General features: G+C 48.3%; 1 protein-coding gene across 1 annotated transcript; it reads left to right on the top strand.

Annotated features, from left to right (window-relative positions):
- Positions 1-49,742: 49,742 nt before the first annotated feature.
- On the top strand, positions 49,743-54,038 carry EN1 (engrailed homeobox 1). Its single transcript, XM_028101247.1, has 2 exons — positions 49,743-50,604; positions 53,722-54,038. Exons 1-2 carry the CDS (start codon positions 49,743-49,745, stop codon positions 54,036-54,038), a joined length of 1,179 nt encoding a protein of 392 aa, XP_027957048.1.
- Positions 54,039-144,179: the final 90,141 nt, after the last annotated feature.

Raw genomic sequence — 144,179 nt, 5'->3', positions numbered from 1 at the left:
CTCCCTGCTGAACAGGGAGCCCGACTCAGGGCTCGATCCCAGGACCCTGGGATCCTGACCTGAGGCGAAGGCAGATGCTCAACCCACTGAGCCACCCAGGCGCCCCTAACTTAGTTACCTCTTTAAAGACACTGTCTTCAAATAGGGTCACACTCTGAAATGCTGAGTGCTAGGGCTTCCACGTACGAATTTTGAGACCAGCCTTTCCCTTCCAGTGAGAAGCAGTCCACAGGAGAAACACATACTAATTTCCACTGCAAGTGAGAAAAGAGAGAGAAGATAGAGGAGAAGGAAGAAGAGATTAAGAAGGAGAAAGAAGAGAAGGAGGAAGGGACAAGGGAAAATGAAGAACAGAGGTATGCAGGTTGCAAAGGAGTCCGCAGAGAGATTCAGCGTGCGGGCACCACCCAGCTCTGAGGGTTTGCCCACCTGGACATCTGGGTCAAATCTGCAAACGATAACAGACCCGAGGAGCAAGGGAAGCCAGCTCAAGCCCCTTCCAGCCAGTGAATGTTGCCAGCTTGCTGTGTGCAGAGGGATTGGTGGTCTAAATGAAACCCAGCACTGCGGAGTTTACTTACAGATATAGCCGTAGAAGATATTCATAATTGATTGTGTAGGTTTAAATGCTTGTGAAAGTTTATTTATCATCTTAACCGGAATCTCTGCATGAAGTTCATCTTAAACAGAATCCTGATTTGGGGAACTCGGTAAGATACGAGTCATAATTAATACATTGAGATCTGGGCGAATTCTATTCTTCGTCTGAGCTCCTACAAATCCTACCTACTGATCAAAGAACGGGAGGTACAGAGAAAGAACCACACAAGTATAAACTGTTATTATGATGTGCTCCAGGTGAATAATAAATGGCTGCCTGCCTTTGTTTTTCAGTCCTCCCTGTTATGGACTCAGTTCCAAGACCCAGAAGAGATGACAGTGAGCAACCAAAGGAACACATTCAGGACAAGGCAGCTAGAGTGTCCATCATTTCCACTGTGCTCACCCATTGCTGAGTGACAGACAGATCACAGCCTTGGGCAAAAGCAACATAGATTAAAAAAAAAAATTATCTTGAGGGCGCCTGGGTGGTTCAGTCGTTAAGCGACTGCCTTCAGCTCAGGTCATGATCTCAGGGTCCTGGGATCGAGTCCTGTATCGGGCTCCCTGCTCAGCAGGGGAGTCTGCTTCTCCCTCTCCTCTGCCCCTCCTCCCTGCTTGCACTGTGCGTGCACGCTCGCTCGTTCTCAAATAAATAAATGAATAAAATCTTTTAAAAAATTATCTTGAAAGCACTTGATTTTCCATCTTTCCCCTCAAAAGAACTCAAGTGGACACCTAGGGGCAAGGGGGATTTTGTTGGACCTTCTTGCAGTTATTTTATAGCTTAGTTTGGGGCTAGGGGCATCTTAATCACCATTAAGGCTTCCAGAAGGGCTCTCCTCTTAAACGAGACAGGTAAATCCATACAGATCCCATGAACTGAAAAACCAGGGGGATGATTCAGTCAAATCAGGCCTCAAACGTTCAATTCTGCAGAACTTCCAAAGGAACAGGTATTTTCGGCACGGTCCCTCTGCGTCTCCAAGGGCAGCCTCAGGCTGGTGCTGACTCACGAAGCGCTTTGTCTGACTGCAGGCACAAAGTGAGGATGAAGCGATTTTTATTGTTATTGTCATCATTAATCCTTTAATTAAGGTCTCTTTTATTCATATCAATATCCTGCCCCTTGCTCCCCTCCGTCTCCTGAATCTCGTTCGTTGGGCTGGTTCCTCCAAGCTCTCTTAGCTCAAATTTTAATTAAAGTGAGCCACAAGCCTTGAATCTCTAATGAGCCCCTCTTCCAGATTCCATTAGAAATCAGAGTTGCCACACTCTCCATGGTGTCATTTATTAGGACGGTATCATTTCTCAAATACAGACTGCCCCTGTTGTATAACTTTTTGCTTTAAGCTGACATTCAGACATGAAATTGTCCCTTTCTCACATTCTTGCATCAGCGTAAGTGGCAATGTCACTGAGGATATCAAAGTGAAACCAGCAAAAGATGTATGAGTGGGGCCAAGCTCATCCCCAGAGAGGAATCACCTTTTATCCTGTGTCATAGGAGACTGGGGGCGGGCAGGGGGTTCCCTAATGGGGGGCTTTTCAAATGATTGAGACCTCTCCTTCTGGATATCAAGACTTCCTTTGTTTTACTCAGTTAATATAAGCTATCTCTTCTTAAACCGAGACCAATGCTTTCTTGATGCTTCAGACCCATCATTATGATGCATGGTCAGCCAAGGTTTGGTACTCGGCATCCTGCAGTCACATGCTAGGTTGCAGTCCTGCTCTGGAAAGTGGAGGTTTCTCCAAATTGGACTTCTAGAAACGTCAGCAGGAGGGGGGTGCCGGGGTGCCTGGGTGTCTCAGTCATTAAGCGTCTGCCTTCAGCTCAGGTCATGATCCTGGGGTCCTGGAATCGAGCCCTGAGTCGGGCGCCCTGCTCCGCGGGAAGCCTGCTTCTCCCTCTCCCACTCCCCCTGCTTGTGTTCCCTCTCTCGCTGTGTCTCTCTTTGTCAAATAAATAAATAAAATATTTTTAAAAAATAGGAGTGGGGTGCTAGCAAGGAGAAAGCAGGTTTGCGCTTTATCCTGTTGTTGAACGTGAGCGCTGGAGAGAACCTCAACCATCAAAGACCCCAATGTCATAATTTTACAGATTAGGGGAGGCAGGCAGATGTTTGCTCAAGGTCACAATGGAGCTTTGGCCAACAGGGATGCTGTGCTTTTCCAGATCCAGAGTAGGGAGGCTGTCACACATGTGTCTTCTGTCATACACAGTGGTGGTCAGTTCTTTTTCTGAACAGGTGGAAAGAAGTGGATCATCACCGAGGCTGTCAGCACAGAGGCAAGTGAATAGACTATATGACCTCGACCAGATGATCCTGGAGGAGAATCACATTCTTCTTGGCTCTCTCATCTAAATACATGTGTCCTTGTTTCCAGTTCCTCTTCACACACTCACCCTTATGATTATTTGTTAATGTCTTATATATTTGTAATTCATGTAGTCCTTTAATCCAAGTTCATTTTAATTTTCCTTAGCTTTTATAACACAAATCATCCAGCATGTGTAAATGTGAAAGAATACTGTAAGGGATCCCCACGTAACATCCCACACCCGGTCCATCTTCTGTCTATTTCCCCGTCCACTTTCCAGCCCAGGATAGACGTGGACAGACCACTCCATCCGAAAACAGTTCAGTGTGCATCTCTAAAATCCTGCTGTTTCTGGTCTCTTGTCTTCTAACAATGATTTCTTTTTTTAAAAGATAAATACAGTCATTCTTTCTTCTGCTTTATTTCCCCCCCTTTTTCAGGTTTTTTAGTTTGTCTTCAATTTATTTTCATGTTTTCATTTCCATCAATAGAGATATGTAATAGCATAAATTTCCTTGTGATAACCGCTTTGCCTGATTTTAGAGAAAACTCTAATATCTATTCTGCAGACTCTTGTAGAGACTTTGATATGTGACATTTTCATTATTTTTAAGACAGTCTATAACTTTGTTTTGTATTTCTCTTTTTAGTCAAAAATTATTTAAGGGCACTTTGTTTTTCTTTTTAAATTTCCAGGCATAAAAATCTTTGATTCATTATAAATTTCTAGTTTTACTGCATTATGATCCAAGAATGTTGTTTTTATAAGATATTTTTTTCTTCAGATATGTGGAGGTCTCCCTTGAGGTCCAAGACATGGTCAATTACTGTGAAAGTTACATGTGTATTCCCTCTTGTCAGGCCTCAGAGTTTGATATATTTCTTTAAATTTATCTTATTAATTATGTTGTATAATCCTTTCCAATTTTTGTCCATTTGATCTTTCTTATACTGAGAGTGATATATTAAAATCCCCTGGTAATATGTCTACTAGTCCTCTTATCTCTGGTTGCTTGTGCTTTATAGACAATGTTGATGTATAACTGGGCATATAGATAGATATTAATGCCGTTCATCTGCATGGTGAATTGCAGACTTTAACACAGTAAATAGTCCTGGATTTCTTTTGATGCATTGTGGTATGATTTCTACTAAGGATCAAATTGCAATTCTTAATTTCTTTGATTTGCAATTCTCGATATAATAGTCGCCTGTTCTATTTTAAAGTGTCCCAACTTTTGCTTTTAACCTTTCTGAACCTCTCTGTTTTAAGTGCATCTCTCTAAGAAAGCATGGCATTGGATGCTGCTTTATTAGACAATCCGAAGTCTTATGACCCATATATCTGGCCTCATCTCTGTTTCATTGAGTGTTTGTGAGTTTCTTAAGAATGGTTTACTATGTGTTCTATTTTATTTGCTCTCTTTTGTTAGTATATCTTTTTGTTTTTAGGATGGTTGGCATTTTTGTTCTACAGGTTACTATATTTGACTAATATCTTCATATAATAGTGCTAGTCCCCCCTCCTTTTTTATCTATCACTTCTTATATGTTGGTTACCCCCTATAAACAATATTGAAATTGTCTAGTTCAGTGTTTTCTTTTCTCTGTCCTCCAGCACTGATCTAGGGGATGGAAATATTTTTGTACTCTCACTTTAACTCGAAGACAATTAGCAAGTTTATTCTATTTTTCACATATTCTTCCCATCCCCTTTTAATAGTTGTGTTCATATTGTCAGAGCTGATAGTCATTACACACCGCACTGTGTCCTGCATTAGCATCATTTCCTTCAGATTCAGAGTATACATATATTTTAATATACATTTATATTAATACCACACATCCTTGCATTGATGTCTCTGCAGGCAACTATTTTAGTTGTTTAACGTTGCTTTCTAATACATTCCTGAAAAATAGACCACGAGAACAATATCATCCCTGTTGCTACATGGTGAAAACAATGGGTTTTAGTCTCTTACGCAAAGCTCAGTTTGGCTGAATATAGAAACCTACAGTGTTGATGTCAAAAGTCCAATGACAATCTGATTTTGTTTCCTTATGAAAGGCACTGTTTTGTTTTTTTGTTTGTTTGTTTGTTTGTTTTCTGGATTCCCAATGGATTGTTTTTCCTTTAAAATCCAGTAGTTTTTCTAGACTAGGTCTCAGTGTTGCCATTTTGGGTCAATTTTCCTAGGTTTTGTGCTGTGGCCTTTCAATATATGGTTTCAAATCGTTTTGTTTTCTTATCTTGAAGAATGTTTGTTGATTCGTAGATCATAGTATTTGTTCTGTCCTGTGGCTTTTGTCTTCTCTATGAGCTCCTTTTACACATAGCTTGGATTTCGTTTCCATTACCTTCTGTATCTTTAATTTTTTTCCTTGAATGCTCTAAACAATTTTTTTCTTATTTTCTTCTTCATATTTAAAATTTTCTACTTTCTATCTTCTTTTTGTCCTAAGGTGCTATCCACTGTCATTTGCCACTCTGGTGCTCACTTTAATTCATTTATAATTTATTCCTGTATTTTGAATTCTTTTCCGAATGCTAACTTCTCTTTCCAAAATCTTCTTTGTCTCTTAATGACCTCATTTCTGAGCTTTCCTACTTTGTTTTGTTTTTGTTTTGTTTTTTAAGATTTTATTTATTTATTTTACGGAGAGAGAGACACAGCGAGAGCGGGAACACAAGCAGGGGGAGTGGGAGAGGGAGAAGCAGGCTTCCCGCCGAGCAGGGAGCCCGATGCGGGGCTCGATCCCAGGACCCTGGGACCAGGACCCGAGCCGAAGGCAGGAGCTTAACGACTGAGCCCCCCAGGCACCCCTTTTCTACCACTTTAAATATTAGAGTATAGTTTGCATGGTTTGTGGGTATGTCTTGTAGACAGCTTTCATCATTTCTGAGGGGACATTATTTTGTTCCTTTTTTTTTTTCCCTTATAATTACTTTGTAAGTTTTTTTTTTTTTTGGCTTCCTTCTTGTGTTATTTTTGTGAAAGAGTAAGAAATGTCCTTTCTATTTTGCAGTATCTGCCCCTTCTACTTCCTTCCCCTTGGACCTTTGGTTCCTTCGCTTCTAGTGCCCTTTTCTTGCTCAATTTGAATTCCTCCCTCAGCAGCTTCTCCTCAGGGGACGGCTTTTTCTTGGAAGCCATACCTTACTTGTTTCTGATGAGTTCCCTGCGCCCACGCTACTCCAATACATTCAGACCTTACTGCGGTCTCTGTGGGTGCACTCACAAATTGGATTCTGCAGAACCCCCTTCCAGGCTCAGCTGCTATTCTCCGATTGGCCCACTGTGTTTTCCTGGGAGTGCCTTAGTGATTCTGGAGTTCTGTCCCCGGGGCCATCAGAGGCCCTTTGTCTTCATTCTGAATAGATGTTGATCAAAGCGGTCTTGTAGCTGTCGCCAACTTGTCGCCACCTACTTATACTTTGGGGTTTGTGAGCATATCTTTTCAACTCAGGTTTTTTGTTTGTTTGGTTTTTTTCCAACGAAGATTTTTTAATTTAAATTCTATTAATTAGCATGTAATGTAGTATTAGTTTCAGAGGTAGAGGTCATCAGTCTTATATAATACCCATTACATCCCATGCCCTCCTTAATGTCCATCACCCAGTTACCCCATCCCCGCACCCCCCTCCTCTACAGCAACCCCCATAAGGTATATCTTTTCACTCAGTTTTGTTATAGACATGGTCGATGCATTTTAAATTTTGCTACCCTGGCTGTCATATATATATTAATAAGGAACTTCCAGAAATTTTAAAACTATGCTGTGACAACATCTTGCCAGAAGCCATCCCAAGTCATTTTGAACAGATTTGACTGCTGGTTCTTGGTCACAAATTCCTTGAAGACAGGGAGAATGATCATCTGTGTCCAAGAGCAGGACAAAGAGTGCTGTATATGGATGGGTTTACATTCTTGTTAACAGCTTATAAAGGTGACATCTAGAACATCTAGTCTTTCTCCCAAATGTAGAAACTACAGAATAGTGTATAGGAAGAAAATTAATATCACTAGTCACACTCCCACCATAGAAATACCCACTGTAGACAACCTGGCATTTTCTCTTCCAGGCTTTTCTCCAAGTAATTTAAAAAAAAAAGCATTTTAATTGAGATCATAATGTACACTGACAAGTTTTGGCCACAACAACCAGAGATTCACTTAATTTGCCTTAGGGAGAGGGGATTGTTGTCAAGTTATTTCAAACTGAACAGAGAAATTTCATAGAGTGCTACCAGCAACTTTGGCTGCTTGAGGGACTGGTGGTTCCCGTGGTTTCTCTCCTGAGCCACATACTCTTCTCTCTGACTTCTCTATTTCTCTTGTGACTACTCTATTACAACTTTTAGATTGTCTGTGGTCTATCTTGGCTTCTTTCTACACCATAGTCTATCAGCCTTAACTCCTACTAGTAATGGACTCATTTTATAAACATCTCTTAGTCCAGATTCCTCAGGGAGGAGATCTGATTGTCTCAGATTATCTTTTCCTCCGGAGGCCCATGTTAAACAACCAACAGATCAAAGAAGAAATCACAAGTGAAGTTAGAAAATATCTTGAAATAAATGAAAATTAAAAGATGATATACTAAAACTTATGAGATGCAGTGAAAGCAGTGCTCAGAGGGAAATTTCTAGCCATGCTGGGTTACATTTTAAAAAAGAAGAAGAACTCAAAAATCAGCAACCTGACTTCATAGCTTAAGAACCTAGGAAAAGAATGAACTAAACCCAAAGATAACAAAAGAAAGGAAACAAAAAAATTAAAGCAGAGATAAATGAAATAGAGAACAGAAAAACAATAGAGGAAATCAAGGAAACCAAGAATCGATTCTTAGAACAGATCGAGAAAATTGACAAACCTGTAGCTAGAATGACTAAGAAGAAAGAGAAAAGATTAATCTCAATTGATACAGGAAAAGCATTTGACAACATTCAACAACCTTTCATGATAAAAACACTCAACAAACTAGGAATAGAAGATACTATCTCAACATAATATGTGGGCCATTTGTGAAAGGCCCACAGCTAACAACATATAGATGGTGAAAGACTGAAAGCTTTTCCTCTGAGGTCAGGAAGATGATGAGGATGCCCACTTTGCCACTTCTATTCAACATAGTAATGCAAGTTGTAGCCAAAGCAGTTAGACAAGAAAAAATAAATAAAAGGAACTCAAATAGAAGAAGAAGCAGAACAATTCCTGTTTGCTGGTGATGTGATTTTATATGTAGAAAATCCTAGAAATTCCATACACACAAACAAAATCTGTTAGAACTAGTATATGAATTTTGTGGGAAAAGTTACAGGATACAAAATCAGTTGCATTTCTACACACTAATGGTGAACAATCTGAAAGGAAATTAAGAAAATAATTCCATTCACAATAGCATTCAAAAAAAAAAAGAATAAAACACTACAAATAAACATAACCAAGGAGGGGAAAGATCCATACACTAAAAGCTATAACTTATTGATCAAATACATTGAAGAAGAAACAAATAAATGGAGAGACATTCTGTGTTCATGGATTGTAAGACAATATTGTTAAAATGTCCATTCTACCCAAAGCATTCTACAGATTCAGTGCAATCCCTAAAAAGATCCTAATGGCTTTTTTTTTTTTTTTTGCAGAAATGGAAAATTCCATCCTAGGATTCATATGGCGTCTCAAGAAACCTCAAATAGCTGAGGCAAGAAAAAATAACAAAGTTGGAGGTCTTACACTTCTGATTTCAAAACTTATTACACACTGCAGTAACCAAAACACTGTTACATCACCATAAAGACAGACATACAGACCTATGGAACGGACTAGAGAGACCAGAAATAATCCCTCACATGTAGGGTCATGATTTTCAACAAGGGGTCATGATCGTTCAGTGGGGAAAGGAGCATTGTTTCAACAAATGGTGCTGGGAAACTGAACATTCACATGCAGAAGAATGAAGTTGGACCATTACTTTACACCATATACCTAACTCAGAATGGATCAAAGACCTAAACATAAGGGTTAAAACTATAAAACTTTTTAGAGAAAACAGAGGGAAAGTGCCATGATATTAAATTTAACAATAATTTCTTGGATATGACGCCAAAAGCATGGGCAACAAAAGAAAAATATATTAACTGGACTACATCAAAATTAAAAACTGTGTAATCAAGGGACACAATTAACTGAGTAAAAAGACAACTTACAGAATGGGAGAAAATATTTACAAATCATATACCTGATAAGGAATTAATATCCAGAATATATAAAGAGCCACAGGTCAATGAAAGAAAGAACGACCTAATTACAAAATGGATAAAGGACTTGAAAAAAAGATAAACAAATGCCAAAAAAAAAAAAAAAGCCCATATGAAAAGATGCCCAGCATCACTAATTATTATGGAAATGTAAGTCAAAACTACAATGAGAAACTATCTCATGCCCATTAGGATGGCTACTATCAGCTCTGTGCTTCTATGATTTTAAGAAACATGTTTGATTAGATCATAGTTTCTCAACCTTGGCACTACTAACATTCAGATCAAATAATTCTTTGTATGGGTGTGTGTGTGTGGGGGGGGCTGTCCTGTGCATTTTAGGATGTTTAGCAGTTTCTCTGGCCTCTACCCACTAAATGCCAGTAGTATTCCCTCCATTAAGTGTGACAATCAAAAATGTCTCTAGGCATTGTCATATGTCCCTTAGGGGACAAATCTGTCCCCAATTGAGAGCAACTAGATTAGATTATGCAAGAATAAATGAAGAACCTGCTTAGTCCATCAGGTATTTGAGAGATTCAGCCTTAATAAAAGTGTCCTTAATGGGCGCCTGGGTGTCTCAGTTGGTTAAGCGTCTGACTCTTGATTTCGGCTTGGGTCCTGACCTCAGGGGTGTGGGATCAAGCCCTGCGTTGGGCTCCGTGTTCAGCAGGAAGTCTGCTTGAGATTCTCTTTCTCTCTCTGCTCCTTCTCCGCTTGCATGCATGCTCTCTCTCTCTCAAATAAATAAATCTTTGAAATAAGTAAATAAATAAATAAATATGTCCTTAAAAGACTTTGGTTTAAGTAAATGGCATGAAGCCATTTTGCATTCATCATCAGCAAGAGGCAGTTTGCCTTCAGAATTCCTTTACCCTCCCATTCAGAATCTCCTTGCATTTTTCTCCTATAAATTACGACCTCCCACCTAGTTACCCTAGGAATATGGTAACTTCTCCTCCCACTGCCATTCAAACATGAGCTCAAGTAAAGAACTGATAGGGGATTTAAAAGATGGTACAAGAGCAATACAATTCAAGAATCAACTGGGCATCAGGCGACCTGGGTTCTAGTCCTAGCTTTGCCATAACCAATCCCACAGCCCCGAGCAAGTCAATTAATCATTCTTGGCCTCCTTCATCTCCTCTACAAAGGCTGAATATTAGATCAGATGATCTTTCTACACTTATTCTCACTAAAAAGTAAATGACTAATACAACAGTCTTCTTTGGTTACACATTTGTTGCAACAAAACAATAATAGGCACTAAGGTGGTTGTACATTTATTGGTAAAGATGCTTTTACTAGGGGGAAAATAAAGAAAAGAAAGCTAACCTTGAATGCCAAGCTGAAGAGTCTATATCTGTGTAAGGTGAGAAAGTATAGAAGGTTCTGGAACATACATTCAGTCACCGGCTTTAAGACTTCCATAGCCTGAAGGTATGTGAGAGAATACCTTATCCTACTCTCTCATTTTACAAAAGGAGGTCCATCCTGAGGCCTAAAAGGAGAGATGACTTGTCTACTTATTATTACCAAGTGGTGTAATCAACACTGTTTTAAATACCGGGAACTTGAAAGCAGAGGGAGAATTGCTTTTTGGAGGCACTTTCAGGGTCACTTAGCTGAAACCACTCAGCACACTCACAAATGTCTCCTGCCCTTGTTGGAATGAAAGGATTTATTTCTGGATGTATTTCTATAAACAAGTCCATGGATACACAGGGCGGACACAAAAAGAATATCAAGAGCAGACAGATACTGAAAGACAAAGAACTTTCCCTGGTTGAGGCAAGAGACCAAGAATACCCAGGATTTTAAACAGGAAAGTTAAGTAAAAAATGATTAACTAGTTAACAGCAAAATGTAGTAATAAGGCATTGACTGCTAAGGGTAAGGAGAACTCTGAAGAATCCAGATTGGCAGATATAGGGAGCAGGCCTACCTTAGGGCTAAGGCAGAGTATCCCAGGTAAAAACAAACTTGGGAGCACTCCCTCCCCGTGCCCCGCCCCCCAACACACACACACACACACAGACACACACACACACACACACACACAGGCCGAGACTCAGAGCTTGTTGGAGAGTGTGGAACTGTGGCCTCCTGGATGGTGCAGTTTGCTGAGGTTGACACAGGTGGAGACAGCCAAACAGGAAACGGACCCCTGGGGTGACAACAAAACTTTCCAGGAAGTTGCTGAAGGAAATACTGTTGAACTTTCTGGAAAGCTAGCTGGGGCACTTGTGAGATTCACCAGGAAACTTCTGGGAATCTGCCCCGAGGGGTTGTTCTTGAACTCACTGGAAGCCAGATGAGCTGCCTGCAGAACTCACCGGAAAGCCACACACAGCGGTGGGAAAAGCTCCACGGGCGACGTGCCCGACAAGGAGCAAAAAAGAAACAAAGCACGGGGACGGGAAAGACGAGCCCCTTCCTCCTGCAGCATACCTCCAGCGCCCTCTACTGGCAAAGCATAGCATCGTGCCCGTTGGCAAAGGAGAACTACTTGGAAGATTCAGTTCCAGGGCAAACAAGCATTGCGAGACGTGAGGCAAAAAACTGATAAGGGCACATTCACAATCAGGAGCACAATCACTGAGGTGGTGCACACACACATACTTCGACATACACATATCGAAGTAACGCCACACGCCCGCAGCTGTCCAGGTAAAAACTAGGAAAGAAGCACTCCTCTTCTTACGGGTCAGTCTCCCCCAGATGCACGGAATCTTCACCAGCCTGGAATCACAGGTAAGGCACACCATGCCTCCTTGGTCCCGGGCAGTACTCCAAGGTCCAGCCTTTCTAGTTTTCTTACTCTCCTTCCCCCAGATCTTCAATTAGGGCTGCACTGGATGATCTCCCAAATTCATGAAAGCTGAAGAAAAAAAAAAAAAGTCCTGCTTGGGTCTCAGAAGCCTGGGGTATTAGAGGAAAGATAACTTAGCTAGGGGTTTGCACCTGTGTGGGGTTTGCACCTGTTGTCCCAGCTACTGTCCAGTTATTGCCCCTCCTCACTCATCAAAGTATCCTGCTTTAGGCAATGAATTACATTAGCCGCCCCAGTGTAGCCAGCTGTCAATCCACTCGCCTGGTTTAGAGATGAGGAACCCTCCCACATTGATGGCAAGAGGCTCCTTGGGGTCATGGAGAGGCTGGACTTGGCCGGTTACGCGGCATCCCTTTAAAATGGCCCAACAGGGCAGGTGCTGGTATGGTCAAAGGACAGAAGGTGTGCAGAGCGTCAGGCACGAGTTGTGGCCCCAGGGATGTGACGTCCCTCACCACCCAGCTCCTCTGCCTGCCCACTTCCCCATTGCCTATCACCTGGTTTCCCATCTGCCTTTCAGACCAGGATGACAGGATGTATTTTATATTTACATTATATATGATATAATATAATAATATAGTATATAAAAATATATTTTTATATATAAAATGTATGTATTTTGTAACAGTGGAGCTCTAACTATTCAGGATAATCACGGGGAGGTTGAAGTGGGATCAGGGCTGTCTGTGCCCCAGACTTGCTAAGCAAGGAGGGAATATTGAACCCTTTCTCCGGTTTATGCCTCCTTCCCGGCAAATTCCCTCTTCCTGAAACTGACCGGGTGCTTAGAATAACGGACCAGGAGCAAACGCCACCCTCTAGGGAAGCCGGTCTACTCGAGTGCAAGAACACCTGGGAAAGAGCATCCCAAGATCGCCATCTGGTGGCCATACTGTAGAACACATAGCCTGGCCAATTTAATGACCAATCCGGTGGGCAGCTACCCTGAGGCCATTTATAAGGGAAGAACCGCAGGCTGGGACTCCTGGTGTGGGACACCCGGTGATGTCTGCTAATGGGGGCTGCTTGGGAGCAGGTGTCTGTGAGGTACATCCCTCAGGCCACACTTGGACAGAGTCAGAGACTGTTCTCCCAGGCTTGTTGCCCTGGATTCAGGAGAGGTTACTCCAGGGTTTCTCAACCTCAACTCTATTGACACTTTGGGCTGGACAGTTTCTTGTCATGGGGGGATGGGGGCTGTCCTGTGCACTGTAGGCAGTTTAGCAACATCCCTGTCCTCTGCCCACTAGAAGCCAGTAGCGATCCCAGCCCAGTTCCCAGTCATGTCAACCAAAAATGTTCCCACATGTTGCCCCATGTCCTTTGGAGAAGGGGGTAGAAATCATCCCTGCTTGAAAACCACTGGGCTACTCAATGAATTCACTATTCATTTAACAGACATTCCAGTTGTTAGCAAAATGGCAGAGGGCGGTGGTGACTGACTCTGTCCAAGTAGATCAGCAGCCATCCCCAGGGACCCACGGTGTGTGAGGTTCAGAAAGCTGAGATAAATCAACCCCAAGTCCCAGTTTTCTGGAGCACCGCTCCATAAACTTTGTCCATGGGGTCTTCCATCCGCCATACACCTGCACAGGTACTATGAAGCTCACCCCTAGTTTAGGTCATAGGTCCTTCCTCTAAACCTCAAAGGAAAACATCTGTTCACATGAGGATTAGGTGTGTTCATCTCATAATCCTCAGAACCAAGAGAGTCTGTAGTCATAAGAACAGCTACTACTGGTTTTTTGTTTGTTTGTTTGTTTTGTCTTGTTTTTATCAGCACAAAAGAAATGCCAAGCCCCGCGGTCAGCATTTTGCTGCCTTCATTCCTCACTATCACTCTGTGAGGTGGGTGCCATTTTGCAGGTGAAAACTGGGCCACAGATAGGTTAAGTCCTATGTCCAAGAGCTTGTACTTGGGAGAGCTGAATTGTGAACTTGGGTTCCACACAGCTTTCTGCAAGTCCCTGCCATCCCCAGTGAGCTGACTTCTCACAAGCCATTGGGAACTTGTCATCAGTACATCATGGCGTAGGCTTTGATGAAGTTCTCCTTTTCCTCTGCCTTGGGCATGCTTACTTTGTCTCCTTGAGCTGCTGGAGGCACCTCAAGCAAAGGGACCATGACTTTTGCTTTCCTTGGGCTGCTTTCAGAGCCAGCACAGTGTCTGGCACAGAGGTGCTCAAAGTCACCCAACAGGCCCACCAAGGCATCTCCCTTCCATGCAGAGTGGGCCCTGCCTAGAAGCCCTCAGAGTCCCACAGAATTCCTATTGGTTCCTCTTTACTTAGAACCATACCTAATGAAGAGATCCGTCTCATCTCCACCTACATCTCCCTCCGGTGGCAATCTAATTAGGTTCTCTCTACAATTAACCATTCGTAATTAAAGAGGAGCAAAGCCCATGTGTCATTCTTAAACTTCATCCATTAAACAACAATGTCCAATTTTGAAATCCCTCTTCAGACAAGGAGAAGTGGTACATGTGTGGGATAAGAATTCTCCAGATATGCTAACCTAAATTTAATTATGCAAGGAGAACAGAGGTTTAACTTCATTCTTCCTGGAAGTGCTGTAATTAAAACTCAATTAGGAGCAGTGCTGGCCAACATCATTATTTCAGTGTCACCCTATTGAAGAGACAAACAGCTCAGTGCTGCTCACGGGGATGCTGGGCTGAAGACTTTTCCAGGGAAGGGGTCGTTGGGCCTATCCTCGGTCTTTCAACATCTTCTGGAAGCACCATTGGTTCATTTGCTTTCTCTTCATTTGTAACTTTTGAAGACTCTTCTATCCGAGCATCTAGATCGAAGGAAGAAGCAGCCATTCAGATGTCTGGTCTATTAACAATTCACTTATGATGGGCCTGGTGTTTCACATACAGTATCTTGTTTAATCTTTACCTCAACTGTAGAAAGTAGGTATTGTCCTTAATGAAAGACAAAAGCGTCAAGGCTCAGAGAAGTGAGAGAACCCGCCAGTCACACCATTGTGTAATGGTGGGACCAACCAGGCCGCCTCCAGAGTCTGTGCTCATTGTGTTACAATGAACATTTTGAAATGGTTTTCCAAATATCAGATGTTTAACATTAGAGGCCACCTTACTCTGTTTTTTAATGTCAAACAGACATACGAAAAGCAAAAATCGGGGTTCTGAAACTCTTCTTGCATGCATTGTGTTAGCAAGAAGGCCAGTGAGCTTCCTTTCCTAAACCCTTGCCAGGAATCTGGGCGCTTCTTCGTGGTTTGGGATCAATCATAAGGGAACTATAGTGTTTCCACTGGCTACAAGGGGGACAGGACCCAGACCCCACACCATAGTTAGAGAAACCCAGCCCACATACAACCCACGTCTTGGGTGGGGCTGTCTGCACAGACTACCCATGTCAGCGACAATCGTGGCTCCTTCTGGGGATTGCCACCAAGAGGACACGTCAGCCAGGCCAGGGACCTCACACAGGGCCACTGCTTACAGGACAAGTGGACCTGAGATCTAGCTCCCATTCCGCTCCAGACAAAGAAAGGCTACCTCTTTTCATTTGCTCACAAGGGCCGATAATGGTGGTGTGACCCTGCTGGTTTCAGGGTGCCCGGGGCCCACAGCCCACCGGACCTGTGGCTTCTAGCTCTTTCCACACGGAAAACAGAATACATTTGAAACCTCTGGAGGTAAGCCTGAGGATCTACCCTGATTTCTTTTCTTTTTCCAGAGATCCAAGACCCTCTCCACTCATATCTTCTCTAATTATTTCATTCTACCACCCCCTAGGCTTTTGCCTCCTGCCTACCCTGGCGAGTGGGATTTTGTTTCTTTAGGGTTAGCTTGGCTGCCAAAGCATCTGCAATAGGTATGTGGTTGAAATCCCAGGAGGGGCTAAGGGGGGTGGGTAGCCCAGGGGTGCTTGTCACGGTTTGCTGCACAAACAGAGCACCACTAGTTGGAGAAAAGCAGGAGGATGAGCCCAGTGAGCTGAGGGCTTCCAGTTGGCTCCATGTTAGGTCGGAGGGTGAGCAGTTTGTTGGGTCATCCATCCATCCCCTCATTTAAAACCCACAGACTTCCAAAAAGTACTTGAGATCGTTTGAAACATATGTAATATCGAAGGTGAAACCAAAGAGAACGTGATACAACCACTTTAGAAAACTGTATGGAAGTTTTTAACAAATGTAGACGTGTACCTACCCTTCGACTGAGCAATTTTATTCCTAGGTCTTTACCCAAGAAAAATGTCTATGTGTGTCCGTGGAAGACTTGACAAGAATATTTGTAGCATCTTTATGCAGAAGAGCCAAAAAATAAAAATACCTGTGTATGTATCAAAGGACAATGAAGAAACAAACTATGGTATATTCAAACAGTACATTTCTATTCAGTAATAAAAGGGAATAAATTTCAGATAGGTGCAGTATGGATGAGTCACACGGAAATTATGCTGGGTGAAAGGAGACAGACACGGAAGTATTTGTATTGATGAATCCACTTACATGATTTAGGTCAAGAAGCAGCAAGACTCATCTGTGACAACAGCCGGCAGAATAGTGATTGCCCGGTGTGGGTTGGGGAAGCAGGAAGGAGACTGAGTGAAGAGGGCATGAGGGAACTTTCTGGGATGCAGGAGATGTTGCTTACCTTGATGTGAGTGAGAGTTACACAGCATATGCATTTGTCAAAACTTATCAAACTGTATTCTTAAGACCTGTGCATTTCATTTCATGTAGAATATACCTAAGACAAAGCAGAACGAGCAACAAAACCTCCACAAATTGCATAAGAAACAAATATAGAAACAGTCTAGAAGCAGATGGGCTGCATTCAAACCCTGGTCCAGATCTTACCAGCACTGGGACTTCAGTCCCACTTAGTGGACGGTGAATTCTCCATGCTATTTAAAAAAGATATTAATCTTTCAGGAAACGTACCCTTTCCCTTGGACCATATATGGAGGTTTCCAAGATGGGGCTTTAGGAAGGGGCTCACAAACCTCTCAAAAATGTGCTGAGCATAAAGTACGTTTGTGTTGGGAGCGGGTTCGTGGTTTTCCATGAGACCCCTAAGATAACTTTTGCAGGATCCCAGAGTGAGTTGACTCTCACAAATGAGCAACAAGGTCAAACACTGAGCCTTCTAGTCCCTAGGACTGAGTCACTAAATCCAGGTCCCCTTATGGGAGGAGATTACACAGAACCTGGCCCTCAGAGGTGCCTCCCAACCGGGAAGAAGGAGTAACAAACATGGCTTCTTGGGGCTCAACTGGAAACAAGGCCGAGCACTGTGCTTTCCCCGTCTTGTGAGGGCAATGATGCTCATCTGTGTGGACCACTGAGCCAGGGACACAGGGGGCAGGAGGGCAGGGCTGGGCCATCGGAAATGCAGGTGAGAGAAAGCCTCCAGTGTGTAGGGAAGCTGTGGGAAGCTGTGATTCAGACTTTCTGGAAGGATTGAAGGATGCTTGGAAAGCAGGGTGAACTATGGGGTGGGAAGCCATGCCCAGGAAAGGGCGGCTCCTCCCTCTCTCCCCCCACCTTGCCATTTCCTCCAGTATCTCCTCCAGCCTTGCCTCCTGGCTTCCCGCTCCAAGAGAAAGCTGTTGGAGTCTCTCTTCAAGGTCCTAGATTCTACTCTGAAAATGAAGAATGGCAGGCAGTAGCGCTTGGTCCAGCCCTACCGTGAGGTGAGGGACAAATGGTTGTTCTTGAACAGCCGAGCAGGACAGAAATGACAGACTTTGGAGCCAGACAGACTGAGATTTGAGGGTGCCTCACTGGGTGGCCTTTAGAAAGACTCTTCACTTCTCTGTGCCTCAAGTCATCATCTATAAAATCGGGATAAAAATTTCTCCTTCACGTGGTGTCATCAAGTCTGAACTGGGCAGGGCCTGATGCTTAGCAGGACTCTGTACACAGTAGGCACCACATTAAAGCTCCCACAGCTACTACGGCCCCCTCTGGGAGCTTCTGACTTCCTTCCATCTGATGAGTTCTGTGAGTGCCATTTAGATTTATTTATTCATTCAACTCATAAGCCACGAGCCCCAGCTGAATGCCAGGTGCTATACTAGGGCCCCAGGAATGTGGTGGAGAAGCAAATGGGCATGGACCTATCCTTCTGGGGCCCACGGGCATCTCTGGGTCACAGCAGCTTCTGCTTCTATTCAGGCACTCCTCGGGAGAGACTCTGGCGCCCTGCCTTCTCAGCCTGCTTGACACACTGGGGCCCATGGGGTGGGGGACGGCTCACAAGCATCAGCAGGTTCCCGTGAGTTTTCGCTGATGGCACCTCTGATGAAGGTGCCAGAGATAATCTCCTTGTAATCTGATTCCCTGTGATTCATCCCTGCTGGGTGCTGACAGCCACCCTGGCGTCTTCCCGGCTCTGCCTGGGGCCTGGAACCACAGTACACCCTGCAACCCAGTGGGAAAAGCCACCACATGCACGTGGGCTGGGAAAACTTGCACAGTTCTAGGGGTCCCTGCCCGTGGAATTGGTCCTGGCTCCGGCTTTGAGCGCTGGCAATGGTTGTCCTAAGATGGAGCCAGTGCAGCCGGCCCAGTCTGTCCAGCAGCTGGGGAACAGTGGTGTCTGAGAAGCAGCAGTTCCCAGGACAGCAGTTGTGGGGGTGGGGGGGGGGAGAGGGGCCAGTAGGGGTCTGCAGGAGGCACACCCCCACTGCTCGTAAATAACAACAACATTGACCATCATTCTTGCCATGGGGCCCATGATCCCTTATCCAAAATTCTGGGAGCCAGATGCATTTGGAAATTCAGAATTTAGGAAGTGGTTTAGGACGGTAAATGGTATAAATACTAGATTTTTTTTTTTAAGATTTCATTTATTTGTCAGAGAGAGAGAGAGCACAGCAGTGGGAGGGGCAGAGGGGGAGGGAGAGGGAGAAGCAGGCTCCTTACTGAGCAGGGAGCCCTATACGGGACTCGATCCCAGGACCCCGTGTTAATGACCTGAGCCAAAGGCAGATGCCTAACGGACTGAGCCACCCAGGCGTCCCAATACTAGGTCTTATCTGGTCCCCAAGGGGTCTGGGGCAGCACCCTGTAAGCAAACACACTAAATGGATGAGTATTCAAAACAAGGCAGAGAAATAAAGAATATAAATGATTTCACATTCATTTAGGAAGGATTTACTGCCAAACAAGTTATGCAAAAACATGGTTTCCTAAGCCTTTTTTGGATTCATGATCACAAAGAAGGGATTGTGGAGAAGTGCTAATTACAAGAACAGTTATAACAGCAATCATATTGTCTCTACAATTGTGTTCTTGATCCTATCCGGCAGTGGGGGGAACACCTCTAGAAAATTACATTTGTACTGATCGAACACATGCACTTTAAATAAAAACAGCATTTTGCTAGGTCAAGGCCCTGCCCTCCCATTGCCATACCTAGTATACATAGCACCCCCAGTATGGAAGTTCTGGACCTGCCCCTGCAGAAATGCCCTCCAGCCTTGCCTCCTGGCTTCCCGCTCCACGGGAAGGCCTGCATGAGGAGACGCCTAGAGGGACTTCAGGCATCGAGCACCTGCTCCCAGAGGTGAACGGGGACTGCAGGCACTCTCAGGGAAACTCTAAGGACCAGCCTGGTGCTTCTGCCCGCAACAAAGAAAGAAGATGTGTGAGGGCTGTTTCTCCCCAGCTTAAGGTGATTCCAGGAGTATGTGAGTGCGGGAGGTGTGGACATGGGCACAGGGTTGGCTGGAGAGCCTGTAGGAGGTCTCTTGGCTCCACGGGCAACACTTCGCAGAGCAGCTGGCTGGATGGGCAAACTGCACGTTCTTGTCTGTGTAAGTCCTTTCCATTTTCCCTGACCTTGAACAAGGGCATTCAGAGCAGAGGCAGAGTCCCTGCTCCTGCAAGAGCCTCAAAGGGCAGTCAGTGCTCTAGAGGTCTCAGCACTGGCCACTGGTCACAGGTGCGTCTCAGTCACCTGAGGGCCAGTCCAGAGACTTAATTATTAACCTTGCTACCAGGAGGCATTTACACACTAAAGACGAGGAACTTGTGACAAAAGAGAAGAGGTACATCTGAGATGCAGGGAGCTGAGAATGGCAGGTCAGCCTACCATGGAAGTCCTCCACCACTGCCAATCTTGGAAGGGCTCCCTTAGAGAGAACGATGACTTCATGAACATAGGTGATGTTCCCATGATTGTTGTATTGTATCAGCAAACAATCCTTTGGAACAGGGTGCTGTTGTTCATTTCATATTTGCATCCAGAAAGGAGTGAGCCAGTGTTGGAGCTGGGATTTGAACCCCTGTCTACTGAGTCTGAAGGCTTGCGATCTCCTGTTGCTGTCTGTAATACAGTAAACACGGGAGCAGTGTTCAGTCTCCATTGTGCTTATACTCTTACACTGGAGTGAAAAAGGGAGTTTATGATACAACCAAAAGAATCCTGGGACCCTGCTTTACCTCCTGTTTTTTAAATAGTTGATCCAAGGGCTGCTAATGCAAGTAACACTGTCAAGCATTTGTCCATAACTTACAGTTCACGAGGTCCTTGTCCATGTTGCATCTCATCTTGATACTCTCAATGCCAAGGCAAGAGCTGTAGAGGAAGACTTCATGTTTCTGTATGATGAGTCTGGGAACCAATGGAGGCTCACTGAGAAATGTTCATCCTCCCTAGCTAGCAGGCAGAAAGCATGGACTCGAATACCAACTTCCTTTATGATGTATGTGGTGCCCATCAACTCCCCCTCATTCTACTTCAAACTTCCTTCCCAGGCTTCCTGACATGGTCAGCCTCTACCCAGTTTGTGCAGGTTTACTGCTTTGGGTTCCAAGAACCTAAAGATTTATATTGCCATGATTGATTTATAATGTCATAAATAATGCACTCTAAGAGTTAATTTCAGAGAGTTGACATCAAAGGATCACCGAGCGTAAGAGTAATGTTGCTTGACTCCGGGGACAAAGAAACACCCGCTGGGGGATTGTGCCTCCATCAAACCAATTTCACTTCCCCTATCTTTAAAAGAAAATCTTCATAGTGAAAAATGAGCTCACGTGAAATCCAGCAGTCAGGTGCCTTCCCATGTTTATACCTGTTTACTAGCTGATGACTTCATTTGGGAACTCATTGTGAACTTTTTTTTTTTCCAATTGAACCTCCCTACTCTAACCTACTAAGGGGCACAAATATTGATTTCAGTACTTGCAGTGGACTAGCTTCTGTGTATATTTGCACTCAGCTTGGAGGCAAGCTGCAGCTGGGCCCAGGGCACATTTCCATCATGCTGTTGGGGGCCCAGAACTCACGTCCATCCTACTGTGTAGGCTCATCTGCATCACTTCATTAACCTCCCAAAAGTGTGATATCACCTGTTATGCCATGGATTTAAAAAAATGTTTTGATGCAGGGGCGCCTGGGTGGCTCAGTCGGTTAAGTGTCTGCCTTTGGCTCAGGTTATGATCCCGGAGTCCTGGGATCGAGCCCTGTATCAAGCTCCCTGCTCAGTGGAGAGTCTGCTTCTTCCTCTGCCCCTCCCACTGCTTGCACTCTCTCTCAAATAAATAAGTAAAATCTTAAAAAAAATTTTTTTTTGATCCATTTAGCACCTACGGCAGAGTTTTATTCATATATAATCTAAAATGAAAGTTTCAGGCGCCTGGGTGCCTCAGTTGGTTAAGCGATTGCCTTCGGCTCAGGTCATGATTCTGGAGTCCCGGGATCGAGTCCCACATCGGGCTCCTTCCTCAGCAGGGAGTCTGCTTCTCTCTCTGACCCTCTTCCCTCTCATGCTCTCTATCTCTCATTCTCTCTCTCTCAAATAAATAAAATCTTTAATAAATAAATAAATAAGTAAAATGAAAGTTTCATGAACCAATTCTTACCCTTAATTATGAATGTACTCTGAAATTTTTCTTCTCATATTTCTTTGTTTTTAATGCTGGACATCTTCCACTAAATTTATTTTATAATCCACTAATGGATTCAGATCTACAGTTTGAAAAACACTGGCCTAGGTGTTCTCACTCGCTTTCTTGTGTCTGATTGCCTCCTCTATATGAGATGAGCTGCTCCTGAACTGCTACTTTCGGTTTTGATCTCCCTCCTGAGCTACAGACTACTCCCCACCTGTCTACTGAGTGTAGACAGAAGAACTTAGGTGGATACCAACACCTTCTCCCTTCTCCCCACCAAAGTTTCTTTCCCTTGTGTTCCCTGGGTGGGATCCTTCTTGATCCAGGGGGTCAAGCCTGGTTGGTGTCTCCTTCTGCCCCTTCCAATGCCCATATCCAATCAAACATTGAGTCCTGTCCAATATCCTTGCTAAGTATCTCTTGAATCCACCCACTCTTTCCAACACCACACTCTGTCCCCTACCTGAGGCCCACCACTGTCCCTGAATTAAGTACCCAAGAGTCTCTAATTGTTCTTCTAACTTTCCAGTATGGTCCCCTCCAACCTACTCACCATACCAGGAGAAGAGTTCCTCTCCAGTGTGAATCTGATCAGTTCACTCCTTAGATTTAAAGCTTTGTCCTAGAACTTGTGGTAGCATGGTTCCCTTTGCCTAGAACCCTCTTCCATCTCCTCACCCCAACCCCACATCTGCCTCTGCTTAGCCCCCGCCCAGCCTTCAGGTCTCCACTAAGATCTCACTTGCTGTGGGACCCCCTACTCTGTGTAAACAGGGAATGCAAGTGAACTCTGACCCAGTAACCACTGTCTGTGTTTCTTAAGCATCTTCCCCTCACCTACCCCAGCACTCACCACCCTGTACTATAACTGCATTTTTTTCTTTCTGGAAGCCTCGTAAAGACAGAGACCATGTCCATCTACTTCTCTGCTGTAGCACCGATGCCTGACCCAGTGCTGGGCAACAAATGTTTGCTGAATGAAAAAATGAATTCTGGTATGTAATCTATCCTTTTCATTCAATACCTTGTAAAACATTCTTCTACTACATCATTTTAAGGAAAGGGTCTAGTGTATTATTGCACAAAGGTATGGCGATTCACTTAACTGTGTCAGGTATTTAGATAGTTACATGTTTTTCTGATTACATACATTATGACAGTGAACATCTTTGCACACTTTTCTCAACCCATAATCTTCATTATCTTCTTGGGCTGAAATTCTTAAAAAGTGGGTTGCTAGGTCCCAATTCATGCATACTTTAACAAGTCTTGTTTTATATTGCCAGACTGCCCTGCAGGAAATCTTGGCTAATTTGCAGTATCACCAACAATATAAAAGAGTGTTCATGCTCCCTCATCTTCAACGACACTGGGTTTCATCTTTTTTTTTTTTTAATCTTACCCAATCTAAAAGGCAGAAAATAACTCCCTGTTGTTTCATATGAAATACTAGCATTGACAGTTTTATAATATCCTTTCATGCGTTGTTCCTCCTGTGACAGGTTACAGCGTTACACATGATAACAGCTGTTGTTTATTTATTTTTTCAAAAGACTTTATTTATTTGTTTGACAGAGAGAAAGACAGTGAGAGCAGGAACACAAGCAGGGGGAGTGGGAGAGGGAGAAGCAGGCTTCCCGCTGAGCAGGGAGTCGGACGCCCGGCTCGATCCCAGGACCCTGGAATCATGACCTGAGCCAAAGGCAGACGCTTAATGACTGAGCCACCCAGGCACCTCACAGCTGTTGTTTAAAGAGTGTCTACTTGGGGGCGCCTGGGTGGCTCGGTGGGTTAAACATCCAACTCTTGGTTTCAGCTCAGGTCATGGTCTCCATGGTCATGGGATTGAGTCCTACATGGGGCTCCACATGGGCTCAGCATGGAGTCTGCTTGAGATTCTCTCTCTCTGCCCCTCCCCCCAACTCGCGTGCACTCCCTCTCTCAAATAAAAAAATAAATCTTAAACAAAAAGAGTGTTCACTTGTAGGCGCTGTCATACAGAGAAGAGAAAGGACACTGTTGAGAACTGTGCACATGTAGACATTGTTAGAAAGTTCTATTTACATGACTCCTCCCCAGGTCCTCACAAAACTTTGTAAGGTGCATAGTATTACACCTCTTTTACAGGAAAGCTAAGTAAGACAACAATAAATTATAAATTAATAATGACAAATGATTATAAATGTGAAAATATTTATTGTGCAATTACTATGTGCCAGTTATAGATGCTTAGTGCTTTCAAAGTTTCATTCAATTCTCGCAACAACCCTATCATATATGTACATGTATAATTTTTTGACAAAGAAGCCAAGGTAATTCAATGGGGAAAGAATAAGCTTTTCAACACATGTGCTGGACCGAATGGAATCCCATATGCAAAAAAGTATTTTTTAACTCTTATCTGATGGTATAACCAAGACTTAACTTGTTTATACCAACTTGAATCATAAACCTAAATGTAATAGCTAAAACTATGACAGTTACAGAAGAAAATATGACAATAAACTCTGTGGTCGTGGGGTAGGCAAGAATTTCTTAGATAAAACACAAACTACATAAACTATAGAAGAAAGAGAGTAACAAACTGGATTTGAGTAGAACAAAAAAATCAATCTATGCTCTTCAAAGACACTATTAAGAAAATGAAAAGACAAGGCACAGCCTGGAAGAAAATATTCTCAAAGTACATATCAGATAAAAGACTTATATCCTGAATACATAAAGAATTCATACAACTTTATGAGAAGACAACTCAATTTTTAAAAGAGTAAAAGATGTGAACAGCACTTAAGTCAAGAAGATATTCAAATGGTCTATAGACCTAAGACAAGATAATTAAAGCCAAACTGAGATACCACTCTACATTTCTACAATTGGCTAAATTTAAAAGATTGACAATACCAAGTGTAGATGAGGACATGGAGGAACTGAAACTTTCATGCATTGCTGAGTGGGAAAGCAAAATGGTACAACCACCTTGGGAAACAATTTGGCAATTTCCTATAAAGTTACATTATACTTACCATGTGACCCAATAACCCTACTTGTAGGTATTTATCCCAAAGAAACTAAAACACACTTCTATGCAAAGTACTGTAGCAAATATTGATAGTGGCTTTTTTAACGAGAGTCCCCATATAGGAAAAAAAATCCCAAATTTCTATCAAGAGGTAAATGGGAAAATAAAATGTGGTCTATCACAGTGAAATATGGATCACTCTGTAAATAAAAAGAACTGAACTACACACATATGTAATAACACAGATGAACCTCAAATAATTATGCTGAGTGAAAGAAATGAGACACAAAAGACAATAGAACGTCTGGTTCCATTTATAGGAAATTCTAGACAAGGCAAAATTAGAGTGACAGAAATCAGATGGGTGGTTGCCAGGGCTGAGAATGGGAAAGTGATTGCAGAGGGACATGGGGGAACTTTTGAAGTGAAGGAATTGTTGTTTTATATCTTGATGTTAGTGGTGGGTACACAACCATGGACATTTGTCAAAACTCATCATGTTGTGGAGTTGAAATTTGTGGGTTTGACTGCATGTAAATTGGACCTCAATAACACTGATTTTAAAAAGAAAGAAAAGAAGAACATTCAATGCCTATTGTAATGCAGAAATTTGACTTCCGGTTTCATACCAACCTTAGGGTGCACACAGATGCACTAAAAGGCCTGCCCAATGAAGTTCACAGTTGTTTTATTTGTAATAGACCCAAACTGGAAACACCCAAAATGTCCACCAGTGGTAAAATGATTTGTGGCATATCATACAATGTGTTCTTACACAGCTGTTGGAATAAGCAAACTACAGCCACATGTAATATCCCAGATGACTTTCACAGAGGTAATGTTGTGCTAAAGAATCCGTATGCAAAAAACCAACCAACCAAACAAACCACACGTGATATAATTCAATTTACAGGAATTTCAGAACCAGGCAAAACGTATCTGTGGTGACTAAAGTCAGAATAGTGGCTGCCTCTGTAGGGGAACATGACTTTGAGGAGCATGAAGGAGTCCTCTGGGGGTGGGAAATGTTGAATGATGAGCAGTGGGTGGGGGTTGCACAGGTGTATACAGATGGAAATGTTTAAGAATCTGGACACTCCAGATTCATAAACTTGCTGAATTTAAGTCATACCTAAATAAAAAAATGTAAAGACATACCTTAAAAATATTAAATGCCAGTTTATTCCAATGCTTTGCTTTTAGACTTGACAGACATACAGACCAGCTAGATTGTGGTTCTTAACTGTTGTCAATGAAAACATGGAAATTGGTAGTATATACAATGAACATACTGAGCCTCCTTATGAGTGAAGACTTGTCTGAGAATTATCTTGATGGTTTGGAAGATTACTGTACGTGCAATCACTGTGTTTGCATTGAATGTGCTAATTAGAAGTATTTCTTATCTGTTCATCGGATCAGATTTCCCAACCACTGCTTCAAGGGGCCCTGGAGCCTTGTGAAGACCTGATTGCCGGCTCCCTGAGAACCTGTTAAGAAGAGCTGTGAGCAAATATTTGAGCAGCAGGAGGCGTGGTGTGAACTTCAGAGACCCCCTCTGCTGCTGTCCTGTCACTCTGGTGGTCTGCAAGCTTGCTACAGTCAGGAGCCCTCTTTACGGTCTTTCTGTCCATTAAAGTCTTCTTGTTTTTTTTTTATTTTTTTATTTTTTTTATTTTTAAGTAAACTCTACCTCCAACGTGAGGCTTGAACTAACAACCGTGATATGAAGAGTCGCAGTCTCTACTGATTGAGTCATCCAGGTGCCCCTGTCCATGAAAATCTTTATCACACGTGGGTGGGCTGTGAGTCCAGAGCTCATGAGCTAATCACAGTATCACTGGATGGACACCGGGTACTGGGCCAGGAATGTTACTTGCATTATCTAATTTAACCCCCACAGTGACCTTGTTTGGGAGAAGTAATAAGTATTCTTCTTTAGAGATGAGACAACGGTGCCTCAGAAAAGTTAAGTGACTTGCCCAAGGTCACAGAGCTAGACAGTGGCAGAGCTAGGACTCAGACTCAAGCCTTCTGACATATGGGTTTGACTCATCTAAATCCTAAACCAATCCCTCTCCTCAACGTTATTCCCTTAGTGCACAGCCCCAACTCCTGCTATGCTCACATGTTCGTTTGGGTGGCTGGTCAGTGAGTCTTGAGACCTTCTCCTCAGGCCCATGCCTGACACCCTACCATCAAGGGCAATCAAAGCACCAGTCTACAAGGGATAAATGTCCAAGAGAAAGGCCTCCCCAAAACAGATTAATGGTGCAGTCTAGCTGTTTAGAGCAAGGACTTCTGGGTAAAAATGGCCCTGGGTCACAATGGTGGCTCTTCCATAGAAGTAGCTGTTTGACCTGTGGAAAGTCACCAAACCCCTTTGAACTTCATTTGTTTCCTTTCCTGTAAAACAAAGATATTAGGAGACACATGTTCGTAGATAGGAAAACTCAGTAATTTGAACATACCAATTTTTCCTAAGCCAATCTATGCATTCAGTGTGGTCCCAGTAAGTTCTCAGGAGGACTGCTTTTCATAAAACTTGACAAGATGATGTCAAAGAATACATGGAAGTCCAAAGGATTAAAAATAGTCAACATATTCCTGAAAGCAGAATAGGTTGGGAGTAATTTGATACCAAGACTTATCATAATATTATAGATTACATGACAAATAAAACAAATGAGACGCCTCACTAGACTCACCCCTGAATGGAACGGTAACACGAGATGGGGACATCACAGACAGCAGGGGCCAGGCACTGGGGTCGGGACTCCTGGTTAGCCAAAGAGAAAACAATAAAATTGAATCTTTTCCTCCTCCATATATTCTAGACTTTGTGTAACTTCCAGATGTACTGAGCACTTACAGGTGAAAGGCACAACTTCAAAACTTTTCAAAGAAAATACAGGAAGTATCTTTCTGACTGAGTGAAAGAGAACTTCTTCACCAAGACCAAAGAAAAGCACTGACTACCAAAAGGAAAGAGTAAGAAACCAGACTACATTGCAGTGAAGAACTCTCTTCATCAAAGACACCAAAAAGGAAGTGAAAAGACAGGCCATAAACGGGGAGAAGATGTTTGGAACATCTGTAACTGGTAAAAAATTAGTATCCAGGCTATATAAAAAGCTCTTGCTAATACATTAAAAAAAAAAAAGACAACACAACAGAAAATGAGCAAAAGGCATGAATAGGCATTTCTCAGAAGAGAGACCACAATGAACAAGTGCATTAGAATTAGGGAAACACAAAATAAGAACGTAGTGAGGTGCCACTTTAGAAAATATGCTAAACTCCGGACAAGATATCAATGAATAAGAACGTCTATGTTAATTTGTTTCTGATGGGTGTTTGTTTGATGCAGTCTCTTAGAAAAACAGTTGAGCCTTTGGATATGTGTGGTGTAGCATTCTGTTTCTAAGTATATATGCTAGACCTGGGTCAGCAAACCGTGGCTTATGGGCCTTTTTGGCTCTGTTTTGTTTTTGCTAAATCAAATCTCATTGTTGGAACCCCACCAACTAACCTGTTCACATCTCACCTGTGGCTGTTCTTACTCTAAGACAACAGAGCTGAGGAGCTGCAACAGAGACTGTAAGACCCACAAAGCCTAAATATTTCCTAAATGGCCTTTTATAAAGTTTGCCAACCCTGATCTAGAGACATTTTTAAAGCCTTATTTTGTTTTGGTCTATCACTTTTTTTTTAAGCCACAACATTTTTAATAGGCTTTATTTCTTAGAATGGTTTTAAATTTACAGGGAAATTAAAAAACAAAAAACAAAAAACAGTACAGAGCATTCCCACATGCCCCCTCACCTAGTTTCCCCTATTATTAACATCTGACATTAGCCTGGTACACTTGTTACATAGTCATATATTGTTACAAACTACAGTCCGTGGTTTATTCACATTTTCTTAGCTTTTATCCATTGTCTTCTTCTGTTTCACGATCTCATTTGGGATGCCACACCACATTCACGTGTCATAGCTCCTTCAGCTCCTCTGGGCTATAGCAGTTTCTCAGACTTTCCTTGTTTTTGATGACCTTGGCAGTTCTAAGGAGTACCAATCAAATATTTTGTAGGATGTCCCTCAGGAGGAATTTATTTGATGTATTTCTCATGAGTAGACTGGGTTTATGGGCTTTAGGGAAGAAGACCAGAGAGGTAAAGGGCCATTTCCGTCATTTTATCAAGGGTACATACTAACGTGATTTACCTCTGCTGATACTGACCTTGATCACCTAGCTGAGGGAGTGTTTTTCAGGCTTTTCCACTGTCAAGTGATTCTTCCCCTTACCCCCACCCCTGTGAGCTGCACTCTTTGGAAGGAGGTCACTGAGCAGAGCCTATACTTACAGGGTGAGGATGTATGATTTTATTCCTTGAGGGTGAAATATGGATAGAAATTATTTGGAATTTTTCCTTTCCCTGCAAGGGAGATTTGCCTCATTTCTCCTATTCATGTATTTATTCAATCATTTATATCAGTATGGACTCATCAGTATTTATTTTGTACTTTGGGTTCAGGATCCAATACTACCTTATTTTGTGACCTAAATTGTTCCAGGTTTACCACTGGGGGTTCTTTCCGTTGGCTCCTGGATCCCTTTGACAGACCTCTACCAATGTAGGTTTTTAAAATTCTTTTGAGCACTTCATTACTTTCTAGCACCATAAGACTCCAGGCTCATTTTGTATATGTCTTGCCGGGTTCCAGAATCAGCCATTTCTCCAAGGAGTCCTGGTTCCTTAATAGGAGAATGGTATTAGGACCCTAGATGTGGGTGCCAGTGTGCTCATTGTTATTGGGGGTATCACTGCTTCTGGGCTTTCTCAGCTGATGGAACAGGAAACATGTCTGTGTGTACTAACCCGTACATAGACACATCCCTATATGTATTTCTACATATCACCATCTGAATTTATATTAAGCTAAATATGAGACCATACCAGTGTCTCCAAGTCTGACCCATTATCACTTGGACCATTCTGGCTTCCTCCCCTTGATTATCTGTAAATTCCCACTCCAACAATGAGACACCAGTCTCCTACCCACTGCCATCCATTTATTCCATTGTTCGATTCCAGCATACATGGTTAGCACTATCAGAATAATTATTGCATGAAACAACTTCACTAACCAGAGTATGGTGCTTTCGTGCACTTCCCTTTGCCCTTAGTCTTAACTTATTTCCAAAGTTGCTTGAGTTGGTGCCTCTCCTCCATCCCCTCCTGGGGGGTTGTTCATTCATTTGCAAAACAGTTAAATTCTCTCCTCACCAGCAGCATTCTTTCACAGGATCCTCTGTCCTCCTAAATGTTTTTGTTGTTGTTGTTGTTTGTTTGTTTGTTTTATAGAGGGGAAGGGGCAGAGGGAGAGGAAGAGAGAGAATCTTTTTTTTTTTTTAAAGATTTTATTTATTTGACAGAGAGAGAGAGAGACAGAGAGAGCAGGAACACAAGCAGGGGGAGCGGGAGAGGGAGAAGCAGGCTTCCCGCGGAGCAGGGAGCCCGATGCGGGGCTCGATCCCAGGCGGGGCTCGATCCCAGGCGGGGCTCGATCCCAGGACCCTGGGATCATGACCTGAGCCGAAGGCAGACGCTTAACGACTGAGCCACCCAGGCGCCCCAAGAGAGAGAAGCTTAAGCAGGCTACACGGGCTCGATCTCACTACCCTGAGATTATAATCCAAGCTGAAATCAAGAATCGGACACAACCGATTGAGCCACCCAGGCGCCCCTGTCCTTCTAAATGATTTTTTAAACAGTACATATATTAAGGTTCATTCTTTGTGCTGTGAAGTTCTGTGGATTTGATAGATGCATAATGTCGTGTATCCATCACCGTATCCCACTTTGAGGCAGTGAAACTCATTAGTAATAGTTCTGCCACTTATTCAAAAATAGTCTCACCACTCTAAAAAATACCCTCTCCCCTTCACCAACTCACCTCTCCCCCCACCGATCTTTTTATGGTCTTCTTGAGACATTGTTACATATGTCTCTATATGTTACATATGTCTCTCCTATACATATGTATAGGAGAGACATGAATGAGAATGCTCTCAGAAAGAACCAGAAGCAACCCAAATGTCCACTGACAGGAGGATGGATAAATAAGTTGAAGTATACTCCAATAATGAAGTCTCATACACTGTGACCATAACACTAATCCTGTTACAGGTAACATGGGTGAATCCTAGACAAGTAGTAGTATGTGAACAAACAAGTCCCATAGGACCTCAAATGCAAGCAAAATGAAACAATATAAATAATAACCAGTTTTTAAAAAAACAAACGAAAAACACAGAATTTGGGATAATAATTACTGGGGGCAGAAGCAGAGGAACAAGATGGGGGAGGGGGACAAAGGCATCGAAGAAAGTCAGCAGTGATGCCTAGTTCTCAGGGGTAGTTCATAGCTATTCATCATAGTATTATGATTTTAAATTTGCACATCTGTGTACACGCATATAGTATATTATTATAATATTTATAAACATTTTTGAACTGACATGATCATACCGAATTCGTGGCATGCTGTGAGGATTCAAAGAGAGTATCTGTGAAGAACTCATTTCCACAAATGATAACAATTGTGCTTATGATGAGCATTCTCACTTCCTCAGAAATCACTGTCAGTCACGTCAGCTCCCTGTTTGGGTCACCCTCCTGACCCTGAGTTAGGCCCAAGCCTGTGCCTTTCTTGTAGGTCTCCAGCAGCGAGACACTCGGTGCTTTTCCCCCGATGCCTCAAAAGCCATCCTGAGACTCACAGATTTGGGGAGCCAGAAGTGAGTTTAGAGGTCATTTGCTATCACCTTTTAATTTGCACTTGAGGGAAAAGGGGACTGAGAGGCTGAATGGCCTTCCTAACACTATTCGAATCTATTGCGAAGTAGCCAGCCGTGGGTGTCTACCGTCCAGCTGCGCATAGAGCTGGTCCCTCTGTTAAGAGGGCAAACCCCCCAGTGAGTTAGTACTTCAGACCCAATATTGCAGATGTGGCCAAGCTGAAAGCAGGTGGAGAGTAAAAGTAGGACAGATTAAGGGGGAAAGGTATCCATCTCCAAGTTTAGGATTTCTGATTTATTGGCTCATTCCGTGTGGGTCACTACAGCAGGGGACTGGGGACGTGCACATAGCCTGTGGCTGGTGTAGTACCCACACGTGGCCACATGATGTCACCAGAAGCCAGTATTTATAGACAAGTCCACTAGGGCTCCCACCCGCGCCTGCCCTTCAGTTCCTATCCAGCAGAAAAGATTTTGCTGAGGCTCTGAGGCGCCTTCATTCACTTTGCTAACAAAATAAACTAACAAGCAAGTCCTCAAAATAGTTTCAGAAGGCAAAGGATTACCTAGACCAGTACTGTCGGATAGAAATAAAATGCGAGCCCTATATGCCAGTTGAGTATATCATTTTAAATGTTTTAATAGCCACATTAAAAGAAAATAAAAAGAAACAAATGATATGAATTGTAATAATATATATTTTATTTAGCCCAATATTCAAAATAGTATTATGTCAACATATAATTAATATTTTAGAAGTTAATGGGATACTTTATATTCTTTTTGTCATGCCCAAGTCTTTGAGACCTGGTGTGTGTCTTATTTTGACAGCACATCTCAGGTCGGACCAGCCATATTTCCAGAGCTCAGTGGTACTACTGGGCAGAGCCAAGACAAAACCACGTGTGCCAGCTCTGAGAAGCACTTTCCATATAATGAAGGCATATTGGGACCAAGGAGAATTCATCCCAAGTGCGAGGATGATTTATCAGCTAGCACTGAGACAGCCTGGACTCCCCCAGAATTTTTGCCACCTGCTGGATAATGCCTGAAATTCCATCATGTGCTCCCTTTAAGCTTCATATCCTTTAAACCCTAAATGTGACACAGTATTCTACTTTTTCACTTACAGGCCAGAGACCTGGGATACGAGTTTACAGAAGGATGTGGGCCACACGATCCTCCCTCCATGGGAAAGACTAAGAGAACAGAGGAAAAGTTTCTCTGGTCCACCAGAGATTTGTCATAGCAAAGAGAGTTCAAAGCCCTGTAACCCTCTCCCACCTCCCCACCCCCATTAGCCGCCTTGACTCCACAATGAGAATGTTCGGGGGACAGCTGAATTTGCCAGGCTTCCCATCAAAAGAGCTTCCCTGGGAGACATGCAGGAGGAAGGCTAGCCTGCTTTCTCTCCAAACCCTGGTCTTGCGCCACCCTGGACCCTCACACCGGGCCGGGGCATCTCATCTAGACATGCTGGGACAGTGTCCCCTGGACAGAATGTCTTCAGGAGACACTGCCCCACTCCCACCCCCACCTCAGGCCCTGCAGGCTTGGGGAGCATTTGAGTTTGGTGGTGTCTACAGACTTTTGACCCACTCTACTCCGTGGACTCCTGTCCACAGGAGGGGGAAGGTAAACCCAAACTCCCAGGTTATTGTGGGACCTGCTAACATGCTATTATCTGGAGAAAATGCTGAACATTTCAGATCTCAGAGCCAAACAGCCTACAGTGTGGAAACATCTGAATTTCTGGAGGGACTGGTTTTCAACGTCTGGCACTGTGTTGACAGCCCATGAAGGAGGTGGGGGAGAAGGGCTTGCCACCTCAGAAGAGAAGCCCCGTTTCCTGAATGGCCTGCTCAGGGCAGAGTGTTTTTAAAGTTAACCAAAATTATTAAATAAAATGCATGGGGACCCACAGCTCACGGCAAGCACAGCACCCAGCACAGAATTCCAGATGTCAAATAAAGATTAGGAGTCGTGTGTGTGTGTGTGTGTGTGTGTGTGTGTGTGTGTGTGTGTGTGTTGGAAAGCACCAGGAAAGCTGGCCAAGCTGCCATGCTCCAGGCGGTCTCGTGTCTCCCTACAGAGCCCCAACCTCTCCTTGCTTTCTCCTTGTAATCTAGAGCCAGGGCCCCCCTCAGTCTCCTGGGCTCCACCCCCTACTCCCCTACCACCAACCGAGGGGAGCCCAAATGCCAAAAAATGAAACACACATGTTTGCTATGAAATTCCTGGAGGACTGAATGTTTTCCGGTGAGCAATATCTTCATAAAAACACATAGGCTGACTCTACAGCTGTTGTAAAAACTTATCTGCAACATCGAGTGTGTCTCCCAGGGTGACTTATCTGATTTGGAAACAGATTCTTCATGAGGCAGCAGGAGTCTTGGGCGGGGCTGAGCATACCAACAAACAAACTTGTTAAAAAGTTACAAAAGTGATGGTATGCCTCTTAACTCTGCCCTTCTCCCCAAAGGTTCTCAGACCACACAGCTCCCACTCCTGTGCAGGGATTACTGGGGGTGCCACCTTAACCCAGAAAATTAGCCAGGGGCTAGGGAAGGGACACAGCTGTTCACTTCCCACTGTCTTTGACAGTAACTGTACCATCTCACCTAGAAAGTGCCCAAATGCCTTGGAGGTTGCCTGAGAAGCTGGGGGTGTCAGTGGGAGAATCCTATTTTTGAATTGCAGGAACTGTCCATTCCTAAGGTCACATTTGGAACCGAGAGGAATTTTGCATGCAGAGTTTCCTCCTTATCCAAAGAAGCGGCCAGCAGTCTGCCTGGCAGATGGAGCAATTGGCTTGAGGTCAGTCGGCCTGCCCTGAACTGTGTGTCCCGCACCTCACCATTTCTCAGGTAGAACATGTGTGAGGAGGCTGGGCCCAGGGCCACTAGGCTTCTCATTACAAAGAAGAAATAAAAAAGCAAAGTCTGGATTTGGACAGGAAAGAGCGAAATGCAAACTACAAAATTTCTTTCGACTGTGCGTGTGTGTGTGTGTGTGTGTGTGTGTGTGGTCAGTGTCTGACCTCACAAACCTCCTCAAAGTTTGACTGCCTCTCACGTGGCCTCAACCCCAAAGCCTAATACTGCCAGGGTTGATAACCATTCTTATTTGAGCGCCTTTTTAAAAAGGAATTAGCTGGGAAACCACCTGTTTCTGTAGGATACTACAAAGGGTTACTTTTATTTTTTTTTAAGATTTTATTTATTTATTCATGAGAGACAGAGGGAGAGAGAGAGAGAAGCAGAGGGAGAAGCAGGCTCCCAAGGAGCAGGGAGCCCGATGCGGGACTCGATCCCAGGACCCCGGGATCATGACCTGAGCCGAAGGCAGATGCTTAACCATCTGAGCCACCCAGGCGCCCTACAAAGGGTTACTTTTAAAGGTAAGGTGTTTTTGAGTTACTGAAGCCTAACTTAAAACAAAGCGTTTTGTTTTTTAAATGTAGACAAGATGGGCCGCCTAGGTGGCTCAGTCAGTTAAGCGTCTGACTCGATTTCTACTCAGGTCCTGGTATCGGGCATAAGATCGAGCCCCGTGTTAGGCGCACATGCTGGGCGTGGAGCCTGCTTAAGATTCTCTCTCTCCCACTCTCTCTGCCCTTGCGCCCCTCTCTAAAAAAAATGTAGACAAGAATTTGCTTCTTTTGAATAATAAATTTAAAAAGTCAGCCATACACTTCCCAAATGGGCAGGGGTATGTTGTCACATAGCAGTAAAAGCTGAACCTCACACCAAATTGAGGAAGACCAAAAAAAGGCTAGTGGAACCCAAATTTGTAACTACTCTCCCAGTCACGAAGAAATGAAATTAGGGCAAGTTCAAGGGTGAAGAGTGTAATTAAAGTATCTAGGTGATTGTACAAAACCCCTAAAAGACCCAATGATTTCTGGGGTGGAAATTCCCAAAAGCCTCCATCGTGACTCACTATAATTTGCTGCCCTCAAAGCCCACACTGGTTTTGGCAGACATCAGGGCCCTAGAGCTCCAGGCCAGTGGTAGTGGTATCTGGAAACTTCCATTGGGAGAAAATGGGGGTGAGGGATGGGTGGTGGCAAAATTGCCTTATAAGGAAACTGTAAATCCTGGGAAGGCCTGGTGTTTCAACAAACTAGAAAAATGTTGAAGGTAACATTCAAGAGCTCCATGCCCCTCCCACCCAGAGTTCAGGGAAAGAGGAGAGTGAGAGATGCGTGTCCCTAAGAGAACATTCTTCTCTTTCCATCTACCTAAAGGCTCCGCAGCGATGTCTTCACCAAGCTCTGGAAAACAGAAGGCGCCCAGCTCACAAAGGTCAGACCTTGACATGAGTGCACGGTGGAGCCTGTCAGAGCCTCCTGGGGGTGGCCACTCCCCGGGAATCTCAAATTCCCCACTTTACAGGCAATGATGAGGGCTCCCCTGAGAGATCACAATAACTTAAGGACTCCCCGCCGCCAGGTTAACTCTGGTTTGCCTCCTAGGTGATGGGGGCGAGACCTGGAGCTCCCATCTTCCACCTGGCCATTCTGAGCTGGGGCTCCACCACAGAAAGAATGGGCGTTCCCTGGGATTCTCCTAGACATGCACATTTGGGCTCAGAGCTGGGCTGTCTGGGATGTGCTTCCTGGCACATAATTACCACCATCAAGATTATTATTAGCATTAGGCATTTACATGACACTTAATATTTTCAAAGCATTGTAGTGCAGTTTAATTAGTTTTTCCTTGCAACATTCCTGTCGAGTCCACACTTGATAGCTGGGAGACTGACAGGGGGAAGAGAGAAATGCTAAAGGTTGATGAAGAATAGGGGGTGCTGCATAGTCGCTTGGCTTTTATTCTCTCTGGTGACCCAGCCAAGATCACCACCCCCTGCTCCCTGCAAATTCTGCACCCCCACTCCCCAGGGCCCCACTAACAAGGTACCTGGAGCCTCCAGGAGTGTGGTGGGGATGGAATCTCTTATATTTCGACTCAAGGTCCGGACACCTTTCAAAAAAAAGCCTGTGTCAAGTCCAAGTTCACTCTTATTCAAAACTGCCGACACCCTTAGTCTCATTCCAAACCTCTCCATTAAAGTAACTATAAAATCCCAAGGTGGTGAGTCCCAAACCTAAGGCAGCTCTGATAGGAAGCCTTTTAGTATTTGACAAATCCTAATTCTAATTCGGTCTGTGAAAACGGAGGAGTGGTGCAAGCTAGCAAAGTCTGCATCTTGTCCGCATGGAGGCTTCTTTCCTGGCCCTGAGAGCCCCAGGGCTTATTGTCTACTTCTGAGAAAATAAGACATTTTTTTGGTCCAAGGCCTCTGGTTCTGCTCCCTTGGTTAAAGGTGAAAGCTCAGGGGAGGTGAAAGCGGGGGGGGGGGGGGGGGTGGGTGGTGGTGCAGCCAAGGCCAAGTGAGGAGGGAGGACTGAAATCTCTGGCGGTTAGCTGTGGTTCCCACCACCCTGGGGATAACGCTAGCGCCTCTCCGCACACCTGTGCTTTCTTAAACCAAGCCAGGCACCTCCATTCTCTAGCCCGGAAAGTCCTTCCGCCAGGCTGGGGGTGGGGGTGCCGCTGCTGGCTTCTGGGGGGCCAGTGATGTTTCCAGAAGTTGGCCAGCCGGTGACCTGGGGTGAAGATTGGGATGGAGAGATTTACGTCTCCTGGCAGTGCTGCTCCTAGGTCCCCTCCTTCCCTCCGTATCCCCACTCCCATCCTGGTCAAAGGTGCCCCACACGACTTAGCGTTGACCCAACGGACGGACTGTCAGGACCTGGGAGTGAAGCAGTCTGGAGGGGTGACCGCCCCAGCATGGTTGGGAAGCCCTGGGTCCTCGAGGTTTTGCCACGGGCCTCAACTGTCCCTGGGGTCCCTCTCTTATCCTTGCCAAGACAGTGAAAGCGCGAGTCTGGGGAAGCTCAGAGACTTGTCATCTTTGTGGGACCAGAGTTCCATGCACATCCCAATCAGGTCCTCGCTGGCTGCCCAGGAGCAAGTCTGAAAACGTCTGGGCTTTGGCGACCCCCTAGTAGACACCTAGACCAGCCACTGAGCCTGGAAGCCGGCTCCTGGTGGCAGGAGCTGGGGCCTGAGGGCCTGCCCAGACCAGCATTTCTGTCCCTGTCGCCCGGTGCAGACAACCAAGGCCAAGTCAATGCTCTGCACTTTCTGCGCTCCCTGTGCTTGGGAGCCTGTAGAAGAACACGGACAATACCGGCCAGGAGAGGCTGAGGCCTCCGCACTGCTCTTGGGCGGGGCCCTTCAGTGCGATGGAAGCCGAGGTCGTCTCCCCGCAGCGGGCCGAGGCTTTGGGATTCCAGTTCTCGGTCCAGGACTGGGGCCGGCGTGCAAGGCATGGGCTGGGGACTCACCGGACGGACCCCGCAGCCAAACCCGCGGGGCTGGCGAGAACGCGGCTGACTTCAGGGCTTGGGATCCCTGAGGCCTTGCGTTCTGTGCGAGGGACATTAGAATCCCCGTCCTCCTTGGGGCCTAGGGAGCAACTTCAAGAAGCCCCTGAGCCAACTGGCCCCCACCTCTCCTCTAGAGCTGGGGACAGATTAGGTTCTCCATTTCTGGCTTGCTAGGGACATGCCCTTGGGGGATTCCGGGAAGGGATCTTTCTTGGGATAGTCGTAAAGTATCTGTGCCTCAGTTTCCTCCTTTGTAAGCTGGAGACGGTGATATTACATACCCCAATAGATTACAGTAAAGATTGAATGAGCTAACCCAGATGGAGAGCTGAGAGCCATGCCCAGAGCAAGCACCCAATAAATACTGGTTATCTACTCTATCTTCTTTCCCTTGCCTTTTGGAGGAAGGGCTCCCTTGCTCTCTCCCTCCCTCTTCCCTCTCTATCCCTAAGTTTTCCCCTCTCCCTCCCTTTCCCCATCTCTCTCCCCTAGTCTCTTTCTCTCTTCCCTACCACTCTCCCCTATGTAGACCGGCAAGGTCTGAGTGAAATGTGAGAAATGTTTAAAATAAATCCGATCGTTTTCCTATGTGAGTCCCCCCACTGGAGTTGGTCAGAGCAGTGCAAATTGTAGCTGGCATTAGTGGGCTCCAGCCCCGGCCACTTTGCAGTTGGCTCTGGAAGGTTCCCACCTCTTGGTCAGCTCCTGGGAACGCATTCGCTTCCGGGGGAGGGGGGGGGGTCCTTGATCTTGATTCCTGAAGTCAGGGTTCCAGTGGCCGGCCTGGGAGAGTCCAGAGGAGCGTTAGGATAGATACAGAGTCCCTGCTGTTTCCCTGTCCGGGCCCACGACTGTCCACGCACCCACCCCGCTCAGCCCACAGCTTCGACGACGGGCTCGCCACAGGCCCCAGTGTGCCGTCTGTGCTAGGCCCAGGCCTGCAGCTCCCGATTTCCCAGGCTGACCTGGTTTCGTGGGGGAGGCGGTTGATGGCAGGACCTCTACACGGACGCCAGAAGGCATGAAGTTCGGAATTCCAGGAGTCAAGGCTGAGGGGCTGGGAAAGCGCCATCACAAGCTGTGTGAGTCCTGCGGCGCCAGGAACCAGAATCGCCAAACCCCTAGCCACCGGTGGGGCTGGAACTCCGGAGAGCCACTGAAAAATCCTGAGCCACACAGACTATCGGGACGTCAGGGCCAGGCCACCAACTAAGCCTTCAGGCCTCGGTTTGCATTCAGACTGCCGGTCGCAGGACAAATGATCAGACCTCCCGACCTCGATTTTTCCATCTCTAAATAGGAACACGAACCCCAAGCCTGAATTCCACTTGTGCGCGGGTTGTCAAGACGCTGAAATTCACCACCTCCGAGGAGGAGCAGGCGCTCCCAGAACGATTCCTAGACTCACAGACGGAAAGACCAGAAATGTCCTCTCCATTCGGAAAGCAAAGGGTCCAGGGTTCAAAGTGGCAGCTCCTCTGATTGTCGCCAGGGGAGTTTCTTATTCCCAGGGGAAGGGATGCGGGGCCTCCGCCCAGCTGCGGAACTGCTTCGGGAGCCGAAGACAAGGTTAGCCGGCCCGTCTGCTGCTCCGACAGCCGCGGATCGGTTGGGGCTGCCCAACCCACCTAACTTGGCCCGGCTGCCCCACGCTTGGGGGCCAGGCCTTGCGGAAAGGACCGAGCGCACGGAACCCGCGCTTTCCTCCAGCTGCGCAAACATGAACTCCAAGCGGAAGTTATGCGCGATCTCCCGGTAACTCGAGCCAAAGATTGCCACCTGCCCCCCTCCGGTTTCCGCGCTTTATTAATTTCATGGAGAGTTCAAGGGGAAGTGGTTTGAGGTTTGAGCTATCCGACATTGGTCTTAATGCTTCCCTTTTCGGCTCTCGGGACACTGTCCGTGAGGGAGCCTCTGATTAGGGGCCAGTCCACTCCCGGGGGGGGGGAGTGGAGGTGGACTCAGGGTGTGCGTGGCCTCAGCTTTGTTTCTGGCCTCGGTTCTTCTTTGGTCCTCTCTTTAACACTGACCCAAATCTGGGGCCTTGGTCTTCTCGCCTAAGCCTTCCACATTAGCATCCATTATGTTCTCACTGGCCCCATGACACCGGTCCTCCTCACGGATCCTCCTCATGGGTCCTCCCCAGCGTGTTCACACTGCAAAGTGAACAAAGTTTTCTTGTTTTGTTGATTCTTTTTTTTAAAAAGATTTTAATAAATGGGCACTTACCAAGATAATTCCAGCCGAGAAACATCCTCACCCCCATCCAATGAAATCCTTGGACAACGGAGAAAACAGTGATATAATCAAAGCAGCTATACATTAAATACGTATACGAGATTAGGCTATAAATTGCATATAAAGGTCCAGGATCTATTTAAAGCTAGAAATAGAAAGAAGATAAGACACAGGTTCTACATTTAGGGCTGAGATTCAATGCTAGATTCAAGGTCAGAGTAGAGAGGGGATCAATCTAATCTAATTCCCTCAGATTAGAAGAAAAAAACAGGCTCAGAGAGAACCAGGGGCCTGCTCAAGGTCACATGGCAGACAGAGGGGGCGAAGGAACCCAGTCCCTGAGTCTCAAAGCAGCACCCATTCCACTGTGTCTCAGGCATTTTCTGCTTTCCGAATCACAGAGCAAAGAGCCCCTCGTGGGGTTTTTTCTCTCTAGCTTTGACTCTTATGAGGCGAGGAGATCCCAAGAAAGATCCCTTCCCGGAATCCCGTTGTCTTTCCTCGGTCTGGCGTTGGCTGACAGGAAAGAGGCTAAATTTCTCCCCGTCCGACCCAGGGACTTCAATCACAAACCTCTCCCTTGAGCACCGTACAAGTGTAGTTCTCCAAAATCACCGACAGGTGGCGCGTTCCTCACAGGAAAACCGGCGGGGAATTCGCCAGCGCCTCTTCGACCCTGCTCCTAGCCCTAACCGCTGGCCTAGGGTCCCTCCCCCGAGAAAAGGGACAGCAAGGAGTGTAGCGAGGGGAACTCAGGCTGGGTGCTGAGTGGTTTGAAAAGAAAATCCCTAGAAACCCTATTCTAGCCTTGCGGCTCAGAGAGGCCTCACGTCCTAAGGAGTGAATGAGCATTGGGTGCGGAGGGCAGGGCTCTGCCCGCTTGGCCAGAGAAAACACGGGGACCCACTAGGGTCACCCCTAGGGGGCGTTATCTTCCCTAAACAAACTCGTGCATGCACCCGCTCATTCATGCACACTCAGCTGCCGCCTTTCTCAGCCACCATCCCCAACTCGTATCCTTCACCTAATTTTTTCTTTTATATTTGGAGGGTGGGGGGAGAATAAAGGGGAAGAGGGCGCTTTTTCAATTGCGACGATAATTGTCTGCGAGATGGGTTTCTTAATCTGCTCGTCCATTCTTCTCCTCTAATATTTGGCTTTGCCGCTTTGATCACCAGAAGATCACATACTTGACTCCTTTGCATAACAATTTTGGGGACGGGCATCCTAGGCGCGGGAGGGGAAGGACGTGCACGGAATGGCTTTGGGATCGGTTTTCTACCGCCACGCCCCATTCCCCCCCTCCCCCGCAGGAAGTGAGGCCAGCCGACCCCCCATCCCTAACAGTACCATTCAAGCCTGGAAAGTTCTGAAGGTAAGTGGGGGCGAAGAGGAAGCTGCTAAACCCTTGGCGGGGAGACCCTAAGGGCCTGGAGTGAGATCCTACCAAAGGAGGGACTGTGTCTTCCCCTTGCGTCCCACTGCATTCCCAACCCCAAGAGATCCCGCCTTGGGTCCCCATCACCCCCCCCACCACCACCACACACACATATTGGGGAGAGAGTGAACCCAGAGGTGAATGGAACAGGTTGGCAGCCAGGGAAAGGAAACCACTATCCCTCATCTCATCGCTGTGCTCTCATCTGGGATTTAGACCACGGGACAAAACTCAAACTCCCATGGCTTGGAATTGGGATTGGCGAACTCTGGGACAAGTGGTGGCCCTGGGGGACTCTGACCTAGTCTGTTCCCTTCTCTGGGTTCACTTGCAGCATCTGTGGAGTGGGTTTTGGGTCTAGGCGCTCCCTGAGGTCCCTTTGCTCTTGACTTTGCCACGTGGTGCCCACCTCTCCCCAGTCAGGGTTTAGGGCTTCCAAGCTGCAGAGGTGGGTCTTGGAGGGGAAGAGAAAACCAGTAGCTGTTTTAATCTACGTTTAAACAACGTATGCCTCCTCTGCCTTTGCATAGTTCCAATACAGGGGAGCTGCGGGGGAAGGGGGGGAGGGTTTAGGGTGGGGAGGAAGGGTGTAGAGTGGGGATGGGAGGCGAGCAGTTGGTTGGGGGTCAGACCCCTCAGGTCCTTGCGACTTAACACGTGGCACTTCCAAACCTTCTGTAAAGGGAGTTGCTCTCTCATTCCCAGCTCGCACAAAAACGCACACACGGAGACTCTATACGCATGGACACCCACAGGCACGTACACCGGTGCAGAGCCCTTGCACACACAACACTTGCACACACGAACATAGCGCAAGCACATGAGGATTAACGGGACACAGAAAATGCACACAATCCTTCCATGCACACCCGGACACACAGGCACACGCACTCACCTGGAGCCTCGCACACACATAGAGTCACGTACAAACACGCACGCGCGCGGCGCACACTCGTCCCTCTCCCATGTTTCTGCAGGAGCAAGCAGACAGGGAAGGTGGCCCTGGAAGGCCTCGGCATTGCAGTGACTCCTCCCCTCCCACCTCACCCGCACGCGATCCAGTCTAGGAAAGAAGGAGGTGCGGGGGGGGGGGGCACAAGGTCTTGCCCCTTTCCCTCTCCACTCGGGGCTCTTGAGACTTCCCTTCCCCACCCACTCCCTTTCCGGGCTAAACTTTTCCCCTCCCTCACCTCCCCGCCAGCCTCCCGCTGCGCCGACCTCGGCTGGAGCCCGGAGCACATCCTGCATCCTCTCCGGGATGAGGGTCCGGAGGCTGCGTCCCCAAGGACGAAAGAGGGGCGCGGCCTGGCTCGCGCTCCGGGGTCCGCGGGGAGGGAGACGGGAAGGCGCGGGCCAGAAGCCAGAGCCGCGAGAGCTGGGTGCGCAGACTTCTGCTTCCTTTTCCCGGGTCAGTGGGAGAAGATCCCAGGGACACCTCTCACCCCTATGGGAGTCAAGGGAAGGAGAAGGAGAACAGTTTACTCTGGGGCAAGCAGAAAGAACGCGGTTTTCCGAGCTGCAGGGGTATTCCTATGCAAAGGACTTGGATGCTGTGGGTTTTCTTCTTTTCTCGAGTTTTTGTTGTTGTTGTTTTTTGTCCCCAACTGTGAAGTTGGGTCCGGACCTCCCGGAGAGCATGGACTGAGCCGAGGGGGCAGCAGAACCCAGAAACCGCACTGGCCCCTCCTCACTCGCTCCCACACTGGTACCCACTGGCGGGCACAGGGCCAGTCGGTGTGGACTCCAACCCGCGCCGAGCAGGATCGAGGTGGGAGCCGCCACTTGGACAGGTGGGGACTGGGGTGGGCTAGGGGCCCCCTCGGCCTGAGGGTGCCTGGGCTTAAGGGAACCTCCTAGGGAGGGGGAGGGGTGAGAGGATGAAAAGCAAAGTAAAGGAGAGAAGAAAATTCTAGCGTAGACGCTGAATTTACTCTGGGTTTTATTATTTTTGTGGGGGAAGAAAAACCATTAGCGTTTCAGTTTTGGCATTTGGGTGGAATTGGGTGTAAGGAGAAAAGCAGGATGTCTGATTAAAGTGAAGAAAAAAATATGGTGAGAGTGTGTGTGGTTGCCTTGCTTTTGGGAGCCGTGAGCTCTAAAATCTTCGGCTCTAGGGGCCTGGCTAGCTGTGTGGTACAGCTCCAGAGTGGTTTGGGGATACAGAGGAGAAGGGGAAGTCTCTCCCCCGTAGTCGGAGCCTAGGGGCCCTGCATCTCTCTCTCCAACACCCCTGCGCAGCCCTAACCTGGCTCATCAACCCGCCAGCCGCAACCAGTCGGGTGTTTGCGAGTTGGCGTCCAGGACGCCCGGCGCTGGCCCCGCAGGCAGTCCGCAGGGCTCAATAAGGAAACCAGGGCCCGGGGAGCCCTTTCCGAATCCTGACTACCAGGTACAGTTTACGAAATCACTGAGATGTTTCCCCCATTTCCCACGGTCATGTGAAGAAAGGGCTCAATTTTCTCAGCTTGAGAGGGGGAAAAAAATCCCCAAACAAAAAATCAAACCGTTTCTAGAACAAAAAATGTCCGTGCTGTGAACTGCTCCCTCGGATAAAAGGGAGAAAACCCTGTGGGAAGGCAGAATGGTGGGGACATAAATCCAAATATTGAAATTCCCAAAGGGGACAACCTCCAACAGCACGTACCTTTCTTTCTTTCCTTCCTCCCTTCTTTCTTTTTCTCTTTCTTTTTCTTTCTTTCTTTCTTCTTTCTTTCAAATTTCTAGGAACCTGGACATTTACTGGTGTATTTCATGCACACCGGAAAAAAAAAGAAATTCCCCCTGATCCAACCCCCCCCAGTCTTCTGGGTCATCTACAAAGCTGCCGCCCCAATTTCGAGAGTCAACGGAGCATTTTATTTTCCATGGTTTGCGTCCCACGCACCCCCCCAACCCATCTCAGCTTTTGCCCTTCCCCCGCCTCCCCTAGTCCCACTCCAAGCTTCGGGCAGAATTGCTCAGGATCCCTAACCAATACCCAAGGAATCCCCCTTGCACCCACCCACCCCCCACATTATTATCGCCTCCAAATGAAGACCAAAACCAAGAGCGCTAATTGAATTAGTCTATTGAAAGGACTGTCAGGTACAATGACGTGGCTCGAGGCCCCACATTTCCCAAGGTCTATAGGCTTTGGGGACCTGCAATGTATAGTCTGACCTTCTGGCTCATAATAATACCGCGGCACTTGTAGCAGAAATCTCCTCGCATTCACTCCCAACAAAACCGCTGGTCACCCAGTCCCCGTAGGAAGGCTGCACGCTATTGTGTTGCGACAACTCATTCATGTCCCGCGCCACGAGGCCCCACCGCCATCTGATCTACACTCGAAATGCGATTACCACTGTGTGCATGCAACACGCTCGCACTCTCGGCCCATCGTGCACATGCCTGGCCAGGCTGCAAGGTTTCCTTCACAATTCTTCTCACACCCATCCTCAAAAGAGAGGGGGAAAGAGGCAGGACCATGACATTTGTCTCTGCCTAAACGAGATCCAAAATTCTGCAGAGATGCAGGCTGGCGGGAGATCTCTTTTTTTTGGAACAGCATGCACACAAGCCCACACAAACACACTTCTCCAGGCCCAACTGGCTGGTAGGGCAGAATTGGGTGTATACTCTAAAGTGTACATACACGAGCCTCCTGCCATGCACACAAATACACAGACACACAATCAGGGTTTTTATAGACTCTCTTTGTGGTTCTCACATTCACAAGCAAATAGACAAAAACACAGGGTTTGGCCCCTACAGCCATGGGCCACTCTGCAAATTGATAAGTGGTTTTTGCAAGAATGGGAAGAGGAGAAACAAAGGTATAATTTCTCAGCCTTCACCTTGAAAAGCACTCATCAGTCTTCCTGCTATATGACCCTCGGACTTCTCTAGCACCCCCCAAACACACAAACATACTTCCTGTCTGTTTGGCCAGGTGCTTTTTGCTCCGTAGAAGTTCCTGTTAGCCACAGAGAATGCAGAAAATGGAGGAAGTAGTCCGGGACTGGGAGAGAGGCAGTAGGGTTAGGGTCTCTCCATCCTGCTTCCCCCACCCCCCAAACCAGCACCAGTGAAAGCCTCTTTGGGTCCCCTCCTTCCCTGGAGTGGGGAAATAAACCATAGGGGTTCCCCCCTTCGGCATTTAAAACAAAACATCTTTTTCCTTATTCTCCACTTGCATGTGGGCTGGATATGGAAACGGAGCTTGGGGCCGATCTATTACACAGATGTGGCTAGGTCAGTGGCCTTCTGTGGAGCCTCTTGCCCTGGGGAAACTGCACAACTCAGAACTTCAAGGCAATGGAAAGGGGCACTGGGTGCCTCCAAACTTCCATACCCTCAGCCCAGAAGCAGAGGGCGTTTGCAGACAGGGACTCCATTCTCTTCCTTGTAGATTTCCCCACCTGCTTCCTATCAGTCTACCTCCTGGCCATCCCCACCTGGATAGCTATCAAGTTGGAAGAAATTCCTTAATTCTCAAAGGCAGAAAAGAGTACCCCAAACGCACAGCCACACAAATGTATTCAGACGTGCACACCCATGGCTCCATCCACACGCAACCCCTTTACCCACATACTCACAACTCACCCTGCTGGTACTTTCTCACCCACACGCCCAGTCCTGAGCCCACTCCGAGTCCTCTGCAACCCCTCATACACCCATCTCGTTCAACATTTGCTCACTCTCAGCACACACACACCTCACTGCCAGGCTTGCTAGGACACCAACCCGCTAGCATAGTATGTTCATTTTCAGGACGGTGAAGAGGGCGTGGGCCTGGGTGGGGGTCGTGGAGAGCTGACGGTGCTGGTGCAGAGCATCCGGGGCGCAGGCCTGGCCTGGGGGAGGTGGGGGGGACCAGGCAGCGCGCCGGAGCGCCGCCTAATCCAGCCGGAGCTCGTGGGCCGCGGGTGCATTTATCATCCCATTACTGTAACAAATCCGGGCTCCACTACATGAAAGGTAAAATGAATTACCGACGTTAAGCCGTCAATAAAGTCATTTCTGTAAATGGTGTCTCCAAAGGGCCGCCGCATTATTCAGCTGGCTTTATCAGCTGGCTGGAAATTACGTGGAAGAGCCGGGCCGCGCGGCGCGCGGGGCCGCTCACTTTGATTAAGCGTCTTGCCAGCGCGATGTGACAGAGCTTTTGACCAGGGTTTTATTCACAGGCCTGTGATGAACGCCAAGCTGATCAGGCGGAATGAAGAGTAATTAAAACCTATAAATTATCTTCCGCAGCCCTTCTCGAGGCGTCTCCTGCAGGCGAGATAAGGCGTCGAGACCCTATTTACGGCGCTGAAAGGGACGGCGGCGCACAAAAGCTACGCGGCTAAATAGGATATTGATAGTGTCCTAATTAGAATTTAATTAAGTACCCACGCTCGCTTGCGGGATAAAGATTTCAATTTTGCGAACTTAAATATAAATAAAATCCCACCCCCATTTCGGAGAGAAAAGGTGGGGCCACCGGGAGATTTCGGGGAGCCCTTGGGTGTAGAACTGAAGAGGACCCGGTAGACTCCAAGGTGGGGTTAGAGGGGCAGCTTGGGAGGGTTGAGGAGATCACGGCGGGCCTGCTTAGCGCAGCGCTCCCGAAAATGGTTCGGGCAGCCCCCAGGCCGCCGGGCAGGTCTAACCGGGATCTGTGAGAGCCCCAGGTATAGGAAGACCCTCGGCTGACCCGAAGATGCAGCCGGCAATCCGAACTCTCGCTCTCCACCAGCCCCTCGGAGAAACTTCGGCTCCTGCGCTGGTTCGGCCTTTTGCGGTTTTCGTTTTATTTTCCTCCTAACCCTCTGTGACTTTTCGGGGCACGGGGGATTATTCTGTATTGTCCTATAAGACAATATCCCCAGAGACCCTTTCTCCACTGTCCCAGTTGAGGATGGCGGTCAGGGAGAACAGGTTCTCTGGAGCTCCAAGCTATTAACATCCCTAAGAAGGCCTAAGCTGCCCAAGCCTTCCTAGCCACTCTCCCGCACCGCAGGCTTCAAGCCAGTCTGAGCCTGGCCCTCCAAAACAGCCAGGCAGACAAACCCTGCTGGTGTCCAGCGCCTCCCCTCCCCCTCACCCCATCCTTGGCGACGGGAAAACTTTTAGGGTGCCTCGACCAGGAAACAGCGAAAAAGAGCCCTGCGGAATGGAGACGGGTCTCCGCGAGCGTGGAATTGGCATGAGCCTCCGCGCTCCCCCAAAGCTTGGGAAGAAAATGCGAGGGTAGAGCCAGAGGCCTCCAGGGAGTCGGGAGCAATTCCAGAGAGATCTGGGCAACCGGGGTAAACTCGTCCACATCGTCAGCTGGCTAGGACTAACCCTTAGGGTGCAGTACTTTCATTTGTTTGATTTCACTTTGCAGGAAAATCTAACCGGAGGTTGCCCTGAACCCAAAAGCCGTGCCTCACGCACATCGGCACTCAGACTTGCTTAGGCCGGGGGCCCGCCCAAGACAACTCCACGATGCCGGGATGGCTTCGACTCCAGCGGCCAGGGAAAGAACAGGCGCGCCTGGCGCGACCCGCGCTCGGGCTCTCTCGCGCCCTCTGGGCTTGGCTTCATGGCGCCAGGACAGCTCCCGGGGGTTGTCGAAGGTCCGGACAGGGTAGAGGACAGGAGTACGGATACTCTGGAAAGGACACGCAATGCAGCTGGCCTGCATGCACTGCAAAACCTACAGACAGACGCTAGCTAGGCGCAGCTGGCTTCCGGAGTTTGCTATTTATGAAAAAATAAACTGCTTCTCTGAAAGTAACCAACGCTTGGTCTTTTTCACATCTCTGACCCTCTTCGTCTCACCCCCTCCCTACACACACACACACACACACACACACACACTGACAACATTTCACCCTTCATAGCAAGAAGAAGAGAGAAAATAAAAGCCTGAGTTTCTTAGGCATAGGGATGTAAAAGAGCCGAGGCCCCCTGCTTCCTGACCCTGTGCCCGGCGCGCACGCACCTATAATCCTGCATTTCTCCAACAAGTTGTTTATGGAGTTGCTTCTCTATTTGCCTACACCCCGAAATCCACCCCTCCCTGGTCTCCTTTGCCCCTTTCTCGGTCCGGCTTGAAAGAGGGGGAGGGGCTCGGCGCGGGTGGGGGAGGGCGGGCCGGACGCGCGGGGCCCTAGCCGCGGCGCCCCCTCTCCGCCAGCGGCCGCCACCCCCGGATTATTTATCCGCAAAGTCCCGCGCGCGCCCATTGGGCCGAGGCCCGGGTGTCAGCGCGAGTCCTGGCTCGCCATTGGCCCCGCACACGTGCGGCCTGACTCACGTGCTTCCGGTTTGAAGGCAAAAAGTGTGCCTGGGTGATTTTTTTTTAAGCGAGAGAGTTTGTGCAAAGATCCGAGCTGTCAGAGATTTGAAAAAAAAAAAAAAAAAAAAAAAAGGCAGCCCCGGCGCTGGCGGAGACGCGCTCTCCCTGCAAAAAAAGCAAAGGCGATTAAAGGCGCTGCCAGCCTCGCGCTCTGGGCACAGCTGAGCGTGACACTCGGGGAAGTCAAACCCCTCACTACTGCCTAGGAAGATGGCTAGACTTTAAAGACTATTTTTTTCCCTTTAAGAAAAAAAATTTCTTGGAGCTTTTTTCTTTTTTCTTTTCTTTTTCTTTTTGTTTTCTTTCTTTTTGGCCGTGGCTTACTCCCCATTTAAAACAAATCATTGAATCTGGTTGCAGAAAGAAAAAAAAGAAATAGCCAAGTGTCTCCATATCTGGATGTCTACAAATTAGAGAGAGAGAGAGACAGCGAGATCTATCTGCTCGATAAGAGCGAGCGATCCAGGCCAGACGCCTGGGCTTTTTTTCCTGCACCCGCCCCGTGCCTTCGCTGGGGCTTCGCCGGCCTCCTTCCTCCGCGCACCCCCACGGGCCGCTGGCAAAGTGGGGTGGGGAGCGAGGCGGGGGGGCGGGGGCCGGCGCGGCGGCCGGGGCGGCGGGGCGGCCGAGCATGGAAGAACAGCAGCCGGAACCTAAAAGTCAGCGCGACTCGGGCCTCGGCGCGGCGGCGGTGGCGGCGGCCCCGGGCAGCCTGAGCCTGAGCCTGAGCCCCGGCGCCAGCGGCAGCAGCGGCAGCGATGGAGACAGCGTGCCCGTGTCCCCGCAGCCCGCGCCCCCCTCGCCGCCCGCGGCGCCCTGCCTGCCGCCCCTGGCCCACCACCCTCACCTCCCCCCGCACCCCCCGCCCCCGCCGCCGCCGCCGCCGCAGCATCTCGCGGCGCCTGCTCACCAGCCGCAGCCCGCGGCCCAGCTGCACCGCACCACCAACTTTTTCATCGACAACATCCTGAGGCCGGACTTCGGCTGCAAAAAGGAGCAGCCGCCGCCGCAGCTCCTGGTGGCGGCGGCGGCCGGAGGAGGCGCAGGAGGAGGCCGGGTCGAGCGTGACAGAGGCCAGACCGGCACAGGTAGAGACCCTGTCCACCCGCTGGGCACGCGGGCGCCGGGCGCCGCCTCGCTCCTATGCGCCCCGGACGTGAACTGTGGCCCACCCGACGGCTCTCCGCCAGCCGCCGGCGGCGGTGCGGGTGCGTCTAAAGCCGGGAACCCGGCGGCGGCGGCGGCCGCGGCGGCCGTGGCGGCGGCGGCCGCGGCGGCCGCGGCGGCCAAGCCTTCGGACAGCGGCGGCGGCAGTGGAGGCGGCGTGGGGAGCCCTAGTGCGCAGGGTGCCAAGTACCCGGAGCATGGCAACCCCGCCATCCTGCTTATGGGCTCAGCCAACGGCGGGCCCGTGGTCAAAACTGACTCGCAGCAGCCCCTCGTATGGCCCGCCTGGGTGTACTGCACGCGCTACTCGGATCGCCCGTCCTCTGGTGAGTACCCTTCCCCGGGCTGCGCCATATCTTTCGGGCCCGCGGACGCCCCCAGAACTCTCAGCCGACGCTGTGCTGGGGAGAGCAGACCCGGCCTTGGGTGCTCTCTTCTCTCACGCCTGCTTCCTCCTCACCCCCGTCCCAGTCACAGCCGGGTGTGCCCCCCGTTCTGCGCTCCTGGCCTCTGTGGCCACCACTGGAGAGGCTACAGCTCCTGGCTCGGGAAGCTCAAGTCTTGATCCTTCCTTCCTTCGGTGTTGAACTCCGAGCCCCTCGGGCCTTCTTTGTATTTTACCTTTATTATTCCTGGAAAAAACACAATCAGCCATTGATTTTTCTTCCAGGGAGAGGGGTGTTTAGAGCGGGCAGGGAGGTGGGCCTAGTGGTCTGGGTCTGAAATCCCTCCAGCCAGGTCCTACGGAGGCCGAAATGGAGCCAGGCTCTGATCAGAGAAATAATCGTCACCTTGTGTTCTTACAAACACAAACACCATCTCGACATTTTCTGAGGCGAGTTCATTTACAGAGAGAGAGATTGGAGGACACACAGAAAGAGGGAAAAGCCTTTGATAGCTGTGCCTCTTCCCCAGGCCGGGTAAGCTAGGCAGTCTGACCCGGGTGGGTAGAATCCAGGGAAAGATGGTTGCCAAAACGGTCGGTGCCGATAGAGCTCTGGCTCCTGGTTCTCTAGAGCTCACAGACAGTGGGAGTGGAGAGGAGACCGGTCAGGCACGGGCCAGATCGCGGGGGCACGGGGCATTGGCAGCCGCCTCCGCAGCTTCTCCGTGGCGTGGCGCTCACATCCTCCGGCCCTGCCCCTTCCTTCTTTCACTCCTTTCTTCCCTGTGTCTGCCAGTTAGCAGATTTCTGCCAGCTGTAGGTTGTTTTTCTCGACTTCCTTCGGCCCTTTTCTCGCGTGTTCCTCGCGCTTGGAAACCCCGAGGCCGAGAGACCTGCGCTGGGACAGTCCTAGGCCCCAGGAGAGGAGGCTGGGGCCTGCCCGCCTCCCCGGGCGGCAGCGCCAGAGAGGCCCGTGGGCGCGGCGAGGAGGACGGCAGGGGTTCTGGCCTACAATTGGTGTTCCGGGCACCCGAGTCCGGTAGGAGGCCGGACACAGCGTAGCCATGCGCCGCTCTCCTCCGGCTGGTGTCTAGCCTCCCCACGGTTGCCGGCCGGGCGCGGATCGATGCGCGTTATCAGCCCCCGCCATCTCGAGCCCCGTTATTGACACGTCGGGCTCCCTGAACCTCCGAAAAGCTGCTTTGATTGACTCGCCTGATGGATAGAGTGATTGAGCTGTCAGGTTGGGCGGCTCAGGCTGGCCAGGAGGCTACGATTTTATTACAAGTGTCCGTGCCTCTGCACACACATACACAACAACACTCTCACAACATCCCGGACGCACAACGCACAGCGGGGCCTTTCCGGAGATGTGCACATTTCCTGGGCCATCTCTTCCCGCTCAGATAATTACTAATCTAAACCAAGGCCGTCCTTCCTCCCCACCCCACCTCTCAGTCCTCTCCGCACGGTGCTTAGGAGTGGGCCTTGCCTTTGTTCTTGGCCGCTTTCCCTCTTCCGTGCCTGGGGAGGCAGGGGACGGGCTCCTCCTGCATGGGCAGTTCAGGGAGACGAACCTCAGCCCAGACCTGAGTCGCTGCAGCCAGCCAGGCCTGGAGTCTTTGGTCATAGGACAGCTGGTGACCCCAGGCGCTGGCCTGCCCGCGGAGCCAAGCAGCCCAGCTTGCCCCTCTGTTGCTAGGTTTGGAGATGCTGGTGAAGACCCTTCTTTCCGACAGTTTCTGATATTAAAAGGCCGGACAGGGACTTAACTTGGCTCAGGAAGCTCCTATAACCACGACAGGGCCCACCAAGTAAATGCCGGAAGACTTGGGTCTGAGGCTGAGGAACAGAGGGGCAGGCTTTAAAGGCTGCCTCTTCTTTCCCCCTCCTCTCTCCAGGGCTGGGCTCCACAGCAGCTCTCTTCCCACACTAGGTTTTGGGAGAATCTTCACCTTCTTGGAGAGGTTTGCTGGGACGTCTTCCCATATCTGTCTTAGGGGCAAAGCACAGATTTCTGTCCGCATTGTCCCTCTCTGTCTCTTTCCCTGTGCCCGTATTTTGCTCATGAATGGGGGGAGAACCGATGGAGTCTCCTTGCAAATGTCATCGATGGGCAGGGGAAGCAGATCTGGCCTGTTTTTGTTATACAGGACTTTTCAATCCTGAAACTGCAGCGTATGTGTTCGAAAGAGAGAGAAGGGAGACCTTGCCTGTACAGCTAGGTGGAGAAATGGGGAGGGTCCTCTCTTTCTTACTGGCACCATCCAAGGGGCAAAGCAGAGAACCCTGGGGGCCAGGGTCATGTGGGTAAGGTGTGCAACTGGGTGAAAGCCTTGTTCCGCCTTCAGAGAAGGGGGTGGTCAGTGTCTCCCTGGGACCCTAAAAAGGGCTTCCTTTAGGGCCAGAGAGAAAGGAAGAGCCCAGAGAACATACACCAAAGACTTTGGATCTAGGCAAGCCCCTCACAGTCCCCTCCCTATCCCCCTGTTTTCTGGGGTCAATAGCTACAAGCAGACCCGGTCTTATCATCTTAAGTGCTGGGCGTAGGTGCGCTTCTTGAGGAGGAAGGGAGGATTAGTTTGCAGGCTGGCCATTCCCTCAGGGCAGTCCTGCCCGGTGTCTTCACTGGCCCAGGCTTGAGCCTCTTTTTATTCCAGGGTTGTGAAGACAGCAGGCCCCTGACCTCCAACTCTGGGATCCACCGGATGGGGCTTCCAAATGTCTCTCCATCTTGGATTATGGGATTTAAGCGTGGCACGCTGCTCTCTGGTTCCGCGAATTGGGGTGTGGGATGCACGGACAAGCTCGGCCGGTTTTCCTCCGCGGCCCTTCTGGCCCCCCAGAAGGGAAGTTGGCGACCCCAGCAGCCAGGCGATTGATCTCGGGGCTAGCCGGCGGGAGGGAGCCAGGGGCGCAGCAGGGCCTCGGCTATCGCCCCGGAAGCGCGGGGCGCGATCCCCGCTTGGCTCTGCAATTCTCACGGCTTCCTCTGCCCTCTCCCCCCTCCCCTCTGCCCTCCGTCCCCACCCCCACCCGGCCCTCTCCGCCGCTGCAGGTCCGCGCACCAGGAAGCTGAAGAAGAAGAAGAACGAGAAGGAGGACAAGCGGCCGCGGACGGCGTTCACCGCCGAGCAGCTGCAGAGACTCAAGGCGGAGTTCCAGGCGAACCGCTACATCACGGAGCAGCGGCGGCAGACCCTGGCCCAGGAGCTCAGCCTCAACGAGTCCCAGATCAAGATCTGGTTCCAGAACAAGCGCGCCAAGATCAAGAAAGCCACGGGCATCAAAAACGGCCTGGCGCTGCACCTCATGGCGCAGGGACTGTACAACCACTCCACCACCACGGTCCAGGACAAAGACGAGAGCGAGTAGCCGCCCGCCGGCTGGGGCCGCGCGGTCCGGCCGCCGCGCCCGCGCCCCCTCCTGGCATCGCCGCTGCCGCCGCTGCCGCCGCCGCCGCCCGGCCGGCCCCACGCCGGGGGAGAAAGAATCCGCGCACAGGAGGGAGGGAGCAACAGGGAAGAGAGAGAGAGAGAGATTCTCAGAATGGAGAGTCACGTTTGAACGAAACATTTTTTAAAAAGGGAGAAAGACTCGGACAGGTGCTATCGAAAAATAAGATCTGTTCTCTATTCACAGTATAAGGGGCGAAACTGCGAACTCCTTAAAGCTCTATCTAGCCAAACCGCTTACGACCTTGTATATATTTAATTTCAGGTAAGGAAAAGAAATATGTGTAGCGATCTCTATTTGCTGGACTTTTTATTAATCTCCTTTATTATTATTGTTATAATTATTATAATTATTATAATTATTTTATCCCCCACCTCCGCCTCGCTGCCCCCGGCCCAGTTTCGTTTTCGTTGCCTTTTTTCTTTTGAATGTTGTTGCTTCTCCGGTGCCTCCCGCCCCGCATCGCTGGCCCTCGTTTCTCTGGGACTTTTCTTTGTGTGCGTGAGAGTGTGTTTCCTCGCGTGTCTGCCCTTCGCCTCTTCCCCGCCTCCCCAGCCCCTTCTGTCGGTCTGTCTGTCCTGCTCCCCTTTCGTTTTCCGGAGACTTGTTGAGAAATACGACCCCACAGACTGCGAGACTGAACCGCCGCTACAAGCCAAAGATTTTATTATGTTCAGAAACCTGTAGTCTGAAATAAAGTGTACACTGTGCTCACGAGCCGTTGGCGGCCTTCCTCCTTGCGGGCTCGGGAAGGGCGTGGGCGCAGGGCACGCGAGGGCCCCGCGCGCATCGCGCACACACCGGGCGGCGAGCCCCGGGCGGCCCGGCCTGGCCTTGCGATCACCGCACAACGAATACCGGGGGCAAGACGAGCGCGCGGCGGTAGAGGCGGCCCAGAGCCAGGTAGGTCCCCGTCTGGAGGGTCCGGAGGCCCACTCCTGCTCTCTGATGGCGTCCAAAGGAGCCCAAAGACAAAACAAAACAAAGCAAAACAAAAAACAACAAACCCCAGTCCTGACTTCGGAAACACTGCCGGGACGTCCGGCTGCTCCCTGTGCCGGCCCAGGCCCAGCTTGGCTTTGCCCTCCTCCTGTTCACCCTGCCCCGCTCTTTGCTTCGGCCTGCACCTTTCTCTTTTCTGTCCTTCTTCCCCTCACAACCCCGTGTGGGTTTCGCTTGAGGTTTTCCCTTCCAGAAGCGCAAGGCCTTCCCAAGGCCGGCAGAGGTGAGGGGCTGCCTCCAGGGCTGAGCTGCCCACGAGGGCGAGGGGGCTCTTCGGCGGGCCTCTGGGCCTGGTCTCTCGGCCGCCGGGACTTCACTGCTCTTAGTTCGGAGAAGTGATTCAGGTCCCGAAGCGTCAGGTCGAGGGCGGCACTTGGAGCCTTTCCTGGTCCGGATTTCGTGGTCCCGAATAGCCCAGGGAGAAGAGGCCTGGACGCTGGGAAGTGATGCTGCTGGGATCATTTTTGGGCCGGAATTCCCACGCGGGCCCAGGCCTGCCTCCCGCAGACCCAAAACCTAAGTGGGGTCACTCTCCGAATGCCAACAAAGGCTTGCTTCCTGATTGAGGGGGGGAGGGGGCACAGACCCAAGCCTTCTGAACCCTCAGGGCAGGTGGACTTCCCAGAGGGAAATGTCTGCACTCTTGCCCCTGACCCTGGGGTCTTCCCTTCCTGGGCAGGCACTGGGCCTCCTACCTTCAGGGACTAGGAGGAGGAAAGGGAGGTCCCTTTTGTCCAGGATTTGTTTTTTAATGGTAAATCCTCTTTTCTTCCTGTCTTCTGAAATATGTGCATGTACCTGTCCGTGTGTGGCTAGATATGTAGGTGTCCTTGCAGACTTGTGTGCATATGTGATCACGTGCAAATGTAGGTGCATCTGAGGAGCTACCTGGTTTTGTGTGTCCCTGCATGTTTGAGTATTGTGCTCACTGGGTGTTCATTTCTCTGTAATTAGATGCACACTTGGATGTTTGTGAGCTTGCGGTGTGTGTACATGTGTTCATTAGTGTTTGCACACCAGAATGCCTGCAGGTGTGTTTGTGGGGCTGGTGCATGCATGGGAACTCTGTTTCTGTGTTCTTCCCTTGAGTTTCTTTCCTGTTGTTTTTGCAGGATTGATTTTGTGAGAAGTGAGAATGGTCATTCTGCCTTTTTCCTTGAGAAACTTCCCGCTCATTTGGGCCTATATCCTGGGAAGTGACAGGGCTAGTAGGCTCCAAGTCCCTGCTCAAGGGTTTGGGAGCCTGAGGTTCAAAGCCTGGAGTTGGAGAGCATACTTGATATTGCCATGGGTTCCCAACTTTATTGCAATAAGTCTTTTCCTCCCCTTCACGCCTTCTTGGGGTGTGTAGACTAACCTTTGCACATAATGGGTGCTTACCCACTCCTTGAGTGAAGAGTTGGAAGCAGAGGCCAGGGGTGGCCCTTCCCTAGGATGGCCCCCGTGAATGGTTTTCTGGTGGTTGGACGTACATCCTTTGCCTTTCTTGGATGGGGAAGGGGGCCTGGGATCTTCAGGCTCTCCAGGGCTTCAGATTAGAGGGTCTGAGACTTGGAGCCCAGGGTCCTCTTGCCCTCATCCACATAGCTCAGAACATCAGGAAGGGTCCTGGCCACCTCCAGATGTGGTGTTGGGGGCACTCTGCTCTACAGAGAACCTGATCCTTTGAGTGCCTGGAAATGGGGCTACCCTTTCTTGGCCCTTCTTCACGGTGGCCCTTAGGTTACCTACGCCCTTCGAGACCACTAGATCTAGAGGCTGGGCCAGGGGCCAAGGCGAAGAGCCATCCTGTTCCTTAAGGCTCCTCTTCACCACTCTCAGGAGGTCAAAGCCAAGAGCTCTTCCCCTCAACCCTGGGGGAGAAGGAGGAGGTGATGACCCCTCCCTAAGATTGCATTAGTAAAGCTTATGGATCTGTTATTATTATGTAATTTGATTTCTTCCCCGTATTTCCTTTTATCTTCCAACCCCTATGGGCACGAGAATTTTCTTCTTTGTTCAGTGGAGAAGACTCAAGCTTAAACGACTTACATATTTGGTCCATGCCTCCTCTGTGCAGTGTGTCTTTTCCTATGTCATCTCTACTCTTAACAACTGCCTCAACCTCAGGAATCTGGCCCTGGCCCTGACTTTCCTACCTTCCTGCCTTCCTCATCCCCATTTCCCCTTCTTCCTGATTGGGGCTGAGGAAGGAGGAAGAGGACTCTGGTCAGAACTCTTTCTTGTTCCCCCTCTAAAAAAAGAAAGTAATAATAATCATAAACAAGCATTGATTTCTCTGATTTATGGGGCTGGCTTAGGGAGTCGCCTGTGTATTAAAAAGTCTGAGGTTGCATCGAAATAAATAGTGGAGTGTGCTATCCCAACTTCCTCATTTTCTACCTTTAAAAAAAAAAGATCAGATTGAACCATAAACTTAAATCTTCCTCAGCCCAGAAGGAAATACACACTAGCCGAGTCTAAACAGTATTGATCCCTGGCTCTTTCTGAGGGCAAAGGTCTCTGTGTTCTTGCTCAAAAGTCTTGTCCCTTTAGTAGGGTCAGGGTGAGGCTGCAGATGGAGGAGGGGGTATTGGGATGTTTGGGGCTGCTGGTATGTGTGTGCAAGCTTCTATGTTTGTGGGTTGTATGGTGAGGGGCCTTTGTATAGGGGTGGCATTAAGTATATTTGTTCAGGCTTGGGAGGTGGAAGTGTGTGTTTGGGGTGTATGGCTGCCAATAGTTTGGTGTTTGTGAGTGTGTGCATGTATGGCCAATTCTCAGGGCCCCTAGGCTGGGTTGCCCAGGGCACAGAGAGGGAGTGGCCTGCCCCTTACCTGGCTCCCACAGCCCCATGACCTATGCAGGATTTCCAGAGATGATCTCACCAGGGAGGTCGCTGTGTCCCGGTCTCCCCTACCCCAACTCCCGCATCCAATGTCCTCAGTAAAAGACCTACTTGCAGGGGCAGGGCTGAGCCTTGGCTGACTCCCTAGAGGCCAGAGGCCACAGCCAGGGGTGAAGAGGCTCTGGCCAGACTCCTTAACCTGGATGAAGGTGGTTCTCTAGAGGGGTCATCAGCTCCTCCAGTGGTTAGCCTAGATTTTCCTTTTTGTGTTGGAGAAAACCCTATTCCTCTGGCAATAGAAGCTGCCTTCCACTATGCTCAGACATGGGCAGGGGGCGGGGAGGGGCAGGGAGGCCAGGCAGCATCCCTCCCTCAGCCTTGCCTCACCTCAGGGTGGGTTCCAAATGAAGTATTCCCTCTGGGGGAGGTGGCAGAGTATTGCTCCATCCCTCTGAACCACCCCCCGCCCAACTGCTCTTCTCCCAATTTGAACTCAGGTGAGAGGGCTACTCTCCTGTGGCAACTTGTGGAAAGGGGACTCTGCCAACCCCCACTCCTCCCCCAAATGCTTTAAGAGGCCAGTCTTTTAATGAAGTCCCATTGTTGGGAGGGGGTCCTCAGGGATTCTGGAATAAAAAGGTTTCATTTCACAGGCAGGGGTGGGGGGGTTGGGGAAGCGTGGGGAGGGTGGGGGAAGTCCTGAGAGAGTAAGTACCTCATTCAAAAGCACACAGCAAGCGAGAGGCAACCCCCACCCCCAGCTTTCCTAGGAGTCCAGTGTCCTTGCCATTGTACCACTGAGTGGGTAGAGTTACTGCGCAGCAGGCCACTCCGCACACGTGCACGTGCTTCTGCACATCAAAGAGCACAAGCATGCATTCATCCATGTGTACACATGCACACACATGTAGAAAATGTGCACATATACAAAGAAATGTACATGGGCTGATGTGTGGAGGTGTGTTCCCAGGGAGCACAGGGACATTGCCTGTGTAGAAGCTTCTGGCACACATTTATGCACAGTCCAGGAATACACATACTGGTACCCAACACATACCTGCCTGCCCCTTCCGTGGAGGCCACCAGGGAGCACTGGGATGGAGGTGGGTGGGTTGATTGGGTGGGGACCAGGAAGACGGGAATCAGGGCAGCCAGGGGAGTGATGGGGTAGCCCCCTCTCCCTCCCAGGAGGCAGCTGGATCCAGGTGACTCTAAGCTCAGACACAAGACACACAGGTACAACTCTCTCGTGCCTTACAGTGTACCCTGCACCTTCCCAGGGGCATCTCTGGGGGGAATAGCAGGCCTCAGGCAGGAGGGGGCAAAGTTCCTAAAAACAGATTTCTCAGAGAGCTTGGTAAGTCCTGGGCTATTACAATTTATTCCTTGGATTTGCTTCTCAATGCAGTCTTTCCAGGCTGAGGTGTCACTCTGGAGGTGGAACTCTGGAATTCTCCCCACAGATATGAGAGTGGGTTGCTCTGGGGACATTTGCGAAGATTTCAGGCCACGGTGATGGAAGACTAGGTATAGGCGAGTCTGTAGAAGAGCAAGGATTTACTGTGGGTGTGTAGGCACACACATCTTATGCTGAAAAGAGAACTGGTATCAATCACTCCCCATTGGGCTCTTGGTGGTAGGAAGGAAGTGGGGTGGTGGACGGGAGGTGGGGTGGGGGTGGGGTGGGAGAAGCGGGTAAGAGAGTTGTGTAGAGGAGGTGGTGAGCACAAACATCCCCCCTCCTCAACTTTGCTGGGGAATGGGGTAAAACTCCCACAAGCTTTTGGGGACTAACAGCCACCGGCAAATTCCTCCCTGCTCCCTGCCACCATGCAAGCGCACTGGAGAGTGTTTGGCAACGCCAGCAGGGGTGCGCTCATCCTCCCTGAGGCCTGGAGAGCGTGCAGCCCGGCCAGAGGAATACAATTACAGCGCAGAGGGGAGGGAGACCCCTGCGGGCAAGATGGAAGGAGTCCCCAGAAGAGAGGGACCCACAGTATTTAAAATTTGGCCACAACAGCTGCAAGAGTGGACTAGGGCCCTGACAGAGACCAACCAACTCAGGCTGAAAGACTCCCAGTTCTGCCATCTGATAAAGCTGACACAATGCGAAACCTGACGGATAAAGTTCTGCTGCTGCTTGGCAGGGGGTCTGGGGAGAAGCCACCATGAATAGTCTCCAGGTCTCCAAGCTGAAGGTAATTAGATGCTGAAGAAAACAAAGCAAGTCCCAGAAATCACCACAGCAGATCTCTCTCCCTGTCCACTCCCCTTCACTTCCATGAGCAGGATTTGTCCACTGGACAGGATGGAGACAGTTCAGAAGAGGACACTTCCAGAAATTTAAAACTAGTAATAACATAATCATTATTTATTGCTAGCTCACACTGCTAGCTATTTAGCATAATTTACCTCATTTAACATCATACATTTCTTTGAGTTGGATAGTATCATCCCCATTTTACAGATAAGAAAATTGAGGCTCAGGGTCTTCTTGCCAAGGTCACACCAAACCACATTAAAACTTACACTGTAATAATGCATCGTTAGCCTACCAGACTGATTCGTCCTGGCACCTCGCAGTATCAAGTTTCCACCATAGGGAGACTTGGCACATGGCAGGGAGAGGCACAGGCTTGGGTTCAGGGCTAGTGTGGGTCTTTTGGAGTCTCAAGTAGGAGTGGTCCTCAACTCCCACCTCCCCACCCTACACTCCCCCCCCACCCCAAGCTCCTAAGTCGGGGCTGAACTCCTGCTCTCGAACCCCACTCCACCCAGGTCTCAGATTAGGTTCCCGGGGGTTCTGTCTTTTCCGCATTCAAGGACCCCAGCCCTCCACAGTCAGCAGTGTCTGCCTCCCTCCTTATTCTCCCACCTGTACCCAGGCGGGTGCGGGCCGAAGCAGCCTGCCCCAGCCGCGCGTCTCCGACTTTGGCCTTGCTCCAGCCGGGTGCAGCGCCCTGCGCCCTGAGCTCAGGGCCCCTCGCAGATGCACTTCCGGTCAGCGCGGCCCAGGCCGCAGGCCCTGATCGCCCCGAGTCCTCTCTGTCCAGTGGGGTGTTGGAGATGGGAACGCATCTGGGGCTCGCCTTCCCTCCAGGCACTGCGAAACCCCAATTCTGCTCGCCCAGCTCGGGCCGCGGCTCCTGAGCCTCCGCTCGTTGGAGACACGAAGGGAAGGGCCACTCCGGCCACGTCCTCGCGCCCGACCTCCATACAGGCGACAGGGACCCCGCGCTCCTGCCGCAGCCTCTCCCCCGCCCCACTGGGTTCTCCCAAGCGACTGTTCTTTGTGCAGTTTCGATTTGTGTCTAGGCCGGGTTCGCGTTCCTTTCTGTCATTTTCTATGGGCTTCCCAGCCCCTGAGTTCCTCCACGTCCTCTGCTCCTAGGTTTCCGTTTTCCGCTCCGGAGGGCACCCTCCTGCGGCCAACCTTTCCATTCCGGCCTCCGCTGCGGGTGTGCCCGGGCGTCCCCGGGGCTCCTCGCCTTCCGTCTCCTCTCTCACCCGGCCCAGCTCTCAAGTTCGCTCCCCGCTGCTCCGAGGGAGGTCGGCGCGTTCCGACCTTCCTGTCCCCCTCCCCCGGCCGGCGCGAGGGACCAGCGCTGACCTTGGAGACCGCCACTCTGCTCCCCCAATGTTCTCCCGTCACCCCTCCCCTCCTTGACTCGATGGCTCCCAAGTCCAGGCCACTGGTGGCAGGGGAGTGGGGGCGGCGCCCTTCCTCTGGCAGCAACGCGCATCGGCTTGCAATCTTGGCTGCGCACGCCGCGGCTTCGAGCAGCGGGGCCTGGGGTCAAACAAGGGAGGAGGAGGGGTGGACCTCCAGGCTGGGAGATCCGACTTTATTTTTGTTGCTTCAACTTGTCCCGAACGGTTAGACGAGGCGCGCTCGCGCACACACACCACGGGGAGTCCAAACCCGCGCCGGCTCCGCTCACTGGCTGGACCCGCCGGCTCAGCGCCTTGAGCGCTCTGGGCCCGTCCGAAGGCCCCGGCGTCAGAGGGCTCCGGCGCCTGCCTCCGCGGTGCGTGCTTGGGGCGGCCCTGACCCCAGAAGGGCCGCCAGCTGAACTTTCCCGGACTAGGTGAGCGCCTTCCGAAATCCCCCACACGGGATCCTTTTTAGGGCCGAGAAAAAGTTTCAAGTAGCAGCCCAATTCCCTGCTGCCTCTTCCCTCAGTAAAGCTAGCACCTTCAGGTCCCAGATATTTGCCCACCTTGCCTCTCCTCTTCTGGAGATAATTTGGCCAAGTCACTTCCCTATGCACAGCTGCGGTTTCCCACTCGGGTTCACTGTTTACTTGGAATTTCTTAAAACCAGCGGCGCCAAATTGCCCTCGCTCTGCGTCTTCTCTGGGCGGGCCTCCGCCCAGGCCTTGCGGAGCTTCCAGAAGGGCGCGGTCGGGCAAGGAGGGCGCGAGAGGCCTGGGCCTAGCTGGGACGTGTCCTTCGATCCTTTGCTCGATTTCCCACGCCCGCCGCCCCCGCCCCTGCAGAGTGAGCTCCGGCCTTCACCGCGGGCCACCTCACTTCGGGCTCCGACCCAGTGGCGTCTCCTCCTCATTAGGCGGAAGCCAGGGGGACTCGGGATGTCGATACCCCAGAGAGGACAGTTGGACCCAGTTCCACCCTCATCAGGCCTCGAGTGCCTAATCTATTGTCTGAAATGTCCTCACAGGGCCGAGCTCATTGGCGGTGCATATCTAGTGTGGGCTGGTTTGGCAATGGCAGGGAAGTGAGGAGCCCAAGGTGCTGGGTGAGTGTTGGCGGAGGAGAGAATTTGAAGGATACAGTCTCCCCGAGGCCAGTTTCATTCAGCTAAAGTAAACGAAATTCCCTTTGGGGAATAAAACTTTTGGGGCTCTCCGACCACGCAGGACCTGAGGATGCGGTGTGGGGAAAGGAGGCCGTGTGTGTTGTGCACCCCGCGTGCAAACTTTGGCCCCAAATAGAAGCAGCCACCAAGTGAAAGTAAGCGGGGATGTCCGGGGCCAGAGAAGGCACCACCACGGCTGACCGCTGACATTCCTGCGAGCGAGGGAAGAAGACACGCTGCTCCCAGCCGCCGGCCTGGGCGAGGGGGACGTCTCCATCAAATCTGCTCATTTGCCTTTCTCCCGGACAAGTCTCGATCTCTTCCTCCCTTGGCTCCCGCACTCCTTGTTACCTCAGGGAGAGTTGTTTGTACCACTGCTCTCCTCTTAGGAGAGCTGCCCGCATTTGGATTTGGCCCACCAATCCAAGCAATTTAAGACCTGCCTGGCGAGGTGCTAGGCGGTCCTCCCTCCAGCTTCCTGGGGTGGGGTAGGGGACCCCCATCTCCCCTAGAGACCCTCTAGAGCCAGGGTGTTGACGATCATTACTTTAAATTAAAAGTCCCTTTTTTCCTTCCGTCTAAGCCCCAACTTAGTTTCAGAGAATGAAGCGTGAAAGCTCTTTTATGGAGATTACCGATGCTTCATTTATTCCCGCAAATGGCAAACACAGCCCGGGAAAAACCGAGCGAGCGAGCTCCTTGTCTCGGATCCTCAGCCGTCTCTGTGTTCACAAGCTCACTTGGCTGTGAGAGGGGGTGTCGGGGAAAGCCCCTGCAGTGGGCTTACCTGGGGAAGGGAAGAGTTCCTTTGCTGGGTCTGTGGCAGCGGTCTCCCGCTGGATGGGAAAAGGACCTAGCTACAAACCCCGGACTGGAGAGCTGAGAGATTTGGGACCAGGGAAGTGTGTGTGTGTGTGTGTGGGGGGGGGTGTCCAAAGCGTTACCCTTGAGTATCCTTGAGGTATGGAATTTATGCCTGATCCCAAGATACTGGTTATCCTCAACTGCCCGGATTTCTCTTGCATTTCCTTTTGACAGTGGGATTTGGGGTGCATTGCAGGAGAGAAACAGGAGACCCATGTGCTGCCTCCTGACCTCATTTCCCGTTCCCATTCCAACCCTACACCAGCCTTTGTGACCTTCTCCATGCTGGGCCAAGTGGTTGTGTTCATAGTGACAGTTCTCTCTCCACAGTTTTATTTTGGTACATATGCATAGCCCCAAGGGCTGGTAGTCCCTTCTGGAAAGGGTGGGTCATTTTGGAAATGGATCCAGAGCCTCTTAACCTTTGATTATACAAAAGTCACCTAGTGACCTAGTGGTTGTCTCCTCCCTAATCAGGGGTTCTTTGGTCATTTCACAAGGGGCAGTTGGAAGGAAGCAAGGAGAGCCCGAAGGAGAAAAACGACAGCGAGTTCTTATTCTTTTGAGACAGAGCAGGAAAGTTTGAAGAGGGAAAAGTATAAGCTTCTGGAAGGAGAATTCCCGAGTTCAGGCTGAAATTCCTTTGTGACACTGTGTTATTAACTCCAACACAGTGGCGTCTCCACATTCCGGCTAGCCTACTCTGGGAACCCCTCTGACACAAAAGCTATTGTTTGGGGGGGGTGGATAACCAGGAGGGGCCATCAGCCCTTCCCCCTCTCACCTTACCCAGCTCCCAGGTTGCAAGGAAAGCGAAAGTGCTGCTTTTGTTTTAGAGGGACTTGTTTTTTGTTTTTGTTTTTGTTTTTGTTTTAAGAAGATAGCCTATGGAAGTGTGAGAGTGGGAGCTGCCCTCCAGTGTCAGTGGACCAGGCTGGAAAAAAAAAAAAAGCACTTTTCCTTAGTATATAGCTGGTGACTTGTCTATAGCTTGCCCGGGAGTCAGGCCTGTGTAGGTGCCTTTTCTGCCTTTAATGGGTGATGGCTCTTATACCACAGAGGTCCTCAGTGGCCAAGAGGGGCAGTGTAAATGGGTTTTGAGAGCAAGGTCACCCCACAGAGCCTGCGGAAGTGCCTTGCAGAAAGGGAAGGCGAGGCTCCCTAGGTGGGGCCGGGGTGCTGCATGAAGTATGTGTGAACACACCACACTGAGTCGGGAAAGGAGTAAAGAGGGCTTGCTGCTTGCATGAACAGTTGCCAACTTTCATTAATTACTCAGTCACTTTAATGTGAAAGCAAATACCAAAATGCTTTAGTGCCCATTCTGGATTAATGGACTGCAAAATTAGATGAAGAGGGGGCCAAAGTGAGAGTTGAGGTGTTCAGGACTATGCAACCCTTCTTTCAAATCCAGAGGGCTTTTTGGGTGGTTTTGGTTTTTCTGCCTCCCACCCGCCCCCGCAGAAATGCCTCAGCAATGCCTGAGGTGGTGGTCTGTAATTTGAAGACTTGAAACAAAAGATATTCCTTCGTGAACAGAGGTGGGAGTCTCATGATGACAAGCATCAGAGGGAAAACCTTCTGCTGTTTTCTGATCAATTATTCAGTCCCTCAGCCTGGCCTACACCGAATGCCCGTGATGCACGGCAGTGGGCACCAGTGGGAACGGATTCCTTATGTTCTAGGTGCCCGTTTTGGTGTGCGATAGCCCAGGTTTTCACGTTAGCCAAACGGGTTCCTGAAGGCTATGCCTGGGTGTTTGGAATATTGTAAACAGAATCGGAGCCCATCTCTTACCTTCGGGAATGTCAGAGATAATACCTCTGGGAGCATTTTTGGTTGGTTAACTTAGCTGAACTTATAACCTGTGAAATAGAAAACAAAGTCAAGTTTAGGTGAGCCTACCTTAGTTTACGGTGTCGGTAGCTTCAGGGGGAAAAAAAATGCTTCCGACTCCTCCCACATTGAATCTGTTTAGGATAGTAGAATATACCACAGATTTACAGAATTTAGAGGTTATGTTTGCTTTTCCTTGATACTTTTCCTTCTTACCCTTGTATTTGTTCGTGGGTGCTGTTGATCCATGTGCCAGCATTTTGGATGGATTTTTCTGGGAATTGTGTTGGTACAGAGCAGTGTCAAACAGCTTTAGGCTTTGGGTTTGGAACAGGGCATTAAGGGCTGGAATGCAGGGTGACTTTGCATTCTGGTTGTCACAAGATGTAGATGAAGCCGGAAGGGCATCCCTGAAATGGCTCAGGGTCTATTTTGGGGTAATGTTCCTCAGAGTTATTACCAAGGCAAATACCTTCTTCATCAGAAGCATCACATTTCCGAATGGGCAAAACTGGGGCAGAAATTTGAAACATCTTACTGGGGCCATTTTATGTTTAATAGCTTGCTGTAAGTTCACTGTTGCAGGCCTAGCCCTTGAAGGATACATTCTTGGAATTCTGGGGCTCTTTCTGGGATTCTTTTAGGCACCGTCTATACATGTAAACCAGTTTGAGTAAAAATGACACAGTGAAATAGGAGTTGGTTGAAGTCAAACAAATAGCAATGTGGTTCTTTAAACTGTTTCCCACCCCTTGCCCAGACTGGGCTGTGGGTGAAGAGCAGGCCTGTGGCCAGTCTTCCTACCAAGTGTACCGTGTGCCCCCAACTTCCCGGGGTTTAATAGGGTGTAGGTAGGGGACAGATTGGGGGGACTGACACCCCAGAATTAATTCCCTTTTGAAATCAAGTGAATTTACCCTAAGTGAATACCTTTCATACAATCGGAGGATGTCGGATCCCAGGGGGAGGAATTCAGAGCTGGCCTTTGAGCCGAAAGATGACTCACATCTCCTTGGTGCTCAGGTTTGAAACTCAAATCCTAGACCCTTGAAAATGCTTGTTTTTCCTCCAAGAGGTTATGGGACCTACACAGAAGCTACACTTGAACTACTTCAACCTCAAGGAAAGTCCCTTTTATTCTCTTATTAATTTCTTCAGTTAAGGACCTTATAAAAGAGATGGCTGTGTGTACTTTTCCTTGGGAACCCTAGACAGTGAGCTGTCAGCCTCTCTGTGGGGCCAAGGATTTAATATGCACAGAGGTGGGACGCCCGAGGATCAAACAGAGTAAGTTCCAGAACCACCCAGGATCAAGACGAAATCGGCCCCCCTTAGAAGATCCGACTCCTTATCTTTGGCATCGGCACAAACGAGTCATCCCAATCCCTGCAGTTTTTCCAAACTTAACCTAGAGTCTCATCCCTGACATTCTGACAGGCAGATGCCAGAGTGAACATGGGAGTTTATGCCACCGTTTGACCATCTCGGCTGTTGTTTATTTATTTTCCTGTGTGGGAGGGAGTGAAGAGATTACAGGAGGAGAGGATTTCTGGGAGCCTTTAACAGTAGACATAGGCTGATCTTTTTTTAAAAAATGGAGTTTGCCGTTTAATAAATAAAACTGCACGTGTCAATCTGGGCAATGTGACGTGTATTTGAGTGGATAAAAGATTCATGAGGAGTCAAATCACAGGATGTGTTGGATGCAGCTTCCTTCCGTGTCTAGAGTCACATTCCGAAGAAGGCAGGTCTCTCCCCTCAGGTAACTCCGGGACAGGCCTCAGCCTCGTAGGCCTTCATGAGAGGGAGGAGCCGGCCAGACTCCTGGGTCCACGGGTCACGTTTGTCTCCCAAGTGCCTGTCCTCCACCCCCCTCCCCCCCAAGTCCAAGTAGTAGGAAGTGCCGCCGAATGACTTTATGGGAAAAGGAGTGGAGGGGTGCCCTTGAGCTTTTGGCGCTCGATTTGGACTGTTTTCTTTCTATCACAACGTGTGTCTGAATGGTGGGAACTTTCTATCTGGAAGAGAATTATTTTCGTGCACAATTGTCCGTCCTGCTAGGAAAGTTATGGCTGCCTTATAAAAGGGGACTGCCGGTCTTCCTTTGTCCTAGGTTGGGAAGGCCTCCTGGTCAATAAATACATATTAATCATGTAAAAGGATTGACATGCAAATGAAGGGCACCATTGACAGGCCCTGGATGGCAGAGGGGAAGCCCTTCCGCAGCTGTGGTCCTGGCCGGAGGAAGCCAGGGGCGCACCAGGCTTTTTGCTGGGCGTTTTCTAGAGGGTTAGACACCCTTTTCTAATAATTACGTGAAAGAGTTAATTGAGCTGGAGATTGCTTTAGGATCTTTTGCTTGCATCCTTCTTAGCTTTGTCAAATCTCCAGGTTTGTGGGGTTTTTTTTGTTTGTTTGTTTGTTTTGTTTTGTGTGTGTGTGTGTGTGTGTGTGTGTGTGTGTGTGTGTGTTTTGTTTTGTTTTTTAATTTAAGTCTGGAAGTAGGCAGGCCACCCTTTGGATTGCTGTGTCTCTGGGCCCAACTGGAAGTCTCTAAAGGTACTTTGTTCTTCTGATTAAAGAAAAGTTCAACCCAACAGAAAAACGGTTAAAAGCTTAGCGGAATTTTTTGAGGAATGCTTGATATTGCAGGAATAATTATTAGTTGCCATTATGAATTACTGCTTATAAAATAGCATGTTGTACATTGTTGTAACTTTCTTCACAGAGCACAAAAGACAGTACAAAATAACCTTGCTATAGGCAGGGCTAAGCTTTGATTCAGATTTTTCTACCTGCATGACACCTGTGGGTATGTTTAGTCCACAACAATGATTTTCAGGATACATATGACCACTGAAGAATATGATTTAGTGTCAGGATATGTACAGAAAATCTTTTGTTCTAAAGACAGAACAAAAGACAGTATTATGCAGTATTCTGTACTAGCAGGTCTTTGAGGTGAATATAATTGCTTTATCCATTATGAATTATTAGAATATAAGAAAATATCTTAACTCCTCTGAAAGACTCAGTTATTCTATATACAGAAATCGAAGGGAAGAGTATTTGAGCAAATGGATGGTCTAACTTTGATTTTCCTCCTTTAGGGGTACGGGATGTTTAAGGGGTGGACAATTGGAATTTACATGATTTAGGCTCAGAGTTAATGCCTAGAAGGACTTGTCAGCCAAAATGTGTTCAGTAACTTTGTTATTGGACTGCAAAGCAGATTTTGATGATATTCCTGCTCAGGCCAGAGGTGTCAAAATGGCCCTTGGTTTGGTAAAGACAGTGGATGGATGTCTGCGGGTTCTGGCAGGTCAGGGCCTGGGAAGAGTTCCCGGGGAGCCATGTGTATGGGCCTGCTTGCTGTCTTTCTTTTGTGGTCTGTGTCTAATCTTATCCGACGCTCTGCTACTGAGTAACAGGTCTAGCCACACCAACTGGAGGAAACAAGTGGGAATCGAAATGGTCTTCCTCTCCTGGTGTGAAGCACTAACCTCCCTGTCTTGTGGATTAAATGTATCTGAGGATGACCGGGGGACCCAACTCCTTCTGATTTTGGGGCTCTGTTAGCACTTGGACCAGGATATTGACTTGTCAAAACATTTGCATTTTCCTCTTTAAATAAATTCATGAAAATGTTTTTTGATGGGGCTTGTCGGCTTTGAAAATCTACACCCAGTTTAAAATCAAGCACCAAGTCTCCACAATTCTCACTATGGACCTATTATGCTTTTAGTGTGCTTTGCTAATGTTTACCTAGATTCTGGAAGAATCGAACATTACCTAGAATTCAAACCTGGCAAACATGTTGTCTCTTGAATTACTGCGTGTGTATGTTTGTGTGTGTGTGTATAAAAAAAGTAGCTACCACTAGAGATAAATTATTTAACATGATTTTCCTGTATTGTGGAGAGGCAGGCTGAGCCTCATTTTTTGGATTATGATTTGTATTATGAAATGCTTATCAAATGTTTTCCAAAGATTAGTTTAATTTTAATTAAATAAACCTTTCTCAAGAGGAGGCTCCCAACTATTTCTTGTACCCAGAGGCTAACGTACTTGTTGGTTTTAATTATTTTCTGCTGTTACCCAAACTGCTTTGGGTACTCCCGCCCAATTAAATCAAAAGCGCAGGTTCCTTATACACAATATGTTTAATATTTAATTTTAATTAAATTAATTAAATTGTTTATTTAATTTTATGTGCATTATTGTGCATAGAATGATGCAAAATTCATGATAGGAAGAGTTAGGGTGGGGAGGTGAATCAGAGAGCTTTCAAACAAGCTAATTACGGAGCTTAAAGGAAACTTCCCCTTCATTTCCAGGGAAACATCCTTACCAGAACCTGAACTTTCTCTCCCAGCGGTCCATGACTGCGGCCGCTGTGGATGCGGGTCTGTTGGCCTCTTTCATCCTCTGGAGCTCGTCTTAACAATTTGCAGCTGCAGCAGCGGCTCGGCGGAGGACGGGGTATGTGCCGGCATGTACATGCTGTTGTCACGGCTCATGCTCGAGTGACATTTCCTACTTTGCTGAACAAGGAGCCACCAGCACAGTGCTCCTGGAAAGGACCGTTTTCTCCCAAAGACACAGGCAAAACTTCCAGAAATGTCTTCCCACCCAGGAAGGGCCCATTCTAATGGCTTTGAGCTGTGGGATCCAGGCCAGGGCTTAGAACTGTGGAAGCTTGTGAGGGGGCTCACCTTTATAGTTGGGAGCAGTTCTTTTAAGGGAGGGGGCCGTTGGCTTGGCTCAGTTGCATCTTTAGGGCATGGTTTTTCAGGAATGTTTTCGTCTGCACTGTGTTAGACTGAACTGTCTCACTGGAGTGCTTAGTTCCCAGGAAATCTGATTTAACAGACGTAGGAAATAGAGACCCCGAAGTCCCCAGATTTCTCTCTCGTCTGAGTCATCTCCTAAAACAAGGGGATCTGGAATAAAAAGTTTGAAGTGCCCCAGTTAAAGGAGCCCACTGAAATGTGAGGCATTTTCTTATCTCTCTTCCCGATTTTCCTGACTTAACAAATAATGACATTATCACCATTGTGGCCTGGCCCTTGGGGCACCTGAGCCAGATTTTCCAAACTTGACTTCACGAGGTGACGCATTCGCTGAACGTCTTTTCACTTCGGGGTTTTGCACATCTGGGCCACGGTGGACTATTTATATTTACACAATTCATCACTCTATAATTTTTTTTGTGTGTGTGGGAGGGGATAGTTTCTTTCTTGGAGCCTTCTGCTTATCGAGACTCATTAGTGTAGTGAAACAGAACCTTTAACATGATTTGCTCAGCCACTGGGAGAAAAAAAGGAGAAGAAAAAAATAAATGGAAAGAAGAACGAAAGTGAGAAAGAAAAAAGAGCGAGAACTAGTTCCCATAGGTGAAGCTGTTTCAATTCTCACCAGCCACCTTACTTGAGAGCGGGGTGCTAAAAATAAACTCTCTTTCTCTTCTTTGCTGTTGTTTTTGCTTCCCCCCCCCCCCCTGCCCGGCTGGTTTTGTTTCAGTAGATTAAATATTATCATAAAAGTAGCTGATGATTCAGGAAATTAAAAATCAGGTTGTGGAATATTTTGCAAAAGCCTTTTTATATCTACAGCTCCTACCCAGTTGGGACAAACATTAGTTTTAAACCGAAAGCATTTGTCAGGATGAATTTTTGCCTCAAATTCGGGAAATATTGAGGAGCACAGTTAGCCTGAATGGAAAATCAAAGTGGAAAAAAGAGTAAAAAAAGTAAAAAGTGAGTTTAGAGGGAAATCAACGTTGGCTCACTGGGCATAGAAAAAAGAACGTCCTCACTCTCCATTTATGCTGCACATCTGTAAGCTTAAAAACATTTTTAGTATAAAACACAAACCTGTGTGGTTACAAGACATGTGTCTGAGGGCAGACACCATCAAATTTGTGGGACACTGCTGTGTCACCACGTTTAGCATCAAATTATGAATTAAACAAGAAGAATGAATAACAAATTAGGATTCGCCTAAGCTTAGCTTTGTGCAGTGGGACAATGAAAATTTATTTGAATTCTATTCCTTGATGAGGTTACAGATTTTCTCCCCACAGAAGATACACATTAATGCTGTGGAGACAATTATTGGAAGTTCATTTTCTGCACCCATCTTAGAAATCTTTTCATGGAAGCAGGAAACTCCTGTGCAGGTTTCAATTTTCAACAAGCCCCTGCCCTATGGAACTTTTCCTTTGCCCCTCTTGATGGAGGAATCATTTGTTAGAAATATTTTGAAGGTGATAGCAGAGTTAGCAGCGCTGAGTTGTGTGTCTGTGTGGGTGTGCTTCTTTGTTTTTGTTCTTTGTCACCAAAGTGTAGGAAAACAATTGTTAAAGATGTTGGCTTTTACGAGTCCTACGCCCGGCTCAGAAATGATAGGCTTCTGACAGCTGGACCCGTTTGTGAAAAAAAGAAAGAAAGAAAGAAAGACCATAATTTCCAAAGCCGACTGCACTTTTCAAAGTACAGTCCACTGTTCCTCCTCACCTAACTGGAACCGGGAAATAATGTGTTGTGACCCTGGCTAATGCCTTCACCACATGCTGAAATTGGGGCGAAGAAAGGAAAGGTGGCTGGAATGCTCACAAGGGAGCAGACAAGCAGACAAGTTAGATATAGTGGGAGCAATTTCTTGTGTTGCTGGATGTGAGAAAACTTTTCAAGCCCTTAATGTAACCCATATGCATCATCATTCCAAGCTTATTAAAGAGGCTAAATAGATAGACGTATAAGATAGACATAAAAATATCACCTGCTCACATGCCGAGGGTATTTGGGGAAATTAAAACAAAGCACAAGCCAGTGTGACTGCTGGTTATTTGCTGCGTGAGCGTATGTCACACCTAAGGGATGTTGCCTTATTATTATTATTTATTTTTCTAAGCAGCTTTTTCCCTTTGAAGGGTTTTAGGTCCGCAGGAAAGTGGTGGAGACTCTTGCCTATTTGTAGGGTTACTGTAATAATTACAAGTTTGCCTCTTACTGAGTTCATTCTCAAGAGCCGGAAGGCTTCTTGCTGAGGTTAGATCCGATGCAGGTTTGTGCAGCTTCTTCGTTAGGGTTCCTGTCTCCCTTGAAGAAGACGCACGGGGCTTCGCGAACAAAATGGGTTTAGAAAATAAAGCGACAGTGAAGTGTATACAGATAGCCAGTGGCTTAAAACAATAGCCAGGTTTCGTCAAAGGAACAGCTTTGCGTGGACTGTTTTCAAGGAGGTGCCCCTGTGGTCTCACCTCGCCTTCCTTCCAGCCTGTCTGCTTCTGTAGACATGATCCCTGCTAGCTTGCTGTGTCTTTCTCCGTGTCACCTTTGAGATTTGACCACAACTGGGGCAGAAACTGACGGCTCCCCCGCCCCAACTTCCCTTCCAAGTGCAAGGCCTGTCTGGTGCCCCTGCCCTCGTATTTCTGTTCTGGGGCCTCGAGCAGTAAGCAGTTAATGTATTATGTTAGGTTTTGTCTCTTAATGTCAAAAGTGGGGGGCTAGGGAGGTAGAGAGTGTGTGTGTGGTGTGTAACCCCTCTTGGATATCAATCACCAAAGTCCCTCCTCAGAGGTCCTGAAAATCTCCTCTTGACTCCCTCCTCCCGCTGACCCCCTCACCCTCTCGCTGCCTGCCTCCAATCGGACGTGCTAATCACATTCAGGCCAAAGGCAGGGCCGGGCTACCTGGCTGCCGCCCAGAGGACATTTTATTTTATTTACAGATGAGCTGTTAACCCCTGAAATATGGATTCTTCTGGAAGCTGTGACACAAGGAAGGCTAGCCCACTCGGGCAGTTCCAGCCCGGAGCTGTGGTAGTACTCACCTTAATTAGCTGTGTCTTTCGGAACAGAGCCCACAAGCCAGAGGCTGGGGGCGGGGGGCACCGGCCCCCTCCCAGCCTTGCCACCTGAGGGGACACGAAAACATGTGTGCAGCCCAAGGCCTAGCCTCAGAGTGGATTCCACTCCAGGCTCTGGTGGGATCTCTGCTTTCGGTCACCAAGTGGGTTCCAAGATGATGATCTCACACTTGGGTTTGTACACTTTTCTGTGTATTTCTAAATAACAGTTGACCTCTCTGAAGCAAGGACTTTGAACGGATATGCCCTTCTTCCCACAAGACTATAACTGCTCACAATCTTCGAAGAGCATCTCTTTCAGAATGACCTTTGTGAGTTAGTGTACAAATCACGTATTCACACACATGCCCTGTCACAGGCAAATAAAAGCCGTCTTGTGATTTTATATCCAGACCTTGCTCTTGCTCCAAATAGCTTTTCCCGGCCTGGTCACTCACCTTATTCATCAGACTTGGCTCAAAAGGACTTCTGACTCTTTCCCAAACTCAGATCTCCCTGGAAGCAAGAAACTTCTCTATCACTGGGGATTTTCAAAAGAGTGTACCACATGCTCCGACACAGTTCCAGAAGAGTTCTTAGGGGTTTTAAGCATGGCAGTTGTAATTGGAATAAACCTACAAGTCCCTGGACATCTCTTGGAAGGGGACAAAACACACCTTGGATGTGAACGTTTTGGGTTGGTGACAATTCTGTTCTCAAAACAATGTAGCCAGCAGGCCTGCCATACCCCACCCCACCCCAACCCACCCCATCCCACCCCACCAAGCCAGCTTGGACCTTGCTCCACTGATAGCTGGACAACTAGTAAATATTTGTTTGAATTTCAAGCAGGGTAGTGCAGTTTCCTCAGATGAAAATCTGAGGCCTGGTTTTAAAGACAGGGTACAATGTTTGGTATCGGAGAACCTGGTAATGGTATGTCTTTAGCAAACTCTATTTGCATCTTTAAGACTTCTCTGGTAATATAGATGTGCAGAAAACAATGATGTATAAAAATTCATTAGCCATGAAGCATGTTCTGAGAATACATTGTTGGTATTCTAAGGGAATACCTAATCCTTAGCAAGTATGTTTCTTTGTTTCCATTCATTTCTTACATATATATTTTATGTTTATATTTTGTATGTAATATGTATATATTTTAAGCAGCCCCAGGATGCCCCACCCTTTCTACTAGGACACCGGAAGAGGGCTAATTAGGAGGGCATCTACACTGGTACATCTGAGCCTGTGGCATTGGTAAAGGAAGGGCTCCTAAAACAATTTGGGGAGAGGTAATTTGCTATTTGACATTTCCTTATATCTAAATTTCTGGTTAGGCTGTTTTATTTTGGATTGCTTTTGTAGGCACTCTACCCCCGCCAGTGCATGATGGATCCCTAGGCTCAGTGCCTGTAGGAGGAGGAGTCCCAAGTCAAAGAGAGCCCCAGGGGTGTGAGTACATGTCTAGAGAGGCTGAGGCGGGGCTTCAAGGACTCCCCAAAGGAGGAGTAGAGCATGGGGCAACTTCTCTGGCAGGCTTGACCACTACCCTTGGGAGGCCACACTGCGCTTTCCAGCACAGAACACGGTGCTGGAGTCGGGAGACTAGCTTCTGCCACCAGCTGTGTGAACTTAAGTAGGACTCTTACCATCTCTGGATGGGAACCTAGCATTTGCAAGATAAAATGATTGGATGAGCTCTGCAGTTCCCTACCTGAGGTCTTTGATGGGAGTATCCTGGGGAGGAGGGACCTATAGTAAGTCCCAGGGTTTTCAGGTGACTGCTGGAAGAACTTCTGCCCTCCACTTGCTAAGGCTGCCTTGGCCAACCACGCTTGACATTTCCTAGCTTTGGGTGGGAGGTAGAGCAGTTCCTTGGGCGCAAGGATGCAGTTTCATGCTGACCAGGAGCTCTGGCTGCCAGTTACATGTGTCTTTGGTTAATAAAAATGGGAAAATAAATGTATTGTTATTCAATAAATATTTAAAAATCAATAACACTTATAAGATACCTGGCATATTGTTGGCCCTTAATAAAAGGTAGTCATCATTATTATTAATATTCTTCTAGCTTATCTGGTTGGCAAGAGCTTTTAAAATGTGGACCATAGCAGGGACATTCACGGGGAGACAGTTGGGAGCACAGGGGGCTGGTTTCCAGACCTTTCCAGGAAATAACGTGGTCTCAGGTTCTCCTGGCTTCACGCTCCTGTTGCAGGAGGGCCGGGTGGGCACGCGAGGACTGGCTATCCCAAGGCACTAAACCCCAGGGAACAGAGTCTCCAGCCCTATTTCGTCTAGAGCCCACCCTTTCCCCCAGCTCCTTCTTAGTCCTGAACTGGCCCCGTCTGCTGGGTGGACCGGCAGTCCAGCTCTGGTGGGCAGAGTCTTGAGACTGAACCTCAACAGTCTGGCTGCCTGATCCTTTGCTAACTATGGGTTGCATGCTCTGACGAGAATAGGGATGGGGTTAGGGAGAGACATAAGACTTACGAGGGACGGTTTTCTTCCTCAGCAGGTTTCACATCTCCTTGTCGAGGTGATGTAATTCAGAGTGCAATTGCACAATTGCTTTCATAGAATTTTATGCCACACGTTATAATAAGAACTACAGTTTATTGACTGCTTCCTATTTGCCCAACGCTCTCTGGGATATTTGCATATATATTATCTCACTGACTTTTTAGACTAGCCCTGAAGGGTGTATCAGTATTTCCATTTGATGATTTCAGACACTGAGGCTCAGAGAGGTTAAGCGACTTGTCCAAGATTACACAGCTAGACAGTGGCAGAGCTGGGATTTAAAGCCCAAGCTCTTTCCAAATATTAAAGATTTGTTGCAACTTGATGAAATATCCCACAGAATGAGGAAGACAAACATTAGCAAGTTCCCAAAGAGTCACAGAGTGAAAGGTAATCCAGAAATGCTTCCGGGAAGAAGAGAGTTGTTGTTGTTGTTTTTAGGAGAGTTTTGAGTTGGCTCTTGAAGGGGAAAGGGAAGAGGGAACAGGGGATGGAAGGGGAAGGTGTGGACTGAGCTGGGGGCCGCATGTGTGCAGGAGAGACGGGAGAGCCGGCATGCTGGTTTTGGGGCGATGGCGGAAGGCTGAGCCCCTCTGAAGGTCAGATTGAGAGTGATGCCCCCATGGTTGCCGCTTGGGGAATAGGTGACATGGTTGGACACCTCTTTCCCATGCCTTTGGCTCTGGCTTTCTCTTTGGCTACCATTACCTCTCTGCCCAGTGGTGGCAAGGGCTCCTCTGGGACTTCTACTCTGTGGACAGCAGTCAGATTCCAGGAAAAAATTGGCCAGGGATTTACTGTTCTGCTCCCTCCTCCTCTCCACCCTTCCTCCCCTCCTCCGTCCTTTCTTCCTTCCTCCCTGTCCCCCTCCCTTTCTTTTCCTCTGTCCCTCCTAATATTTTCTTTTCGAGGCTAGCATTTAAGCAAGCATAAAACTTAATGAGACCAGCCGCTCGTAGTGTAGCTCTACCACCCCACCACTCCAGACCGCGATTTTCTGCTTTTCCCCAGCGCCTTCTGGCTGCTGTCCATTTGTTCCCGTCAGGCTGACGGCTGTAAACGTTGGGTAGATAACAACCTTTTATTTCTTTTGACGTTGATATCAGAGCATTTTTTCCCCCTACGTTGTCACAAAATTATCAATGGGTGCCTATATCCCACTGGGCCCCGGGGGGACCCTGATGGATAGAAGCTTCTCACCGTGGCTGCATTTCTAGTTGTTTCTTTGGGGTGGTCCTTTCCTGCTGCTCTTGTCACCGAGGGACCCAAGAGGTGGGTAGGGACCGTGGGAGCACAACGCAGAGGAGTTGGGCTGCCTGGGGAGGGGGACAGGGCAGGCAATAAGTCTATTGACAGAGATCCCTCGAGGGGTACATGCGGCTGGTGGGAGCCAGGAGAATGGGTTGGCGTGGCCAGGGTGGCTGATATTTATTTCTTGCAACTCTTACGAGGACTGAACGAGATCATGTTTGCAAAGCTCCTAGCTTTCAGTAAACATAGTTCCCTTACTGCTCTTTCCTTCCCTTCTCCTTCAGATGGTCTTGAGCAACTCGGAGGTATTGATGATGGATACAATTATCTCTGTATAAGGAGGTCTTAGCTATGGGCTTGGCAAAACGATGGTCAACCCATTCATTCAACCGTTGTCTGCGGAGCAGCTGCTATGTTCCGGAATGGGGGCCTGAATGAGACAGGCAAGACCTCTGCCAACATGGACCTCACAGTCTCGTCGGAGAACCAACCGATAAACAGGTAAACACAAAGATAAGAATGTCCCACAATGTTGGTTCTATCAAAGGATGCCAGATGTTTAAATTGGGAGGTCAGGGGTGGCAACTGAATTTTAGTTGGAAAGGTCTGGAGGGGTATTTGGTTGGAAAGCAGGGCCAGGGTATCTGTCTCAAAACGGTTTTTTCTTAAGGTGGGAGTTTCTTTGGATGTGTCTTCTGGAGGGAGCCATTTAGGATTTTATGGGAGGAAGAAGCTAACGTAGGCTTTCCCCAAAGCCCATCCTCTCGTGCCAACACTGTTGAGGGGATAATTAATGTCTGAGCCAAGTTCTGCACGATGAGAAGGAACCAGCACGTGAAGTTCCGGGGGAAGAGGTGTGTGGCCACGGCCAGCACTCAGGGAGGTGTGGGAAGAGGGGGCAGGGTGTGTGGGGGAGGGCTCCGGGAGGCTGAGCAGGCAGGGTCTGTAGGCCTGTGCCCTCAGGGCTTGATTTCCAGTGCAGGAAGTCACTGGAAGGCTCTCAGCAGGGCTGGGGTGCCCTGGTCAGGCTCAGGGTGTAGGCATTTAGACATCAGAAAATATTTTAGAGGAAGCGGTAAATATGAACGGCAGACCCAGGCGTGATCAGGCCTATCTGGGAATGTTACACGTGCTGGGTCCTTTTGGGTGAAATAGAATGTGAATTGGTATAAATAGAGTACATGCTATGGCCAACGAGACACTCGGAAGAGATGCCACAGTTGGGATGTTTCTGTGACCGTGAGGCAAAGGGGAGACCTGGGGAGGAACCTGAGGAAGCCTGAGTGGAGGACCAAGTCCAAGGCGTAGGGGGAAAGGAAGGCTGGGGCTCTATGTGTGTATGTGAGTGGGGGGTCCGCTGGGCATTGGATGCCCCCCTTTTTCCTCCTGGTGTGGCTCCCCCGATCAATGACTGTGTCCATGGAGCTGCCAGGCCTCTGGCTGGCACAGCTTCTCCTGGGCCATTCCTGAGCTTCCTTGGGTTCCCAGGGCCTGACCACTGCTGCTTCTCTCAGGAGTCTCTCCATCCCTGCTGCCGCCAAGGGTAGGCTCACATCTACAGGGAACATGGATTGTTGTGATTCTCTTATGATTCTTGGAGAGCAAGTGCGTGTCTATCAGCTCACCCGTGTACACGTATTCAGACGCTTCTGGTCACACCAACTTGAGCCACTTCTTGCCACCACACAGATCCTCTGACGTATATCAACCCCCACACATGGGCCTGACTCGCCAGGCCCTGGCAACCCACAGATGTTTGTATACATTCATGGACCTGACACAATGCAAGTCACCTCATTGGTTGGATTTGCATGCAAACTTCCAACACAAAAGGTTGCACCAGCAGAAGAACCTTGGTCTCCTGGACCCTCCCTCTGAGGAGCAGGTCTGGGTACCATGCGCCGTCCACGAGGCTCAAAATACAAATTCCTCAGACAGGCAACTCTGAAACTGTGCTTCAGGACCCCTTAGGGCGAGTCATGAAATCAATTCGCGGGGTTGCAACTAACTTCCAAAGAAAATGCAGTAGATAAATTTGGATGGAATAGGATGGGAAATGTGAGTAGGTCTGTCCTAAGTAGTAAGGATAAGTGTAATGTGAGCTTTTTTTCAAATGCGTATTATGTGTACCAGATTGCAGTGGAATTTTTTGTTTTTACTGTGACTTGTGGCAGAAAATGTTTGAAAGGCACCGCAAAACCTTCCATCTTAGTCTAGCACTGTGATGGGCAGTATGAGAAGCCCTTTCCCCTCTTCTGCCCTCCAGAGATGCTGGCTAGTGGGGAGCCTGAGCCCCTGCAGGGCTCAGTGATGTGGCCTATTTGTGCCCTGACCCGGGGGGGTGGAGGGGTGAAGCTGGAAGCTGAGACGCTGTCTGGTGGGTTGGCTGAGAAAGAAGCCAGGAGATGCTTATAAACCTGAATGGACAGGACCAGTGGACGGGTTGGTGGTGGCAGAGGGCTAAGTGACAGCTGAGGCTCCAGCCAGGTTTTGGGTGTGGGGTGGACTGGGGCTGGGAATGCAGGTAGAGGAGAGACTTGTCTTTTGTGAAGGTGGATAGTGAGATTTGTCACAAGCATGTTGAGTTTGGGTGGCAAGGGAGACTTTCAGTTGGCCACAGCCGTGGTGGTCCTGGGTAGGGTCTGGGAGAGAGTATGGGTCGGAGGTGCAGGTGTGGGGTCTGTTGCACGGGCGGGAGCAAAAGTGGGCTCAGGGGGCCAGGGGGTCAAGAAGAGGCCCAGGAGAGAGCCCCGAGAACCACTGCCATGCAAGGAAGGACCAGAGGCAGGGACACTGTGATGGGAGAGAGGCTGTTCTAGAAGCCAGGGGGTGAGTTCCAGGGAAGAGGCATGGCCTGCTGTGTCCCAGGCGTCCCTGAGCAGAGGATCTAACCAGAGAGGAGACCCGAAACAACCAGATTGCTGCTCGGGACTGAAGTTCATGCTGTCAGCTCCGTGGGCCAGTGCGCCCCCCGAGACCTGCCAGGACTTCCCTCGACATGTTGTCATCAAGTGCCAGGAAGGAAGAGAGTGAGGTTGGGACAGGGTAGAGGTAGAGCTGTATTGTCAAACTGGCAGAGCCCACTGGCCTGCCCTCCCCTCAGCCACCGAGTGACACAGCCCCCTACCACAGCAAGGGACATCGGGAAACATGAGTTATAACTCTGGCCATCAGGAGCTCCCCTCACTCTCCACGGGCCTCATTTCCTGACCGAAAAACAAATGGGATGTCACCAGAATCATCTCTTAGATCTCTGCCTTCTCTAAAATTTTTTGAGGCCATCTTAAATGGGCCTTAAATGGGGTTTATCATCCTTGCCCTGCTTCCTTCACAGGAGGAACGCTTTGGGATCGTCAAGAACCACCAAAGCAAGGGTATTAAGATTATAGTCATCATTCAGGGTATTTACCCAAAGAAAATGAATACACTAATTTGAAAAGATACACACACCTCAATGTTTACTGTATCCTCACGTGTAATAGCCAAGATATGGAAGTAGCCCAGTGTCTATCACTAGATGAATGGATTAAAAAAGTTGCAATATACATACACAATGGAATATCTCTTGGCCATAAAAAAGAATGAAGTCTTGCCATTTGCAAAAACATGGACGGATCTAGAGAGTATTATGCTAAGAGAAATAAGTCAGACAGGGGTGCCTGGGTGGTGCAGTCGGTTGAGCATCCGACTCTTGGTTTCGGCTTGGGTTGTAATCTTGGGGTCGTGGGATCGAACCCCATGTCAGGCTCCATGCTCAGTATGGAGTCTGCTTGAGACTCTCTCCCTCTCCCTCTGCCCCCTGCACATGCGCGCTCTCTCTCAGATAAATAAATCTTTAAAAAAAAAGAAATAAGGCAGACAGAGAAAGACAAATATCATATGATTTCACTTATAGTGGAGTCTAAAAAACAAAACAAACGATTAGTAAACAAACAAACAAACAACAACAAAAATAGAAACAGACTCAGAACTCTAGAGATCACACCGAAGGTTGCCAGAGGGGAGGGGGGTTGGGAACGGGGAAAATAGGTGAAGGGGATTAAGAGATCCAAACTTCCAGTTATGAAATAAATAAGCCACAGTGATGAGAAGTACAACATAGGGAATACTGTCAATAATAATGTCATAACTTCGTGTGGGGACGGATGATACCTAGACTTACCGTGGTGAGCATTTCGTAAGGTACGCAAGTGTTGAATCATTGTGTGGTATGTCCAAAACTAATAATATGTATCAACTATGCTTCAATTAGAGATTTCGAAAAGGGTTATGGTTGTTAATAATTAGACTCAAAAAGGCCCTCAGCAGCCTGAGGTAGCCAGGTAGCTGTCAGATCTCTCCATTCCTTTCTCCTTCCTCTCTACCTGCCTACCAGTTTGCCACTGTATTCTCAAAATTGTGCATAGTGGTTGGCAAAAATGGGGGGATAGGAGGAACTGAGGCAGAAACTTATTAAGTCAGTGAGTAACTGTTGGGCACGGACTCAGTGCAGGTCTCTGTTAGATGCTGGGGTTACCATGGAGACCAGGATACAGGATTGGCCGTGAAGGCTCCCTTCTGTTGGTGCACAGCAGAACCACCCCTGCAGTTCCTCAAACCCAGATTCCATGGGTCCCGTGCTAGACCCACCTCTCTCAAAGCCTCAAGGAGGCCACCTTGGCCTGTGTCTGTTTAAAAACTCCTTAGGGGATTTAGTTGCACTTGGAAGGGTGAGGACCAACCACTGAGTGGGAAGACGCGAAGCAGCTCCCTGAGATGGAGTGGTAAGTGCTAGAAGAAAGTGGGTTCATGAATGCTGGGACGGAGTGCTAAGGAACCCCAGAGCAGAGAGGTGTGTGAACATAGATGCAGTCAGGGAAGACCTCCTGAAGGAGATGCTGCCCATACTGAATTTTGAAGGATGCGGGAAGAGGGAATAACAGGTGCGAAGGCACGGGAGCTTTAAATGGATGGCCATATGCCACCTTAAAGGTGTCTACACATAAAGTGCACAGTCTGGCTTAGAGGTATACCTCATAGGCAAGCCCACCTGTGACCCTGAGAAAGTCCCATTGCAGATCGCTCCCTTTTCACAACACGGGCTGGCTTCCATCATGCGGCTGGATGTGTTCTCTGGGGAACCTGTTCCTGTTAATAATGGATTTATGCAAACAAGGGTAGCAACCATATTAAAGCACACCAGGGTGAGAGGCAGGCTTTTCTCAGATTTCACCCGGATCAGGCAGGAACAAATGGGCGAATTTACCAAGGCCTCATTATGGGCAGATCTGTCCTGCATTGTCGCTAGCCATTGTAAAGAAAGTATTATTCCCGCCATCTTAGCTGTTCAGAGAGATGGAGTGACTTGCCCAAGGTCACACAGCAAGGGAGTGGAGAACGAGGACTTGGGTCTAATCCTACTTGGGCACGCAATGAGGTGGCTAAGAGTGTGGGAGCCAGACTTCCTGGGCTTGAAACCCTCATCCATGTGTCTGAGGGATCTCAGGGCGATTTCCTTCAGCTCCGGGCTCAGCTTCCTCATCTTTAAGAAGGAGAGGCTGTTGGGGCGCCTGGGTGGCTCAGTTGTTAAGCGTCTGCCTTCGGCTCAGGTCATGATCCCAGGGTCCTGGGATCAAGCCCTGCATTGGGCTCCCTGCTCAGTGGGGAGACTGCTTCTCCCTCGCCCTTTGCAGCCCCCCCCAACTCTTGCTCTCTCTTTCTCAAGTAAATAAATAAAATCTTAAAAAAAAAAAAAAAGAAGGCGAGGCTGACAGAGCCTTCCTGGTCGTGCTCTGGTGAGGACTGAATGTGCGGTGCCTGTGCATAGTGGGTGCCCAGTTAGTGGTGCTGAGAACGCCCCAATGCTGGTGGCGGTCATGCTCACTCCTAAGTCTGGGCTCCTGCCCTGTCACACCCAGGGAGCAGGTCCAAGGGACTCAGATTTGGCAGTGCCCAGACTGCCTACCCAGCTGAGACCTTCCGGAATGGGTTGTGAGTCTCAGTTTCTGGAAACCCAGCTGAAGTCCCGGGATAACTTGCCTGGAGCAGGTGGATTATCCCTTCGACCTTCCTGAGCACCCAGTTTGCTCGACTTGGCAGAGGTGGGTACGGGGACAGAAGCCTCCCTGCCTCCTCTGGGATGGTGTCAGTCGTCTCCTGTCAGGAGGCTGGGCTGCCTTGTAGAGCTCTGGGGAAAACCATGGTTGTAAAAGTAGAATGGGTTGTTGTGGAGGGGCACTGGCCTACCTGCCCCAGCAGCAGATAGGAGACACAGCAAGAGAAAACTCTGGAAGTGGCCGATTTTCTGCAAGTACTCAGTTTTAAAGCCCTTTGGATGAAATTTCTAAAGGGCCTGTGTGCAGGGGCAAGGACCATGGCAGGGCGCAGGGCCGTCGGAGGCTGCCAGGGCGTGGCTGAGGGGGCAGGTGGAGAACTGCCAAGCGGGACTGCAGCCCAAGCAGGGGCGCTGGGGGGACTTTCTATGCAAATGAGCCTGACAGAGGCAGGTGGGGGTGTGTCCGTGTGTGTGTGCACGCACCATGATGGCAACCACACTCCTAAGGGCACATCCTGGAAGCTTCGGGAAGCTGCGTGAGAAGAAAGCCAGAGACAAAGGGCTGGGAGGAACAATGTGAGTGAAGATGGGCACGAGTCCGAGCCCAGGACTGGGGCCTGCTGCTTCCAAGACCCCCAGCTCTAGGCCTGCTGGAGGTGGGAGGGGGCGGTGGGCCCAGGGCAGGATGGCCGTCAAGGTTGGGACACCCCTGACAGAGCTTTTCCTATGCCGTGGCGGAAGCAAAAGACGCTGCCTGCTTCTCTCCTGTGGGTCAACTGAGGTGGAGAGTCGGGGCACAGGTATCTAGAAAATGGCATCGGAATCCATTGTGAAAGTCAAGGGGCTTCTCAGTTTGGCCCATATCATCCCGGCTGTGTGGTCGCAATGATTATTTTCCTCAGCCAATTCAAAATAGTGATGGTTTGTGGCCTGGCCCTGTGGGAACCTGCGAATCTTCAGGACCTGCTGATGTAGGGGAGGCGCTTGGGAGAGAATACTGAAGAGACAGAAGAGAAACTTGCATGCCAGGCGGGCCGAAGAGCATTCCAGGTGCCATGAGGAACACCAAACAACATAGGGGATGAGGGCCTCACTGGCTGGAGAGACAGAGCTCACCCAGTAAGGACAATGGCCATAGCTAATAGTTCTGAGCATTTGCTATGTGCAAGGCTGTTCTCAGTTCTTTACGTATATTAAGTCATTTAACTCCTGTGAGAATATGAGGTAGGTGGAATTACGAAGCCCCTTTGACTAACATGGAAACCGAGGCACAGAAGTTCAAATTACGTGCGCGAGGTCCCAGAGTGAGGGCCAATCCGGTGGGGAAGATATGATGGACACCTTATTGCAGCTGAGGAAATGAAGCCCAGAGAGACCAAGGTATCCAGGATCACTCAGATGTATGCAGAACCCCCCCTTGGCTAGCTGGTACCTGGGTATGCAGAGGCCCGTGTTGGGCATGTGTAGACCTTTGACTGCCTTCATGCTGTGTGTGAGCTGTAGCCCCAACCCAGGCCTTGTGACCTGAAACAGGCATTTTCTGCTGGTCCTTCGTGCCTGGAGACCCTCAGATACCTGGAGTCCCCCCAGGTCCTCTGGAACCCCCGGGCTACTGGCATCCTGGGGCCTGCCCTGCCTGCCAGGAGCAGATTTGCCCAGCCATTCGCCTTTCTTCACAAGTGCTCTCGGGCTGAAGATGGAGCTGGACCTCGGGGCTTCCTTAGAGAGACTTGGGGTCTGCACTCAGCGCAGCACAAGCCTCCACTGCTAAAGCAGCTCGACTGTCTGACATCCTCTTGCTGGACCCTGTTGAGGGGCTCAGACTTCATCAGTGGCTTGTAAACATTTGGGGCCAAGATTCCTTTGTTGAAATAACCTCTTATTCAAAAGTTTCATAAGACAACAGTGGCGCTGGGCTGGCTGAGGATGGCAAAGCCCCTGCAGCTTGGTGGCCGGCCTCGTCGGGATGCCGTGAAGGCCACGCCTCAGGGCCCCCTGGGTTCCTTGGAGCACCTGTGAACCCCCATGAAACAGGTGCTTTCTGACGTCCTGTCTAGCCCTAACACCACGTCTTGTGGAGAAGCTTGAACACACAGCAGGGCCCTGTCTTTGGGGTCCAGGCCTGCTTCCGGTCTGTTTTTGGGAGCGGACAAAGAAAGGACAAAGGCTTCTGGGTCCCTTTGGCCTTCATCCCACTCAGCAAGTGCATTTGTGGGTTTGGGGTAAACAGACCCGCGTTTTAATCTCATCGCTTCCAGTTCCTAGCTGGGCGACCTCAGATAAATCGTTCCACGGGTGCAAGCCTGTTTCCTCTCCCTCGAAGGGGTGCTGGGTTTGAGTCAAGTAACGCCTGCCGAGTCCTGAGCCTGGTTTCTGGCACAGTGTGCTCGTGTGTGGCTACAGCATGGCTCTCCAGGGGTGTTTGGGTCCGGCTCTGGCAGGCACGTGATGTCAAGGCTGGACCCAGGCTTTACTTCTGGCAAAACTGGGAGGTGCTCTGGCCTCTTCCTTTCTTTCAGCTGCCCCCTTCTTCCTGCTCCCCTTGGATGCCACCAACAAAGCTGTCTTAGTCGTGACATTCTCTGGCCTGACAGCTTTTCTTATCAAGGTCACACACTCTTTGGGTCTCCCAAGGTGAACATCAGCAACCCTGCTACACTGGGCTCCTCTCCCAGGTAGGGCTGTGAATTTTGTCCCGTAGAACTTGACGATGCTCTCCTGGCCGCCTGCCCAGGGACACCTGGCCTGCTCACCTTTCTGCCCCAGCACCCAGCTCCAGCCCAGGGCATTTCACGAAACAGTCCATTTTAATGGTGTTTTGGGATAGAATGGTCTTCCTCCTTTCTGATCCAAAAGAGTGATCCTGAAGATAGAAATGTCTGACCAGCTCCGGGGGTGTAAAAAAAGATTCCCTTGTGCAAAGACCCTAACGCCCTTTAAATTACGGAAGGGTCTATGTGACAGGCCTTTGCTGTGAGGCCCGAGGGGGAGGGTTTGCTGTTTTGTTGGGGAGGCACGTTTTTGACATCAGAAAATGTCAGTCGAGGCTGTGGATTGGTGCAGGAGGGAGAAAGGGACTTGTTAAGACCCAGACCAGGACCTTCTTTGAGAGGCCAGAGAGGAATTCTTTGACTAAAACAAGCCATTCTCAATGCCAGGAAAGGAGTTCTTTGTCTCCGTGGTAGCCAGAGATGATGTAGGATGGATGCCAGGAAGAAATATAAATTTCCCAGGGGACGCAGACCAGCTGAAGGAAATCAGCATTTTTCCAGAAAACCATGATGGCGGTACCAAACACCAGCACAGCTGCCACCGTCCGGATCTTTTGGAGCCTATTACCTGGCCCAGCACCCCCGAGTCTGTGGTATTTGTATTATCCCAGCAATGGAACACAAACACGTGTGTTTTCCTGCACAATTACAGCTCTTGCAGCGTGGGCCTAAATAGTGACTCCAAAGGCAGAGCCAGGGGGCTTCGGGGACCATCCGTGTGGAAGGCGTTGTTTCAGAGGCTTTGGCAGGAAGGCTGAAGTTCAGTGCTGCTTGCAGTAACCCAGAGTCCCGTCTGCTTTGTGCTCTGAAGGCCACAGAGTGTTGGGTCTGATTTTGTACACCTGCCCGGTTGCCCTGTGGAGGTGGCAGTAGAGGCTCGCCCAAAAGGTGAGGGACAAGAGTCTGTGGCTCGGGGCAGTCAAGACCCTTGTGCCAGGGGGAAGCCTCTTGCGTCTGCATCCAGAAGCAGTGCCCGCTAGGAGAGTGGACAGCAAGACCCTTGGCCCAGGGGCATCTGCTTCTCTGATTCAGATGCCCGAGCTGACCAGCAGCTTATACAGCATCTAGTCTAACCCCTTCGTCCCACAGGCCAGGAAAGCGATCTGGAGCTGTTGAATGACTGGCCTGTTGGAATTTCAGTGGGCATTTTAAACACCTCTGATCCCTTTGAATGCGATCAGCATCCCCAAACACCACTGTGCTTATTAAGTGAGCCACAGTTTGGGGCAGGGTTGAAATGAGAATCCAGGCTATAAAAAAAGGCCACTTAGGAAAAAAAAAACCCAACAAAACTAATGCCATAAGCAAAATGAAATGAAAAACTGGGGGAGAATGTTTGTAACTCATCATACTGGGAAAGAGTGAATTTCTTTAATATATAAGGAGCCATTATAAATTAGTAAGAAAAGAACCAACAACTCAACAGAAAATTTACCTGGGAATAGACATCATTTACAGTAGAGGAGGTTCAAATTGCTCTTAAAACATTTGCAGAGTTGCTCAACTTCACACATAATAGCGGAAATACACATTTAAAATATGAGAGACTGCTTTTTAACTATCCAGTTGGCAAAGATCAAAAAGGTCCGCATCACCTAGTGCCGGCCTAGGCTGTGGGGAAACAGATACTTTTATACAATGTTGTTGGAAGTATAAATTGATAAAATCTCTATGAAGAGTAATTTGATAATAACTATCAAAATGAAAAATGCACGTTCCTTTTCACCTCCAGGAATCTCTCCTATAAATACATTAGTACACTTGTGAAGTGAGCAGATACAAAGTCTATCAGTAAAACACTGGCAACAACAAAGGAGTTAGAGTCAAATAATTAAGAGCCTACTTCCATAGAGGGCTTCTTAGGTAAATTATGGTATATCTAGATAATAAAATATTACATAGCCATTAAAAAGAATGAACCAGTGCTCTGGATGGATATAGAATAATCCCAAATGCATATATTTTTTAAAGATTTTATTTATTTATTTGACAGAGACAGACACAGTGAGAGAGGGAACACAAGCAGGGGGAGTGGGAGAGGGAGAAGCAGGCTTCCCGCCGAGCAGGGAGCCCGATGCGGGGCTCGATCCCAGGACCCTGGGATCATGACCTGAGCCGAAGGCAGACGCTTAATGACTGAGCCACCCAGGCACCCCCAAATGCATATTTTTTTTAAATTTTTTTAAAGATTTTATTTATTTGACAGAGAGAGATAGCGAGAGCAGGAACACAAGCAAGGGGAGTGGGAGAGGGAGAAGCAGGCTTCCCGCGGAGCAGGGAGCCGGATGTGGGACTCGATCCCAGGACCCTGGGACCATGACCTGAGCCAAAGGCAGACGCTTAACGACTGAGCCACCCAGGCACCCCCAAATGCATATTTTTTATATGACAAAAGTAATTGCAGAATACATGCAACCATTTGCATGAATAGTAATATATATATATTATATTATTATATATATTATATATACTCACATATTTGAAATTGCTTGTATGTGCATAGGTTCTCTTTGGTAGGATACACACAAAACAGCAGTGGTGGCCTCTGGGAAGGGAAAGTGGACGTCTCTCAGCACAAGTCTTGGCTGAGCACACGTCTGGGCTGGGGTGGAGGGAAACTTTTCACTGTATGCTCTTTTGTCTCTTTTGAATTTTGTACCATGTGTGTCTATTCCTAGTTTTAAAAAAATGACAAACATTTAATTCAGCTACAGAAGATTTAAAGACGAGGGTCTCGGGGCCAATCTCACCTGTCATGACAGTTCCACCTGGCTGACTGTGACCTTGGTGAGGCGCAGGCCAGAGAATGTCTGGGGTGTGGAGGAGCTAGGCTGGCTCAGAAGGTCTGGGGGACCCCCTCCCCCCCAGTATACTGGAATCAAAACAGAGCATTTGAAATGCCAGTGATCTTGAAAACAAATGGCTAGTTGGGCCAAATGGCAGGCCCGTTTCCAAGTGTCTGTCTGACTTTTTCTCCGCCCCGTCCAGGAGGGTGAGGTCTGTGAAGATAGGGATGGTTGGGTAGCCTTTTGCAGAGCCTGGGGTGACCTGCAGTGACCTGCCTGAGTAGTGCTGAGCACAAGGCCGGTGACGAAGTCAGCTAGCTTTTGAACTCAGTGGGTATTATCTGGCCCTGCTGTATTCTCTGAGGTGAGATCTGCACTGGGAACAGGTGGTAGAGCAGAAAGAACATGGCATTTGGAGTCATGCTGACCTGGCTTTGGGTGTGGGCTCTACAAATATGAGGATTATAGTGTTAAATTAATTATACAAGGGGACTCTAATATCCCTGAGGCCTACACAAGAAAACCTAAATCTAAGCCTGTAAATGCCTCAAGGTTATGAAATCAAAACGTGAAGGACAACCAGTCAGAGACAGCCAGCTAGGTGTTCAGCAATAACCAGTCAAAGAGTTTCCTTCCTTTGCTCTGGCATTTTCTCTTTATAAATCTTTCCCTGAGCTCCTGGAGGCAGAACACTCCTAACCAACTTCTGGTTTGGTGCTGCCCAATGTGAATCCGTTTTCACTCAAATCATCTGTTAAACATTTTAATATGCCTCAGTTTATCTTTTAATAATAGATAGGAGCATGATCCTTAAGCTTTCTGAATCTCTGCTTCTCATCAGCAAAATGGGGATGATCTTATCCACTCCAAAGGGCTGTCATTAGGTCTGATGTGAGTGAGGATGCAGTACCCAGAGTCTCAGCGCCTCCCAGATGCCCCTGTGGCCTGGTGCAGGTGACACTCTTGGACCATGCAGATGGCTACATTAATTAATGGGCTCTAGGTAGGTGGCTTAGGTTTGAATCCTGGCTGTGCAAATTATCAGCTGTGAAATTTAAGATAAATGACTTAACCTCTCTGTGTTACATAACCTGTAAAATTGGGATAATAATAGTACCTAGTTCATCTAGAGTTGTTGTGAGCCTAAAAAGTGAGAAATAACTTGTTCCATAAAGCACGTAGCACCGAGCCTGACTTGGAATCAACAGTCAAGAATATTAGCTGTCATTCTTATTATTAGTATTGGTTTGAAACAACTGGATAAATCTAGTTAGTCAATGACTGATCTTAAAATTTAGTGATCAGGGGTGCCTGGGTGGCTCAGTCACTTAGACATCTGACTCTTGATTTCGGCTCAGGTCAAGATCTCATGAGTAAGGATCATTGAGCCCCCAGACCCCCAGACACGGGCTCCACCCTCAGCAGGGAGTCTGCTTCTCTGCTTCTCTCTCTCCCTCTGCCCCTCCGCTAGCTCTCACTCGCTGTCTCTCTCTCAAATAAATAAATTTTTTAAAAAAGTTTAGTTATCACTTGAACCTTTCCTTTTTTTTTTTTTTTTTGGACACACAGTGGGAGATGCTGGAATTGGCATTCTCCGGTGCGGGCAGCTTACATTTTCCAGAGATACGGATCAAGCAAATGGGCAAAACACACCCAATTAGACTCACCATGAAACTGCATCCCATCTGGCAGTGCCCATGTGGGACCAGGTCAGGAAGGAGTCACGAAGGGGCTTATTTCAAAGAAATAAAAAACACCGTGCCGAGCCGTGTCGTTCAGGGAGAAACATGGAGCATTTGGAGTGGTCTTTGAAGGAAATGGAAATGAAATTCACAAGACCTTGGTGGAGGGTAGAAGCAGGGTCTGCATCATGGGGGGAAGCTGGATTTTTTTCTGAGGTTCTGAGTACAAGGTACGGGGAGGCCGTGTTTGGGAAGCTGTAGTGTTTTTGGCTTTCTTTCCCGGAAAGAAACATTATTTGGGGGTGTGGGGTGAGGGAAGGCTAGTGGAGGGCAGAAGACTTCTAGACAGAACAACTGGAAGGGTGTAGGCTATTGCACAGCCTCGAGAAACTGACTTTGAGGGGGCTTAGGATAGCGAAGTACTCCCAAGAGGTACAAGGACACAGTGGAACCGATTATTGAAGTCATGTCAGAAGGCAGATTTGTTAGAGGGATTTAATAGCAACAATAATTCACTAGGTGCCTCCTCCCACATTAGATGACACATCCCAGCAGCACCAGTAATGAGGAGCCCCAGTAATCCGGAGGTGAGGGCAGGGAAGGAAGAGGGCTCAATGCAGGGTACATACATTAACTTCTAAAATAAGCCAAAGAACACATCCTACGGAAAGGATACCTGGGCCCCGCCAGGGCCTCCTATCTCTCCGACATTTTATTAGAACTTTGTGTAATTGATTGCTTTTGATTCAGGAGTTTCTGGAAGTGTTTCCATCCTATGGCTGGGCCAGCCTGAAGCTCAAGGTGGGGGGAACCTGCTGCTCTCCACTGCTTCCAAATGGAATGTTTTTGAGACAGAAGCATGGGGGCCCTTTCCCCCCATGTTTCACGCAGATCTCCCTTAGGAGATCACTTCCACCCTGATGTGTTTGCTAGGATAGCAGGTGGGGTTCCGAAACAGGCTTACCCCAGCGTCTGATTGCTCCCTGGCTATACTCTTCTGAATGAGAGTGGAATCGGAGGCCACTGTTCAGGGAGGGGAGCTGCGCTGGGCCCCACCTCTGGTCCACAGGAAAGCCTAGGTCAGGGGACATCCAGCCAAAGCCCTCCCCGGCCACCTGCGATCATTCCAGAAGCGCCATGAATCTCAGCGCCCTTGGCACAATGAGAGAAGCAATCGAAACAGGATCTAGGTCCAAGCTGTTACTTAATTACGATTATTATTTTTCATTTCACCACCAGGAAATTTCAACCCCAGGATGGCCGAAGGCAGAAGGCCGCACACCCTGGAGTCGGAAACCTATTTTGTAAGCACTTCCTCGCAGCCTCCCAAAGTTTAAATATTAATTTGCCTGTAATTGGCGGAGAAAACAAACAGGCAAATTAAAAACGCGACAAAGCTGACTTTCTCCTTCCTCGGAGCTCCCTCCCTTTTCATTTCACTGCCGCCCGCCTAGAACGGGGATATAAGACAATGGGACCCAGAGCTGGGTGGAATTCTAAGCCTGGGCTTGCCTTAAAGCTACAATATGGATTTAATTTATATGCAAATGCAAGCAATAAAAAGGCAGACACTGTAGAAATTATAGGGTTTCCCCCCTCCTTTTCTTAGGAGATGCTCAAACCCTTTCTCTCCTCTTCCCACTAAGACCTAATTATTATTAGTTCTTGCTCCCTTCCCCTCTCCTCCTGCCCACTCCGGTTGTAAACTGGGCCTTTTAAGAAAAGCAATGGAAGATTGGGAATAAGAGAAGGGGCATCAGGATAATTTCACAGTCTGACTCCCCACCCCCACTTGGGTTTTTTTTTTTTTTTTTTTTGCCTGCTGGGGCCCTCCTGTTGGCCAGTAGAACGCAAAACTGATCAAAGCCAGCCGGAAGCCTTAAGTAGGCCAAAATGGGGCTAAAGTATGCTAATAGAGGAGCTAAATATACTTTAATCCTGTTATAATACAAGGTAACTTGGAGGCAGGGAAAGGGCCCCGGTGGCTTTGGCAGGGGGCGGACGGGGGCTGGGGACCCCTGTGAACCCTGAATAGAAGTTGCTTCCTATTCTTTCTCTGGCTGGGGGTGGGGTGGGGGCCTTCTTCCTCAGATGCCCACACGAGCCCCGCCTGTCCCGTTTACTGAGTGTCAACAGTTGGGTGAGCAAGACTTCTCAGCCCTTAGATCAGGACCCTGTGACCCTCCACACTGAGGCCGCATCATTCAGCCAAGCCTTCCAGCTGTTGTCTGAGGATGAAGGGTTTTTTTTTTTTTTTCAAAGTAGGGCATGGCTTAGGAGAACACTAGGCAACAGTTTTAAATTATGTCCTTACCACCACCCAGCTTGCTCTGCAGATCGTGGCGTGGGGGCTGGTCTGTGCAAGGCCTGGCGTGTCTAGCCTGGTGAAGAGCAACATGGACACACAAATCCATTTTGGGCAGCACTTGAGCAGGCCTTGGAAGGGAACCAGCTTCTCGGGCCACCTTCAGAGCTGGCTTCCACCAGGCTAGCCTTGATTTTACGGAGGAGACAGGGACTGGAAGTTGATTTGGTTAACTCTAGCTGAAACAAGAGCTGGAGTACTCTGTTTCCCATCTCTCTCTGGGCTCTGGGCCTTGGAGGCTCATTCCAGAGTCAGGGATGCATTTCCTGGGCCCGGTCTTCCTTTGGAAGAACCGGGGTCCAGGCCCCCCTCCCCTCCCGAAGGACCTCAGAGGAGGACACGATGCAGTTTTGCAGCCCGCCAACTCACCCTTGTATCAGAAGCTTGGAAACAAAGGTCGCATTGAGGCCTACCTCCCACCGTGCGGCTGGAAGTCTGAAGGGTGGCGTGGGGAGGGGGCCAACGGTCCCAGATACCTCACTGTTAAGTACAAGTGACGTACTGGATGTATTAAGTTGTAATGGTGTATTTTGCCTCTGACTTAGTTTCGTGAGAACGCCGGTGCATCCTCCCAAATGCTGAGTGCGTGACACATGCAAACAAAAAGAATTCAATCCTGACAGAATATGTTTTGTTTGAATTCAGGCCCAGCTTTCTCTTTCTTTCCTTCGTTCCTTCGTTCATTCGTTCGTTCGTTCCTTCCTTCCTTCCTCTCTTTCTCTTTCTTCCTCCCTCCCTCCCCTCCTTCTTCTTTCTTTTATTTTTATTCTTTCTCTTTTTCACTCAGTCGCTCTTACTCTCTTCCTTCCTCCCTGCGCCTCCCCCTCGCCCTTCCTCAAGTCCCCACCTGGATGCTCCAAGCGGCAGAACACTTCCAACACACTGTGCTTTGGGGAGCGTTGGCTTATGAAGTCGGCCAGAATGTGTATGAATGATTCTGTTCTGAAAACCCGGCACTGAACAAAGATCATTTCTATACCTGCCCCCCCCACCCCCACCAGGCCCCCATATCCTGGTCTGTAAGGTGAGGGGGTTGTACCAGGTGTTCCCTGAGTTTCCTGGAAGCTTCTGATGGTCCAGGTGGCTGTCTGCCCCAACCTCTGCTGCATGTGTACATGGGAGTCTGGAAGGGTTGAGGACACAGTAGGTGGGGAGTGTGCGTTCAGTGTTGACACATCAAATGCATCACCCTGATGTTGCAGGGAAGGGCCTGGTGCGCCAGTGTCGCCCAATGCAAAGAGAACCCACAGACAACTTAAGAGAGACTAAATTTTGATCCTGGCTGTACCACTTCCTGGCATTGAGATCTGGGGCAAATGCTTAAACTCTTCACACTTGAGTTTCTTAATCTGCAAAATGGGGGTAAGAATCTCTATTTCTTGGGATTTTGAGGATCTCATGAGCTGATACCTCTGACGTGCTTAATAGGGCCCTTAGAACATGGTGGGTACCTCTTGAAAGTTACCTCTTACTACTCCAAGACTTAAAATGTTGCTACTCCCGTGTTACCAGAGGAAAAGTCCCTTTCTGTCCTTTTAAGGTCTCAGCAAGGGTCAAATGCATAATCTGCCTGGAGCCAGTTCTGAGGGTTCGTCTGCCTCCATTATGCTTTCCTGCCAAGTGCAAGGCATTCGGTGTTGCTCAGATCTGGCTTCAGGGTGGATGCTGAGGTCCTTGGTCCTGAGGTGGGTCTAAGGCGCTCCTCTCACATTCTCCTTCCCTTTGGTTCTGCTTTTCCTCTCACATATCTTCCTGGAGTCCTGGCGTATGGCCTCGATGAGCGTACAGAGAAAATAAAAACTATTTGCAAATGTCCCATCTGGCCAAGACTTTCTATTTCTCGCTTGAGTAGAACCCTCACCCCCACCCCCACCCCCACCAACGAATCTTGAGGCCTGACTCATCACTTCTGTTTTTGCAACAACTCATAAACTGGTTTTAATTATACGGTGCTTTTCCAAATAAACAACCCTACCGAAAGAGAAAACAACCTCTGATTTTTGTTGGATTAAGTTAGGAACAATCCCAGCACCATGACCGCTGAGATGAGTCAGTGACTGGAGGCTTCTAATACTGTCCTTGTGCTTCTACCTGTGCTCCCTGCGCATAGGGAACTAGCCCGGGCAGGGGGTGGGGGTGGGGGTGGGGGGTTCGACAAGAAAAACCCCAAACGGAATTTCAGGATGGGGCTCCAGATCTCAGCTGAAATTCGGGAGTGTTTTGGTAGCAGTATTGCCAGGGGAAAAATAAGCCAAGATCTTTGTCTCCATCATGAACAAACACAATATTATCCTGACTACAGTCTGACCCACGAAGCATCCTCTGCTTGACTTCCAGACAGAACCCTGTCGCCCGTGTATGAATAGTGGCAATGGATTTCTGAGCGATTCCTCTTCTTCCTTCATTTGAACGCTTTATGTTCCACACATTCATTAACAGTTCCCTGCATGTCTCATTATTATCTCATCAAACATTTATTATTACTTCAAGATAGATAATTAAAATTTTATACAATTATTCTCTCTGTATGACAATCCCATGGATTTCGGATCTCCCCACCCTCCCCAGAACTCATCTGCACCCTCACAGTCAGGTCACAAAACTCACGGACTTCTAATTCACTGTGCGGAAAGCAGAGGAACAAAATCTAAAATTCAGTTTGAATGGGACTTTCGTTTCCTGAATAATGACTCAGTTATGGCAGTTGTGAAAGAATCAGAGAAAGAGGTCTCGCAGGACAATCCTTGCTCTTCATCAAATAAATAACCCGTCTCCACTGATAACATTACAGGGTAGACAAATAATGTCCGTGAGTGATTTTTAAAGCGAGAAGTGGATTTGTTAGAAACGAGGACTCCCAGACAGCAAATGCAATAAACTCCCAAAGATTAGCAAAGAATTACTGTCTTTGCAGGATGAATTTTACATTTAGGATTAAGAAATTTTGTTATGGATTATATATCACACATATTGCACAGAGCACAGAAGTATCGAATTCATTGCAACCAGGGTGAGATTTTTTTTTTTTTTCAGTGGAATTTAAGAATGTAGGTTGGGTTTTCGGCTACTTACAGCTCGGAAGAGAATTTCCGGGTGGGAGGAACGTTCAGCCTTAACAAGCCCTTGGCCTCTTGCTTTTCATGTCCCGTTTCCCTGCCTAGACCCGAGCGCAAGCAGAAAAGTCATCTGAGACCAAACCCGGCCCTGAGGGGCATGCAATTTCTGAAATTGCTTGAATTTGGTTTTGGAGCTATAAATCTTACTGTTGCCCCGAAAAATAATCAGTGCCAACCTCCAGGAAACTCAAACTGTCTCGCATTTCTTCCTTAAATATGCAAACCGGGGAGCTGTTGGTTTAGTCTGTCCAGTTAATTAAACAGGTTTACGCTACTTAATTTGGGAAAAACATGAAGGCTATCCTTACCTATCACCCTGATCCAAAGAAGGAGAAGGTGATGGGTTGAGAACTCATCTCTTCTAAACTTTTTTAGAAGTGTGGTCTGAAAAGCATCTCTTGGCAAGCAACCATTTTCCCCACTTTGGGGCTTTTCACACATAGCTGGCTCAGGTTTCAGCATCGCTCACAGGAGAACATTTGCTCTGCTCTCCTGTAGTGTGGGTGGCGCAGCAGATGGGGCAGGGACAGACCGGGGTTCTGAGCTGGGGAATAGGCCGGAGGGCTCGCCTTTTAAACAGGCACTCGGGCTGTTTAGCCCTTGTGTGTGGATACATAGGTCCGCCCTGGGACACATGCCCTGGGATACAGGGCCAATGCGACTCTGCTGGCCTCTGATCAATGCCCACCGACTGATGCTAAGTCTCTCCCTTCTCCCGGGCGCTGTCCACATGTTCTTAGTCAATGGCAACTGCACAACTCAGCTGCAAGAATTTATTAACATAGAAAACAGGCCTGGCATGTAGAGAAAGAATGGTCCTTGCCTTCAGGGAACTTATTCATTAATTTTTGTGGTGCTTTTCCCATGTGCTGAACAGATAAAACAGTGCACAATATGGACGGACGCTCCCTGATGTAGGATGGTTCCCAATTTAAGAGTTTTAAACTTTGTGATGGTGTGAAAGTGATACCCATCCAAGTAGAAGCTGTACTTGGAATTCTGAATTTGGGTCTTTTCTGGGGCTATGCGGTGCTTTCTTGTGGGGCTGGGCAGGGCAGTGAGCCAGGTGATCCCCAGGACAAACAGCTGATACACTTAAAACTACTCTGTACCCCGAGAGCCGTTCTGTTTCTCACTTTCAGTAAGGTATCCAATCAATTACATGGGATGTTCAATCCTTTTTTATAAAATAGGCCATGTGTTAGATGACTTTGCCCTGCTGAAGGCTAACGTAAGTGTTCCGAGCACATTTAACGTAGGCGAAGCTAAGCTGTGATGTTTGGTACGTGAGGTATAGCGAATATGCTTTCAATTTAACAGTATTTTCAACTTATGAGGGGTTTATCAGGATGTAACTACACTGTAAGATCGAGGAAGCTCTGTACAGGCAGAATATAATTTGGTTTCAAAGCGTTTGGTATAGATGGTGATCCTAAGAGGTCTGAGGGGTTTGGAAGGCTTAGGGGTGGCTTCAGGGTCGGGGGCTGTGTGATAATGGAGCAGGGAGATGGTGCGTAGGCTTTGAAGAACCTAGAGCATGCTCGATGTTAGGGCCCCCAGGAGCCTAGTCACACCTTTATCAAATCCTTATTGGGCCTCTATAGGATAAACAAGGCACCAGGTTAACTGATGTGAAGCTAGTCCCCAGAGATCTTCTGAGTAATATAAACAGGAGGGGGCAAGATGTGATTCATCTTTGTAAGTCCCACCCTAACTCCTTAGGAGGCACTTCACTCAAAAACTATACTTGTAACTAAATTAAAATCCGTATCTGTCCTTCTGGATGTTCTTTTCTATTGAGTCTTTTATTTCCCCCCCCTTAGGTGTTTTCAGGTCCTTCCTCTTCCGTTCTGCAGATTCTAGAGTCTTTCCTTCAGGATGCTCAGATCTTGGGTCTCAGCGCGCTTCCTGACATCTCAATACATGAGTATTATCTGAGTGTCCCTTGGGTCAGTCAAGGTGTGAGGCTTCTTTGCTTGGGGTGGAGGCACAAGGGAGGTATCTGCCCTCCAAAGCTTGACTTTTGATTAGGAAGGTAATAACTAAAATTCACTGGTGTCTAGTGAGGTCATTGTCACGGTGAACCTGTGAGGTTGGGTGTTGCATTGTCAACCGTTTTGGAGAGGGGAAAAGTGAGTCCCAGGATGGTTTCTAAGCTGTCAAAAGTCACATAGCTAGTGGCTGAGTGACCCAACTCCCTCCTTCAGAGTTTGAGAGGGGCACCCAGAACACTGTGCTTCGGTGTCTGTCCGGGGCAAGGATCACGTTTAGCTCGTTTGCGCACACCTGGCAGAAATGACTTTAGTAAGGATGGGGGCTGCGTCTAGAGGCTCATCTGTGACAAGAACAGATCAGCAAACAGCAGGATAACCTAACGCCAGTGCCATGCACAGTTTTTATTTTGCATTTCTCCTTCATTGTCTCCCTGCTACGGCAGTGTTGGCCAGTCAGTGAGAAATGCTCCTTTGCGTGCCCAGACGCAATCTAACATGGAACAAATCTGAGCTCACCCTCGCCCCTAGCCCCGTTAAATTGGTTTGATCAGCCTGGTGGCCTGGAATGTCTGAAGTCTTGCAAAAGACACAGGCATGTTTGTTGGTGGGTTTCACATACACTCCCAAATTGACATAACTCAACAGTTGCAAGCCTATCTCTGTCTGCTTCTTGCTCCGCCCCTGTCCCTCTGCCCAGCCCCCACCATCCTTGCTACCAGCATAGCAGAGGGAATATATCAGATTGACCCTTTTATTTTTTTAAAAACTTTATTTATTTATTTGAGAGAGAGAGAACACAAGCAGGGAGGAGGGGCAGAGGGCGAGGGAGAAGCAAACTCCCAGAGGAGCAGGAAGCCTGATGCGGGGCTTGATCCCGGGACCCTGGCATCATGGCCTGAGTTGAAGGCAGTGGCTTAACCAACTGAGTCACCCAGGCGCCCCCAGATTGACCCTTTTAAACATCATTTAATCCTGAACAAAATCCTGATTTTAATGATGGAGTGAGTGAGCGTCTATGTTTTAGAAAAGCCAAAAGTGCTACACAAATGCAAGGTGGGGTGGAGGGGCAGTCTGGCTTAGGAGCAAGTAGGGCTGGTCTGGGCTCAAAATCCCAAAGGTGTGACTTTGGACAAGTCACTGATCCGCTCTTGAATTTCTGTGTCCTTTTTGGAAATGAAGGCTAATAGGGGTTGCCATAGAGACAAAGTGAAGTAATCTGTCCAGAGCACTTGGCATGGTGCTTGGGATGGAGGGGGCACTCCATCGAGGGTAGCTATTACTATTTGCATTTCTAGCTCCCACGTACATCTAATGGCGTTCGTCCCCCACTCTTGACCAAGAACACTTCGCTGTCCCATTACTCCCTGGATCCTGACATCCCCTGGTGCTGTGACAAAGGTCTGGAATAGGGGTTAGTGTTGTCTCAAACAAGGCCAGGCAAGTATTGTCAAGGAGTGAAGGGGCCGGATCAGGAAGCAGTAGAGAGTGGTGGGGTCTGTGGCGAACCTCACAGGGTGATTGTGATTCTGTTCTAGCCAATGCCAGGTACAAACATGGGCCAAAGCCCCAGATTTTTCAAAGAAAACCATACGTTTTTTCTCTTGTAGTATGAAATTAGTTGGTAACTGCTTAATATCTTTTGAAAATATCGTTCAGGCCGACTCTGTGTGGGCCAAACCAAACATGCCTGTGGGCCAGATGCAGGCCTCCAGGGTGTGATCTCTGGCTCAGAAAGCCTGCCTTCTTCTGGAGAGGTCTGAGGCAAGGTGGAGCCCAGAAAGGCAGAAGCTACTAGGTACTTCATCTTGTGTGAAGTGCTGTGAAAGTCTAGGCCGGCTCTCATCAGAACATGGAGACCATTAAATGAGAGTCTAGTGCAGTGCCTGGCAGCTAATAGGCAATCAGTGTTGTTAGGGTTATATGTTCTGGAGTGCATATTTTCCTGGGATCACTTAGATGAGTGATAGCTTTGGGGGCCACGTCAATTTCAATTTTCAGTCCCCATTTCAGAGTTAGTGTCAGTTATATGATCTTAGGGGCATCGTTATGGTTTTCTGGGTACAATCCATTTCTCTTAATACATTTTGCATTCTTATTTGCTGTTGATATAATTATCCCTGAGGCATTTTAGTACTAGAAGGGCCTTTAGAAATAACCTAGTTTCACCTCCTTATTTCACAGAAAAGGAGCCCCGACATTCCAGAGAAGTTGAATGGCTTACCCAAGGTCCTACAAGAGGGCTGCTTGGACTTCTGCCTTGGATCTGAAATTCCAGCTCTATCTTTGCTTAGTCCAGGGCCAGGCCAAGAGCTTGTCTGACAAGGACCAGATGGGAAACATCACCCTGTCTGGGTCTGGGGACTGGTGGGTGGTCCACACTACTAGTCGTGACCTGAGTAATGGCACCTGACCCATGGGGGGTGAGAGGGAAGGAAGGGGTGCTGGTAGGAAGGGTATGGAGGGGAATTGTAGCCCTGGGAGGAAAGGTTCTCTGACTCTTGGAAAGTCCCTAACTCCCTGACCCGGCTTGATTTTTTCCCACCTCCTCATATCCCACACTGTGTGACGATGTATTATCTTCATTGTCAGTCTCCTGCAAGTAGAATATAAGGTCCATGAGGGCAGAGTGCTTTATTTTGGTTACTGCTGTATCCCCTATGCTCAGCACAGGGCCTGGAGCAGGGGTGACCCCTACAGTGTTTGTTGAATGAATAACAGTGACAATGTGCACACACGCGAGAGTGGTCATATTTGTCTCCATCCTTCATGCATGGGAGGGAAGGGAGCAGTCACAGCTCCATTTATGCCTGAGGTGGTTTTAGGCATCTTGCCCGCAGTGACACTGCTAGAAAGTTCTTGATAGACCAGGATCAGAAACCAGTCCTCCGATTCAAATCATGGGGTCCCATCCCTCATCACTGCGTGTATAAATTCCACAGTCTGGACAATACAACTCAGACTGCCACTTCTGTGCTTATGGGTGGAAAGGAAGCTTTGAGCTAAAAGCTTGCAATTTAAGAAAAAAAATCATCAGAGAGATTCATGCAGAGAGTATCATATTTCTCTGGCTTGGAGTGGTCGATACTGAGACGGAGCTTCTCATGTTTGAAATAAAAACGATCCCACTTTTATCCCCAAAACTTTGTCTGAGGTCATGCTCCAGATGGAAAGCAGGAAGTGTCTTCCGAATTGAGGAAATGAGGTGAAAGCCCGAATCCCAAAGCTGGCACCCAGACATGGCGATCTCCCAGGAAATCAGAGGGCTCATCCCATTCATAGAATTATGGACTCACGGGGCTTAGAGCTGAATGGACCTTAGAAATACCATCTGGCCCTGTGTTTCCCAAAGAGTGGTGCATAGACTCCTGCTAACAAGAATATAAGCATTTTTTATTTTAATAGTTACATTTTTTTTAAAGATTTTATTTATTTATTTGACAGAGAGAGACACAGCGAGAGAGGGAACACAAGCAGGGGGAGTGGGAGAGGGAGAAGCAAGCTTTCCACGGAACCGGGAGCCCGATGCGGGGCTCGATCCCAGGACCCTGGGACCATGACCTGAGCTGAAGGCAGACGCTTAACGACTGAGCCACCCAGATGCCCCTTAATAGTTACATTTTTATTTTAATGTGGAGTAGACAGAAATTACTATTTTATCTGTACCTGATTTCAAGCTACTGTTTTAGGATAAAGAGGGTAGAAAAGTGAGTTATTAAAAAAGAAGTATTAGGTTTAATTTTGAGGAAATGGCAAAAATCCTTTTGGCACGTAAATGCCTGAAGTGTGGGAAACTTAATTTTGTAGTGAAGGAGGAAAAGACCTGGTAATATCCTTCACAAGGTCATTAAACAAACTGGTGGCGAAGCTATGATTTGAGTGCGGGTCTTCAGGCTCCCTAGCCAGTGGAATTCCCAAGGAGGGACAGCGTCTTCCCCAGGCTCCCCAACTACTATATTCATCCTTTCCCATCCACTACTACTCTGTCATCCCTACACTCAACAAATGTTTCCTGGGCAGCCATGGCCAGGTATCGGGTGGGATAGAGAAGCCGTGGGAGGATTATGTTATTCTCCCTTGTCCTGACGGAGCCTTCCGTCCATCCATCCATGCATCGAGGCACTCACGTGAAGCAGGAGCAAACACCATGCACTTTTGTTCATACATCCTCAGTGCCCCGTTATGTTCACTTATTTATCAACCAGATGCATCTCTTTCTGTACTAGTATTATAGTCAGGATAAAACATGCACAAAAGAAACGAATAAGTGTGCTAAAAATAAAGCAAGTGGCACTTTAAAATGTTAAGATATTTGATTTATCAGTAGGACCAAAGGAACTAAATACAAAAAGAGGAGCACAAAGGGAAACAAAAGAAACTACTATAGAAGAACAAGTGGATGAGCTAAAGGTATATTAAGTCATACTTCCTGTTTTTTCAAAAATTAATTTTATCTGTTAGTGGCAAAGAAGACTTTTTGTCTTCACTCAAAATTGCCATGAGCTTTAGAAAAATATATTGGAATATGTTTTCATGTTGATTTAACCCTTTATAATAGACCATTGGATTCAAAGTTCTGGTTCAGTTTTATTTTACTTATTTATTTTTTAATGCTTAGTTTTAATGGTTGTCAGGGCTGAAGAAAAAGAATCTTTACAAAGACACAGAGATCCAAATGGAAGAAATGCAATGCTGGTCGTGCTTACTCAATCAAGATGCTCATTTAAAAAAAATTCCACCCAGCAATTACACAAAGATTTTTATCGAAATTCATCTAGTCAGCTAGTCAGTTTCCATCTGCCTTAATGTCATTTCTTGTAAGCTAATCAAAAGTTATATTTTTAACAAATAGGTTCAAGATCCACTGACGCTCCTCTTTGGGAATATTTTTAAATAGGTTAGGAATTGTTTCCAAGTTTTTAAGGAGTGCAGATATGAGGGCTTTTTCAAGAAAAGGCATTACATATGTTATCTCAGAACAAAATCCCGCAATGATGGAAACATTTTCAAACATCCGTGCTCAAGGTACTTTGCTATAGCACACTAGACTTTGGCAAAACAGTTATTTATCACTTGTTTAAAATGCGACTTTTACCTGGAAAGGATATGTTTTTAAAAAACTAAGAATATTTCAGCTGTTGTACTACAATAGCTAGTTTCATCACAGAAAACTCAGCGAATTTAGAACACATATTTTTTTGTACAAGAAAAATGTGTAATTTGTCTTAAAATTGATCACCTTTTTAAAAAAGATTTATTTAAGGGCATCTGGGTGGCTCAGTCGTTAAGCATCTGCCTTCGGCTCAGGGCATGATCCCAGGATCCTGGATTGAGCCCCGCATGGGGCTCCCTGCTCAGCGGGAAGCCTGCTTCTCCCTCTCCCACTCTCCCTGCTTGTGTTCCCTCTCTTGCTGTGTCTCTCTCTGTCAAATAAATAGATAAAACCTTTAAAAAATAAATAAAAAAGATTTATTTATGTATTAGAGAGACAGAAAGTGAGCACAAGCAGGGGGAGGGGCACATGAAAAGGGAGAGAGAGAATCTCAAGCAGATTCCTCGCTGAGTTCAGAGCCCAACCCGGGGGCTCCATCCCATGCCCCTGAGATCATGACTTGAGCCAGAATCAAGAGTCAGATGCTTTACCGACTTGAGCCACCCAGGCACCCAAAATTGATCACCTTTTAAAAAATAGTTTGCCCTGAGAAAACCTACAGTCCTCGTACGGTACAGAAGATTTTCATGGTTACTCCACATCAGATTACAAAGTGTTGTAAACATTCTACTACTTAAGTTAATGTAATCCATAACTCCCATACAGACTGTACACATCATGAGATGCTGAAACAGCCAGAGGAGTGAGGAGGCCACTGTCATCCCCATCATACTGTAGACCAGCCACAGTCCCCTCTAAATTCCCCACCTACCATGTGACATATGAGGCTCTGACTTAAGGACCCAGCGAGGGCAACGGATGTGAAATCCTGAATTCTGTACTTGTAAATTTGTGCTACTTTTTAGACACATAATAAACAGAAGTAGAATTTCTTACTTGTGCTCCACACATCCTACATGGAGGTGATCCAATTGGAGAAAGATCCAGAATGGTCCGCATTGCAGAATTATGTGGCATAGACTTTAAGGCAGGTGGGCTGAGATGTCAGGTAGGCATCATCGAGGGGGTGGGCAGAGGCTGGGTAATGGATGAGTGAGGTGATTTGGAAGAGGGAGAGGAGCTGAACAGTGTCCATGTGGAAGGTAGGACACCCCAGGCAGCCTTCTGGGAAGGTATGGGGTCCCTTTTGGCCTTGCCTCTTAGCAGAAACTGACAGGCTGACCCAAAGCCAAGAAGCCCAGCTCCTCTGACCAAGGGTAAGCTGGGGCAGCACGATATCGGGTTGGGGGTTGGTGGCTGGGGTTGGTGCTCCTCTAATTCCTGGTGGAACCACAGGGTCCAGTCTGTCTGCCTGCCACTGCCCATCCCCACGCATGTCCACCTTCGCCTTGCCATCACTGTGTCCTGGCTTCTGGGAATGGTCCAGCCACCCTGACGAGGCCAATACGTAATTCCTTCAGGAGCCATTGCCCTGAGGCTCTTTTGTCTACATTTGGCACCTTAAGGTTGGCCAACCCTGAACGCAGTAGCTCTCACGGGTAGCAGCCCTTAGAGTGAAGGATCAGAAACCATAGGCCACACTAACATAAAGACATTTCCTGCCATGCTTCCTAAAAACCGCGGCCAGATGCTCCCGCATTGGCCATGGAGCGACTCTCTCCATGCGGGTGTCTGTAGAGGCGCCAAGAGCTCTGTCCCTCGTCCCAGGCCCTGGGACTCAGCATGCCCTCGAATTCTCCTGCTAATTCTTATCACCACCACTTTGGTTTAGGAGGCACTGCTACTCCTTTCATTCTTAGGCCCAAACTTAGAAAATACCTTCCTTTTCTGATCCCATAATAAGGTCAGAAGGTTCGAGGTTCAAGGCTCTGTAATATCCATGTAGCCAATTTAAATCCATCCACTGTTTGCAGGTCTGAGGAATAAACTTCAGAGGACCTGGCTTATAGGTGTAATCATCTTCATGGGTGCATGCCTCCTTAGCACCCACCACCCAGGAAATACATCTAGACTCCTGGATTCCTCAAAGTCCAAGTTCAAGGCAGTGAAGCCCTAGATGTAGAGAAAGGCGCGTGGCCAGTCTTTCTGGTCTCATGCCAGCCTTCTGGGTTTTAGTTTTCTCTCTGGGGTTCCTTGTCTTTCCTGAAAGGCGATGCCATTTCCCCGTGCTGGGCACAGCCATCCGTAAAGATTTTGCTTATCTCTTTGAGCTTGTAGACCATTAACTGATTCAGCTAACAAATATTTATTTTCTACCGTATGCTTGGCTCTGGGAGAAATGCTGAATATCCAACGGTGAGGGACACTGGCATGGTCTCTGTTCTTCATGAGCTTACAGGCCAGTGGAGGAGCTCATGTGAAACACACGGCCATACAAATGAATGTATGATTACCAATAGGACCAGTTCTACAAATTAAAAATCTGGGATCTATAGTAGGTGGTAATAGGGGCGATGCAAGGGGACTGACATTATCTCTGAGGGAGAGGGCTTTGAGCTGAGGCTGGAAGGAGACAGCGGAGGAGGAAGAGGGTAGCAGACAGAGGGGAATGACAGCAAAAATCTGCAGTCAAAGAGAAGCTTGGCTCAAAGACTCAGCAGCCGATCGGTGTGGCTAAGCCAGGAGCGGTTCCCCATGAAGCTGGAGAGACAGGCAGGGGCAAAATCACAGCTGGTCTTGTTAGTGGTGGCAATGACTTTGGACTTCATCTTAAAAGTGGAGAGCCACTAAAAGTCTCAAACCCAGGGAATGCCATGATTGGACTGTGTGTTAAGAAATTCACTCCAGCCGGCTGGATCGAGGGGTGGGAATAAGACAAGGTTAAGAGACTGGAGGCTATTGAAAGCTATTGATAACGACGATGTTGAATAGGATAGTGGAGGATCTTAGAATAAGATGAAGATAATGGAAGATCTTGGTGGTATCTTGAAACCAGCTAAGGTGACCGAATTTACACCATAGAGATTAACGAATGATACAGACCAGGGCTTTCTTTTCCCTGGAGAACTGGTTGTTCAGCTTTTACCAGTATACCACTGCTTACAGATAACCTCTGTTTTGCTAGCAAGTGGCTAAGGACTCACTCCCAGAGCATGTCATATGGCTGGGGATCTGCCTGCCAGACAGCCTCCTGGCCTCCACGGGCAATGAATCAGTCCTTGAACTGCCATCAGCCTGGGATGCATGTGGCCAGACAGTGAATATGCATTTTGAATACACTGTGATTCAAATTCAACAAACATCAATAAGCTTGCCACTGTCCACCAGGGACAGTGATTAGCACTGAGGGCCACGGAGATGAACTCGGCTCCGCCTTTTCTCTCTAAATGAGGAGAAACGATCCTGTCCTCAGGATATAGAATGTCAGGCCTGCATGTGAAATTCAGAAATTCAGAAATGAAGTGTGAGTAGTGTTCTCTGGAAGGGGTGGGAGAAGAAGGATTGGTTCCAAATGAGGGGGTATAGCACTGAGGATGGGGTGCTCGGGATGGCAGAATGAGTAGGTTTTCAGCGAGAAGAGGAAGAGAGAGGAGAATTCCTGCTTGGGAAGCAGCACAAGCAAAGGCCCATAAGCAGGGAAGCATGAGGTATATTTAGGGATTAACAATCAATCAATATTAAATGGGAACATTAAATGTGTGTGTGTGAGAGAGAGAGAGAGAGAGAGTGTGTGTGAGTGTGTTGGTGGGCGGGAGTCTTAAATGTCATGCCAAGGCATTCTGATGTTGTCTGCAGGCAATGGGGAAACAGAGAAGGTTCTGGGCGTTGACTCAGGCAGGCAGCAGTATGGCTTGGGGGTGGACCTCCGTCAGGGAGACTGTTCCGTAATGACATTTGGTTCCCGCGTCCCCATCTGTGCTCCATCATTCCACAATGTGCTGGGACCTTCTGTTCTGCCAGTCTCAACGCCACTCTCGTCTTCTTTAATGGCCCTGACACACGTACCACGCTCAGGCCTGGCTGGGTGGCCCCAGTTAACACCGCACGGATGCCAAACTCAGATGGTGGACCTCTGGGTCAACACCTTGGACCCCCAGAAGGTGGCGCTGTGCAGGCCTGCCGGTGCCTTGGACCACCATGATAGGACACACTGTAACATGCAATGACAGATTCCTGGTAGGTGTTCCCAAATGGCCATTTCTCAACGTCCCTTCTCTCTAATGCCAGAGAGGCAGAGGACTCAGTGTACCGGCCACAAAGACGCAGGAGGAAGAGCTCGGTGAACTGGGGCGGGTTGTTTCACCTCTGAGAGCCTCAGTGTTGTCAGCCATGAAAAGGAGGCAGTTAACACCAACTGTAGACTTGTAAGGGCTGATGTCACAGCATCTGTAAATGAGGTTGAGAGTTTATTGTTGGACCGACCCAGGTGCGAACCCAGCCTTGTGACTCGGCCACATTGTTTTGCACCCTTAGACCCCAGTTTCTTTAAATAGGGGTAGTGATCACTTTCTTATAAGATGGTTTTAAAGATCCAGTGTGATACTGTTTGTAAGTGCTGGGTACATAGTGGTCAATCAATGGTGGATGTCATTGTTGTGTGATTTGTGTTAAAGTGCTCCATCGAGTGGCGGACAGAAATTCTGGCCTGGCCTATCAGACCACCAGAGCCCAGATCCTTCACTTGGCTCATGTTTGACACTGGCCCCCACAGATGGGACATGTCACGTGGAGTGGCAGCAGATGGAAGGGAGAGGCTGGGGTACTGGTGCTGCTTTTCTTGGGAGCTCTGCTCCTTGGAGGCATCTAGGAGGTTTCAGGAGAGGACATGATGACTGGGCTGGTTCCTCTGAGGCTGGATCAGACTGCCGTGCAGCATGGTGCATGCGTTTGGCATAGAGAGGGCTACTCAATTAGTGGCCCCAAGCAATGAAATGCTCCAGAGCACCTGGAAGCACAGGCTCCCCTGGTCATGTTCCTGCCAACAGTGAGGAAACCTCATGTTCTGTTGAACAGATCCTCCTTCACATATAATGGCAAAGACCTTTCCCTTGACCAGACTTTAGTCAGCCTCCTTGAGCCATCTTGTCCTCGGGCACCGTCTTTGGCCTACTAAGTCCAATTGTAGCAAGACTCCTTCCCGGTTAGTGTAGAGGGAATACCCCACCCTCGAAATCTTGTCAGACTCCTCATCCCCCATCCTTTAATTTAATTTTTATTTTTTTAAAAGATTTTATTTATTTATTTATTTGACAGAGAGAGACACAGCGAGAGAGGGAACACAAGCAAGGGGAGTGGGAGAGGGAGAAGCAGGGTTCCCGCTGAGCCCAGAGCCCAGTGTGGGGCTCGATCCCAGGACTCTGGGATTATGACCCGAGCCGAAGGCAGACGCTTAACGACTGAGCCACCCAGGCACCCCTCATCCCCCATCCTTGATATGTGATCTCCGTGGCCTCTGAGCAGGCCCTGACCACACCCGTCCACCCAAACTGGTCACTGAAAGTGGTTGGCATGACCTGGCCCAGCCTGGATCTCACCATAGCCTGGCCTGGGTTGTGCAGATGGGCCCACATGGTCTTGGCACAAGCAGCTTCTAGGCTCTCTTGTTGGATCCACTGGTGTTATGTTCAATTCCCACTGGCTGGGACTGTGGGATGGTCTTCTCCAGTGTGAACACTCTGACTCCCGACACTTGAAGATCTAGCTTTTGCCCAACACTCATCTCCACCAGGCCCCAAGCCATTCTCAGTCTCACTGGCCCTTCCATGCTTAATGGGACTACAGTCCCCTACACTCCATGGTTTCATCTGCACCAGTGGCCTGGATTGTTCTTCCTCTTCTTTGTCTGGCTAAATCCTACCTACCCTTCAATCTTCAACCAAGGGACCACCTCCACCTGACCCCATTCTCTTTCTACCAGCCCAGGCTGGCACAGGTGCACCCTTGAAGCTCTCCAGTACCTGGACCCCCTCCACTGAGGCATGGATTTTGCTATACTGTCCTCACCTTTACATGAACTATTGCCCAGAGGACACCCAGGACCCTGCCCAGGTGCATAGCTCAGGTTTGTTGAATGAATGAAAGTGCCCAGCTGACCTTGAGATCCCTTCTTTTCTTCCTTCTCTGCTTATGTTTCATAGTCCCAGACACCTGCCTTTCTATTCTGTTTCTGGAACCTTGAGTCTACCTGTGAACCCATGAGGCTGATTGGCCTTGAACTCAAAGGGAAGAAGGAAGCAGAGGCAGTGCTCCAAGTCTAACTTCTTGCCTTCATGTTGGCTAATGTCCAAGCCACCCAGGCAGATGGTCCCCTTATCTCATTTAAAACAAGGAGAAGGCTTCTTATTCACTCCTCTGCAATAATCACCCTTGACATAAATCCAAGCCACTATTGCTCTTACTTAATGTGCCCGCTTATTCTTTTTGCTCCAGCTCCAAACTCCTTCACCAAGCTTCCAGGATTTCCCAGTCTGGTTAACCCTGGCTAATCCTTCTCTCTCAACCACCATATGCACCCATTACCCGCCCCCCCCCCCCCGCCCCAGTTCACCACTTCCTAAACATTTCCTGGGACTTTGCACATACTGTTCCTTTCACAGGGAATGCCCTTCCTTCTCTTCCCTGACGCATCATCTTCCCCGAGACCTGGTTTGATGTCTCTTCTAGTTCCCATGGAATTAGCCACTCCCTCTCCAGGGTCCCTGTAAAACCCCGAGTCATATGTTGAGGACCCCAATGACCGAATGCTGCTTTAGTTGTTCGTCCATACTTTACTCTCACTAGAGAGTATGATGACGCCTGACTTTTACTTGCTCCTTCTTGCCTCTCCCACCCCTCCAGCCTCGGAGACGTGTCCGATCCATGGTAAGTCCTTCATAAACACTTGGTCTGATGGGAATTTCTTTCCTAGCTCCCTCTGGCCACCCAGGTCCTAGTTCCACAACGACGTGCTCCCCAGCGTTATCCATCGCTCAGGATCTGCACTGAACGAGAACCTTGGGGGATGCATACATACCCTTAAATTTGAGAACCACTAGCCGAACATTCAGAGTTCCTCGTGTCTGACCCACATCTTCACTGCTTTTAGCTAGCCCCTGGGACAAAACCCTACGGCGCTGGCCCTTTCTCTTCCCAGGGGCTTGAGAATGTTGCATTGCACCTTTGCATGTCCTCAAGCAGAATAAATGAGAGCAGCACTCCTAATGTGCCAACCAGCAGGTTCCTCTCTTCTAATCCAGTCCAGATGCTTTTGGCGACTCCCTTTCTGGAATGTAAAAATAACACTATTACCAACCCCTCCTCCTAGTAGCCTTTTCTCTGTAGCCAAGTTAATTCCAAATAGAACATCTGGAAATTCTATTTTGTTGCCTAATTTAAACCAGACTAAAACCAATCTGCATAAAAGTTTATGAACTTTCTGGGGCCTCACACCTTATATTTCCCCATCTGCAGAAGCCTGCAATTTGGAGGCCAGAAATAGGAAGGATTTGGGCCATCTCTTTCTCTAGCCCTGGGGAGAGTGTTTGTGGCTTTGTGCATTGGGGCAGAGAGGCAGGCTGGAGGTGCAGTGGGTGGGGTGGAGGGAGAGGCCAAGGAGGGAAATGGATAGAGCTGCACTTTCTTGGACAAAAATAAATCTGCATGTAGATTTAAAGGCCCTTTAACTTTACGCTGAGGTGGTGGGTGGCAGGAGGGGGTTAGGGGAGGAGGGGATGCCAGGTGGGGGAAGAAAAATGGAGTGTCAGGCAATGCGAGAGGGGAACAGGGAAGGAGGCATGCATCACCGAGAATAAACTTCGAGGAGAATTTCAGCAGCTGCCTGTTGGAGCCAAAAGCCCAGGACTTGAGACGAGGCTAATAGGGCTCCGGTGTTTGTTATTAGTTTGGGGGCTCACAGGAGTGGGGGTGGGGGTGGTGGGCAGCGCAGAAGTGTGGGGCAGGGAGGAGCCTTCATTAGTCTGGGTAAGGAGTGGGCAATAAAATCAACTCTTGATATTTTAAGCAAGAGTCAATAGAATCCCCAAATGCCGGCACACTTTTTTTTTTTTGGTAGAAATTGACCAGATGACTCAAAAATTTATGTGGGATAGCAAAGCACCCATGCTAGCCTAACCATTTTTATTTTTATTTTTTTAAAGATTTTATTTATTTGAGAGAGAGAGAGCATGATCAGGGGGGAGGGGGAGAAGGAAAGGGAGAAGCAGACTCCCCGCTGAGCAGGGAGCCCCATGCCAGGGCGGGGGGGCGGTGCAGGCAGTGGACTGGGGGGGGGTCTCGATCCCAGGACCCTGAGGTTATGACCTGATTGAGCCGGAAGGCAGACACTTAACCGACTGAGCCACCCAGGTGCCCCTAGCCTAACAATTTTTAAAAAGCAGAAGGAAGTTAGAGGACTCCCGTAACTCAATTTCAGGATTTACTGTAAGTCTACAGGAATCAAGGCAGTGTGGTATTAGTGAAGAGATAGACATACTGATGATCTGAGTGGGAAGAAACCTAGTAGAGTGAATTAGATGCTTACAAAAGTGTTGCAAGGGCAGGGGGAGTAGGTAGGGTCTAGCCTGGGCCTCCAGAATCAAGTCCCAGAATACGGCTCTGCACAACCCATCCCCAGGGGAGCGATGGGGTCGGAGGCCACCATGGAGTCACTGTGATTCAGGAATCAGGAAGCTGGACTCAGGGTCTGCCTTCACCACCCCACGTGTCTCTTGAGCCCCAGAAACCTGAAAAGGGGATGCTAGAATGCTGCTGAAGAAATTCCTTGCTCATCATGATTTTTCTTGTTGGCAGGCGAGACAAGGAAGGGAAGAGAAAAAATGTCCAAAAGAGACTCCATTGCATGCCTGCCTTCCAAACCCTGGGGGAGCCCCCTCGCATTGAGCACGCCAGCTGTAAAGGACTCTGGGAAATGTATTTCTATGCTTTCCAGTCTCTGTCGTATTGGAAGGTGCTCAAGAAGTGGGAAGCAAAGGAGCTTGAGAAACCAGCCCGTAACAAACTAACACGTACCTCCGGGATGCTGGAACTCCTGCTGACACTATTTATATGTACGTTCTCCAGCCATCATTGGATGCTGCTCCTGACAGGCCGAGCTCCATGCTAGGTGATGGGGCTGCAGGATTGTATAGAACAGAGATCCGAGAAATATATTAGCTAACATGCACCTGGCATGATGATGGACGCTTGCATGGATTACCTTGTCAATCTTTATGATGCCCTGGTGAGATAGGCACTGTTATTCCCTGCTCTCCCCTGCCTGTTATAGATGGAGAACTGACGCTAGAACAGACAGATGACTCACGCAAGGTCACAGAGCTAGTCGGTGGCGGACTAGGGGTTTGAACTCAGCTCATCTGACTCTGAAGCTCTTTCCTTTCTGTACCTTTCCTGCTAAGCTGCCTCAAAAATATACATCTGCAAGATATTACAAAGGTTGGAAGGAAAAGAATGCCCAGCACCCATGGGTGAGACTTGTCCCTTCATATTCTGTTTCCCACTGAGGTGGAGGAGGTCCCTGCCTTCCTCTGAGAGTTCATTAATCCCTTCTGAAACTGTTTTATAGGTCTGGTTGCCGTACAGTCACTTGGATGTGGGTTCAATGAACTTTTCAACATGGCGGGTGCGGTGGGTTAAACTGCATGTCCCCCAAAGATGTGTCCAAGTCCTAAACCCTGGTAGCTGTGAATGTGATATGTTTGGAAACAGGGCCTTTGCAGATGTACTTAAGGTATGATCGTAGGATGAGATCATCCTGGGTTAGAGTGGGTCCTAAGTCCAATGACCAGTGTCCTGATGAGAGACAGATCATGAGGAGACACAGGGAGAAGGCCACGTGAAGATGGAGGCAGAGCTTGGAGGGATGTGGCCACGAGCCTTGGAGCACCAGCAGCCACCGGAAGCTGGAAGAGGCAGGGAAGGATGGTCAACTCGAGGCTTCGGAGGGGGTGTGGCCCTTCGGACACCTTGATTTCAGACGCCACCCTCCAGAACTGCGAGAAAATAAATTTCTGTTGTTTTAACCCCCAGTCGTGATTAATTGTTATGACAATCTGAGGATATTAATACAATAGATAAAGTAGAGCTCCCTTTCATGGGAGAAATCTTCAAGCTTCAATTGGATCTTCCTTCTAGAATTTACAGTTGGTTTGCAGGCATTCTGACCTTCATCTTTACAGACTGAGCATTCATTTGCTTTTCAAGTTTTTTTTTTTTTTTTTTTAAGCAATCTTCTCTCTGTCTTTGAACTTCTTTCTACATCTCTCTTGCTACTCCAGGTCCTATACTTTCTAGGGGCTGCAAGGAAGAATGGCAAAGCATTGGCTTTGGAGTCAGATAGCTGTGGGTTTAAGTGCTGACTTTGCCGTGGGACCTTGGGCAAGTTGCTTAACCTCTCTGGGCTTTATTTACCTCACCTGTAAAATATCACATCTCACCTCATAAGATGGGCGGATGAGGTAATGTGCCTGACACGGTGTTTAGCAAATAGTAGTTATCATTCTTTTCCCTTTTCTTTTAAGACCAAAGAAAATCAAGATCCTCTTCAAGACAGCTTTCTCCGAGAAACCTTAGCCCCAGAGTCCTATCTGGGCCATGAGGTGCGGCCGTCCTTACCGATGGTATCATCCATCCAGTCTTGTGCGGATACCATGTGTGCTGTCCCCTCAGGTACACAGACCTCCCCTGCCGCAACCCCCCGCCCCCCGGGAGAGCCATCCTAGGGCCTCCGCATCTGCCTCCTGTCTCTTGCAGCTTCTGTCAGCATCTCGACAGGGCAGGCCACACAGAAGGAGCCACATGGAAGTTTTACCCCAGAGTGGGTGTCGGGGAACCTCTGCTCAGCCATTGGGAATGCTGTGTCTTTATTCCCCTGAACCCCATTTCCTGAGAGTGACCGTGTGAAAACCCAACCTGGAAATAAGTAGAAATGGGGTGCCCCGGGGAGTGGCATGGCATCAAAACGGGGAAGGTCGCTTCTAAATGGAGTAGAAGCTCATTAGTTCTTCCCTCTCTTGCAAACACAATAATTCTTAAAAAAAAAAAAAGGCAAAAGAAAAAAAACCTGTCACATTTGCCCCATTTCTCAGTGGCTTCTGCACAGCCTCACTGAAGGGAAGCCTCATTACGAAGTCTTTATTAAGCTTGCAAAACAGACGAGGAAGTGCAGTGAGAAGCATGCAGAGCAAAACTTGCCAAAATAAATGAACAAAGCACATCCTGATGCCTGGGCCCTTTGGGAACGTAAGCCCAGGAGACCTCATAGACTATTAGGATGCAACTTTATTAACTTCGCTCGGGCGTGACACTTCACTCGGGCGTGTGGCAGTTAGCCTCAGGGCAGCTCCAGCAGCTCCTGGCCGGAGCGCTGGCTCCAAGTTCACGTCCTTCTTGGTCCTGGCAGGCCACTGGCTGCCTGTCCTTGAGTGTTGGCCGATGCAGCCCATTTTGCTCCTCTTGCTGCGAGGACCCAGGGTCAGCAGCTCTGTTCGGGGGCATCCTTTGCTAAGATAAGCTTCTCACTTGTCTGTGCCTCTATAGCCAAGGTCATAGAAGGAGGAGGGCGGGTGGGAGAGGTGGGAGGAGGGAAGCCGGGCAGGGATGATCATTTTTTGCACAGTTAGGATAAGCATATTCCTGTCACACCAGATCGCTCAACCATTATGCCACCCTACCCCAAAGTGACCCCTCTTTGCAGACAGGTGAACAGGTGTATTACCCTAGGACCCCTTTCCCTCTGGGGGAGTCCCTGGGGAAGTCACTTTAGCTCTGAGCCCCACGCTTCTCATCTGTGAAATGGGTGGACAGCACCACCCACCTGGCGGGGTGGTCCTAACTTTGAGGATGTACATGAATGCCAGCCCCGCAGCTAGCAGGTAGTGGGCACCTGCCTGTCCCTCCTCCTCGCCTCCTCCTGCCCCATAAGGATGACAGAAGTGCCCTTCCAGGAGCTGCTCTGGGCAGGGGGAACGTGGTGCACAGATGGGGAGCTATAGCTTGGATGGGGCACTGTTGGCCTTCACCTCTCACTGCAGGCCGGCCAGACCTGAGTTCATCTAAATCCTTTTCAAAGCATCTTCTAGCTTCAGCCTGTGTTTCTCGGGGGGACCGTGTGGTCCCTGTTGTCCTGAAATGTGCTTGTTCATGTCCTTTAGGACTCCCTCCTTTGTGGGAAGAATGCAGTGTGGGAAGAGGACCAGAAGGTCCTGAAGCTTCCAGCCCCTGCAAGAATCACCTCCTGTGTCTCTCTGGCCCTTGAATTTGGGATTCAGTGGGCCAAGGACAGTCTAAAGAGGGGCACAGATCAATCCCACCAGGGCAAGCTGGAGGAGGTTCCCCACAACCACCTGTCTGGGTGGGCACAGTTAGGGTTCCAGTAGAGGTAGCCGACATAATGGTTAAGAGGGGCCTCTGGTCTCCAAATTGCGGGGGGTCAGCTCCCAGCTTCAGTTCTTTCTTCTGGGAGACTCATGGCAAGTCCCTTCATTCTCTAAGCCTCAATCGCTCCATGGGAATAGTGACGCAATCCAGTGAGATAGAGTGCCCAGTGCTACACATGTTGCTGTTTTAGTTTTAGTGTTTATTTTTAAAAAAGATTTTATTTATTTATTTGACACAGAGAGAGCCAGAGAGCAAGCACAAGCAGGGGGAACAGCAGGCAGGGGAGAAGCAGGCTCCCTGCTGAACAAGGAGCCCGACGTGGGGCTGGATCCCAGGACCCTGGGATCATGACCTGAGCCGAAGGCAGCCGCTTAACCAACTGAGCCACCCAGGTGCCCCTTAGTGTTTATTTTTAATCAGGAGGAAGACATAGTGGTTTGCAGATGTGATCTTGCTCTGGTTGGCTCTGCGGACAGGGGGGATGGTCGACATGAATGAGACTTTCTACGAGATGCAGGCCAGTAGGGAGAGAGACAGATCATTAGTTAACATACACCGGGTGATGCAAGAGTAAGGAAGCATGATTAAAGTGCAGGGAGTCGGGGGGTGTGATTGTGTCTTGTGGACGAGGGTTTGGAGATGGCTTGACAAAGGGAGCAGCAGGTGTGTTGAGCCCAGCTGGGTGGCGGCAGGCCGGGGAGGGGACCCCTGTTGCATGGTATCTTGCTACTATTTGCACGACGCCTATGCCTCCTGCCCATGGGAGCCACCAGTCTAGGTAAGGAGAGAGTAAGGCAGGGATGGGGGTGGGGGATCATGGGAGGGACACTATGTCTGGCCTTGCCTGGATGCTCAGTGACTGGGTCCCAGTCTCAGGTTCATGGGAGAAGTCTCATTCTGCCTGAGGTCTTGTTTTCTTATCCAAGGGGAGGGCTGAGCTTCATTCTTTCTCTGAAGTTCTAGGTTCAAGGGGTCATTCTGGTTCCCAGAAATAAGTTCAAGGAGTGGTCACAATCTCAGAAAGCAGTAAAAAGCAAAGAGGGGCAGGTGAGGACATCACCTACCAGGGGTGGAAAAATGAGGGCTTTGGGTCCTCCAGAGGAGAGGGGTGCCTGGAGGCTTCAGGCAGATGGAAAATCTGGGGCTGCGGCCCAGAATTCCTGATTCAATGGCTCATTTCTCTTTATGACACATTAGCTACCTTTAGTCATGTGATATGGCTTTGTCACTCTGGATTTTCTGAAAAAAAATATTTTAACTCCTCTTCACCTCTTTGATGGGTGTCATCTCACACCGTATTAAACGACAGAGTGAGGTGGGTGCTGGGCATGGGACAATCAGGGTAGGCCTAGGGAAGGCATTTTAGAGCAAGCGATTGGAGACAGGGGTGGGGCGGGCAGTTAAAGCTATAAGAACCATCATGTCAGTCTAAAAACGGGAGGATGATTTCTTGCTGGGTCCTGAACAAGGCTTCAGAGATTCCTACATTGGTGGGATGCAATCTTGGGAGGCCCTGAACTCATTCACCTCAAGGATAGCAAATCCATGGCACGCATTTCACAACTGCTATTTACACCCATGGCAGGCATCATTAATTGATCACAGTACTCTTTCCCAGGGAGCCAGGAAAGGGCAACCTCAGAATCCCTTTCCATGTAGTGTCTGGGTAGCCGCTGTCGGTCAGCTGGAGGGGGCATGCAAGGGGACTCTGTCTCCCCTCAATGACCTGGCCCAGTCTCTTATGTGTTGTTGGGGAAACTGAAGCCCAGAGAAGATTTGCCAAAGCCTCCAAGTTGGTTCATGGCAGTCCTGGGATTAGAACTCTGGTCTCCTATCTCTGAATCTTTTGTTTTGTGTACCAAATCATTCTGCTTTATTTGCATCACTCTGGAAAAAAAAAAAGAAGCGCAAAAAGATGCCATACTAAGGAAGGCTGTTTGAATGGACCCTCTATCTGAAAGCTGTGAGTGTGTACCTCTGAAAGAGAGCATTGGGACTCCCAGTTTCCCTGAGTTTGGCTGATCCCCAGAGAGCAGACTGCATTCGGGAAACCAAGGACTCACCCTGTCTTTCCTTCAGCCAGGCTCTCGAACCAGCAGCTCAGTGCAATGCAGCAGACCCTTACCGAGCAGAGAGTTCCTTCGGGGAAACCCACTTCAGCAGTGATCTCCGCCCCCCCCCCCCCCCCGTTGCCTTAGAGCTCTGTTATTTTCCGTCATTATATCTGCCCCTAACTTACAACAGTTCTTGTTGGCAGCCCATTTCACATCCCATTTTACGGGGAACATGGACTGTGTCAGAGAAGCTAGGAGGTCTGTCTGGTGCCCCAGTGCACGCCCACCACCCAAGATTGCCCGTGTCACCACACATAGGCAGACTCAGGCCAGTGTGGACAGCTTTTGCTTGTTCCTGCTAAATTTAATACCTGCTAAATTGAACAGAAGGTGGCCATCTTTTCTGATGGCTGTAGAACATCATTGCTGTGCATGTTGGGCTTGGTTAATCCGGAGTTTGTTCCTAAAGATGTTATGTTTGTGGTGGTGCTGGTTGGTGCTGCTAGACCCACTTCAGGCATCATGGCAGGGAGAAGTGTGCTCGGATGCAGAGTACAATTTAAGTGTGTGGCAGTTATTTCTGGAATAGTCTCCACCCCCCAGACGCATATAAAATGACACATATATATGTGGACCTGAGGTTTCAAAGGCCATCTGTTACATCCTTCTGCTTCAACGCAGTGTTCACCTAAGTTGTTCAAGATGGAAGTGTCTCTTTCATTCATTTTCCCTTTCAGAGAGTGTCAACGAAGGAGAGTCCCTAACATCTGTGGGTCAACCACTTTAACATTTACCGGCTCTCATGGTCAGGAAATTAATCCTGACATTTAACCTAAATTCTTCTTGTTGACTGTTTCCTCTGTTCCAGACTCAGTGGAGTGAGAGCACAGCTACTCACCAGTCTTCTTTGCCCTACCGGCTCACGGAGGACAAGTCCCACATGCCACTCTCTGTCTGTCTCTTCAGGTTCAAGGGGAACAATTTGCTTGAGGGTTTCACCTTTTTTCAGAGGACCTGTTTACCTTTCCGTATTTCCCACATCACTCTTGAATTGTGGTAATTCAGGGCAATTCTGATTAAGTGGTTCTGTTTTATGTCAGACCATGCATGCTGTGTACCTTTCTCCCCCCTCCCACACAATTTTCTCTGTTAAAAACAAGTCACACAAGGGCACCTGGGTGGCTCAGGTCATGATCTCAGGGTTGTGAGGTCGAGCCCTGCGTCAGGCTCACATGCTGGGCGTGGAGGCTGCTTGAGATTCTCTCTCTGCCTCTCTTTCTCTCTCTCTCCAAACACACACACACACACACACACACACACACACACACACACACACACACACAAAATAAGTCACACAGAACAACCACAGCCCTATCTAAATGACTTGTTATATACTTTTATACTTGTATAAATTGTTATACAATGATATACTATTGTTCTCTGCTTCTTTTTTTGTGTGTGCTCTTTGTGTATATTCTTTACTTACTCTTCTTTTATCCTGAGTCTGGTTCATTTTTATTTTTAAAAGAATCCTGCTTAACACATTTGCTTGTTGAATCAGATCTTGAAGATGGCAGCCATAGCTTCAATATGGCCCACTGATGTGAGTTGTTACAGAGGATTCTCCTATACTTTCTTCTTATACTTAGAGATAACTTGCATGCATATACTCTTGTGGTTTCAAAATTGAAAAACAAAAATCAAAAATAATATTGAGCATTTGGTGTCTACCCAGAGCGGGTACAGATCTAAGTTCTTGTTCTGAAAGGTTAGGATTGTTTTGATAATACAAGATGTTTACACATGATCTTTGAAGAGCATAGTTTAATAACTGCTTTCACTACTGCTATAGAATATATTCAGGGATGGAGTGTGTGGTAACAATGACAATACTGGGCCCAAGCATGTGCCAAGCACATTATGTAAATCATTGAAATGGGTCATTAATGAAAGAAAAACTCCAAGATAGGATAGTTTGGTGCGGGATAGAGAAGTCAGAACAGTGTTCTGGAAGAGGAAGGACTTGGGTTGGGCCTAGGTTTCTTTGCTTTTGCCTTTGCCTTTTCATTACACAATGCTTGCAAGGTTAGTGAAGGCTAACATTTTTAGAGATAAGAAAATTGAAAGACATTCTTAGGTTGAGGAGTCTCATTCCTATTATAATGGTATGTTATTTTACAGATGATCCTATCTTTAGGAGGGGCCCTTAGCCCAGGTACATTTGGGGCAATGCTGGTTTAACATGGACCCAGACCAGATTTTGCAAAATGATTTGCCATTGACAAGAAGGTTAATAGGCAAGGGGTTGTGGATAAAAGTCTGTTCTTGGAAGCCTCCACATACCTGGGTCCATAGCCATCCATGCATGTACTCCCAGCCGAGTTAAGAGTGATGATGTCTGTATTTTTATTGCAAATGAGAAAGCGATACTTGAAGGAATCAAATGTCAGGGCTCCACATTCACCCTCTGGCTTTGAGAGCAGAATCAGAGCAAAAACCCTCCAACTAACTCAGTGGGAAAATAAGGACCTGCGTTGAACTAGCACTGGTCCCCGATTTACTCCCCTTCTGAAAGGGAGACATTCACACACAATTTCCTCCAACAAGTCAGACATGCTCTGCCAGCATGAGGGCTCCCAAGCAGTAACTGCATTCTGGAACATCTATTCAAGCCACTTTTCTGTGCAAGGCACAGGAAGTAAGGTGGACCCTCAGTGGAGGGCGAGGGACCCCGAAGATGAGGGGGTGACTCTGCCTCTAGTGAGTTTTGGGCCATTGGAAGTCTTGGGCATAGAAATTAGTAACCAGATGTGCCAGGGGAGGTGTGTTAAAACCAGGGTCCTCCATTTGATAATGTTTTCTCCATCTCATCATCCCAGCAGAAGGCAGCTTCTCTCGCCTCTGCACGACCCTTGAGCAACATGATGACCTCCACCTGGCATTATTATAGTTATATATACATATGTAGTACATATATGATGCCCTCTGATTGACTGCAGAGTTCTGGAGGGCAGGTCTGTCTCCCTGGCCATCTTAGCATTTCCCACAGTGCCTTGCACCATGGGCAGATCGTATTTGTTGACAGATGAGAGAATGAGTGAATGATGATAGTGGGACGAGGGCTGTAGATGCCAGAGAGGGGAAAGCTTAATTAATTTAAATTTATTTATCTAACTGGTATTAACTGAACACCTGCTGTATGCTAGGCACTCTCCCAAGGGCTGGGATATAGCCATGAACAAGATGGACAAAAACTCTGCTCCCAGGGTGTTTCCATTCACATTGGGAACATCGCATCCCACTTGAAGATATGAGCAGGTTTCACAGTAGAGCAGGCTGTGACCTTGGCCTTGGAATATGGAAGTAATTTTGGTGGGTGGAAAAGAGTAGGGAGGTCATTACAGATGCAGGGTATGAGCAAAAACCTAAAGTAAACCAGGTACCTTTCCATCACAGGTAAGTGATGTAGATTCTGTTTTCTCCTCTTGAGTATACCTTGCTATCGGAAGACATTTGTGGAGTCTGCTGCACTGATTCCAAATTGAGAGAGAGGTGAAGAAGGAGGGTAACTATTTATCGGGCTGGACTTTATTTCATTTATTCTTCACAGTGGTGCTATAAGTTGGTTGCCATCTCTGTTTTGCAGAGGATATTGTTCCCCAGGGAGGATGCATGACTCGCTCAAGGTCACACAAGAGGGCTTAAACCCAGTCTATCTGGACTCCCAAACCTATCCTCTTGACACTTGGCCACCAAAGCAAGAGTTCGAGCAAACGAACAAGCAAGTTAACAAGCAAGCCAAGTCTCTGGTGAATCTCTTTGCTTCTGTTTTCTACACATGTCCTCCCAACATTTCAGTTCTGGCCACACCATGCTGAAAGGAGCATGACTCTGCTTGGGGCTCATGCCTATTCTTGAATGTCAGCTCATGGCAGTGAAGCCCATGGGAACACTTTCAGGTTGGCCTGGAGGTGGGGTGGGGGGAGGTGGGAGGGCCCTTCACCTGATAATGGCTGCAGGGGAAATTAAGCAGAAGAGACAGAAAATAAGACACCAAACCCAGAGCAAAGTCAAAGGGCAGTGGGCAGAGTCACGTTCAAGTTCCCTTAGAACGTCTGGGTGAAATCATGGACATTCCCACGGATTTCCTAATGGCCAAACCGCATGAGATGCTTTTTGTTTTCCTCTGAGCCTTGATTTGTTCTGGTTTTCTGTTCTCTTCCTAGAAGCCTTGACCTGCTCCATCTCTTCAATTTCATTATGCTCAAGACTGGCTGAAAACTTGGACACCATTTCCCTAGCCCCTAGGTATTTAGCCTTCCTGGAAATAAGCATTCAGCCTCTTTTTAAAATAGGCTGAATTTAATCATTGTGGGTGGATCGCTAGCTGTCCTCCAGCTGCACCATATTTCCTATCCCCCCATTGCAGCTACATAGAGCCGTGCGACTAGTCCTCCCCACTGGAATGGGAGAAGGAGTGATATGGCCATTTCTGTCTGACCCATCAAAACTCTCATCCTCTTTTTCTGTTCCTGTGGGCAAGAATGGCAAGGGCAAGGGTAGCTTTGGAAACCGCTTGGCAGAGCTTCTGTTTGCCTGGATCCCCAAGCGACTGTGCACAGTAGAGCTGTCCACCAGTATGGAACTTGGCCCCAGATGGTTACTGTATACTTGGGTTGTGTTTGAGCCACTCTATGTCTTGGGTGTATTGGTGACAGCTGTTCAGCCTACCACAACTGTATCGATTTCCTGGCGATGCCATAACAAAGTACCACAAACTGGGTCAATTAAACCAACAGAAATTTGTTCTCTCACAGTTCTGAGGCTAGAAGTCTGGAATCAAGATGTTGACAGAGTTGGCTCCTTTCAAGAGCTCTGAGGGAGAATCCGTTCCATGCCTTTCTCCTGGCTTCTGGTGATGGCAGGCAATCTTCGCCATTCCTTGGCTTGGAGATGAAGCATTCCAGGCTCCGTTTCCGTCTTCATGTGGTCTTCTCCCTGCATCTCTGTGCTTTCACATGGCCTTCTTCCCTCTGTCTCCCTCCTCGTTTTATATGGACATCAGTCATGACGAGGGAAGGGCCCATCCTTCTCCAGTATGACCTCATCTTAATTTAACTAATTGCATCTGTAACCATTCTGTTTCCAAGTAAAGTTACATTCTGAGGTACTGAGGGTAGGACTTCAACATATCTTTTCTTTGCAGGTTGAGAGGGGGAGACACAATTCAATGCATAACATCAATTAATACAAGCAACAAACAAGATGCAGAAAAATCCCCAAAGTCATAGTGTAAATACAGCGGATTCTTGCAGCAACTCACCTTTGATGCTAGAGTCTGACTCCTTCTCATGAGGTGGACTTTCAGTTCTTCCCCTCTTGTCCTTTCCTGGAAAACAGGCCCATCCAGCCTTTATTCTTCTGGATCCTGGGTCAGGCAGTTGAGCCTGAATCCATAGATAGGTTTAAATGGCCTCTTCGGTATAAACATCTTGGGTCTTAATTTTCTTATCAGCAGAAGGAGAATATTGATTCATGTCCGGCTGACCTTACAGGGCTTCAAATAAGGATCAAATCAGTATGTAATGGTAACAACCGATGTGCATAACATGCTTTAGAGTTTAGCATGATCTCATCATTTTTGGTAAACCTTTCCATTTTTTTGCCAGTTGGCACTCAGGTGTACAAAATTGGGTTGAGGAGTTCATGGCAAGCCATGCCAAACATAATTTTTCCTCTCATTTCATTATTTATTTCATTTCTTTCATGGTTAGTTCTCATTTTCCATCACTTACCAGTGGCCCCAGGGACTTCTGCTACTAGAGCACATTCTTTTCTTAGAATGGGACCCAACCACTTTCTGTCCCCAGTGGGATTCCCACAGTTTCTGTGATGGAAGCTGGGGTGAGCAGTCCCCTCCTCTCTTCTGGGTGGGGTTCAGGGAGAGAGCTGGTAGCTCAAATCAGTTCAGGATGTGGTCCAACACAATCGAATTGTGTATACCAATTTATTATTTTAGTCCCTTCTCTATTCCTCAGCTCCAAATAAATAAGGAAATTAAAGGGAGGGAAGAACAGGGGGTAGGATTGTAAGACAAAATGAGGGGTCAGTTTGGTATACAGAAATCCCACCATAAGTCCTGTGTCATTTTAGAGGTCCTCTTGAGCTTCTGGGTAGCCAAAGCAAAAAGTAAGTAAGGCAAATGATTGATTATGAAAATGAGGACGTTGTTCCTTAAGAGAAGCCTTGGCTTTCCTGGCAAGGAGGCCTGAACCTTGTATCTCCTGAGACCCTCAGTGAAATTCATATACCAAATATAGCAGTGATTGTATACCATGACTTTTAAAATAGGCCAATTCCATTTTTACTTATTTCCTTTTACTTCATTTTTTGACATGGTGCATGCATATGATGCTCGTTAGGAATTTGCAAATTAAAACAACTACATACCTATGAGAATGGCCAAAATCCAAAATACTGACCACACCAAATGCTGGTAAGGATGTGGAAGAATAGGAACTCTCATTTGTTGCTGGTGGAAATATAAAATGGTAAAGTTACTTTGGAAGACAGTCTGGCAGTTTCTTACAAGATTAAACATACGTTTATCGTATGATCTAGCAGCGTGTTCCGTGGTGTTTACCTAAATGAGTTGAAAACTTACATCCATAGAAGAACCTGCACACAAATGTTTATAGTAGCTTTATTCATTATTGCCAAAACTTGGAAGCAACCAAGATATCTTTTAATGGATGAAGAGATAAACAGACTAGTGCATCCAGACCATAGAATATTATTCAACAATAAAAAGAAATGAACTTTCAAGCCACAAAAGGACATGAAGGAAACTTCAGTGTATATTGCTAAGTGCAAGAAGCCAATCTGAAAAAGCATTATATATTTTTTTAACATATAATGTATTATTTGTTTCAGAGGTAGAGGTCTGTGATTCAACAGTCTTACACAATTCACAGCGCTCACCATAGCACATACCCTCCCCAGTGTCTATCACCCAGCCACCCCATCCCTCCCACCCCCCACCACTCCAGCAACCCTCAGTTTGTTTCCTGAGATTAAGAATTCCTCATATCAGTGAGGTCATATGATACATGTCTTTCTCTGATTGACTTATTTCACTCAGCATAACACCCTCCAGTTCTATCCACGTTGTTGCAAATGGCAAGATTTCATTCCTTTTGATGGCTGCATAATATTCCTGTGTGTGTGTGTGTGTGTGTGTGTGTGTGTGTGTGTGTGTGTGTGTGTGTGTGTGTACACCACATCTTCTTTATCCATTCATCTATCAGTGGACATCTTGGCTCTTTCCACAGTTTGGCTATTGTGGACATTGCTGCTATAAACATTGGGGTGCACATACCCCTTTAGATCCCTACATTTGTATCTTTGGGGTAAATACCCAGTAGTGCAATTGCTGGGTCATAGGGTAGCTCTATTTTTAACTTCTTGAGGAACCTCCATACTGTTTTCCAGAGTGGTTGCACCAGCTTGCATTCCCACCAACAGTGTAGGAGGGTTCCTACATCCTATATGATTCTAACTATGTAACATTCTGGAAAAAGCAAAACTACAGAGATGGTGCAAAGATCAATGATTGTCTGGGGTTGGGTGGCATGGAGGTGGGAGAGGAAGGGAGAGATGAATAGATGGAAACAGGGGATTTTTGGGACAGTGGAGTTATTTTTCTGTCTGGTACGGTAATGGTGGATACATGTCATTATACATTTGTCAAAACCCATAGAATGTGCAACACAAAAAGTGAGTCCTAATGTAAACTGCAGAGTTTAGTTAATAATAATGTTTCAATATTGGATCATCAGTTGTAACACATGTACCCCTCTAGTCTAAGATGTTAAAAAATAGGGGATATTGGGGTTTGTGCAGGTGTATATGGGAACTCATATTTTTCACTCAAATTTTTTTCTTAAATCCTAAAACTGCTCAATAAGAGGATCATTACTAAAAAAAAAATGATGTACCTCTAAGTGCTCCTGGAATTGCCAGACACTAGGAATGGACTCAGCACCCCCAGGCAGTGCCGAAGTCTTCCCTTTTTTGCACCTGTCCCAAAGAGCCTTCAGGCTTCCAGAAAAGTCTTCCTGACTTACCTCCAGCAAGGGAGCCAGATTCCCTGAAGAAGGCAAGCCTTGGGGTGGGGGGGACCTAGCACAGAAGGAGGGGGGTCCTCTTACCCCCCTGCTCACCACCGCGCATGGGCTTACTCTCGAGTAGGTCCTTTTAACTGCTTCTCAGCTGGGGTGTAGTCATTGTCAAGTCAACATGTTACCTAAAATATGTTGAGAAGGCACCGCTTTTAGACAGAGTATTCAAGGCAAACCTCTTCTTGTGTTGTCCTGGCGTCTACTATGGCCATTCAGTGTATCAGTAAACTGAGGCTCAGAGACCAAGTCCCACAGCACTAGATGGCAGAGGGAGGACTGAGTGCAGGGCTAAGGATGAGCCCTCATCATCACACCCATCTGCTCCGCTGGGTGGACAGGCCTCCTGGCCCGCCCCTCCCTCCCTCCCTCCCTCCTCCCGCCTCCCCCAGCGCACCTCCTCCACGTCCAGCCCTCTGGCCCTGGAAACCCAGCCCCATTGTCAGCTCTACCCGTCCCTCGCCCTGGCCCTGGCCCGCATCTGCCGTCTGGACCTTCCCACCCTCCTGCGCAAAGCCACGTGTTTGGGAGGTAGGAGTTCCCATTTACATCGCAGCAGAAAAATGAGAAAAAAAAATTTCATCCTAGATGTTTACTTAAAAAAAAAAATCCAAAGACTTGTCTCTGAAAGTGTACACACAATAGCAGATGTTGTTTAACAGGCTTGTAGGACATTCCCAAAAAGTTATAAACATATCTTTCAGTGGTTACTTAAGATAAACAGATACAAGTCACATATTTTTTAGTACAAGAGACAGCTTGCTGTTTGGAAGCCAAATAAAGATTCCTGAGTGTGAGATGCACCTGAAAAAGATTAGGAGATCGTATCAAGGACATTAAGCTGGGGCCAAATCTAACATGCTTTTCTTGGAGTTGTGTCTCTGCAAAAAAAAAGGGTTCCATCTCCACGCAGGAGACTTAGGGCTGATAGGGACTTAGGGGACCTTTTCTCCGCACCTCTGCTGTGTTTCTCTTCTCTGGCGCCAGGCCCCAGCTACCAGGACAGCCTGCATGGCTCACTTCTACCTCACGGCTTCACTCAGCCAACGTTTGCCGAGCAGTTCCTGGGTGCTGGGTGCCGACCAGGTGCCAGGCACACAGACTTGACATGGACGGCACAGTCCGGCCAGGGAAGCTGATGTATAAATGGATACTTTGATCAAATGCGATCGCTTGTGGAAGCCTCCGGTGATGCTTAATTGTATGGGCTCTGGGAGCCACTCCTTGGATTCAAATCCTGACTCTGACACTTCCTTGTGCTATATCCTGGGGCAAGTTAATTTATCTCTCTGTGCTTCAGTTTTATCATCTATGCAATGGAAGTAATAATAGTACCTGTCTATATAATGTATTGCCTTTAAAAAAAGATTTTATTTGTTTATTTGCGATAGAGAGAGAGCACAAGTGGGGCAAAGGGACAGAGGCAGAGGGAGAGGCAGGCCCCCCCCACTGAGCAGGGAGCCCAGTGCGGGACTCGATCCCAGGACTCCGGGATCACGACCTGAGCCGGAGGCAGACGCTTAACCGACTGAGCCACCCAGGTGTCCCAGTGTATTATTGCCTTCTGTGTAAAAAATTACCCAAAGCTTAGTGGCTTAAAAATCAACTTTTTGAATGTCACGGTTTCTGTGGGTCAAGAAGCGAACGCTGGGTGTTATACTCAACTAATGAATCACTGAACATTATATCAAAAACTAATGATGTACTTAGTTTGGCTAAGTTGGCTAATTGAATTTAAATTAAAAAAAAGGAATATGGGTGTTGCTATTGGGTGCCTGGTACTCTGAATCTCTCACAAGAGTGTAATCAAGGTGCAGGCTGGGCTATGGTCTTCTCGGGGCTCCACTGGGGGAGAGTCTGCCTCCAGATTCACTCACACTCACGAAGCTGCTGGTGGCCTCAGGTTCTCGCTGGCTGTTGGCCAAGGACATCAGGTCCTTGCCACATGGATCTGTAGGATACTCACAACCAGCAGCTTGCTCCTCCCAGAGTGAGGCCAAAGAGAGGGAGGGAGAGAGTGGGAGAGAATATTTTTGTTACCTAGTTTCTGATGTGACATCCCATTCCTTTTGCCATATATATTTTTTAAAGATTTTATTTATTTATTTGAAAGAGAGAGAGAGCAGGAGCAGGGGGTGGGGAGAGGGAGAAGCAGGCTTCCTGCTGAGCAGGGAGCCCGATGCGGGACTCGATCCCAGGACCCTGCGATCATGACCTGAGCAGATGCTTCACCGACTGAGCCACCCAGGCGCCTCCCTTTTGCCATATTTTGTTCATCTAAAGCCAGTAACCAGCTGCAGCTCCCACTGCAGGGGAGGGATTTGCACAGGGCCGTGAACTGGGGGTCACTGGGGCCACCCTCGAGGCCGTCCTGTGGTACCCCCCAAACTCATAGGATTGTTGTGAGGATCGGATGAGTTAATCTGTGCAAAATGCTTAGCCCAGAACTGAGTTCTCCTCTCTCCCATTTTAAGATTTAATTGCTCAGATGATTGGAACTCTCACCTCAAAACACACAGGCACGTGTGCACAAACTTCCTATTGTCCCTTCCTCTTTTGTCTTGTTTACCTTCTGTTTCCTTACCCTTGTCGATAAGCCTCAGGGTGGTATGGGTTTTTGTCTGTTGTCTCACACCTAGAACCAGGGGCTGGCATATAACGTTTTCTCTGGTAAATCATTATCGGGTTGATTGGCAGGATCGAACTGTGCCTCCCTTGGGAAAGGCAGTGTTGCAATGCTATGATCCCGCTACTCAGTGGTGGTGGCCCCATGTCTTGTTGAGCTTTCTTGCTCTTCTCTATAGCACATACCGTCCTTTGTGTCGGACCATCTCCAGCACCCCAGAGGGTCCCTGAGTGCCTCTCGGAGCTCAAGACCATCTTTGATGTCAGAATGTTTCCCACCATGGCTAACTCAACCCCCTCTCACTGCGGTTGAGCAGGGCTGTGATGCGGCCCATGGGTGGCACTCATCATGTGATGGGTGGTCGGGCCTTCACTCCCAGGACCCTGAGCCCTTCATTCTGGCCTCTTCAGAGAGTGGCCACTGGCTGAATCTGTCATGTCACGGGAGAAGCTGCCTGGGGGAAGGGACCGGGGGTGGGCTTAGGGGTGAGTCCCTGATTGCCATTGAGCCTAGCTTTGACTTGCAATTCCTCAAATTGGCCATGGCCTCTCAAACTCTAAAGTGATATTGTTCACCTGGGAGATCTTGTTAAAATAAAAATCGGAGTTAGCCCTGTGGGGTGGGGCCCGAGATTATGCCTTTCTAACAAGCTCCCAGGCAGTGCCAGAGTGGCTGGTCTGTGGGCCCCACCGTGATTAGCAGCAAGGAACCAGACAACTGTGCTCCTCTGTGCAGAGATCCAAAAAAGCCAGAGTTTCCACTCCTTTTGTGCAGATTCCAGCTGAGTGGTAAAGCCACAAGCAAGTAGGAAAAACAAAGATGCAGAATCAAATGTAACTAGGGGTGTGGGAAGACAGGGCACACCCTTTGGATGATGTATAATTAACACGAGCCTGCAGGGAAGGTCCACTCTAGAAGGATAGAGAGCAGGGACTTTAGGTTGGTTGGAAAGAGAAACTGGGGGTCAGTTTGCAAAAGGCTTTGAATGCCAGGTTCAAGTCTCTGGATTTGGTTCTGAGGTCCAGGGTTGCCAAATGCAAATGCCTACAAGCATTCTTGTGAGACAGTAAGGAGTGGTGGGGTCTGCGGTCGATGGCGAGAGCATGTCTATCCAAGGGGGCAGTTCCTACTCAGCTCCAGGGGATTGTTCTCATGGGAGATTGTAGTTGGACCTTCCGATTTTTCAAACAAAGTCATGTATTTGGAATTTTATGTAAAATCTTCCAATTTTTAGAAGTTGTGAGGCCAAATGAAATCTATTTGCGACCATATCTGGCTCGAGAGCCTGTGATTCATGACCTCAGATGGAGGCAAAAGGCAACCAGTAAAGGTCTGGGTCAGGAAGCTGCTTCTTGGAAGAAACCAGTGCCTGGATAAAGTCCACAGCAGCTGAGAACCTTGGTCAGGAGAGAGTGTGCTGACTGTTCACCTGTGATCTGGACGTCCTCCTAAGTAGTCATACTTCTGGGTAAGAGGTGCCCCAAGGACTGAGGGAAGGTGTTCACCTGGAGTGGAGATAATCACCTGCTCTAAACATGAGAACTAAATATACCTCCACCTCTTCTGCCACGCCCCAAGGCTGGCTACCTCCAGCATCATTAGAGGGCATCATGCAGTGTGAGGTCAGGTAGCAGAGGGGAGTCAGGGGATGTTTGTTCACACCTTAATCCTGTCATTTCTTAGCTTTTTGACCACTGGCAAGTCAGCTAACCTCTCTTGCCTCGGTTTCCCTTATTTATAATAATCTTGCCTCTCTCACAGGGTAGTTGAGAATCAAATGAGGTAATATAGGGAAACACCATTGTGTCTTGCACAGACTAAGTGATCAATTGATAACGATGATGATGATGATGATGATGATGATGATGATGATGATGATCGTCATCATCCAGCTTGGGGGCAGTGAAATATATTATCCTGGGAAGGGTCATTAGGGATCACTCAACCTAATCACTTTACAGGGGGAAACTGAGGCTCAGAGCAGGTAGGTGGTTTGGTCAAGGCCCCACAGGAAGGTGGAGTCAGCGAGATCCACTAGCTCCCACCCCTTGTGCTACATGTTTCTCCCCAGCAATGAACACAGGGCCTGGCACGTGGTTGTTTGTGGAATGAATGAATGAACCGATAGCCATGGAAGAACCAGCCATTTCTCTCTGTGTTTGTAGCATTTCGATTCACCCGCAGGTACGTGGAGAAGAGAGAAGCGATTTACATAGGATTCATGGATCCGGGGATGTAGAAATGGTGAAGAATTCACATTGTGTTGGAGCTGGTGGATACTGTCTCTCCAGCCGGCCAGCCTCTTTCCCACCCTCCCTCATTCTTCCTTCCATTCCTCCTGCTTCCTGCCTGTCAGTCTGCCAATTATTCTTTCATTCAATCCATTTTTATTGAGCATCTACTACATGTCAGGTTCTTCAGGCACTGGAGATGCAAGATTGAGCAAAACTATCAGGAAATAGGCAGTTGTTAGATGTTGTAAATACTTACAGGATTTCCTTCACTGAGAAATCCCCAGGCTCAAGGAAGCAGCTGCTCAGCTCCCACCAAACAGAGCACATCAAACCCGGAGCACAGTCCCCAGGAAGCTGCCGTCTATGTGCAAACACCAATTTTCCACAGACACCGCATCACTGATTTGAGTGCCTACTGTGGGCCGGCGCTGGGCTAGGCACATAGGCGCCCCGTTTCCTACTGACAGGGCTGTGGGATGAGTTCTAAAGCTGCTTCTTCCTGCACGAGTAGCTGGATGCTATCTCAACAACACCAAATATCAGGGGGCGAAACAGAGCAGACTGTGTGCTTCCTGACATCTCCAGAGACGCTGAGGTTGCTGTTTCCATCAAGATATTTGGGTGTCCTGTGGCTGAAGGAGGCTTCTTTGTCCTTCGGAAGTTTGTTGGTAATGGGGCCAATCAGCATCAATGTGCAATAAAACTGGGCTTTCATCCGAAGGACATGGAATGTCTCTAATGCAAGTGGTGAGAAATTTCAGATATTTTCAAATAGAAAAGGAGTTCCTTGGCAGTGTTAGGAAATCATGTCTCTTGCAGACTGAATTTTCCAGGTTTTAGCCAGATGGCGGGGTTCGGAGGCCTCTGAGTTAGCCCTGTCCGCCCAGCTATTCTGGAAATCTGGAAAGACAGCTTCCCTTTAGGCAGCCAACCGAGATGGCTGAAATGATAAAAAATATGTTTTTTTTTTCTTTGCTTAACTGCAGGTGTTTTGGCCTTCATTAGCTGCATCAAGGGTCTGTCCTCCCAGAGCCCAGCTCTCTGGAGGGTGAAGGGACTGACAACTTCTTCCAGTTCTGGGCCGAACCCTGCCTCGACTATCTCACACTGCACTGCAGACCCACCCACCGGTGGAAGAGAAGGCTCTGATGAGGGGAAAAAAGACAATCTCTCCAAGTGTTTCAAGTATAAGTGCTAGACCCCGTGTGTTCTCTTTTAACAAAGGCCGGCAGAGAAGAAGTAAAGATGCCGGTGATTTGTTGGTCTGACTTTACCGATTTGAAAAATGCCCTTCATACTTCAACATGACACTCTCGAGCATTTCCTATCCTCTTGACAGATCCCAGAAAATTCACAAAGCTGCGGCCATTATTGCCTGAGATAACTGGGAAGTGGTGTACTGTGGCGGCACAAATAGGGAAAGAAAATGAATTGTTTGCAAAAAAAAAAAAAATGCGTGGGCACATAGGAAGACATTTATGCACAGATTTATAAGTTCCTGTAAATGCCACTTCTAGAATATTCATCTCAATCCAGAGCCATTTCTTTTTCAGAAAAGTAATTCTTAATAAAGAGTCCATCACCCTCGGTAAACCTTCAAGTATTTCTTTCATATCTTACACAAGAGGATGGTTCTTTCTCAGTCAGGACTGCTGGTGTCTTGGTCCCCTGCTGGAGGGGTGAAGTTTACTGCTTGCTCCTTTTGTGTGAAGGGAAAATAAAAGAGGGATTCTCTTTCTTCTAGTTTGTTTTCTTGAGCTTGTAATTTTAAAATATCTTCTTTCAGGGCCCCTTATATATTGACTATCGCGGCACAGAAGTCAAGCAAAGGGGACTCTGTCACCTGACAAGTCTGCCCCCCGCTGAGACGTCAGGCAGGGATATCTGGGTAAAAATCCCAGGCTCGAATGCAGTTGTGTGATTTCCTATGATAAATAGCTTGGACGAATGCTAATCAAAATTACTTTCTGCCTCTACCTTATTCAGCAAGACGAATGCATGACATGGCCCCAGAGGCTGGGGTTTGTTAATTTGCAGATGTCTTTGCTCACGTCTGTCTGACCAGGCTGGCAGCTCTGTGCACACAGGGCGGAGCGTGGGCTCCTCTATCATGGGCCCTTCGTCTTCTCCCCTGCTTACTGGATTCTGCAACTTGGGCACCATCCACGATGCCCACTCAGGGAAGCAACTCTGGATCTCTCACATGCTGGAAATGTACATTTGCAGACAGCAAAAGGGATCCCGGTGATTTGAAGACGGAGACACTGATGGTGTGCATTACCGTTCTCCTCTCTAGGACACACCCCTTCCAGGTGGACATAGGTAATCAAATGGGCAGGAAGAAATGAGAGATTTTTTTTTTCCAGTCGGATATTGGGATCACAAGATGCAATCTCAAGAGACCGACAACTTGAGAAACCACTATGCATGTGGGTTGAAGGATTTCAGGAAGAGTCCCCAGTAGGGAAACCAGATCAGTGAAGATGATGTCACTGCCGTTTTAAGACACAGCTAACGATGTTAGGGAAAAGCAAAGGCTAATTTCAACCAGGTGAAATGGTGGATATATGAATAAAGATTGACAAACTTAGACCACCACAGGCTGTGTGCCTTCTGTGTTTGCTGCCTTCAATTTTTGCCGCTTTGTGGGAAGGACCAGTTAAAACCACCGGAAGACCAAGTCTATGAAGGTCTATTTGATGGGACTGAGTTTCCTGGGTGCGAGCCTTGCACGATCCCCACACAGGGACCCCATCTGAAAGGGACGTGTTGGCCTGGTGTGAGAGCGATGCCGTTTCCCTCCTAGGTCTTAACCTTTCCTAGCGAGACGGACAACCAGGAAAGTAGGAAATCGAAACAAGCTATGTTTAGCCGAATTTTACATACCATAATCTCTTTACCATGGTCCAGCAAGGCAGGAATGCTCGGGCCGATCAGTTCTGGTACAAATCCATTCCAGAGGGGAGTGATTTACAACCTAGCACCATTCTCAACTCTTCCCTGAGAGTGAAGTTAAATGACCCAAGAATAACAGGACTCTGCACCAGAACTAGGGAGAATGGTTTTCTAAAGGGTGGTCTCGGGAGTAGGTTTTCACCTGCAGACACGCAGGCGCAGGCACCTCTCCGAAGTCCTGGTCAGGGTCAAGGCTCATTCCTATTTTAAGAGGTCAGTGGTGTGGTGAGTTATGAGGTCTGAGGGAGGAGTGGGCATGGCCCAGGGGCCTTTTGTTGCCTTCTTACCAAGGAATCTTGAGTTGATCCAGGCCAGGGATACATGGCTCGTTCCCCCCTCCTCCTGACGCCAAGCTTGGTTGCTGGTGACCGGCCCCATGGAGAGACGGAGAGGTCCTTCTGCCTCCAGCATGATGCCAAGAGATCCATCCCAGTGGTGTTGGAAGGCAAAGGTTGAATGGGTGGGCCCTGGCGGAGAAAGAAACAAGGGCAAAGGTTTGAAACTCCGTTGGTTAAAATACCTTGATGTAAAAATGAGCCCCTTGAACGCGTCTGAGAGGGTCCAAACACCCATCTGACAGGGCTTATAAATAAACAAGTGAGATGTTGAAATTATTTTAAGACAGATGCCTTTTTAAACTGTATTTGGAGCACCTTTTGGGGCTCCTCATGGCACAGTTCCTCAAGCAGGAGGTATTTCATCTTCGGAACATCTGGAACTGTCAAGGAGGTAGCCCTGCAGACCCCAGCAGATGCAGGCACTTCCACATAAAAGTGCGCCAACAAATCACGCCTGCGACTGCAGACCAGCTCAAGTGTTCCACAGCAGTGACCGAGGAAGCGGGGCTCAGGCGGGGAGCACAGCTAACGGGAGCCCCGGGCCCCCCTCCACTCCTACTGCTGGAATCAACCCTTAAAAAAACAATTCGGCTGCAATTGTTTTTGTTTTAAAGAGAAAGCGAGAGTGCACGCGAGGTGGGGGAGACAGTCAAGGAGGAGAGAGAGAATCTCTCTCCACTGAGAGTCAGAGCCCGACGCAGAGGCTTGATCCCACGACCCTGAGATCATGACCCGAGCTGAAACCAAAAGTTGGATGCTTAACCAACTGAGCCACCCAGGCACCCCCTTTCTCTGCAATTCTTTACCAAGTGGCTAACCAACTGCAAGCCAGTTTGTTTCCTTGTCTTGTAGGAAGTGATTGACAGAAAAGTCTTTTTTGTTCCCTGCTTTGGGATAACATTTTCTCCATCCCATAAATCCATAGGCTTGACAGAGTAGGGTCAGTTTGTGCTGTTGCTCAAAGAATCCCCATGCTTGCTTGCTTTGGGTTTTCCACTGGCCTTGTTGGTACGTGGGCAGGCAGGGCGGGGGGACAGTCACGGCACCTTGCCCTGAAGGGGGCTGGTGTGGCCCCACACTGCCTTCTTACGGCAGGTAAAGCTATGTGGCAAAGTCAGACCCACCGCCCCCTGGACGCTGAGCCACTCGGCCCCAGAAGGGACTTCTTCCATTAAACCCCCAGACAAAACTGATGATACTTTATCCTTTCAGGGGCTAAGGCTCAAGTGTGCCTTCAAAACCTGTGTCTTGATGCATCGCTTGAAGTTTTTTTTTTTTTTTTTTTTGTGGCTGCATGCCAAAGTGCTACAGGAGAACCCCACAAAGGACTGAGCTGGAACTTTACACAACTTTTCTATAAATTATAGCAATAAAACAAATACTGCTGATAATAATAATAATAATAATAAATGCCTTGATCAGTTTTACGAAAACATTTGGACCTTATGGGACAGAGGAGGAAATGAAACTGGATGTTGGAAGCTTTGGGATTTATAAGAACCTCTTTGGCCAACGTAATAAAGACAATCTTCCAGAGTGAAGGGAAAGCTGGTGTTATAATGGAATCTCCACCACTGTTACTATTTTCTCTCTGCTATAGTGGCAGGCCAGCCACCACCCTGGTGACCAAGTACATCCTTGAAATTAACTTCCCGAAAGATGAAGTGATGCTCTACGCAACTTAGTGAGGCGAGTTGCTTGGCCCCTATTAAACCAAGCCAGGCATGCTGAGGGGTGGCAATGATTTCAGGGTCAAATGTTGAAACATCTGGTACCTCCATAGAGCCAGCATCGGCTGAGACACCGCTGTTTGGGCGGGAGGGGCAGGAAGCCCCCGGCTGCCATTCTGTGCATCTGTACATTGGAGTGCTTGGTTCTTTTCCCCTCTGCTTCTCAGGGAAGAATGCCCGAGTGAGGACAAGCAGCTGCACAACTTCTACCACCCTGTGGTAACTTCATGCCATGACATACACTGCCCAGATGGGTCTTCACTGCCATTCCTGTGAGAAGCGGCACCCCGGGTGCCTGGGCGCCCCATTTCATCCTGTGGTCCCCGGGGGGGGGGGCAGCTTTAGCGGAGCTTTGGAGGTCAACAGCAACACGTCTTTGTCAACAGCAAATTTTGAAAGATCTCAGAATCACCAACGCTGGCCCTCCATGGTCGAGGAATGGGCCACGAGACAGACCCAGAACAGGTTTCAGCCAGAGCCCAATGGCAACGTCCCACATCCAACACCAGCCCCGGGGGGCCGGGGGTTCAGAAAGGAAAGTGGTCTGCCCACCGAAGCTGCCCAAAGCACGCTCGGCTTTCGCATTTTCTCCCAGCCTGTACATCTCCCAAATGTTCCTTTTCCACAGTGTGCCCCCACCCCCAATTTTATATGTAGCAGATGGCCTTCAAACAAATCAAGGACAGAAGCTGCAAAAGCCTTAAAAAAAAAAAAAGACAGTGAAACTCATATATTTCTTCAAACGATAAGATGAACTACAGATGTTTGCTGAAGGGTGATGTTGCTGCCTATAACTTAAGACTCAACTTAAAAGAAGATTCCACTTGTGTTTAACGTTGGACAAGCCCGGTAGCTGTCAGGGTGTGATTTATGGAGGTTGTTTGGGAGATTTGATGTCACTGGGGACAAAGCAATTAAAACACTCTGCCATTGGGCCCGCAGAGCCACCTTCTCTGTGGACCCAGGCATGGAGTCCAGGTGGAAATGCCCTGCGCTCCGCAGCCAGGCATGAGGATGGGTGTGGCTATCTCCAGGGTACCCTCTCGCTGCCGATCCTCCCTCCCTCCTCTCCAGCAGAGTTCTTGGTCCTCTTGGACAAAGTCCCGTTCTCACCTGACACCTGCAGTCAGATTAATCTCCAAAGAAGCTTGACAAAGTCACTAAAAGAGAAACAGTCGTCTGTTGCGGGACTTGGCTGCATATAGGAAACAGCTGCTTGCTAGGCTCGGCTTGTAAAGAAGGCAGAACAGCATCACAGCAAAGTGTTTAAAAACGCATGGAAAGCATATACTGGAAAGGCCAGCAGAGGCCTGTAATTAACACAACGCTCAGTAACTGTGTTTCTATTAAAAGCCGCTTTTCCAGGACTTGTTGTAACTTGGACATAAATATTTATTACGGACTGAAACCGAAGGTACGAGTGAGGCCTTAGCTGGATGCCGTTTGCCCTCCCATCACTTGGCTTTCTAAGCAGAGATTCTTAATAATGCCAAGAGAGCGAGGTGTTTTGGACGCACACGCCCACTCCCAAGCACGAGCCGCCGTCTGCATCTGTGTCGAGGCAGACACCTACGCTCATCACACATGTGCCCGGGGCCCTTCGGCAGCTGCTCGGCGCTGGGTTGATGGCAGAGGCCGCAGGATCCTGGGTAGAAGCAGCGGGAGGAAGCCCCAGCCTGCCTGTGGCCTCTGGAACAGAAATGTGGGGAGCCTTTGAAGTTCCTACAACTCAGGTGGAAGCCCCTCTGAGCGGCCCTGGGAGGAAGTCATTCGTTTTCACACAAAGGGGAAAATTCCTCAGGACCCTGGTGTTTCCACTCAAACAAACCTCTGGAAAGTTGTTCTCCAGAGGATCAAGGACCAGCTGTTCTCCATCTCCGTGAGGCGGTGGAGAGAGGAGCTGGGCTGGCGGGACGACAGCATGAGAGACGCAAGCTAGACAGGAGGAAGCACGGTGAGGCAGGCCAGGTCCTTGGCACGGGAACCAGGAAGATAGTACGTGGTTTGGCAGTCAGAGGGCGGAGGATGCCCGGTGCAAGCGTTTCAAGATCTGTTCCGTGTTCATGGGGATTGCAGCCCATGGCCTTTTTACCTGCCACTGAGTTCGCTTGGGGGCATGCTGCCCACAGGACCCACAGGCTGTAAGCTGCTGACGGCCCTTGGGCGTACCTCAACTCACACCCAGAAGCTTCCAGGGAGGTGAGAATGCTGCTTATTTTTATGTGTGTGTGTGTGTGTGTGTGTGTGTTTAAAGATTTTATTTATTTATTTGAGAGAGAGAGAGAGAGAGAGAGAGAGAGAGAGAGCATGAGAGGGGGGAGGGTCAGGGGGAGAAACAGACTCCCCACTGAGCAGGGAGCCTGATGCAGGACTCAGTGCCAGGACTCCAGGATCATGACCTGAGCCAAAGGCAGTTGCTTAATGACTGAGCCACCCAGGCACCAGCTGCTTATTTTTTAAAAATACCTTAAATGACTTGGTAGTGGACATTCGTCTTTTTTTTTTTTTCCCTATTTTTTTGATCAGGCTACCTCTTACTCTCTTTTCTTGTGTAGGAGTTTCTCATCCTGTGAATCAGAGTGAGAGGTAGGAGCTTCCTCTCATTTCGGAGGCTGAGAAGTCAAAGCCTTGCCTCTGTCCTCCCTTCGCAGGCTGGACCATCGGGTCTCCTGTTGTAGACGAAGCTTGCCTCAGCGTTGTGCTGGTTCACCCCACCAAAGGTAAGCGGCAGGGGAGGCACGCACACTGTGCAGTTTGGCCCGTGAACCAGCTCTGCGCAGACAGACCAAATAATAATAATGTCCTGAATAAATCCTGCGGGATAGGGGGCCCTGGTGGAGGGAGGCGGGCCCGGCACTCTTTCCTGAAACCATGGAGTCTCGTGACGCAGAGCCGTAGGCTTCACAGGGCTGGGTGCAGATTCCGACTGAGTGATCTTGGGCAAGACTCCTATCTTTTTGGAGCCTTGCTTTCCTTATCTTCAAACCACGGCTCCTTACAGGATCGTTGTAAGAATCACGTGAGGCTCAGTTCTTGGCGCATAGTAGGTGCTCAAAAGTGATAAGCTTTCTGCCATGGGGGGGAAATCCTGAGGAAGGAGCCCACGTGGATTAAGGCTTGAGGCGAACATATCACTGTACTGGGCTGTACACCATAGCCGCCGAGAAAGACCCTCCAGTGGAAAATGGAAATGTCTCATGTGGCAGATTCCTCCCTAGTTTTCTGTTTGCAGGACCTGATGGGAAGTTGGAATGACAGGGGTGTGCTTTTTTTTCTATTCATGCTCCTACCCCAGATCATTCCCTTCCCTTCCCTGTCCTGTGATCTGGGGCCACGGAGGCTGACCTGCATGCAATGCATCTCCTGGGCTTCCAGCCCTCTGGTTTCTGCCTGGGTTTGGCCAATCCCAGCCTCCTTCCAGCTCCCACCAGGTTCCAAGAACACCATTCCCTTGAGGCCAGTGGATGGATGTAGCTTCTCGCCATTGCTAATCTCTAGGGCTTTGCTTTCCCATGGTGCTTCCTTAAGCCCTATCCCTACTTCTGTAAATGTTCCCTTCATTAAATTCTCTTTGCAATCTCATCTGAATGTGCTTTCTTTTTCCTGCCAGGAGACTGAAAAAGAGAGTGACTGGACAGCATCAATCTAGGAAGACTTCCCGAAGGAGGGTGTCTCTTCCCCAGATTTTTGGAGGAGAACCACAGTAACTTGATAAGGGCATCGAATAGAAGGCTGATGTTCCCACGAGGGAGACTGGAGTCAACAAAGACTTAGGAGTTAGACTCTGCGTGAGCTCTTCACGGGCGATGGCAAAGGTCTTTATCAACAGGACATCCCTGCAGAGTCAGAAAGGGAGAGAATAATGATGCTAAAAATAGAAAAATGTGTCATTTATTTATTGTCTACTGTGTGACCAGCACTTACAACTGTGCAATAGGTATTATTATCATTTTATGGATGAGAAATGGGAGCTCAGAGAGGGTAAGTAACTTGCCCAAGGTCACAGTACATAGTGGATTTGGAATTCATAAAGCGTGGAATTCATAAAGCCCAGGCAAGTCTGCCCAACGGTCCCCACTCTGCCCGGGACTGAGGGCTTCCTGGGGTGTGGGACTCTCAATGCTGATTTTTCTGTTAATGGCAGGATCTGTTGGGTGGTTGTGGAGGTAGTGAAAGTGGGTACTAACAGTCATGCCTATAATAAATAAAGTTAATTTCCTTGCCTCAGAGGACCCCGTTGAGTTGATTGGTAAAAGTGGAAGCACGAAGGGAAGAAGGAAGGAAGGAAGGAAGGAAGGAAGGAAGGAAGGAAGGAAAGGAAAGGAAGAAAGTAATTATCAGCTCAGAGCATTCCATACAGCAGCAGAGAGTGGTGCAGTCAGTCCAAATAGCAAACAACATTTCTATTTGTCTCAGGACTGCGATAGCATTTTTCCCTCTGACAGACTTTCCTTTGCAACTCATTTTTGGCTCTAATTAATAATAAACGGAGAGTGCGTTCTTTAAGCACAGGGAACCAGAGGAGAGAAAGGTGGTGTCCAGATTCTGGGAGTATCAAGAGGTAAACCTCATGACAGGGCAGAGCGCAGCCTTAGGGGTCTTTGGAGGTACGAACACCATCACCCAGTCGACCCACTTGTTAACCCGAGTGTGTGACGGGTGTGGTGTCTGTGGGCAGAATCATCCCAGGCTTAGCCATGATTCTCCAAAGTAACAGCAGCAAAGCTGCCATTATGGAGCTCCTGGTACCTTTGCTCCAGGCGTTTTGTAGACATTATTTTAAATGCTTAGACAGTCCTTCAGAGCAGGCATTATTAATCCCATTTTTGAGATGAAGAAACCGAGGAGGAGCAGTCTCTGGGGGATTCTTGTGTGAAACTGGCAGGTCTGGGCTCCCCAGTGATGTTCCTTGGGCATCAAGTCATGAACCAGGGGATAGTTTCCTGAGTGCCCACGGCTCTGGCGATGGCTGGTCCCATTCAGTAAACGTTCACGGGGGCCTGGCATATTCTACCAAAGGGGGGGCGGTTCATGGAGTTGTCCTTGAAGAACTTGGATGGATCTTTTATGTTCCCCACCACTGTAGTGATAGCTGCCTATGTTCTTCCAACTTCCATTCATTTGCACATGCTGTGTCCCCTGCTGGAGTGGTCTTCCTCTGTTTGACCATCCGGAGAGCCTCTACCCATCCTTCAAGACTCAGTTCAAGCACCACTTCCATGGACATAATCTTTCCCAGCCCTAATCTGGGTGTGGTCCCCTCTTCTGAGGTCTTCTCCCATCCCATATGGATGGTGACCTCAACACTGATTGTTCTATAATCTGTCACCACCCTTCTCACTGCCAGTCTCCCCAGGCTGTGAGCTCCTTCAGGGGAGTGATGGTGGTTTCCTTGGTTGGTGCAAGGCAGGTAATTCAACACTGTTGAATGAGTAAGGGACAGGCTAGAGTGTCCCAGGAGCTCTGGCTGGGACACACTGACCTCCATTGCTTCTGGTGGACCCTGCTTGGCATCTTAAGTTTGCTTCATGCTAGATTTTCCCCACACATGCTTCTGGGGAGCATGCCTTGGGGACTCTCGGTGAGCTGCTTTCTCTCCTTGGGTGTGGCTTTTCACCAGTCTGTGCCAAGACTAGGTGCCGCCTGTAGTGTGCTCTTAATTAAGGGCAGTGATTCTGGAAGGGAGAAACAAAGGTACCACCATAATTTGTACCGGATGGTTGCCATCTCATTTTATCAATCTCCTAAGGTTTGATTAAAGAGACCTCTAAGGACAGGGATAGATTAGATGCAAGCTTCACTAGAGAAAGCGTTTTTCACAAGACTCTTCTCTGGAGAAGGAAGGATCCAAGCTCTATAAATATGCAACATGCCAAATCTGAAGGCAAGAGTTGATTTACAAATTTCCGCTCAGCCCAAAGTGGGTCATTCGCTTGTTTAGAGAGGACTTTCTGCCTGGGTCCCTCTGAGCAGTTGGCGTCTCGGGGATGGAGGGGTCAGAAGGCTGGGCTCCTGGCGTTCTTTACCATTTATTTACCAGCTGGATAGCTCGGTGAGATCACAATCCTTCTGACGTTGGCATCTCTAAGATGGCAGTGATGATGATGGTGATGGTGATAAGCCTTCCTTAAAGAGCTGCCATTTGGATTGAAAGAGCTCACACCTAATTCTCAAATGTAAATGAACACATTCTCATTTTAGTGGTTGAAATCAAAGCCAAAGAACCAACTAGGACAAACAATTCTGCCTCAGATGCTTTTGTTTTGCAATCTAAGTAAGGCCCAGTGAAACACAGTTCACAAAGCTGCTCATTGTTCTCTCTGGTGCTGAGTCCATACCTTTGAAGTATGTCCCAGAGAAGGACCAAGTCCCAGCCAGGGCCGATGTGAGCCACTGCACCCCCTTGGCAAGCTGTGGTTTCGACTTCAATTACATGAGTTATGTTAGGCGTTTATTGGGCTTTGCATCTTGATCAGGAATATTCCCTTGTGAAAGGGCTGCTTGATTTTGGCTTGCTGATGTCAGCAGTGTAAATATGATTTAATTGATTAATAGGCATTAATGACTGGTAATTAAGGCATAACCTGTTAGCTGTAAAGAGCTCACACAACATGCCCATAAATGGAAGGATGTCCTCGTTTCTGATCGTTGTCCCCGGTCTGTGGACAGTGGTCCCGTTGTAGGGTCAGTTGCCTTCTGCCATATGGGTTATACATAAAATAAAATGCATATTTTAATATGTTTTGTAGAATCCATTTATTGTACTTTCATCCACTGAAAAAAAAACCCGAGTTTTGTCCATATGAAATGAGTCCTTAATCTCTGATCTGAAGGTCATCTGTCGAGAAAGCCCTCTGCTGTGGTTGGTGGAGGCGCTCTACTCCAGCAGGTTTTGCTGTCTATAAAATCCTGGGCTTCTACTGCATTCATCCCTCTTTGATTATCGAAAATTTTCCTTTGCTGCTAACACTCAGGAACAATGTAATAAGTAACTTCCAATTAAAGTTTTCCATATGTGGCAAAAATTGTAATGAATGAACAAGTAAAGACCGCATAATGGAAGCCTATTAGCCAAGTGAATATACTCTTTTAAGTCAAATTTCTATAGCACTTTTGTATTATCTCCCATCAGAAGAAAACGTGCAATTACCAATTTTATCTTATCTTGGGCTTATTATTAAAGAGTAGTAAAGGAAACTTCATTCCAGGAGCCATAATGTGATTTTTGATTAATAGAGGGATTCTTATGTGACAAGAATATTTCTCCTAGGCAAAGTAGGCACATGGATTTCTGCCTGAGCTGGCTTGTAACTGGAGGCTACATCTCAGGTGGAGCGATTGTTCAACAATAGAACATACGTCTCTACATGGGGATTGGATTCTTAAGGTACTCTGGAGTGTGAGAAGGGCAGAGTAAAGTTGACATTGGCTTTGCAAGAGACCGATGTTCATTTAGTTGCTTCCAATCAGTATATCAAACCTGACACAGATTCGTGTGCAAAGGGATGAGATGAGCACCCCTCAGAAACAATGAGATGGTTTCTCGTCATTCCTTCCCGCCCCTCTTGGAAGCTCTCTACCACCTGCCGTAGCCTCTCATGGGGTCCAGGCACATTCTGGGCACACAAGGGATATCTGTGAGTTGATGACCCACTGCTTCCCACCTCCAACTGAAGGCGGAAATCGTTTGAATTTGAATGCCAGTCCTCCAAGCCAGCTTTTCCCAGAGAACTGTTCTGAGGAAGTTGTCTGGAAATGTGCCCTTGGCTCCCAGCAGCCTATGTTTATGCCAGTGACCTGGGGAGCATTTGTTAGGGGACAAGGCGAGGGCTGTCCCAGTTGCCCTGCAGCAGCCCTGTTTGACCAGAAGTCTGAGCCCTCCTCTTCACAGGCTGGGGCAGGGCCCGTCCCTCAGAGCCTGGATGGTTCCCTTGGAGCTGGCTCTGCTCTTGCCCGCTACATGACACTGGGCAAACAGCCTGACCCATCAGAGCCTGTTTCCTCAGCTGGAAGCAGGAATCCTATCTATTCCGGGGACTTATTATGAGGATTTGAGATAGAGAGTGTTTTAACATGTAGGCGTCACCATAATGTCGAGGTTACCACCTGTTGACCTAATGGCTTGGGCGCATAATATGGCTTCATTCCTGTGGCTCTCTGTCCCTCCTTGAGGATGCTCCCTCTGCTGGTCATTGTCATCTCCCATCCCCCTGGGTAGGTGTGCTCTGTGCAGGGGACCCCCACCATTGACAAGGCTGCTGACATGGGATTTAATCCTGTGGAGAAAATGGATTTTTCTGTCATTTGGCAGAATAACTCAGATGCCGAAAACAGCACATGCCCTTTGACCAGAACTTTCTGGAAGTTTATCATAAAGGAAGTAATTGAGGAAGCATGAAAGTTATATGCATACGAATGTCTACTGAAGTGTGGTCTACAGGGCCAAAAAATCAGAATGCAAGGAGAGTGGGAGGTGGTGTTCGTTATATCAACTGTGGTGCATCGAACTTTAGAGTCCTGCGCAGCCTAATCGAGATACCACTGTAGAAGACCGTCTAATGTCGTAGAAAGATGATTATGACTCGGTAAGTAGAAAATCGAGTTATAAAACAAAATATGCCATATGATTCTATTCCTGAGAAAAAAAAGATTTAGGAATATAAATCAATAGATTAAATATCAGCTATGTCAGGATAGTCAGATGGTAGATTATGTTATATCCACTCTCTCTTTTGCTTATTTCTGTATTCTGATTTAACAATTAGTCAGTATCGATGTAATTTTTTTTTAAAGCGAG

Source organism: Eumetopias jubatus, unplaced genomic scaffold (assembly GCF_037043125.1).
Source record: "Eumetopias jubatus isolate StellerSeaLion01/CBP00866 unplaced genomic scaffold, mEumJub1_p1.0 scaffold_3, whole genome shotgun sequence".
NCBI classification, from domain to species: domain Eukaryota; kingdom Metazoa; phylum Chordata; class Mammalia; order Carnivora; family Otariidae; genus Eumetopias; species Eumetopias jubatus.
This window is presented reverse-complemented; position numbering and strand designations above follow the sequence as displayed.

Coding starts and splice junctions, on each gene's coding strand:
- EN1 (XM_028101247.1), top strand. CDS start 49,743: ATGGAAGAACAGCAGCCGGAACCTAAAAGTCAGCGCGACTCGGGCCTC. Junction 50,605..53,721: donor CTCGGATCGCCCGTCCTCTG/GTGAGTACCCTT, acceptor CCGCCGCTGCAG/GTCCGCGCACCAGGAAGCTG.